This window comes from Urocitellus parryii, chromosome 4 (genome assembly GCF_045843805.1).
Source record: "Urocitellus parryii isolate mUroPar1 chromosome 4, mUroPar1.hap1, whole genome shotgun sequence".
Classification (NCBI taxonomy): Eukaryota; Metazoa; Chordata; class Mammalia; order Rodentia; family Sciuridae; genus Urocitellus; species Urocitellus parryii.
This window is the reverse complement of record NC_135534.1, coordinates 211,121,603-211,258,868: the sequence shown is the minus strand read 5'-3', so window position 1 is coordinate 211,258,868 and position 137,266 is coordinate 211,121,603. Positions and strand designations below refer to the sequence as shown.

The window sequence follows — 137,266 nt, the reverse complement described above, 5'->3', positions numbered from 1 at the left end:
AAGAAATGGAAGAAGTTTAGCAAAAAGGAATGCAGGGGGAACACATACACCAAAAAAAAAAAAGAAAGAAAATTTTTTTTCAAATAAATGCAGTTTTTAAATAACTGTATAATTTCCTAATAATTTTTAATGTAACTTTAAAATTTAGCTTTAATTTTAAAAAAGTAAAAATATTACATACATAAACAAGAACAGGAAATTCTAAAAAAAGGACCAAAAAACAGGAAAAAACATAAAATTAAAACAAGTTAAAAACCCATTAAAAGAAGTTGGAAAATAATAAAAACTGCTCCCAAAAAGTAGAACAAGAAGACCAAGACATGAAAAGGAAGGAAAAAAACTTCAAAAATTGGAAGACTAATATAAGGAAGTGCAACATTCAACTAAAGGAATGTTTTTTAAAATATTTATTTAGTCATATATGAACACACAGTATCTCTATTTATTTTTATATGGTACTGAGGATCGAACCCAGTGCCCCACACATATGAGGCAAGCACTTTACCATTGAGCTATAGCCCCAGCCCCTCAACTAAAGGAATTTAAAAAGGAGCACAAAGATCAAAGCAGAGAATAACTTGTCTCAAATACACTGCAAAAAAAATTCCTATAATAAAAAGGCTTTAAGCTCTAGATTTCACAGTTATTTACTATCCTACATGCAAGTGAAAAAAGGCTAGCACTAAGCACAAAGTGAATATTAAGAAAAATAAGGATGCAATGATCCTGAAAGTTTGGTGGGGAAATAATGCTTACAAGGATTAAGAATCAAAATGGACCTCTCAACAGCAACAAAGATATTGCGTCCACAGCTTCAAAATGACTTCCATGGGGCTGAAGATGTAGCTAAGTGGTAGAGTGTTTACCTAACATACATGAGGGCCTGGGTTCTATCCCTATCACCACACACACACACAAAAATATACACACACACACACACATATTTAATTCGATCAAAATGACTTCCAACCAGGAAATCCATGCCTAGCCAGATTTATTCTTCAAATGTAGTGGTAGAATAAATATATTTTCAGACACACAAGTACCTAAAGTTTATCTCCTGCTGCCCCCTTCTTGGGAAGCTACTGGAGACTACGTTCCACCATCACCACAAAGGAGTAAACGGAGCAGGAAAGGTGGGGTGGACAGCAACCTCAGGACAATCCTATGCACCAGATCAAGAGAACACTCATTCTGACTGAGGCAGGATAAACATAAGACAAAGTACTGTGGAAGTCCACAGATGACCCCTAAAGTTGATGAATAAAGACAGAGGACAAGAATTGTCAAACACAGGGCTGGGGATGTGGCTCAAGCGGTAGCACGCTCGCCTGGCATGCGTGCGGCCCGGGTTCGATCCTCAGCACCACATACCAACAAAGATGGTGTGTCCGCCGAGAACTAAAAAAAATAAATAAATATTAAAAATTCTCTCTATCTCTCTCCTCTCTCACTCTTAAAAAAAAAAAAAAGAATTGTCAAACACATTTAGAAACATGAAGTAAATGCTAGAGTTTCAAGTCACTGCTGCCTCAAATGTTTTTTAGTACTGACTGTGTAAGTTATGCTCCTATGTTATTTTACTAAAAAAATAAGATATGAAAAGATACATGGTAGTCACACTTTTAGACTACAGAATTTGCCTAAAAAGGCACTCCTGCTGAAAGATTTTTTTTTTTTTTGTATCAGCATTTAACCCAGAGTACTTAACCATTGAGCCACATCCCTGGCCCTTTTTATTTTTTATTTTGAAATGGGGCCAGGTGCAGTGGCTCATGTCTGTAATCCCAGCAGCTCAGGAGCCCGAGACAGGAGGATTTCGAATTCAAAGCTAGCATCAGCAATAGCGAGGCACTAAGCAACTCAGTGAGACTATCTCTAAATAAAATACAAAATAGGGCTGGGGATGTGGAGTGCCCCTGAGTTCAATCCCCAGTACCAAAAAAAAAAAAAAAAACAAAGAAAGAAAGAGAAAAGAAAAGAAACAAGATCTCACTAAATTACTTAGAGCCTTTCTAAATTGCTGAAGCTGGCTTTGAACTTGCATCGCTCCTGCCTCAGCCTCCCCAGCCACTGAAATTACAGGTGTAATCATGCATGACAGTAATTCTTTTTAGTGAGAAAATGTGTTGATTACTTTTGTAGGCCAAGTAAAAGGGAAAAAATATGCAGTTAGAAAGTGTGAAGTGTTGGGCTGGGGATATAGCTCAGTTGGTAGAGTATTTGCCTTGCATGCACAAGGCCCTAGGTTCAATCCCCAGCGCCAAAAAACAAACAAAAAGAAAGGGTGAAGTGAGCCAGACGCAATGACACACACCTGTGATCCCAGCAACTCAGGAGACTGAGACAGGAGAATGGCAAGCTCAAAGCCAGCTGGCAACTTAGCAAGGCCCTAGATAACTTAGCAAGATTCTGCCTTAAAATAAAAAAATAAAAAGGAGGGATGGGGTTGTGGCTTAGTGGTAGAGCACTTGCCTACCATGTGTGAGGCACTAGGTTCAATCCCCAGCACCACAGAAATAAATAAAATATATTGTGTCCATCTACAACTTAAAAAAATTTTAAATAAAAGGCTGGGGATGTGGCCAAACAGTCATGTACCGGACTCAATACCAAAAAAGAAAGAAAAGTTTGAAGCATCAGTTTTGTTGGTTTAATCATTCTGTAATCAGCAAACCCTCAGCCATGAACCATTTCCCAGATTCAGTAACAACAATGATCTTATGCCTATCCATTTCCAGGGGCAGTGGTACAGGGCCAGACAGGACATCCTATCATGCAACTCCATAAAAAAATGCTTATAATTCCAGCAGCATGGGAGGCTGAGGCAGGAGAATTGTGAATTGAAGGCCAGCCTCAGCAATTTAGCGAGGCCCTAAGCAACTTAGCAAGACCCTATCTCTAAATAAAAACTTTTTAAAAATATATTATTTTTTAAAAGGCTGGGGATGTGTCCCAGTGGTTTAATACTTATAATCATAAGTCTAAAAAGACAGCTCTCATTAACCTTAACTGATTGTCAAGATAAAACAAGTGTTTTAGGAGTATGGACTCTGTAGCCAAATTACCTGCATCTTCATCTTCTTGGCCACAAGCTCTGTAATACTGCGCCTACTGTACCTGTTTCCTCACCTACAAATGAAAATTTAACAGAACCTATCTCATAAGATTGCTGTCAGGCTTGTATGAGTGAACTCACTCAACACACTATGGCAGGGCTGGGCCCACACTGGCTCCATAAACACAGGCTGTCATTAGCACAGTCTGCAAGTCCTGTATTTGAGGCTGCCTGTGGAATCAGACATTCTGGCCATTCCCTCCTCCATCATTTACTAAGCACCTACTATGTGTACCCGGCAGTGAACAAGCTCTAGGCCTACAAGTGCTGGCAAAGTTATTTGGGTACTACCAAGTCTTATTTTTCTCATCTATTAGGCAAAAAGTAACAATATCTGCCGCACAGAAGAAACTATAAGAGGTAACTTCTCTTAAGAGCTACCACAGTGCCTGGGACACAGCAGGCACTCAACAAATTACATCACTAATCACTCCACATCTTCCCTACCAGCCCGCAAGTGCCTCGGGATGTTCTGCCCCTTTGGGTTCCGGTGCCTAACTCGGTCCTTGAGCAAACACTCCCTGCCTTCAATCAGAACTCCCCAGCACCTTCCGAGTTCACTTACAACAACAAACCCCCAAGAGCAAGGGAGCGAGCCGGCGATGCAGCGACCACGCGTCACCCAAGATAACCACCTACTGTTAAGCCGGTGTGCCAGGATGTCAAGCCGGCTCCTCGTCACTTTTCAGTCTAGAGGTCCCACGGCTGCGGCTCTCCCGCAGGGCAGCCACGGTCCACGGGGCCCAGAGCGCACCACTCCGCGTCCCACCGGCGCCCGTCCGGCCGCTGCCGGCGGGGGCAGCCGGGTCCGCCTCTCCCAGAGCGCCGTCCGCGCCGCCACGGCCGGCACAGGACCGACCCTCGGGAACGGGCCGGGGGAGCCACCACCCCAAACAAAAGAACGCCAACTCCCCGGCCGCGGGGCCGGGCCGCGGCTGCTGGGAAATAAACTTGAGGCGCGGGCGCCCCCCGCGCGAGCGCCCCGCCGGTGGCTGCGGGCGGCAGCGCTTTGTCCGCCGAGAGGCGCGCCGGGACCGCCAACTTTTCCGTAAAGATGGTGCCACGCTCTCGCACCGAGTGAAAGGTCACGGTGAGGGCCAGCGGGCGCAGGGCCGGCCTCGCCTCCACGGCGCCCAAGTTGGCCGGCCCCACTTTCCCTTTTGTCCCCGCCGCCCTGCCCGCCCGGCCAGGCCAGCGCGCGGCAGCTGCGCTCGCGAGCGGGAGGAGCGGGACCGCGGCCACCCGCCGCCGCCGCCGCCGCCGGGGCCCGCCGCGCACAAAGCGCGCCGGCGGAGCGCGGGCCGGACGCCGGGGCCTCGGCGCGGCCTGACCTGAGGCAGCGGCGGGGGCGCGCGTCCCCGCCCGGCCCGCCACCTAGCCGGCTCCCCGCCCCCGCGCCGCGGCCGCCGCCGCCACCGCTGCCGCCGCCGGCCAACCCCCTGCCGCCCCGCCGGCCCTGCGCCTCACCTCGGCATCGGCGGCCGCCATGGCCCGGGCCCGCAGCGTGGCCCCGCCCCTCCCGCGCGCCATCGCCCCGCCCGCGCCTCGCGGCCCAGGGCCGGGGCGGGGCTGGCTGCCCGCGTCTGCGCCTGCGCGCGCGCTCGCGCCGGCGCGCCGGTGTCGGAGGTGAGGGGCGCCTGCGCGCCTAAGCGGGACCTTGGAGGCGCCTGCGCGTTGGAGCGGGGCCGGGCGGCGCCTGCGCGCTAGCGCCCGGCTTCAACGTCCCGGGCTAGCTGGGCGCTTGGGAGTATCCTGGAGCGGAGAAGCTGCACAGCTGAGTATATAGTGGCTGCCGGGAATCCTTTCATCGCCAGTCTCGGATTTGGCTACCTTCTCTTTCAGTTACTCCAGTCAGCCGCCTTGGAAAATTCAGTATTGAATTTCCTAGGCTTTTTTTGTTTCGTTTTTAACCGAGGGTTGAGCCCAGGGGTGCTTAACCCTCAAGCCATATCCCCAGCCATTTTTTATTATTATTTTTATTTAATCCCAAAGAGCTGGGATTATGGGTGGGCACCATTGTGCCCAAATAAGGACGATTATAGAATGCGATCCTTGGATGGAACTGGGTATTAAAGTCACTCATATTTTCACCAAATTACTAGTTTCTGCCGCAACTTTTTGTTGTTGTTAAAAAGAAAGTCAAAATAAAAGGGTCTCCCTAATTTGCTGAGGCTGGCTTTGAATTTGAGATCCTCCTGCCTCAGCCGCCCGATCGCTGGGATGACAGGCGTGGCCACCGGGTTGACTGGTCCCTAGGCTTTCAATCGCGCTGCGTTTGGATAGCTGTCTCCCCTTTGCGCAGCGTATCCGCGCTGCAGGCGCTGCCCGCTGTGCCCCCGTGGCCGCTCAGGCGGCCGCCAGCTGTGGGCATCGAGAGCTTGCGCGCTGCCCAGCACCTTTAATTTTCTTGGTAATGGCCCCTGAGCGCCGGAGAGGGGATGCCGCGATTCGGAAATGCCAAAGAGAGGCTGCACAATGCTTCCTTTAAGTGAAAAAGAAAGTTAGTTCTCGACTTCATAAAAGAAACCGGATGCTGAGGTTGATAAGATCCTCCTAGGAAAGGAAGATCTCCCATCCGTGCAATTATGAAAGAAAAAGAAATCTGCTAGCTTCCCTGTCGCACCTCGCACTGGAGCAATAGGATTACAGTGCCTGTGAGCGCTGCTTTGAGGTGCACAAGGTATTAAATTTGTGGGTAGACAATGAACAGAAACGTGTTGCAATTAGTGGCAGCGTCCAAAAGGCATTGAGCCTAAAACAAGACTTCCCCAAGGGAGCCCTTGAAATAGAGGGCACCAAGCCATTTACTTCAAGGGATGATTACACAGACTGAAGAATAGGTTTGGATTGCAAAACAAAAACTTCTAGCGGTGAAGAAGCTGCTGCCCTATTTCCAGTAGAATTGAAGGCATTGACTAAGGAAAAAGTTCTTAAGGAAGAACTTGAGTCATCGGCAGAAGACACTGAAAGAGAAGTGGGGACAATGCCAAAATTTGCTGAAGTGTTTCAAATTGAACAGACTATTGTATTTATTTATTTGTTTGTTTTAGTTGTTGATGGACCTTCATTTTATTTGATTATTTAGATGTGGTGCTGGGAATTGAACTCAGTGCCCCACATGTACCAGGCAAGCACTCTACCCCTGAGCTACAACTCCAGCCCCAGAAATATTTTTTTTAAACTGGGGTTTGAGCCCAGGGCCCGAAATGCTAGATAAGTGTTCAACCATTGAGCTACATCCCCAGCCCTTTTTTGAGAGAGGTTCTCACTGATTGCCACAACTGGCCTTAAATTTGGATCCTCCTGCTTCAGCCTTCGGAATACAGTCCTTGGATGGAACTCAGTAATAAATTCACCTATATGATCACCAAATGACTAGTCTCTACAGCAAATTTTTGTTGTTGTTGTTGAAAAGACAAAATTACTTCCAATTTCTGTTATTACAAAAAGTTGGGGGGCAGGGGGAGAACTACACCAGACAAATGATGCAGGCTTGTCATCTCACCAATTTGGGAGGCTGAAGCAGGAGGATCACAAGTTCAAGGACAGAATGGGCAACTTAGCCAGACCCTACCTCAAACAAAATAAGGGCTAGAGCTGGAGCTCAGAGGTAGAGCACTTGCCTACCTGCATGAGGCCCTGGGCTCCATTTCCACCACCCCAACATCACAAAAAGAAAACATTATCTGCGACATCCAACCACCCATACCATGATGGCTCAAAGGTCTAGGATCACCCAAAGCAAGTGATCTCTCCTACAGCATGATCAGGTCAGTAGTAGCCCATTGCTACATCACCTACACCATTCACCTTACTTCCTCCCATCACATAGGCACTTACAGAAGGGTGAATACAGAACAATAAGATGGCTGAGAGATCAGTCATGCAATTTTTATTACAGTACATTATATAATTCTTCTATTTTGCGGGGTGGGGGGTGTACCAGGAATTGAATCCAGGGGCGCTTAACCACTGAGCCACATCCCCAGCCATATATATATATACATATATTATTTTTTTTGAAGACGGTCTTGCTGAGTTGCTTAGGGCCTCACTAAATTGCTGAGGCTGGCTTTAAACTCATGGTCCTCCTGCCTCAGCCTCCCAAGCTACTGAGATTACAGGCATGGGCCACTATACCCAACTAATTATTTTGTTACTAATGTCAGTCTATTCCTATACAGAATTCATTGGTTAAATTTTATTGTATGTGTAAGGAAAATCATTGTATGTACAGGTTTCAGTACCACATGTGATTTCAGTCATCCACAGAGTGTTGTAGAACACACCCCTGCAGATGAGAAGGACTGTAAATTGGTGTTCTGGTGGGCAGGCCTAGGGTGAAGAACTCAAGGCTCAACTCTTAACCTCTAAAGCCAGATACATTTTGATTTCCTGAGCTTTCACAAAGGCAGTCATCCTGAGTTGCTTTGTAGGGGGGTGCCCCAATTGGGGGTCTGCAGCAGAGGGGTGATGTGCTTATGGGGTGTGCCTGGCATGGAGGAAGGTGCTCTGGTTAGAGGAGGGACCCTACTTGGGCAAGGTCCCAGGTTCCTGGTAGGGAGGAATGCTCCAGCTGCTAGGAGGGATTCCAGCTAGGGGAATGTCCCAACTCCACATGTATTCTGATTGGGAGGATGTCCTAAGGATTGAGAAACTGCACAGAGGGGATTTCCCCTCTAGGGAGATGATCCAGCTGGCAGAGGTGTCATGAATGGGAAGGGGGTATTCCAGTATGGAGGAGTGCCCTGGTTGGGAGGTGTCCCAGTTAGGGGGTAGCTCTGGTTAAGAATGGGTGCTGTGGCTGGGAGTGATGTCACACTGGAAGGGTTGATGGACTGGGGTTTCTCAGATGAGATGCTGCCCCTGGCTATCCCCAGGCACATACTTGCTATGCACAGGGCAAGGACTTTCTTGCACACCAAGCACCCTTCGCTGGACAATGTACTTAGAGCCTCATAAAGCCTTTTAGACTACCTGCTTCCTGTGGCCAAATCTGTCTCTTTTGTCCCTGAGACTTGAGAAAAGCATACAGAAAAACTGATGTTCTCACCGCCAAGAACTAAGGACACTCTGAGTCTTGATAGTCATAGACTCAGTCTCATGAGGAAAAAATAGAAAAATGACTCTGCTACATCTGCATTGTCAGTGTACACAGATAAAGAGGAATGGACAGCCCTAAGTGCCATTCCAGTTTTCTTTAGGGCGATTCAACTGTTCTGTCAAAGCCCCTGAGCCCCCAACCCACCCTCCCTGTAACCCACTCCATCTCCACTCCTGCCTTAGGACCTCCTCTGACCCCTCCAGGAAACTTTTATCTCTAGTATACGAAGGGTTCACTTTGCAGTGTACCTCTAGTTAACAATGAGATCGCCCAGCCCTTTGCTTTATCTGGCTCTGTATCCTGCATGTCACATGACAACCCTGTACTCTTACTGGGCATGTTATCTGTCTTATCCTAGGATGGCACTGTTTTGTGTGCTCAGAATAATACAAGAGACAGTTAGTTGTTAGATGAACATATGCAGTTAAAATGTGGGGGAAACCCCTTACCATGCAAATGTGACCACAAATGCATGTGACAAGTAGGCTATAGGCAGGCCTCCCACTCCAATTTTGTAGACCTGCCTTCCTTTGATGGCCACTGACCACATATCCGCAGTTCTCATCAGGTGATGTGTGCTCATCAAGCCTAGACAGACTTGAGAGGCAGGCACTGTTGGCACCCTCACAAGTGATGGAAGCCAGGAAGCCAAGCACCTGCGGGGTGGCACTGGCTAGAGGCCAACATGGGACTCCAACCCAGGCATCTTTCCTGGGTTGGAAGTAGATGCACTACTTCTAGCATGTGCTTACAGACTAACCCACCTGTAGCCTCCTGTCCGCCTTCTTCCAGTTGTCATCCTTCCTCTTGTCCCAGGGAGTTAGTGTTAGCTAAGTACAAGGCTACCTGGCCAGAGCCCACACTGCCAACTGCAAGGGCTGGCCTACAGCATGTGCAAGTGACAGCCCATAGTCCATCTGTCCATCTGAAGCTACAGCCTAGGGATGACAGCCACTTACCAGGCCTGTCCTCTGGTGCAATCAGGTTAGTGAGTATGTGACCTGTTCCTTAAGAGTCATGAACTTGTTACTCAGCCAAGGTGGCTGACACACCTAGTATCTCTCCACTCTATCAGAGAAGTCATGCGGCCCAAATCTACCCTGACTACCCCCATTGAGTCATTCCCATGGAGCAACAAAGGCAGTACCTCCAGGCCCTCCCTGGGGACCAGAGCAGCAGGGTGCCTCTCTGGGAAACACTGCCCACAGTACCCCACCTATCTAGCTCTGGAAGCCTAGAACATAGCCTTCAAAGCATGGTCCTGGGTGAGAGCAGACAGGCATGACCTGCCGAGCCAGCTGAGCATTGGTGTTAACAGCCTCCAAAGGCCCAAGGGAGGGGGTTCCACTGTGGGCAGGGGCCTCGCAGGGGAAGGATGCATCTGGGAGGGGGCAAAGATGGGGCAGAACCAAAGAAAAGGTGGGAGCACCAGGTCCAACCAACACAGGCCGGAGGCTGCAGGGCATCCGTGGCTGGAAGCAGGCCACCCTCTGTCCTGTAGAGGCAGGCTCTACAAATATAACACTTTATTTACAGAGTTTCTCCAGTCTCTGGTCCCTGTCTCCCCCATCTCGACCTCAGGGAGAAGAGGGCTGACAATAGGGAAGCCGAGAGAGGTTGTTCCAGCCAAGAGGTGGCCTGGACAGGCATGAGTCCTGAGCGGCCAGGCCAGGCAGAGAGCTAAGGCACGAGGCCCTGGGCACCCCATCCCAGGGCAGAGGCCAGGCCCACCAGGAAAGGCAGCATGAGGTCAGCTCTCAAGGGTCAGCTCCTGGGAGTCAGGCCAAGGTCTGCACCACTGCAGCTCTGCTCATAAGAAGGTGGGGCCTCTGTGGGGAGAGAGTTGTGTCTGCAAGGGGCTGTGGCATCTCCTCCCCAACCTCCATCCCTGGCCTTCCCACTCACCATAGGGGTAGCCCCAAGAACTGTACTCCGGGGGAAGGATCAAGGCGCTGGTGGTGGGCACTGGGCCCCCAAAGCCCTCTGCAAAGTAGGGGACAGTGGCACCTGTAGAGATGCACAAGGGAGGGTGCAGAGAGTGGGGAGCAGGACTGCCATCATGAGCACAGGGCTCAGGGGCGACAGGCACAGAACACAAGACAGCAGGTGGTGGCTGCTGCTGTGAGTGGCTCTTGGTGGAGAGGGAGACCAGGTCCGAGAAGTGGGGGCCGCCAGCCACAACCTCAGCTTCCTCCTGGGGTGGTGCGGAAGGCACCACTTGGGGTGAGGGTCCAGCAGGTGGCTCCAAGCCTGGCCCAGGGCTCAGGGGAGCATGGTTCACAGCAATATTGCCAACAAAGATGGGGAGGGTCACGGTGGCTTCAGGCACCTTCATGGAGACCTGGGGAGGATGGGGGTGGTGAGGGGCCAGGGTCAAGGCCACCCAGCCTCAGGCCACCCCACCCTCAGCAGCACCAAACCTGCAGGTAATAGTCAATGTGGATAAGGCTGCAGCCCGGCAAGGCTGACTGTGGCAGGGCAGGCACCAAGATCTGCTCTTGCCACTGCGCACGCCTCCAGGCCTTGACACCAGCACCCTCCACCTCCGCAATGGTCCGCACGTCGTAGATCCAGCGCTTGGCCTTATAAGACACTTTCTGGGGAAAAAAACAGCTTATGAGCCTGGGAAGGCTGGCAACCAACCCGTCCCTCCACCTGTACCACGGGGATAGGCCTGAGTAGCCACAGCTCACTGACCTGCAGCAGACTGGCCACCACAGGGCTGGTGTCCTTGCCCGACTGGTTCTCTATCTCAGCCTGCAGCCGTAGCACCTGCCCCACCACATAGCCTCGGAGATCGGTGCTGGCCGTGAGGACCACACTGCCTGTCTTCACCAACTTGTAGGAGAACTTCTTGGTGGCAGAGGCCACGTTAGGTTGCTAGACAGAAAGGGAAGTGGGGCGCAGGTGAATGTGAACAGAATTCCCGCAGCACTGGGACAAGCCCTCTCAATCCTGCCCCAGGTACCAGTGATCAGCTCAATACAAAGGCTGCTACACCCAAACCCTCAGTTCTGCCCCGCACGATGGACAGATGGGGACCACCAAGGAGGTCACTGTTCCATCCTCACCTCAATGTCTGGGATGCTGTTCAGGTTCAGAGGGCTCAAGATATAGAATACAAGGCTGCACTTGTGATCCTTGGAGAAACGTGCAGTGTCGATGGTAGCCCTCACCTGGTGCACAATCCTGCCAAAAGGACCCTCAAAGGACGTGGGTGCTGTGGCTAGGGAGAGAGCAGGAACTGGCATCTGGCAACTCCACCTATGGGGCCTACCCTCCCAGGCCATTGTCCCTAGCAGCCATTCAAGCTGGGCTCTCACCAGGAAGCAGGAACTGGAAGGGGAAGCTGTGCTCTCCAGCGGGCAGGCTCCCTGCAGAGACAGGAGGGAGGTGGGGGCCAGCCTCGGGAGGCCCATGGGGCAGCCACAGTGCCAGGACAGCAGTGGCCCTGCAGCTGCCCAGCCCACACTGGTCTCCCCATCCATCTCAGCACAGCAGCATAGCCCTGGCCTGAGCAAAAGGCTGCAGGTGAGAACTTGGCTTGAATGGGGAGGTGGGGCACACAGGGGAATAAAATGGCTACAAGAAGGTCAGAGCCCACCCAGATCTAGCACCAAAGAAGGGTGCCCCCTTCAGCCACCCAGACACTCTGAGGCAATGCCACAGTGCCTGCAGGGGAAAGTAGCCCACCAGGGCACACAGCCATGGGGAAGTAGCACAGGGTTCCAAGAGACAGATGTGGACAGGCCAGACAGGCCAACTCCAGACAAGGGCTGCCCTCGGGGTCACCACTTGGATGCTATAAGGGACTGGCTCACAGACTCACCCTTGTCAGCCAATGACAGGGAGCTGTTGAAGTAGCTTTCTTCCACCACCCATCCTGCATCATTAGCCTTGTTGGAGACCCCACAGGAACCCAGGCAGGTCACACGGATTGCTGCAAGGGGAGGAAAGCATGAGTCCCAGCCAGCCTGGCAGCACCCTAGCCAGACAGGAAGCCCCTGCCTTTCCAAGAACACCCTAGCCATCCCTGATCTTAGAGTGCTTTCCAGGAAGCCAGGCTGGCAAAGGAACTGAGTTTCATCTGTCCTGGCATTCAGGGGATGGCTCATCCTAATTCCTGTAGTAACCCCCAAAATGGTAACCTTGGCCCCCCACCAGACCTGTGAAAACAGCCCCTATAAGGGATTCTTGGGACACCCCACTGCTGCAAGTCAGTTAGGCAGGAAGGCACCCCTTCATGCTCCAGGAAGCTAACTGCCAACCCTCCTGCTGCAGGAATGTGGTCAGACCTGCCTGAGCAGGTCCACAGTCTGCCACCCCAAAGGGTGGGGCCCCTGACTTCCTGGGCAGCACTGCCCAGGAGGCTGATTTAGCGGGAGTGCCCCATCCATCAGGACCCACTGAAGGCCAAACTCCGATTCCTCAATCCAACATGTCCAGAGCCTGTGGATAGGCAGCCATGGCTGGAAAATCAGACCAGCCAAGGCTGGGCACAGGGAGAATCAACCCAACAGAACCACAGCACAACAGAGGCCCAGGCAAGGATTCGGTGGGAGTCAGTGACAAGCACCCTGCAGTTCCACCCAACCCTTCTCCCTTCAGGGTCAGATCAAGGTTTCTGCTCCTTTCCTTGTGCTTCTCCCAGACTTGATGGGGCCGTGTGAGGGGAAGATTGCTCAGACCCTGATGCCTTTCTAATAAAACCACCAGGTAGGAGGAACACTTAGTGTCCAAGTGCCAGAGTTAGCCACACCTGGGGTCTGCCTAGGCAAGCCACACCCTGTGGCCCAGGCCTCCTGTTGATCACCCTCAGAACCCCTCCTGCAAACCCTGGCTCATCCTCAGCCCCAAGTGGCTCTCCACATATATACCCCTCTTCCCTTTGACTGATGTCAGGCCTCTGTCCCCGACCCCTGTACCACCCTTTTCTCCTCAGCCTCCATGCCAGGCTAGCCTATCACACTAATCTCAGCCCTGATTTGGAATCTATGCCAGCCTGAGAAACACCAGGGTGAAAGCAGGCCTAGAAAAGTTATCCAGGGGGCTAGAGATGCTGTGTGCTTGGACACACCCTCTTGAACAGAGCATGTTCCTCCTGGTTCCTGCAGGTGAATCCTGCAGATGCCCGAACCAACCAAGAATGCTAGAAGGGGAAGGAGGTGCTTCCAGTTCTTCCAGTCGGCAACAGAATTGAAGACAAAACTGAAGACATGCACTGCCCACCACTGCCCAAATTCCTAACCCTCAACTCAAACATCAAAATGATTGTTTGAGCTATTTAGCTTAGGGTGATTTATTATTTTTTTCACTGCTAGGGAAGGAACTCAGGTCTTGTGCCTGCTAGCCAAGTGTTCTACCACTAAGCTACAACCCCAGCCATTTGGCGTGACTTTTACATAACAGATGCCCCCTCCCCACTACAAATCAGGGAAAGTGTGATTACTTTCAATTTTAACCTGTCAAATTGGCAAATTTTAAGCACTTTGACATGCGTTAGGTAGGAGGTGGAAAACATGATCACATGCAGGCTGAACACACACTACTGGAGGCAGCAATCCAGGCCTCAATGAAACATCAAGGACCCAGCCTAAACCCCCTTGGAGTGTGGGACATGGAGCCACATGAGCCCAGAAAAACAAACAGCATCCAATCCAGGGAACCCGGGCTCTGTGATCTTCCCAACACGTTAAAGATTCTGTGGAGGACCCGGCCTGCCCACTCTCTCAGCAGGATGGTGGGACACAGCTGGCACACAGTACTTCTACTTCCTCACCAAAAGCCTGGAGCTGTTCCTCTGCTGGTCAGCAGAGTTTCAGGTCAGGCTGGGAGTTCCCCAGAGAGCCAGTTTTCACTGGTCAAGACCAGAGGCAGAGAGAGGTTGGGTTTTTGCCTTCTCAAATTTCTGGATCAGGCAGGATCTCAGGATGCAATTCTTTTTTTTTTTTTTTTTTTTTTTTTTGGTGGTGCTGGGAATTGAACTCAGGGTCTTGTGCATGTGAAGCAAGCACTCTACCAACTGAGCTATATCCCCAGCCCCTCAGTTGCAGTTCTGCCCAAAGAGAAGTGAGGGGAGACCACAGGGCACATTGGAAAGGGTCTCCTTGCTGCTGGAGAGGCACTGGACACAGCACACACTTCTTTCTGAGTGCAGACTCTCATGATGGCAGTACAGGGGCAGTCACCTAGTCACCCTGTTTCCTCCACTTTCAAACTTTAATGTTGGAGCTGCTTTTTGGTGGTGACCCTGAAGCCCCATTCCTCCTCCCCGATGTGGGGCTACCTGCTCCTGGCAGTAAGTGAGGTGCTCACACCAGCAAGTGCCTATCATAAGGTCATGGGATGGGGGCAGGGGTGTACTTGCAAGGCATCCACCCCAAAGTGAGGCCTGTGAGCCAAGCACTCAGGTGTAAATGCTTCCAAACTGTTGCACGAGGCATAGCAAAACACAAGGCACCAACCCAGCAGAGTCAGCCTTGGTTGGAACAGGTTGCTCACAGGAACTTCAGGACCTTTCTCCTCACACCAGTGTGTCCACCTGCCTAGCACCCCCCTCCCTTGCATCCAGCCCTCTGACTTTGAAGACCTCCACTCACTGCTGTCCTGGTCCCAAAGTTCTCAAAACCTGTCCCAACCCCAATGGCTCCCAAAAATGGAGGCAGCCCAGCCTCTGTCACACTCTCTCACTAAGTCTTACCTGTCCTGCTTCCTAACTGTATCATGAGAATAACCAGAATGGCCTCCTCCAGAGTGCATGAAGCTGACCAATGGAGAATGGGGAGACATGCCTCTGACCCACAATGAGAGGTCAAGGAGAGGAAGGAGAGTACAAGGCCACCCTACTTGGCCCCACCTCAGGCTTCAGAAAATTGCTCCTTCCTGGATTCCCTTCCCCATCAGCTTTTAGGCAGTTGTGTCCTCATGGCTGGGTGCTGACCATTACTGCTACTCATTGGGCAAGTGTTCAATGAGCAAATCCGGGAACCTTGGGGCAGGTCTGCCACCCACACGGGGAGTGAAGGGTCTCCCTGTAGCACCTACTGGACCTAGCAGAAACTTTAAAGAACGATGGTCCTTCCTGTTCCATTCCAGGCAGGGATCAAGGAAAACCTAGTGGCACCCTGGCAAATTCACCCCCATCAATATGAATAATCCAACCTCTTGCCCCAGCTCATATCTCCACTTTTGGCACATTTTATAGTCAGGACCAAGTGCTGGGGCTCCTTTGGCCTCTATAGGGTCAGCTCTCCATTTATCCACCCTCTACCTACCACAAGGAGGCCAGGGACTTAGGAAGCCAGGGGCTTGGCCCATTCTGTCACTGTGGTGAGCAATGACCTGCTCAACCTAAGCCCATCCAGGGAGGGAATGAAGATGGACAATCCAGGTGGTGAACTCTACACAAGACCTCTCTCCTGACTGTGGGTTCCTCCTAGCCCAGGAGCACATAGCCTTGAGTCTCACCTGTCTTTTGTGCCCAAGGAGAACTGCCCTGTAGCTGCTGTATCCCCTCTGATGGTCACACCTGCCCCCACCCAAATCACAAACTCCAAGTAGGGACACAGGAGAGGAGGCAACAAAGTCATCACCAGGAAACCCAATAAGCCCAGAGCCTGAGGGAAGCACCTACAACTCAGCTTCCTCTTAGACCTAGCAACTCAGAAGGTCAGGTGTCAGAAAGCCATCACCCAGCCCAAGACCACTGAGGGGAGGATGACAGCTCTCTGTCCTCACCAGAAGTTCAAGCTGCCAGCAGTGCAGAAGCCAGGGAGGTCAGGTGCAGAGGGAAGTGGCAGCTGTGGTTTTGATGAAGCAGCTGGGTGGTTCTCACAGGAGGCCAACGCAGAGAAACATCCCACAGGGACACCCACACCAACCTCTACTCAGAGCTGGGGGTCAGGCAATGACCACCATGCTGCCCAGCACACCCTGAGGGCTCAGCCATCAAGTCCCTCTCCGAGCCCTGTCCCCAGGAAGCAGCAATATGACTACTACTGAGCACAGGAGCCCCATACCTGCAGAGTGTCCTATCAATGCCACCGTGGAACCCGATCCCAGGCCCCAAAGTCCCAGATGCCTGCATCTGCAGAGGCTCGGGCTAGCTCCAAGAAGCTGGCTGGGCTAGGGTGAAGGGATACCAGGATGAGCCAATACATACTGCCCCTAAGGACAAACCTTGGGCAGACTGTAAGAAGGTGCCCAGTGGACTCTGCTGGGGATCCGCACTTGAGCAGCGCACTGACGCTCGCGGGGCTGCAGCTCTTAAGAGGAAGAGCCTGCCCACTATGCCTGGTGGCCTAAGAGAGGGGACCCAGAAGGCTAGGTTTCAGATGAGGGCCCAGCAGGTGCGGAGCGCAACTAGATGAGGAAGGTCGGAGTCATGGGTATGTCCACGGTCGCGGTAGCCTTGGCAAGGTGGACAGGTGCTAGGCCCTCACCTGGACTCTGGTTGCCCCTAAGCGGAGAGGACAGGAAGGGGCAGATGCGGAAGGACTGGGCCAACGGGCCTGCCTGCCTGCTCCACCCCAGCCGATGCCGGCCACCCACCAACAACAACGGGCCTGCGGCACCCGAAACCGCGACCCAGCCCTCCCGCAGCCCGCCGGGTCCGCCGAGGACTGCAGACCCAGGCCCCAAAAAGCGTGAACCACCCGCTTCCGGGAGCTCGGGCCGCGGCAGGTGCGGGCGCGGCCACCGCCCTCCCCCGAGGCACCCCGCGCCCACCTCGGAAGGGTAGCTGCGCCCCCAGACGCACGCGCACGGTCCCGGTCAGAGGCTCCCCTGGGCTGTAGACTACGCGGCCGTGGCTCAGTCGGATCTCGAAGAGCTGCACCCGCCCCATGCCGCGGCCTCCTGCGCCGCACACTGACGCCCGCCGGGGCCGCAGCTCCGAGATCCGCCCCGAGGACCCGCCTCGAGTCCGAGGACCGCCCCCAGCCCGCCCCAAGACCAGCCCTGAGCCCGAGGACCCGCCCCGATTAGCTAAGAGGACCAGCTCTCGGCGCGCCCTGAGCCCAGCGATCCTCCCCAGGCCCACGGATCCTCCAAAAGCCCACCCCGAGGATCCGCCCCCGACCCGCTACCACCTCTAGGATCTGCCCTCGAGGACTCACAGCAGAGTGCAGGTACGGTCCCCTCCACGCCTCCAGGAACCGCCTACCGACCCGCCCACAGACCGCACGCCCCTAACCTGTGGGCCAGCCCCCCGCGCCAAGAGGTAAACTGGTTAAGTTTCCTGGGGACGCTTGTGCTGAGCAAGCCACGAGTGCGCGGAGGTCCTGAAGGCAGATGCTAAGCGGTGAGGTCCAGGGGCAGCGAGTGCCCCTGGAGAGGGGACCAGGCTACCAGAATCAAGGCTGGGGCCGCCTGGCAGAGGTGCAGATTACTGTAAAATCAGGAGGAATATATTAGGATTCATCTTTTTTAAAAGGTCCCCCTCCTTGCAGATCTCGGTAGCGCACACCTGTAATCCCAGCAAGTCAGGAGGCTGAGGCAGGAGAATGACAAGTCCGAATCCAGCATCAGCAACTTAGAGAGATTTAGAGAGACCCCAACTCAAATTTTTAAAAAATAATAAAATAAAAAGGACTGGGGCAGGGCGCGGTGGCACACGCCTGTGATCCCAGTGGTTGGGGAGGCTGAGGCAGGGAGTTCCAAGCTAGCTCCAGCAAAAGCTGGCGCTAAGCAACTCAATGAGACCCTGTCTCTAAATGAAATACAAAATAGGGCTGGGGATATGGCTCAGTGGTCGAGTACCCTTGAGTTCATTCCCGGGGAAGGAAGGAAGGAAGGAAGGAAGGAAGGAAGGAAGGAAGGAAGGAAGGAAGGAAGGAAGGACTGGGGATGTATCTCAGTGGTATAGTGCCCTGGGGTTCAATCCCCAGTACAAAAAAAAAAAAAAAAAAAAAAAAAAAGTCCCTTTGCAGAGAGTGAACTGGGAGGTGGGGAGACATTCAAATGCATATATCCCCAACATTCCAATGTTTGCTTTTACCATGATGCAAAAGCCAACCTATGCAACCCTTGCTCTTCACTTTCTGAACAATACTGAATAAATTACATGATATTCAACACTTTATTACAAAAGGTTGTTATGTTGCACAACTATCCCACCTGTAGGCTGTGAGTGTTCTCAGCACTGTCAAGGTCAGCTGTGATGGTCAGTAGTTCAAGAGTATTAAATGCCCTTCTCAACTTAGGATATTTCCACTTTTTATTTTATGATGGCTTTATCAGGAGTTACCCTGTCATAAATGAAGGAGCACTTGTACCAGGGGCAAATCAAACTCACATGCACAGTCTAGGGGAAAGGGCTACAAAACCCAGAGAAGCCAGGGAGTATCTAACATTGAGAGGAGGGGAGTCACAGTTGCCAGACAGCTGGCAAAAAGGAGGCATTTTTTCCAATGGAGAAGATCCGTACATCTCTTAGGAACAGGAGTCATGACATTCTGAGTCTCAGGTGTTCTGGGCACCCAACTTCCAGGCATAAGTCTGGGGAGTCAAAGGGCTAAATATTTGGTAACTGGTGTACAGATGGCAATTGATGTCTAAGGTGTTTGGGTCAAGAGTTCAGGACACAACCCAGATGCTAGTCTTGCTGTATCCAGCAAAAGGAGGAGGGACTCAGGACCCCTGGGGTAGTCCTAGGCCTGGGTGATATTTCCCCACAAGACTCCTTAGTATCCCATGTTCCAGAGGATGGGTCACTCCACATCTTCCTGCCAGGATGGTGCAAATGGGGGAATTCCTGAACAAGGAGTCTAGGGTGCCAATAGGAAGGGGGATGATGACAGGCAGCACCCAAATGCCAAACCAACACAAGTCAAAAGGAATGTGTTTCAGGAGGGAGAGGACAGTTGTGCTGAATGTTGTTGGGTAGAACACAGGTCTGAGGACCTAATTTTTCTGACAGCAAGTTGAAAGGGCCAGTCAGCTTCCTTCAGTTATTTATGGTAAAGTGAAAATAAGAATAGAGAGAAGGACTGTAAGCAGGAACTGCTCTGCTTTCAAGCCAAACAGAAATATTTAGAGAATATATTTCAACACAAGTTTTGCTGAGTTGGAAAACAAAATGCTTTCTCACTTCCAGCCTCTCCAGGTAGCAAGTTTCCCAAAAGAAAGGGCATTAGGAAGGAGATGATACTCAAAGATATTACCTGCAAGACACACCCTCAGGGTCACCAGCTCTTCCAGATGCTTCATAAGACCTCTAGTTAAGGTCTCTGAGAGGTTTCAGGCAGGGGCACTGTCCAATAGATCTGACTTGAAGCCCACAGTAAGAGAATTTGTGGCACAGCTTGTGTCTAGTGAGGTGAGTTACAATTTTATGTGTGGAACATTCATACATTTTTTAAAAATTTATTCATTTTGTGGCCCTGGGGGTTGAGCCCTGGAGTATTCTACTACTGGCACACCCCAGCCCTTTGTGTTTTGAGGCAGTTTTGGTAAGTTACACAAGCTATTCCTCAAACTTTTGATCCTCCTGCCTCAGCCTCACAAGTCTCTGAGATCACAGGGCAGGCCACCATAGCCAGCACACAAACTTTTTAAAAATATAGTATCTGTTTGAACTAAAAGATGCAGTGTCCAAAATATAGGAAACAGTTGGGCCCCCAACTTTCTATAAGCAAGAACCAGGCTTGAGGAAGCAACTTAGCTGCAAACAGGAGCCATTTCCCACAGAAAAGGAAAGGTGACTCAGTGTGGAGCCAGGAGTGGGGGTGGGTGGGGCAAGAGCTGCTGAAGCAGTGGGAGCATGCACAAGGCGCTGGCTCCATCCCCAGCACTGGAAACAAAACAAACTGCTGAAGCAGGAGACCAGGGGATTCTTGCAAGGGGCAGGCCAAGCCTGCAGGAACAGTGCCTGCCCTGGAGCTGAGGGGCTGGTGGTATCTAGCTGGGTTTCAACACTGCTATGTACCAGTGATTCTGGGTACTCACCTCCTGTTTGAATGGGGGTGTCCACAGCAGTGCTCCTGTTTCAACACTGAATGTTGGGTGTGGAGGGCAGACAACCAGTCCGATACTTTACAGGTCTATAGAGCAAAAGAAGCCACAACCAACATGCCTTCTCCACACCTGGACCTGTTACAGACCACAGGATTCTGGGCTTCTAGCCTAACTCCTGGATGAGATGGCAATTTTGAAGGGACTCAAGTGTCACTGTCATATAGAATGGCATGAATTGTGGGGCCAGAGGTTGTGTAGTGGCAGGCAGTTACACTGGCAGCCCCTGCATGAGTGCCCACTAGGTAAGAAAACACCTGAGTAACCTGAAAAGAGGAAAGATTTATTCTGGCTCTCAGCTTGGGAGATTTCAGCCCAGGTCTCTGGTCTGTGGTGAGGCAGCACATCAAGGCAGCATGTGATAAAAGGAGCTGCTGGTCTTATGGCCAGGAAGCAAAGAAAAAAAAAAAGAAGAGGGGCCAAGGCCCCAACATCCCCTGCAAGGACATTCCTTCTTAGGAGCAGGAGACCTCCCACTAGGCCCCACCTCTTAGAGGTGACACACCTCCAGTGGAACCAGAGCCTGGCAGCCAAGCCTTCCACACAAGCCTCCAGCACCCTCATCCATACCACAGCATTGTCCTCAAGTCCTGTGTCATCTTTCCTGCACCGCCTGGCTCACCCATGTGACTTGCTTTGTCAGTGGGGTGCTAGAAGAGCAGGACTCTGCCCAGGCTCAGCAGCCCCTGTGCACACAGGAGTCCTGGCAATCTGGCCAGACCACAAGGGGAACCACCACCACCACCCCACCCCACCCCATGGGAATGAAAAAAACAGTGAGGTGCTGCAGTTGAATTCCCAGCCAATGCAACCCACTGAGGGGCCCAGCCAACACCATGTGAGGCAGAAGATCTCCAGTCCATTCACAAAACTGTGAGAAATGACAAATCTGTGTTTACTTAGGCAGTTACATTCTGGGGGAGTCTGTTGCACATCAGTAGGTAACTGAAGCATGTGGTGGTCAGCAGCAACAGCAGCAGTCCCTCCACAATCTCAAGTCCAGTCCTCCTGGGGTCTGAGTCCCCCACTTCCTCTCCTTCTAACCCTCCCTCCAGTGCCAACAATCTTTTGGACCACCACTGTGGCCTCCGAACTACTGATGACACCCTTCTGGTGTCTTTTAGCTCTGGTGCCAAGGACAAGCCTTACAGCCACTCCTACTCCTCCAGCCTCTTCCCCTCTTGCTTCCGGAGCTCACCTAGAGTGAGCACAGTCCTGTCCAATCCAACCTCTCCTTACCTTCTCAGAGGCAGCCTACAGACTGGACTGGTGACTGGTTTCCATTCCCACATTCCTGCTGACCCCCCTGCTGTGCTTTCTGCCCCTCAGGCGCCTGCCACAAGTGGGTGTGCCACTCCTGACCCTCTCTGCTAGAAGGGCCAGTCCTTCTTTCACACTCACTTCCTACCAGTGATTTCTACTGCACTAAGAAAGCAGCCGCTTCTCATCAGAGAACTCCCCCAAGTCCCACATACACTGCCTTTCCAGAGCCTGGCCATCAGATTCCCCTCACTGACAAGAACCAGACATGCACTCCTGTAGAAGTAACTCTCCATCCTCCCTTTCTCTGCCCATCTCCCATCCTTTCCTTTATAACTTGTTCTCCTTCTCTAAGGAGAACTTGCTTTCCTAGCACCCCACTGGCAAAGCAAGTCACTTGTTCGTTCCCACCAATAAACAGACATGCATGCTAACTCCCACTACACAAATCTCTCCTTTTATTTATTTCTCCTCTCTCTCTCTCTCTCTCTCTCTCTCTCTCTCTCTCTCTCTCTCTCTCTCCAAGGATTGAGCCCAGAGGCTCAACCACTTAGCCACATCCCAAGCCCTTTTTATTTTTTATTTTGAGACACAGTCTTGCTAAATTGCTTAGGACTCCATCAGTTGCTGAGGCTGGCTTTGAACTCGCGATCTCACGATCCTTCTCCTTCAGGCTCAGGAGCTACTGGGATTACAGGCGTGGCCACCCACCCTGAACAACTAACATTCTTCCTTGACTTCCTTTCTTTCCAACTTCAGCCCCACTTCTCTATTCTCCTCTTTGACAAAATGCTCTAGAAGAGTTTTGACAAAATGCTATAGAAGTTTTCTCATGGTCTCCAATTCCTGTCCTCCCATTCCTTTTTAAACCAACTAGATCTGTTTTTCCACTGAAACTGTACTTATCAAGGTAATCAACCAATGGTTAGGTTGCTAAAATCACTGATTTATTTCCAGGTGCCACCGAATAGGGCCTATCTGCAGAGTCTGGCACAGGGGACCCTTCCTGCTACCATAAAACCTGTCTTCCCCAGCTTCCAGGCCACACCCTTCTTGGTGTCCCTTCTATCTGACATGTTAGTTCTCCTTTCTGGATCCTTTTTCTTTCTAGTCTCTTTCCACTTTTGTACAATAGGTCCAGGAATCAGTCTTTCTGTCTTACTTGGTCCCACAGTGATGTCACCCAATTTTCTGATTTTTTAAAAATATTTTTTCTTGGTTGATAGATCTTTGTTTTTATGTGGTACTGAGAATTGAACCCAGTGCCTCACACATACCAGGCAGGGTGCTACCGCTGAGCCCCAGCCCCAGCCCCAACTTTCTGACTTTTGCCATGGTTTGAATGCCTGTGTCCTTCCAAAATCCATAGTGCAACTTAATCCCAGGGCATCAGTACTCAGAGGTGAGGCCTTTAGGAGATGATGAGGCCACAAGGGCTCTGCCTTCATGGGTGGGATCAAAAACCTCTGTAAAAGGGCTTGAAAGTGTTTTTTTTTTTTTTTTTTTTTTTTTTTAAAGAGAGAGTGAGAGAGGAGAGAGAAAGAGAGAGAGAGAGAGAGAGAGAGAGAGAGAGAGAGAGAGTTTTTAATATTTATTTTTTTTTTAGTTCTCGGCGGACACAACATCTTTGTTGGTATGTGGTGCTGAGGATCGAACCCGGGCCGCACGCATGCCAGGCGAGCGCGCTACCGCTTGAGCCACATCCCCAGCCCTTGAAAGTGTTTGTTACCTTTTTTAATATGTATTTTTTATTCTAATCAGTTATACATGACAGCAGAAGGCATTTTGACACATCATACATAAATGTTTGTTAATTTTTTATTTTCTTCCAGGTGAGCGTGCAGCAAGAGGTGCCATCTTAGGAGAAAGCATACCCTCACCCAATATTGAATCTGCAGTAAATTGATCTTGGACTTTATTTTTATTTTTTTACTTGTTTTTTGCAGTGTTGGACAATGGAGCCCAGGGTCTCACATATGATAGGGAAATGCTCTACCACTAAATTATATCCCCTGCTAAATATATTTCTATTATTTACAAACTACCAAGTCTAGGGTATTTTATTATACCAGCCCAAAAGGACTAAGAGCTTTACATACAATAAGTATACTAATGAATGCCAAATTTAGCTTTTATTTTTTCATTAGGTACATGGGATTAAACCCAGGGGTTTTTAATCACTAAGCCACATCCCCAGCTCTTTTTGATATTTTATTTAGAGACAGGGTCTCACTGAGTTGCTTAGGACCTCACTAAGTTGCTGAGGCTGGCTTTGAACTCACGATCCTCTTGCCTCAGCCTCCTGAGCTGCTGGGACTGCAGGCATGAGCCATGACACCTGGATTGAATGACAAATTTATACCTCCAGATGGATATCTCTCTTATTTAGTCTATATTCATACTGTTTTGTAAACTTAACATATATAATAACTGACAAATAGAGTTTTATTTTGCTAAGCCACTTGCTTATTAATGCAGCACAATCAGAACTACCCAACATACAGACTACTACTACCACTCATGTCCAAACACTATCACCTCCCACTCCCACTCTGTGCTTCTGATCACTGCCTAGAGAACCTTCCCGTTGGGGCTGGGGATGTGGCTTAAGCGGTAGTGCGCTTGCCTGGCATGCGTGTGGCCTGGGTTTGATCCTCAGCACCACATACAAAACAACGATGTTGTGTCCGCCAAAAACTGAAAAATAAATATTAAAAGTATCTCTCTCCTCTCTCTCTCTTAAAAAAAAAAAAAAGAACCTTCCTGCTTCCACTCTTGCCTCCTACAAGTTTGAGTTTCCAGCTGTGGAGCACCAGCCTGCTTTTCAAACATGCCAGACATGCTCTCAGCTCAGGATGTCCCCTCTGCCACATGTTCTTCCTAGGTGCCTGCATGGCTCACTCCCTTTGGGACTGTCTGCTCATATGTTAGTTTCTCAGTGAGGACGACTCTGCTCCCTCATCAGATCCCCAGCTGCTAGTGCTGGCCTGCTTGTCATCCCATTCTGACAACCCATCGTGTGCATTTTTTGGCTTCCTCGATAAGCAAGTTTTGTTTTGGTCAATGTTGTAGAGCAGTTTCAGTGGGTGGTAGGGGTGAAGGCCTAGCTGGGTGGGTTGCCAGAAGACTTGAGTGGTAGGCAGGATGTCTTGAAAATGTCATGTTCTCCTGCCTTCACCCTAGCATATTATGTAGCATGGCTAAAGGGACTTTGCAGGTGTAATTAGATTTGTAATTAGTGTTCTTTTTTAAAAAAATATTTTTCAGTTGTCAATGGATCTTTAAAAATATTTTTATTTATTTATATGTGATGCTGAGAATTGAACCCAGTGCCTCACACATGCTACGTAAGTGCTCTACCACTGAGCCACAACCCCAGCCCCATAATTACTGTTCTTAAAATAAGGAAATTGTCATGGATCCTTTGCGTGGACCCAATCTAATCACGAGATTTTTTTTTTTTTTAAAGAAAGAGAGAAAGAGAATTTTTTAAATATTTATTTTTAGTTTTTGGTGGACACAACATCTTTATTTTTTATTTTTATGTGGTGCTGAGGATTGAACCAGCGCCCTGTGCATGCCAGGCAAGCGCACTACCACTTGAGCCACATTGCCAGCCCTGTGAGTTCTTTTTTAAAAAAAAAAAATTTGTAGTTGTGTATGGACAGCTGTTGAGAGCCACAACCAAGTCAAGATGGCGCCTGGCATTTTGCCAGAAAGAATGGTTGAGAAGTAACGCCAGCGAGCCATTAAGATGATAATTAAGTTAAGCTGTGTATAATTATTAAGATAATGACTGATTGCTGTAACTGGATGATGCTAAATTGAAACAAGCTGTGTATTCAGTTGTGAATATAAACCTCTGCTGTCCAGCAATAAGGCGGCTCCTGCTACCTCGGGTGCCCCGCTACTTTTGAGTTCTCGTGTTCCCGTAGAGTTCTGGCAATAAAGTAGTTAGTTCCTGTTTGAATCTACAAGTGGCTCGTGACCTCCCGGTTATTTGTGCCCAGCCAGACTGCGGCAGACAGCATGCCTTTATTTTATTTATTTTTATGTGGTGCTGAGGATCAAACCCAGTGCTTCACACATGCTAGGCCAGGGCTCTGCCACTGAGCTATAGCCTAAGCCCTAATTCTTAAGTGGAGAGACTTTGGGGCTGGGGTTGTGCCTCAGTGGTAGAACACTTGCCTAGTACATTTGAGGCACTGAGTTTGATCCTCAGCACCACAGAAAAATAAACAACATACAGGTATTGCGTCAATCTACAACTAAAAGAAATATTTTAAAAAAGAGAATTTTCTTCAGCTGAAAGTGGGATAAATGAGGTAGAAAGGATGGTTAGAGAGATTCAAAATGTGAGGAGGACTTGCTGGGTTTTGACAGTGATTACAAGCTGGATAACGCAGGTAGCCTCCAGGAACTGAGGACCCCTGGCTGACAGTCAGCACCTCACAGAACTAAATGTTGAAAACAACTTAAATGAGCCTATGGAGGACTCTCCCTCACAGCCCCTGTAAGAGCTCAGGCCACCTGACGCCTTGACTTCAGCACTAAAACCTAGATCAGAGAAGCCACTGAACTTACCTGTATTTCTAACCCAGAGCCACATGATAACATATTTGCATTCTTTTTGTAATTGTAGGACAAAATGCCTTTACTTTTATAAAGTGCAAAGGATTGAACCCAGTGCCTCACACATGCTAGGTAAGCACTCTGAAAAGAAAACTTGTCCAGTGTTTTTTTTTTTTAACTTTTTAGTTGCTGATAGACCTTTATTTATTTATATATGATGCTGAGAACGAACCCAGTGCCTCACACATGCCAGGCAAATGTGCTACTGATGAGCCTCAGCCCCAGCCCCTAGTTCACTGGTTTTTTATTTTTTAAATTTTAGTTGTAGATGGACACAATACCTTTATTTTATTTATTTGTTTTTATGTGGTGCTGAGAATTGAATCCAGTGCCTCAAAAGTGCTAGGCATGCACTCCACCACTAAGCTACAGCCCTAGCCCCTGGTTTTCATGTTTTTTTTTTTTTTTAAATCTTTTTAAAGAAAGGGTCTTGGGCTGGGGATGTGGCTCAAGTGGTAGCGCGCTCGCCTGGTATGTATGCGACCCGGGTTCGATCCTCAGCACCACATACCAACAAAGATGTTGTGTCTGCCGAGAACTGAAAAATAAATATTAAAAAAAAAAAAAAGAAAGGGTCTTAGCTGGGCATGCCTGTAATCCCACTGGCTTGGGAGGCTGAGGCAGGAGGATAGTGAGTTCAAAGGCATCCTCAGCAAAAGCAAAGCACTAAGCAACTCAGTGAGACCCTGTCTCTAAATACAATACAAAATAGGCTGGGGATGTGGCTCAGTGGTTGAGTGCCCCTGATTTCAATCCCCAGGATCCCTCTTCCCCCCAAAAAGAAAGGGTCTTGCTAAGTTACCCAGTTTAGTCTTGAACTTGTGATCCTCCTGCCTCAGTCTCCCAAATTCTAAGTTTGCTGATTTTCTAGACAGGAAGACAACCATACACAACTCCCAAGAACTTGGAAAGGATGGCAGTAGCTGGGGGGTGAACATGAGGTCAAGGGTTTTGTGTGCATGTGGTGCGTGGTGCTGAGGATTGAATCAAAGCCTTATGCATGCTAAGCAAGTGATCTACCTCTGAGCAACACCTCCAGCCCTTTTCATTTTGAGACAGAGTCTCAGTTGCCATTCTTCTGCCTCACTGCTCCCAGCAAGTGTTTCTTTCTTTGTTTCTTTCTTTTTTCCCCCCCTCTGGTGCTGGGGATTGAACACAGGGCCTTGTGCAAGCACTTTACCAACTGAGCTACTTCCCCAGCCCAAGAGTGTTTCCTTTTTAAGTGTTGCTGACAGAAGACAGAGGTAACAAACACTGTGACTTGCCCCTCACAGGACTCATTACAACTAGCTCACCCCAAGTCAGCTGCATGGCACAAGTCATCTTTACTACCTGCAGGTGTTCATGGCTGCAAGCCATGCAGTGACCTTCCAGGCCTACAACCTGTGGGCAACAGGATAGGGGTTTAGCTCCCCTGAGGATAACCCCTATACAGCCTGACACAGAAACCGTACTGATACTACCCCCTTCCTCGCCTCATGTCCCCACCCTAACTAGTGTTTTCTGCTGTCCCCTCTCTGCTACATGGATTTGAATCCCTGTTTCAACTCAACTTCTGGGGGAAACCTGCACTAAGTGCGTCTACTGCCCATGGAGCACCCACAGAGCCCCACCTTGGACAGCGAACCTTTTCCTAGGAAGCTCTTTTTCTTAAACTTACACCTTCCCAAAGGAGAGGTTGGTAAAGCCCCTAGGCCCAGCCTGATCCCAGATGCCTCTCTGCCAGCTCTTACTGTCCTCCACGTGTTTAAGAGAACTGGCAAGTTTCAGGAGTCCACAGATAGGCCTTCTGGCTTCACTCACTAAAGCCCTTTGCAGACATTCTCTTGATAATTAACCCCCAAACAGAACCTGGCCTGCCAAAAACAGGCTGACCCTCAGGTGCCTGGGGTCATCTTGAAGCAGGGTGGAGCCCATCCATAGGCAAAAGGCCTTGCTCCTAAGGGTCAGGCTACGGGGGCTACAGACATAAGATGGGCCAGACATAAGATCACCATTGCCTCCAGTGTCCCCAATAGGTGTCAGCCTTTCCAGGGGACCTAACGGGCCTTACAGACCTAGGACGCACTAGGTCTGGCCCCGCCAAGTCATCCTGTTTCTGGAGGCGCAGCCCCGAGGTGAGGAAGTATAGCCTGGGATGCCAACGTAGCTGTGCTGGGAGCTCCGCCGCAGTCCTGCAGGCGGGCGGGCGAGTTGAGTTCGGGTGGGCGGGCCCGGCGCAGGCAGATGATCCAGGCAGTCCTGCGGGGCCTGGAGAAGGACCAGAGCAGGTTGTGGGGACCGCGAGCTAGCGGAAGGCAGCTGTGCCGCAGTCGGGGCCACAGCCCCACCGGCAGGCCCCCGCCACCACCGCGCGCACAAAGCTTCCCGCGAAACTGACGTCGTGCCGGCCCGCCGCGCAGGCGCCGCCCCCGGCCCGCCCCTCCCCCGCGCTCGCCCAGCTTCCAGCACGCCGGCGCACCCGCTCTTCTCCCACTGGCCGCGGCTCGTCGGCGCGCGCCAGCCGGCGCAGGGCGCGCCCTTCCATTGGTCGGGCGGCTGTGTCGGGGGTGTGTCCCGGCAGTGCCCCGCCCCTCTGCTCCGCTCTCTGGGGTGCGCGCGGCGGCGGCGGCGGCGGCGCGTGGCAGGTCCGGCGGGCGCGAGGCGGCGGCGGCGGCCCGAGCGCGGCCCAGCCTCGTCCGCCCTGGGCCCGCCCGGCCCGCCCCCGGCCCGCCCGGAGCGCCGCGGCCTCGCCTCGGCTCGGCGCCTCCCGAGGGAGCGGCGCTGCCGGCCGAGAGCGCAGGCCCGGCCATGACCGACTTCAAATTGGGCATCGTGCGGCTCGGCCGGGTGGCCGGGAAGGTGAGCGGCCGGAGCCGCGGCCGGGCCTGCGCGGGCCGGGCGACGGGCGGGCGGGGCAAGTGGGGCTCGAGGTCCCGGCTTGGGCCGGGTGCCGCTTTCCTCGAGCCATCCGACGCGCCCCTCTGGCTTCCCGACGCACCGGGCCGGGCCGGCGGGGTGCGGAGGCGGCCGGCCGCGCTCACCCGGAGCCCTCCCGGGCAACCGCGGCCGGGCCTAGTACCGGGGCTGCACCTGCGACCGCCGGGTTTGAACGGAGCGCCCTTTCCGTGGCCGCCTCGGGCGATCTCACCGGCGCGTCTGAGGCGTGCTGCGCCGTGCCTACCGGCTCGCCGAGCTTCGGGGATCTTTTTAGCGCTCCCAGGGGCTGGCCAAGTTCGCCTTGGGCTTCCTCACCGCAGGGACCTGGAGCCAGGGATTCTTTCTGCTGCTCTCCAGTGCCTGGCCCCGCCCTCCGCGTGTTTGAGGCCCCAGCTACCGTGGCACCTGTGGGCTTTGAGGCTTGGAGGTGTTTAGGAGCCAGGGACCTTATCCAGCCCCACAACCAGTGGCTGCAGCTCCTGGTGGGACAGGAGTGGAGGCAGGGTGAAGTCAAACGCCAGAAACTGGTTTAGATCCTAGAAGAGACCCTGAGAGGCTTCCTCGGAAACTCTCTTCTGTCCCTTCAGCAGAAGCTCAGCAGGGACTGTTGGGGATGTGAATTCCCGACTGGGAAAGGGTGGGACCATAAGAACATAAACAAAAACCTTAAGGCTTTTATTTGGAACATTTCAGGCAGGTAGCTAAGAAGCCTAGCCCATTAAGCACGCATACTTACTGCCCAGCTTAATGAATAAACATTAAGACCTTCTGAATATCATATCTCAGCCTTGGCCCCTCCCTCTGCTCCACTGGAACCAACTTTGAATAGGTTTATTGGTACATTAAAGCTCAGTGCCACTTGCTGGAGTTGTGTTGTGCAGATGGGTATGCTCCCTTGGTACAGACTGATGTGGCCATGATTTGGTTTTGTTGGTTTGCCTGCTCTTTGGTGTAGATCAGTGTACACCAATGAAGTGGAACAAGGCTGCCACTTTCTGATCTATCTTGTCCTGAAGAGGCACATAGTTACTTTCTATTTCACAAGAAAATTAAGTTGGCTCCTGCCTGTTACTAGTTACTGTTCCTTGTGAGTATTGCAAATGTAACTTGTGTGTGGTTAATTTCTAGACCAAATACACATTGATAGATGAACAAGACATCCCATTGGTGGAGAGCTACTCCTTTGAGGTAAGGATGACTGGTGCTTTCATATTGCTTTTGGTTGGTGCCTGGGAAGGGTCATGAGGAGTGAATTTCCTTCCCTGTGCTATGTAAGCAAGTGGTTAGCCACCGCTGGCCTGTGGACCCTCAGGTCCACACTGTTGATTCTCACTGGAGCCTGTTGCAGTCCCACTGCTCTTTCCCCAGCCTCACACCCTGCTTGCTGGCTCTTGAGAACACACCAGGTCTGGTTGTGTTTGTGACAGGATGTCTATTAACTCAGATCAGGGTGCAGCAGTCTTCACCTCTGCACAGTGTGAGGGGAAGTGGTCCTGCTCCTTGCCAGTGTTCTCAGTGGGAAATGTCCATTCCTGCTGTTGATTTGGCACAGAAGCCCTCCACCGCCAGTGTCCCCACTCCATGATTTCATATCAGCACCTCACACTTTGTAGACACTGCTTGTTCAGGGGTTTCTCTTCCTTGCTAGGTTGTGGGCCTTTTTGTAAAGAATGGGAGAATGTATTTCTCTGTGTCCATAGTAGGTTTCTTGCCCAAATTGAAGATAATTTGTTTGGAGTGTTTGTTTTTCAGTGATTGGCCTTTGGTATTTGTGTCTAAATGAGTCTCTCCAGACCCCCAGGGTCCTGAGAATAGGCTGGCATTTGTCCTTCTGGCTGTTTGTTTTGCTTGATTTCCCCCTTGCTCCAAGTACTGGAGATTGAATCCAAGGATCCTCTACCACCAAACTACATCAAATATTGCCCAGAGTTTGAAGCTTGTTTAACAAACCTTTTCCCCCTTTTTTTTTAAGGCCCGAATGGAAGTAGATGCAGATGGAAATGGTGCTAAGATATTTGCATATGCCTTTGACAAAAACCGAGGAAGGGGATCAGGCAGGCTCCTTCATGAACTGTTGTGGTGGGTATTTTCCAGATGCCTTCCATCTCCCATCTGGGTCCTGTGTAAGCTCTGATGTGCAAGTATGCCTGAGGCAGTAGAGCTGGGTGAAATTGGATTAGCCCCACTTTCCCTGGGTCTGGGTCTGAAGAGTTGTTTCTGTGTCTTTTGCCAGTAACCCAAAGGAATGGTGAATTTGCATGTTGTGGTACTTCAAAAACCAGGTGGGGACGTGGGTTGTGGCTCAGTGGTAGAGTGCTTGCCTAGCATGTGTGAGGCTCTGGGTTCGATCCTTGGCACCACATATAAATAAATAAAGGTCTTTTGACGCTAAAAAAATATTAAACAAAAAACCAAACCAAGCCAGTGTTCTGCTGGGGCAGAGACTCCTATGGAGGAGGGGGATTCTGCTCTCTTTGTTGGGCTCTCACTATGCCTGTTGTGGGGTTTAGTCTACCTCCCTGGAAAGCAGGCCACCAATGTTTGTTGTACACTGTGGGGCTCTGAAATGTTGGGACCACCCAGATGCAGAGCTGGTCTCAAGGATGGCTGTTCAGATAGTTTTTGGGTTTCATCCTTGGTTCTCATGAGTCCAGCCCTTAAATCCTGGAGCAGAATTGTCAACATGGATTCCTGTGGGCATCCTCCCCTGGGTGTACCTCCTGTCCATAGGATGAGGAGCCAGTTCAGACCAAGTAGCTGAGACTTTTTTCTGGCTGGATTTGCATATTAACCAGAGATATCTGTGAGGGTCAGAGATGGCACTCTAGAAGATGTTTTTCCCCAGGGAGAGGCACAGGGGCGGCGTCGCTCCCGGTTTCCAGGTAGTGCACCTCAATGCTGTGACTGTGGACAACCGCCTGGACAACCTGCAGCTGGTGCCTCGGGGCTGGCGGCTCAAAGCTGAAGAGACCTCCAGCAAACAGAGGTGGGTTTTTCCTATTGTGCTTCCTCCAGAATCTCAGAACCAAGAGGGTCATGTTCCCACTGTGTCATGATGCCTGTGTGTGCTTTGGGATCAGGATAATTTTTCCCCAAAGTGTGGTTTTCCCCATTTGTCATGGGAATGGGAAGAATTTCTAGGATTATCTTTCTGGAGTGATCTTATGATAATTGGATTTAGGAATCCATTAACTGATGTGATGAAGTAGGGCTAGCTAGCCTTGGGCCATACCTGAGGCCTCCTATGCATGTACATGGTCTCTCTGTCGTGTTCTTTTGCTAAGCAGTTTTCCTTGAGTAGAGGTTTGAAGAAAGCAGGATGGTGTGGTTTGGGGGCGTGACCTCTCAGTTTCCAGCTCTCTGAAGTCCTAAACACAGTATTTTGTACAAGCTTCCATGTAGGAGGGCAGTTCTTGCTGCCCCAGGACCAGCCCATCTCTGATACTTGTGGAGCCCTTGGGAAGATCTGAGGGACCAGCAAGATGGAGTTGGGAGCTGAAATGAGCCCAGGAGTCCTCAGCTCCACATGCATCCTTGACCTGTTCACAGACTTCTGGGCTTTCTGTGTACTTCCTCAAGCTGGGGGTGGTCTTTCCCAATGTTGGCAGTGCTAACTACCCCAACAGGACAGTTCAGTGTTTTGGGTGATGAGCTGAACATTCACTTATTGCCTTCGGATCGTGCCAGAGCCCTGTGCAGTGGGAGAGAAGTGGCAGGGCCACCCTGCAGGCTGCTGTTGGTGATGCTAGAGGACAGTCCCTAAGTCCTTGAGGGCTACTTCCAAACTGCTGCTCTGGCCCCGAGGTGTCCTGCAGACAGTACCTCATTCATTCTTACATGGACTTTGGCAGGTAAAGGCAGAGCCTGGGAGTCTCTGCTTTCCATGTGGCTCTTGGTTTTGTTCTGATACAGAGTTTTGATGCTTCAGTTCTCTCTTATTGCTCTTAAGTGAACCTGAACCTTTTATAAATGTTGAGTAAAGGGTTTTTATCCTTTTGGGAGTTATGTTGGGTGGGACTTTAGGTTGCAAGAAAAAGAAACTGAATTCAATTTGGCTGAAGCAAAAATAGGGCACTTATTTTTCCCTGACAGAAATGTGGAGAGCCAGGGTTGATGCTCATCTTGCAGTTCTGTCCCTCAGGGCTTTTCCCAGGTGGGGGAGTGGTCTTCATCAGCAGCAGGCCTATTCATTGTAGAGGGAAGTCCCAGGGCCCTTTCAGGTATCTTGCTTTTCTATCCTGGAGCTGGGGCTGAGATCAGGTCTCTCATAAAAGGAAACCAGGGTTGTATCATCAACAAAGGGTAGGAGGTGCTTGGGGGGCAAAACTAACATCTGGCGTTTCTGTTTGGTTGTCCTATTTCCCTAGTGTAGATGTGGAGTCACCTTTCCCAGCTTATGCAGCTCCCTTTGGGGCATATACTGGATGGACCCTCCCCGTATTCAAGCAAGTCCCCGTGCACCCACCATATCACCAGCAGTGGGTCCATTCTGCGGTGGCACCCATTACTTCAGATAGGTCCTCATGTGATGGTCTGGCTATCCTGTGGCTAAATGTTACTTGTAGGCCTCTGAATATCTTTTATGATTATCAGATACAATAATCACAATTACGAACCTCTGGGGGGGCTGTGGTTGTAGCTCAGCAGTAGAGCGCTCACCTAGCATGTGTGAAGTTCTGAGTTCGATCTTCAGCACCATATAAAAATAAAATAAAATAAAGATATTAAAAAAAAAGTCCTTTAGGAAAGGGGGCAGCCACAACCCTGAGTCAACTCGTCTAGCAATCCTTCCTCCTCTGTTCTGTGTCCATTTGGGGAGATTCCTTCTGCAGTTGTGCCCTATACCTGCAAGCACCTCCTGCTGGTAGAGGTGACTTGGGCAACTAGGACTTAGTAGGTGTCATTCTTGGCTTTCTGATATGGGTTTTGGAACTTAGCAGTGTAGAGGACTTGTACTGGGTCAGGCCCCAGGCCAGAAGCAATAGTCAGAGCCAGTCTGAGTGAGCCTCAAGTTCCAGCTGCTCCAGGTTGTATATCCTGTTTCTTGGCTTACAGCCTCCACATGGGCTGGTTCTTTATCCTACATATCCTACATAGGATTACTCTTCTCCCAGGCCTGGACTTTGTGCTTTGCTGTCCTGGTTAATATGGGACAAGTTTAGCTCATCTAAAGGGGCCTCTTTGCAAACCTGATCCCCTCCTCCCCTCCTTCTGCTTCCAAAGGGCTGCTCATAAACCTCACAGAAGGGCTTAGAAAGCTGCCAGCATCCTTCCATATGTTTTTTTTTTTTTTTTTTTTTTAAAGAGAGAGTGAGAGAGAGAGAATTTTTATTATTTATTTTTTAGTTCTCGGCGGACACAACATCTTTGTTGGTATGTGGTGCTGAGGATCGAACCCGGGCCGCACGCATGCCAGGCGAGCGCGCTACCGCTTGAGCCACATCCCCAGCCCATCCTTCCATATGTTGACCCTCCCTTTCTGAACAGGTGCCTCATGGTCTGGCTTCCATTAAGTGGGATGGTCAGAAGAGTAGGTTCAGTGGCTCCTTGGCTCCTGTGGTGTGGGCTGTACCCCTTGAAGCCCAGCACAGGGCTGGAGTCCTCCACACTCAACTCTTGTTTGGGGGCTTTATACTGTAATATGTGCCCTCTAGATCTCAGTTCTTAGTAGAATTCTTGGTAGCCTCTGACTCATTCAAATGGTGGGAGGTGGTTAGAAGGACATAGGACAGCCCAAAAAATTGAAGGGGAAATGGCTTGATCGGTCAGTAAGGGTGCCTCCAAGGGTCATAAGTAAGGTCTGAATTGTCCATATTCTGTGCCTGCTGTGTGCCCATTAGCCCAGGTGTTGGGGAGGGTGACAGACAGATAAGGCAGTGCTTATGTGTTGTTAGTGGGAGATTGTTATGCTAAATAGTTAATGTCATGTAGTGATAAGCACAGGGCAGAGATGGGCAAACAGAAATCAAATTGCTGGAACAAAAACTGGTGTCCTGAAGCTGCACCATCTTCCCTGTGTGCTTTCCTGAGCCAAATATACTGAGGCCTCTACTTGCTTTTAGGGAGCAGAGCTTGTACTGGCTTGCAATCCAGCAGCTTCCCACGGATCCTATAGAAGAACAGTTCCCTGTCCTGAATGTGACCCGGTACTACAATGCCAATGGGGATGTGGTAGAAGAAGAGGAGAACTCCTGTACCTACTATGAGTGTCATTACCCTCCCTGCACAGTGATTGAGAAGCAGGTACAGTGTGTAGCAATGAGGCCTTGGTTCCTGGCCACCTCACCCGCAGTTTGGTTATGGCATGGACCCAGTAGACCCTGGGTACTTCCCTAGCTTTCCACCAGGGTGGTTCTCCCTTTACTCTTGTATCTGCCTAAGCAGGCCCAGGCCTTACAACTCTGATGCTTGTTTTTTCTGTTGGGTGGTTGGTTTGTGGTGCTGGGGCTGGAACCCAGAGCATTGCACATGCTAGGCAATTGCTCTGTGGTGGAGCTATATACCAGCCTGGCGAATGGGGTTTTGCCCAGTCTTTTCAGGTTCTGCCCCACACTGCTTCCCAGAAATGATGGTGAAGCCACATGTTCTGTTTCAGCTCCGGGAGTTCAACATCTGTGGGCGCTGCCAGGTGGCCCGGTACTGTGGCTCCCAATGCCAGCAGAAGGACTGGCCTGCCCACAAGAAGCACTGTCGGGAGAGGAAGCGTCCCTTCCAGCACGAGCTTGAGCCGGAGCGATGACTGGCAGCAGAGCTGCCACTGACGCGGGCCTGTGGCTTCGGGCTCTTCCGTGGGCACAGCAGAGACAGACAGGCGCTTGAACCTGGAGGTGCCGAAGAATCCAGTGGCAAGCCCAGAACAGCCACCATGAGTCTCCCCATGACACATGCTGTCTGTGGGGACAGTGCTCCTCCAGTGTTAAATGTCCAGCAGAGACAACGGGGAGGCTCCCCGGGACCCTTCTCATTATTTATATGTTAATATGTTTGTAAACTCATGTACAGTTTTTTGGGGGGGGAGGCAAGGGGAGGGTTACAAACTACAAATAGGATCATTTGCTGTAAGCCTCAAATGGCAAATGGTCGGCCACAAGTCTAGAAACTCAATAGTGGAGCTTCTCTCCTGGGCAGTGGGGTCCCCACTGAGGGTGGCCTGCAAGAAGTTGTGTCCAAAAGGACAGAGTAAAGGGTGGAATCATCTTCTGTCTCGGCTGTTCTCTGCTCCTTATTCCATCTGTTGAGGGCCAGGCGTATTTTTGAGTGGAATCAGCCAAGTGTTGTGGAATGACAGGACCTGCTGTGCTCTTCGTTGGCCTTTGAGGAGCAGAGCATATCAAGCCTCTCTGGAGTCTGGCCGGGAGTGCAGTGAGACTTGGTCAGTAGGATCAGCGGGGGTGGTCTAAGAGGCCAGCCACCATTTCAGTAGCTGTGGGATACATTAGATAGGAATTGGCCCTAGATTCTACCTTGCTTGAAGTGGGAGTTTCTTCCCAGAATGATGCGCACAGCTTGCCTAGCATGAAGTGAATGACACTTCTCCACCCATTGGCCCCCGGGACAGCCATCCTTCTCCCTTTGGGGGCTGCAGATGTCAGTGCTGTCCAGTGTGTTATCCATTTAGAGCCCCTCTGTTACTGGGATTTTGCCTTTCTTTGGGTCTAGTCAGCTGTCTTGCCCCCAGGCTCTTCCCATCCAACTGGGCATCATGTCCCTGGGCCCTGTGTTGGTCTGTAGGCTCTGCTAAAATGTCTCTTGTAGCATTTCTGCCATGTTCTAAGATGCCCTGTGTTCTCATGCTTGTTCCTGGCAGATCATAGCCCTTTGGTGGCCTTTGGTTTGTGAGAAAGCTCCTGTGTCTGCCACTGACCCCCTTTATTTTAACTTTATGTGGTGCTGAGGATCAAACCCAGTGCCTCACGTGTGCTACGCAAGCGCTGTACGACTGAGCCACAATTCTGTGGCTTTTTTTTTTTAATTTTTTTTTATTGTACCTCCTGGAGGAGGAAGGACAAAGGAAAAGGTGATATTGAGCTGGGCATGGTGGTGTACACCTGTAATCCCAGTGACTTGGGAGGTTGAGGCAGGAGGAATGTAAGTTCAAGGCCAATCTCAGCAATTTAGTGAGGCCTTAAACTTAGTAAAATCCTGTCTGAAAATAAAAAAATAAAACAAAGGTCTGGGGATGTAGTTAAGTGCCTCTGGGTTCAGTCCCCATTACCAAAAAAAAATGGTATTGCAAATTCCTGAATGGATTTCTGGACCATGAGAACTCCCATACATCCACAGGGGTTCTGCACCACAGATTCCCAATCCCTGTCCCTGACCTTTGCTGGGTAGTAGAGATCCCTGCTCAGACTATAAGTGGAACAGTAATGGGGGCTCAGAAAGCTGTTGGGGAGGGGAGCTATGTGTGTGCTGAGAGTGAACAGCAGCTGGCTGGAATCCTTGAGTGTCCCAGCGCTGGAGTAACCTTGCTTCCAATGTGTTGCCAGGACTGTTTGGGTGGAGGGATCCTGTATGGCTTGGCATGTTGTGTCTTGGGTGTTCTTCAGGCATGGGGCTTTGTATTCCCCCAGGCAATCTGCTGTCAAAGGCTCAGAGAAGACAGTTGGCAAGCCTTGGTCAGCTTGTGTCCTTAGGGAAGTGGCCATGTTGGAACTTGAACCTGTCTGTGCCCTCTGACCAGCCAAGCTGCCTTGCTCTGCAGTTAGCTTTTTTATCCCCAAATTAAACTCGAAGTGCTCAGATTCTCAAAACCAATCTGTAAGGGCTGTACTGACAAAGGGATGTATGTAGTTTTGGGGCTTGCCTGGGAGTGCCTACCCTTCCCCTCATGCCCACTGGTACAGGTTTTGCTATGTAGGTGAGATGGGCCCATTTTCACTCCTTTGTGCTTCCCTGTGATCCTGACTTTTTGAAAATTTTTTAGTTTTCAGTGGACCTTTATATTTTATTTATATGTGGTGCTAAGAATCGAATCCAGTGCCTCACGTGCTAGGCAAATGCTCTACTACTGAGCCATAACCCCAGTCCCTGATCCTGACTTCTTGGTCCTTGTAACCATGTATCTGGGCTGTTCTAGGAGAAATTCAGGTGGTTCAGGTATGGGGCTTATTCCTACCTTCTCAGTGGTATGTTGGACTGCTATCTGGGAACTGTTCCTCAGAGTTGATGCCCAGATATTATGTGAATTTGTCTCCGTGTGTCTGCCTGGAGCTCCCATAACGGACTACTGTGAACCAAATGGACTAAAACAACAAGATATTGTTTCAGGGTTCTGGAATCCAGAAGTTGAATAAGTAGCTGCCAGCACCACACTCCTTCAAGGGTGCTAGGGAAAGATGTGTTTCACTTGCCTCTCCTAGCACCAGTAGTCTCCTGGTCTGGTAGATGCCTAGTTCCAATGACAGTCTTCAAATGACACCCCCCCCCCCCCCCCCCCCCCCGGGGAGGGTGTCCTGGCCTGGTCTTCCTCTGCAATGCGTGTCCACGTTTTCTTTTCCATAAACACCTGTTATACTGCATCAGGGCCCACCCTAAGGACCTCATTTTAACTTGATCTTTGTAAAGATCCTATTTCCAAAGGCCACATTCCGAGCCTCACGTGTCTCTGGGCAGGATGCTTACAACCCAATGTCCCCGACTTGCCTTCCTGAGTCTTTGGGTTCAGGGATTTTCTTGAGCAGCTTCAGCAGCTACTCAGCCTCCCGCTAAGGGTCACATTACTCCCCTTACCAAACTGCTGCCTCCCTGCGCTGTTCAGCGCCAGGCTACCCCTCCCGCCCGCCGAGGGGCGGCATCGCCCAGCCCAACGTGAGGCGCGCCCTGCACCGGGTTCTCACCGCGGTCCGCCTGCCTACAGGGGGCGCAGCACCCCGGTGGCTTCAGGCGGCCGGAAGTACTGCCCCGGAAGGAGTTGGCAGAGGCTGCGCCTGAGCGAGTGTGCTTGTGTCCTCGCCTCATGGGTCTCGCATCTTTCGGGGCTAGATGGCGGGCCGCTGTGCGCGGGTGCTTCAGGCCGTGGACACCGAGTTCACCGCGGACAGCGTGGAGTGGTGCCCGCTGGAGGGCTGCCGACACTTGCTAGCCTGTGGCACCTACCAGCTGCGCAGGCCGGATGCCGCGTCCGGGTCCAAGGTGTGCGGGGCGGGAGGCGGCCACTAGCCTCCAGAAAACCACTCAGATTCGTGAGTGGCACGGCCCAGGCACACTGTTGGAATCTGCAGTAAAGATAAGAGTACCTGTTAGGATGAAGCCTGCCCCCTGGAAGGGATCTCTGAGAACGGAATTGGGTGCTGAAAAGTGAGGGCGGACCAGGTCAGGACTCCCAGCGCAGTTAACCTAGCCATGCTGGGTCCTGTTGGCCCATATAGGAACTGTCTGTGCTGGGTGGGGAGAGTTCACCTACTTATTGATCACATGCCAGAAGAGACACTTGACCCACTCAGGAAATTAAGGACTCTGCTTCCAGGCAGAGGGCCGCTTTGCCAGTCTTGGTCTACCTTTCATAGTGGATCCGGTTTCCCAAATCTTGTGTTCTTGACATCTGTTGGGGGTAATCAGAGAATGTGCATATTTTGTAGGGTGGACTGGAGGTTGAGGAGCCTCACGTCCGTTTAGGTCGTCTCTACCTGTACAGTTTCAATGAGGACAACTCTACTTCCTCTCTGGCTGAGGTCCAAAGAAGAGATACTGCTGCAATCCTGGACATGAAATGGTATGACTTTGATAGCAACCCCACCTGGTCTGGAATTGGTCCTGAGCCTCTGCTCACCTAATCATGGAGTCCCATGCTTTGGCATCTTCATCAAGTAGCTGCTTCTGTGTTGTTCCACCTGCCAATGGGCATGTGGCAGGCACTTTTCTTGGGCTATCTCCCTGTCAGTTTCCCATTCCCAGAGTCAGAATCAGCCTAGTAAGCAATGAGAATTGTGATTTTATGAGCTGGGAAACTTTTTGTATGGGAGCATTTGAAATTTAAATAATAAATTACTGGAAAGCACAATGTCCCCCTCTTCTGGTGTGTGTCCTGTGTTCTCATGTGTGAGTTCTCTCCAGGTGCCACATCCCAGTGGCCGGCTCAGCGCTCTTGGGCTTGGCAGATGCCAGTGGATCTATACAGTTGCTCCGCCTGGGGGTATCTGAGGTCAGTGACAGGCCAGGCTTTGTGGGGGGAGGAGACTGGAGGGGGTGGGGAGGGGGCTGTGCCTGTGCAGATGCTTTCTTAGAATGGTTCCTTTAATGCTGGACTGTGTCATCAGTGTTGTAAGAAGCCATGGGGTCACTTTTAAATTGGACAGGGGTCTGGTGAGAGGAGGTTATTACCTTAGTGGCTCAGCAAAAGGGCTGAAGTGACAGGTTGTTCACACACAGTAGATCTGAGGGTTCTGTAAGGAAAGCTGGGCAAGCATGCCTTGGGTTGATACTGGGACTAAGAATAATGGTGACTTTCCCATGTAAAAACATTTGGGAGAGTGTGTGAGCCCCACATGAGGTTTTCTAAGTGGTTTACGGTGATCCAGTGCCATGGTTTGCAAAATGATTTAATGATTGTTGTAGGAAGAGGGAGACTGTAGATGTCATGTGGAATGACACCAACAGTCCACAGCCTACACTCTCTGCCTATGGGAGGAAGGAATATACCCCCTTGCAGGTGCTGCAGTGGGACCAGAGCAGAAGCCCAGCTGGCGTTGATTTGTGATAACTCAGGGCCTTGTTTCTGACCTGCTCAGCAGGAGCCTGGTCCTAGAAATGAGGGGAAGAATGTCTGAGGAAGACTGGGCCCAGGGACCATGTTCCAGGCGGGAGCACATACACCCAAGACAGGACTGTAGTGCAGTAGCCTGCTAAGGGCTTCCTGAAGGGGCTGTTTAGATACTCGCACTCACACAGCCACACATGATGGCACATTCCTACAGTCCCAGGTACATGGGAACCTGAGGTGGGAAGATTGCTTGCATTCAGGGATTTGAGAACAGTTTGTATAACCTAGCAAGGGCCTTTCTCAAAAAAAGAAACTTGCATAAATCTTAGACAAGAGAACTAACATTTTTAATTAAATTTGGTACTGGGAATTGAACCGAGGGGCACTTAAACACTGATTCACATCTCCAGACCTTTTTAATTTTCATTTAGAGACAGGGTCTCACTAAGTTGCTTAGGGCCTTGCTAAGATGCTGAGGCTGGCTTTGAACTTGTGATTTTCCTGCCTCAGCCTCCTGAGTTGCTGGGATGGCAGGTGTGTGCCACTATATCTAGTGAGAAGTAGCATTTTAATGGCTGTTATGTCTTCTGAAATGAAAAGCAGAGGAAAGCTCTTATTGTCCCTCTTGGGACAGAATTGCCAGGACCTTAGGAGGCCTGGGATGGTGCAGAGCATGTGTCAGGCATGGTTCTTGAGCATGGAGACAGCAGATGTGCCTGAGTGTCCAGGTGGCTAAGAGACCATGCCCCAGGTCAAGAGTGTGGAGACATCTCAAGGTGTGAGCTCCAGCATCCTCAGTCCCTTCCTGTGCCTGGCTCGTAGCAGGTGTTCCAGTCTGTGTGACTGTGTACCAGTAGCTGATGGCTGTGTTTCCATGGGAGGGGGCAAGGGAGCATGTTTGCCTGGACAGGGGAGTTCCTTTCTTTCCAGTAGAAGAGCAGCAGCCTGTTGCAGCCAGTGTCCAGTGTCATCCTGGAGGAGCAGTGCCTGGCGTTGTCCCTGGATTGGTCCACTGGGAAATCCGGAAGGTAAGTGCCAGGAGGGCCTCAAGTCATTCCTCTGATAATTGAATTTCCTATTTTCAGGCCAGAGAGAGTTTTGAGCCTTGATTCCCTGTATTTGGGAACATCACTAACAATCCTAATTAAAAAAAAAAAAAAAAAAAAATCATTGCATCTTAGATAAATGGCAATAAAGTTTTCCTCAGAGAATGCAACACTGGTTTCTGTGATTACCCAATGGCAGATACCCAAGCAAGCCTTGAGGTGTGTCCATATGCCAGAGCTTTGGAGAACCTTACCTGGGACTTGGTTGTGAACCAGAAGAGGGTGGTGAGTGTGCTCACTGGGCTTCTCCATCGGTTCTACATGTTTAGGGCCAGTGACCAGCCCTTGAAAATCATCAGCAGCAACTCCAAGGGGCAGCTGCACTTCCTGAAGGTGAATGAATCGGGGCCTGGGCTACAGCACGTCGCCTCCTGGCAGGCCCATCACTTTGAGGCCTGGATCGCTGCTTTCAATTACTGGCAGACAGAAGTGGTATATTCAGGTCAGTGTTTCTGCACAGGGTCTTTTTTTTTTTTTTTTAATATTTTTAATATTTATTTTTTAATTCTCGGCGGACACAACATCTTTGTTTGTATGTGGTGCTGAGGATCAAACCCGGGCCGCACGCATGCCAGGCGAGCGCGCTACCGCTTGAGCCACATCCCCAGCCCCTCTGCACAGGGTCTTGACCCACTTGCTTCTGACAGGAGACTTGGGAGGGAGGGGATGAGGCTTGGCCCAGGGCCAAAGTGCTAGGTGTGCTGGGCTCCTGAGGGCATTGTGTGGAGAGTGTCTTCTGGGACAGCAGCTGGCACTGGTGCCACTTCCTGTTCCTTAGCAGGCTTCGGGCATCACAAGTCTTGGGTGGAGCAGGTACCTGTAGAGCTGTCCTGCCTCCATGGCACTCAGTACCAAATCCTCTCTGAGTCCCATTTCTTGCTTGATATCTGTTGACTTTGTCGTGTTGGGTTTCAGGTCTCTCCTTTCTGGGTATAGCTCACCTTCCAAAAGAAAAGGAAATATGAGAGAAATAGGGTGACTTCTTTGTCTTTTTGAGTGATTTGTACTTTGGGATGCTGATGTGGGAATGACAAATTAACAGAACTCGGCATTTGGGTAGCTTCTCCTAAGGGGTAATTCGAGGGAGGGTGGAAGAGTTGGGCTCTGAAGAACAGAACAAAGTACACAAGAAAAGACCTGCTCTGGTTTCCGAGCTCCACCTGGCTGGTGGCAGTTGCTGCAGTCCTGGTGCAGTGCAGTGCAGGGCAGTTCTTTTAGGCTGTCAGAAACTGCACAGCCTCCTCCACTAACTCTCTGGCCCAGGTCTTTACTGGTCCGTAGCTCTCAGCCTAGTGCTCCCAGCCTCGCTGGGCAGTCTCCCTGCACATTTGCCATGCCTCACCCTCTGCTGTGCACCTCTCTGGTGTCTCTGGGATAGCCCTCCTTTCTGCTTTGCTCCTCTTCTTCGGCACAGAAGGGTTGGTTTCATCTGGCATCTGTCTGGATCCTTATCTCACTCTCTGTCTTTGCTTTCCTTGCCTCAATTACTGTTTTCTCAGAAGCAACCACATTTTTATTGCTTTTTATTCTGAGCTCAATCCATTTTTCTTGCTGGCAGGCAAGATGTTTCTGCTACCTAGAACTGAGCTCATTACATCCGACCTCTCCTCCCTAGCATCTGTTGAGGGGGATGGTCTTTGGGTTCTGATCTGAAACCAGTAAGCCATTACCAACTCCTGTGTTCCTCACAGGAACACAGAGTCCCAGTCCTAACTAGTTTTATCTTTCTTATTTTTGGTTGCAGATGGACACAATATCTTTATTTTATTTATTTTTATGTGGTGCTGAGGGTCCAACCCAGGGCCTCACACATGCCATGCAAGCAAGTATGCTACCACTGAGCCACAACTCCAGCTGTGATTTTATCTTTTGAGCATCCCTTGGAATTGGCCACCTTTTGCTCTTTTCCTGGCAGAACTGTGCAGGCTGTGGTCTCATCTAGCTGTCTGCAGCAGAGCACAAGTGATGGCCTAACATCCATTCTGTCCCTTCATAGGTCAAAATCATAAAAAACATAAAGAGCTTATCACATCTTACAAATCGTCCCCTTTGCAGTTCCCATTTCTTTTAGGATAAAATCCAAAATACTTAATCAAAATACTTAATCTAATCAGTTTTCCCAAGACCTTGTGTTATCTGGCTGGTACTTACCTCTCTTCTCTATTCTGAATGAGGTATCTGTGTTCTTCATCATCTCTCCTGAAATGTTCCATTTTCTCTCTGGGTCTTGACGTTTCTTCCAGAGATTGCTTCCACTTTTCTGGCATGCTTAGCTTAAAGTCTTTGAAGAAGCCCGTGTAGGACACCCAGCCTCACCAACCAGGTCAGGCCTGGTCCTGCACTGCTGTTGTCATGGTACCCTTTGCTCATCCCACTTAGGATTGATATGCTTCGTGTTCAGTTTTCCTGAGGGAGAGTCCTTATCTGTGTTATATGTATCACATCCTTGAACAGTTCTGAGACCAAAATTCTTTTTTTTTTTTTAGTTCTCTCCATCTTGGATTAGTTCCTCTGCCTTGGGGCTTAGCTAATTCAGAGTATGTGGTGTGGGAGGGGACAATGACCTAATATTTCAGGACTAATTCAATCATTCAACCAATATACTTTTTTATGTTTATTTTTTAGTTATAGATGACACAATATTTTTATTTTTATGTGGTGCTGAGGATTAAACTCGCATGCTAGGCGAGTGCTCTACCTCTGAGCCACAACCCCAACCCCATCATTCAACCAATATTTACTGAGCACTTAAGATGTGCGAGGCTCTGTACTGGATGATAGGGTCATCAGTGAACAAAACAGACCGAAGTCCCTGCTTTCACTGTGCTTCTGTTGAGTGGGAAAGATGGAAGATACAAAGTACGATGTATAATAAATGAGGAAATTGCACAGCACATCAGAGGCAGCAGTGCTTCTGCCTCAGTGGTAGCCTGAAACCATGCAGGACAGTCACCAAGGCTTCACAGATTCCTCCCTGAGAAGTGGCCATCCCCATCACCATGTCCTCTGCTGATGTATTGCTTTTGTCCACACAGGAGGGGATGATGGCCTTCTCAAAGGCTGGGACACCAGGATGCCTGCTGTGTCCATCCTCACCAGCAATAGGTAATTGGCCAGGAGGCAACTCACATGCATTCCCTCCCCAACCATTGCCCATGGGCCTTCCTTGCCCCCACCATCCCTTCCTCAGGGGCACTCTTTCCCTGCAGACACTCCATGGGTGTGTGTAGCATCCAGAGCAGTCCCCATCGGGAGCACATCCTGGCCACAGGAAGGTGAGTGCAAGTGAGGTCATGGGGGCCTTGCATTTCCCACCTTTCCACCTGGGTATTGTGGCCGCAGTCCACCGACCCTCAAGCCACAGTGCAAGGTTGGGTCAGGGGCCTTTGTCCTCCAGGGATGAGTGGGGTGGGTCTCCTGGGAGGTGTTTCCTGCTGCTGCCCTCTTCCCTTGGAGAAGTGAGGCCACTGGTTGCCTGGTTCTAGCTATGATGAGCACGTGTTGCTGTGGGACACACGGAGCATGAAGCAGCCGTGGGCAGACGTGCCTGTGCAGGGTGGCGTGTGGAGGCTCAAGTGGCACCCGTTCCACCACCACCTGCTCTTGGTGGCCTGCATGCACAGTGGCTTCAGGATCCTGAGTTGCCAGAAGACCACAGGTGAGTGGGGACCTGCCAGTCTCCTCCCCAACCTCTGCATGATCCCAGACTACACCAGCTCTTACTGCTGCCCCTCACTGCCAATGCAGGACTGCAGGTTCAGAAGAGCCTGTGCAGGTTCAGCACCTGGTTCCTCTGACCCCACCAGGACCGTGCCCAGGAGGTTTATTGTCTGACACCCTCACGTCTATATGGCCCACCTCCTCCGTTTTTCCTTCTGGTGAACAGCTTGACCCTGTTATCCCAGTCCCATATGTGCTGATAACTCTTTCCCTTTCTCACAACACCTCTGCCTGGCCTCTTTGTTCTCATGCCCTTCTCCTCAAGCCCCAGGGCCCCTTTCCCCTCCTCACTCAGCTGTGACCTCCCCTACCTCCCCTCCCTGCCCAAAAGCAGGGCTTCTGCCCCAGAAGGAGCAGGCAGACCATCCTGGCCTGTGCCACTTGGCCATCGTCCCTAGGATGCTACCCTGTACCCCTGCCTCCTCCATTTACTCCCAGGCAGGCTCGTAGCCTGCATAGCCATACTCAAGACCTGGCTCTGTAGCTTGCCCTTCTCCCCCGCAGCTCCTCTTCCTGTCTTTCCTCACTGTTTCTGTTGTGCCCTGAGGCTTAAGGTCATCTTAGTGATGGGGGCACCCACAGTGCCACTTGTCCTCCTGAGCCTGTTCTTGCCCATCTGTACATTTTGGTTTGTTGAACCTTTCCTTATACTGCTTTGCAGGTACTTCCTCATTTCCCTGATTCTTCTTTTTTTTTTTTTTTAATACCGGGGATTGAACTCAGGGGGCACTCAACCACTGAGCCACGTCCCCAGCCCTATTTTGTATTTTATTTAGAAACAGTGTTTCACTGAGTTGCTTAGGGCCTCGCTTTTGCCTCAGCTTCCCAAGCCCCTGGGATTATGGGAGTATGCCACCGTGCCTGTTCTCCCTGATTCCTTTTGACCATTAAGTCGTTTCAGTAGCCTGTTAAACATTTCTGTGAGGTGTCCCTATGTTCTTACTGAAGAAAGCGTTGTGGATTTTCTTTTAATTTATGGGTTGTCCTGGGGAGTGGTCAGTGTACTTCAGCAGAGTGTGTCTGCTATTTCTGTCGATTTTTGCTTCATGTGTTTTGGGGCTTTGTTTATATGTGTTATGATTGTGGGTGTCTCACTAGGGATTAAACTTGGCTTCACGCTAGCAAAGCACTGTACCACTGAGCCACATCCCCATCCCTAGCTCTTTTTTTTTTTTTTTTTTTTTTGAGACAGGGTCTCGCTGAATTGCTGGGGCTGACTTTGAACTCGCAATCCTCCTGCCTTAGCTTCCCAAGTTTCTAGGATTATAGGTGCGTGCCACCGCGTCTGGTCTGAGGCTTTGTTTTAGGTTATGTATGTTTATAATTCTCGTATCTTCCTCATGTGCTGACCCTTCTAGCATTACAGTGTCCTATATGTCTGGTAACTTTTTTGATACTAGGGCTTGAACCCAGAGGTGCTTTATCACTTGAGCCCAGATCTTTTTGAAACTTAATTTAATTTATTATTATTTGATATTATTTTATTTTTTGGTTCTGGGGATTGAACCAAGAGTTCCTTAACCACTGAGCCACATCTGTAGCTCTTTTTTATGTTTTTAATTTGAGACAGGGCTTTTCTAAGTTGCTGAGGCTGGTCTTGAATCTGTAATCCTCTTGCCTCTGTCTCTCACTGGGATGACAGGTGTGTGCTACCACACCCAGTTTTTATTTTGAGACAGGGCCTTGGTAAGTTGCTCAGGCTTGCCTTGAATTTGTGATCCTTTTGCCTCAGCATCCCAAGCTGCTGGGATTAGAGGTTAAAGGATGTTTTATTTATCTTCATTTTATTATTTTTCTTTCAAGTGCATAAACACATTAGCAATGTTCTAGAAGTTAAAACTAGACAAAAAAAGTATGCTCCAGAGAGTCTCTTTTCCTCTTCTTTCCCTTTTCCTTTTTCTATTCACTTCTTATAGGTAAGCAGTGTTATTAGTTTATGGTTATAATTGTGTCTTTTTGCAAAAATAAGCATTTTTTTTCTTATTTTTCCACTCTTATAATATGGAACATAGCATTTTATGTATGCTTTTGTGTGTGTTGGGGGTGGTCCTGGGATTGAACCAAGGGCCTCACACATGCTAGGGAGGTACTCTACCACTGAGCTGCACCCCCAGCACTTTTTGTTTTATTTGAAGATAGGATCTCACTGTTGTCCAGGCTGACCTGCTTGTGATCTTCCTGCCTGAGGCTCCTGAGTAGCTGGGATCATAGGCGTGGCCAATGCACCCTCCTACACCACCTTTGTTCTTTACTTACTTCTTTTTTTTTTTTTTTTTTTGAGAATTTTATTTATTTTTTAGTTCTCGGCGGACACAACATCTTTGTTGGTATGTGGTGCTGAGGATTGAACCCGGGTCGCACGCATGCCAGGCGAGCGCGCTACCGCTTGAGCCACATCCCCAGCCCTTTACTTACTTCTTTTAAAAATGTCATCAAGCAGGGGGCTGGGGCTTTGGCTCACTGCTTATTTCTCGTGACCTGCTGGCTCTGCTCTTCTCTGTTGTTGGCATGTGTGAGGCACCACATAAAAATAAAATAAAGGTATTTTGTCCATCTATAAGTAAAAATATATAGAAGAATAAAAGATAGGTGCATTGGCAGTGTCTATCTAGTCCCAGCACTCAGGAGACTGAGACCAGCCTGGGGGCCCGGGGGTGTGGCTCAGTGATAGAGGCCTGCCTTGTGTTTGAGGCCCAGGCTCCATCCCACTCAGCGGAACACACTTTAGGTCTTGGTGCCCTCCACATGGCCCCTGGTGCACTGCACATGGCCTTCCAACTCTGAGTGGGCTCAGGTTGCTCCAGCACCTCACAGGGCACTCATCTTCTAGTGCACCTCCTCTTGCTCAAGCTGTTTCATGGGAGAAGGGTTTTAGGATTGCCCCCAGAGGGAGATGGCAGAGTCAGAGGTTGGATACAAGCTGGGTTTTACCAGGCACTGCCATCTTGCAGACAGCCAACTTTGGGACCTTTATCATCTGACGGTGAGAAATGTCATCTCAGTAGTTCAAAATTTCATGTCTCCAATTGCAAGTGAAATTATGCATTTTTCTTATGTTGAAGGACTGGTTTTGTAATTTTGGTCCTTGAATTATCTTTGTATGTGTTTTGTTTCCTTTTCTCTCTGGTTTCTAATCTTTTTACCTCTCAGTTTTAGAGTTTTTCTTTTTTTCAACCTACTGGGGATTTTAGCTCTAACTGTGGAATGGGTTAGAAATTTGTCTCTGTTCTTGATTTTGCCATTGAGGTATTTTTTTCTTCATGTAAAAGATTTTTTTTTTAAACAAAATCTAATCATACTTAACAATTTTGGGAGTTTGCTTTTCTTTTTCTTTTTTTTTTTTTGGGGGGGGGAGGGTGCCAGGGATTGAACCTAGGGGTGCTTAACCACTGAGTACATCCCAGCCCTTTTTAATTTTGAGGCAAGGTGTCTCCTAAATTGCTTAGGGCCTCACTGAGTTGCTGAGGCTGGCCTTACACTTGAGGTCTTCCAGGTTCAGCATGTCCTGGATCGGGTCTCAGCCACCATCAGGGCTCAGCCCAGTCTTTGGCTCCCTGCCGAGGGCTCTGCCTCACTTCACTGGAGGTGTGTTTCTTCCAGGTGGCATGGAGCTGGCCTTGCTGTGAGTACAGTGTGGTGCTTGTCTGCATGGGTGGCTGGCTGTGCACACTAGCAGCTAGGCTGCTCTGATACCCACTCTTCACCTCTCAAGTCGCTGCCACTTTGGGTGTCATTGGCATACTCACTGCTTGTTTCTAGTGACCTGCTGGCTCTGCTCTTCTCTGTTGTTCTCAGTGTTTAGGGGAGTTGTGCTCTTGTGGTGCTGTCTTCATGCTGATGTTCTAATGAGCTCTGAATGCCTCTGGATCCTTTTCCAAACAGGCTGGCCACGTTACACGAGTTGGTCCTCCTTCCTGCCACCCACAAAACAGCACTGAGTTTATTCTGCCTCCCACTGCTCTTCCCATTCTTAGTGGCTTTTTTCCCCTATTCAACACACTTTTACATCATCATATAAAGATGCATATTTTTTGCAGTGCTGGGGATCCCAGGACCTGGCATGTGTGCTCTAGTGTTTTTCCTTCTTTGCCTCACCTACTTTTTCTCCATCTCAGTTCATGGTGGAGGACTCTTAGTGCTTGCCCTGATAAGGGCTGGCAGCTTGTGGTCTTTGTGGGCAGAGTTAGTTTGGGTAGCCTTTTCAGAAAGGCTTGGGGTGGTGCTCCTGGAATCCTGGAAGGCTCTTTGCTTCTTTGTGTAGCCTTGATTCTTGAAGGGAAGACTGCTGGTAAGATTTTGACTCACTTTCTTTGCTTGAATCTTTTGAAAATATATATTCCTGCATTGCTTGGCTTGCTGCTTTAGGAGTCTGATAGCTGCTGTAAGTAGTTTGCGTTTTCCTGACTGGAGGGAAAAAAAAGCAGTTTTTTAAAAAACTGCTTTTAATAAAAATTTTAAAAGGTATAACATAAAATATGCCACTTTAACTTTTTTTTTTTTTCTTCCTAACAGTCCTGGGGATGGGACCTAGAGCCTCCTGTGCATACTGGGCCAGCGCTTTCCTGCTGAGCCCCCACTGCAGCCCAGCCATTTTAAATGCACATTGCATAGCCATGGCCACTGCTCATCTTGTGACTCCCACCAGCTGCTCTCTGCTTGTCTGATTGCCTGCTGTAGGTACTTGACACAGTGGGGTCAGAAGGATCAGGCCTTTCATAAACTCTTTCACTTGGCTTCTGAACTTTTCTGGATTCATCCTTTGCATCAGGAGCCAGAACTTCCTAAAGGCTGTTCACACATTTGTCTGCTGACAGACATGTGGGTGGTTTCTACCTTGCCACTGTGTTGAGTTTTTTTCTTAATCCTTCAAGCTGAATGATTTCACTAGGGGTCTGTCTCAGACTTCAGTATTCCAGGTTGATTTTGTCATTACGTTGTTGGCTGTTCTGGGAGGTGTTTGTGGTTCACAGTTTTGAATGTTAACTGTTTCATTATTTCCTGCCTGTTGGAGCCCCCTTTTCTGGACATGAATGCTTAGTGAATTTAGATTGCAGAGCACTCTCACCACACTGGTCCCTCCCCTGCACTGTTCTTGGTGGCACTTGCCCCTAAAGGGTGTCTCTGTCCATTCCTTTACTAGCTCTCTGAGGGCACAGCTTATTCTGAATCTGTAGAAGGTGATTTTGCCAGGAACTGGTGCTATGTTTGCTGGATGAGGACTGTTGGGGTGGGGGTCCTTACTGCCCAGGGGAGGTCTCTGGGACAGCCTCCTGGGAGTGTCCTCCCCAGGGTCAGCCCATATCATTGCCCAAGGGCCCTGCCACTGTGTTTGCTCTCTGGAGCCACCTCTGCCCTGTGAAGTCCCTGGGCTGTAGTGTCGTCCTGGCCTTCCTTCAGTGTTCATTATGCTTCTGGAGCACATCACTGTGCACTATAACTCCCTGTACATCAAAGGTAGTGGCAATGGCACTTCTGAGTTGTGACTTAACATCTAAGCTGACTAGAAGCCTGAGTGATGGCTGGCAGTTTTCCCAGTGGGCACCTTAGCTCTATTCTTCAGGTTCTTGCAGCTGCTCTTATTAGTGTGGCCTTCTTCTGGGCTGTGGACCTGTTCCCATTTGGCCACACTTCCTTCCTTTCTCTAGAGGTAATCCTCTTCCATGCCACCATGGCTGTGCACTGTGGGAACACTGTTGGCCTCTTTCCAGCCCTGCCCCACCCTCCAAGCTGCCCTAGGAACAGCTTGGAAGGAAACCATAAATAAACTTCATATGGACCTTCCTAGGGAATGCACAGTCTGCTTGCTGTGGAGCCTTTGGCCATAAGTTACCACTAGCATAGTGCAGCCAGGGCCCTTCACTTGCAGTTCCTTGCACATGCCGTGGCCTTTCTGGCCTCTGTACCCAGCACACAGTCCCCTTTGCGTCGTCTCCTCCCATCTGGTTGGCTCATTTTTCCTTTAACCTTTGCTTTTCATTACCCCCCCCCACCCCGTGTTGGGGACCCAACCCAGGGGTGTTACCACTGAGCTACACCCCCAATTCTTTTTATTTTCAGACAGGGTGTTGGCTAAGTTGCCCAGGCTGTCTTCAATCTTGGAATCCTCCTGCCTTGCTAGGATTACAGGCATATGCCACTGCACCTGGCTCCCTCCTCTTTTTCAATTTTGAGGGTTTTGCTAGTTGCTTAGGCTAGCCTCACACTTGTGATCCTGCCTCAGCCCCCCGGGTGTGCACCACCACACCCACCTGCTTTAAGCCTTCAGTGGGGCAACCCCCAGAGCAGCTTTTGTTGGACTCTCCAGCTAGGAGAAGGCGCCTACGCATGTGGTTCTGTAGCCCTGGCTGTTCCTCTCTGAGGTTCATCCTGATGGTTTCTCTACAGACACGCTGACTGCTCTGAAACTTCCCTTTGAGGGTAGATGGGGCTGTCAGTAGGGATGATCAGCTCCAAGTAACACTGTGGTTCCTGTTCTGTCTTACTCCAGAGAAGCAGGAAGTGGTGGTCATGGCATCCCACACGCTGCCCAACTCACTGGTATATGGGGCCGACTGGTCCTGGCTCCTCGCCCGTTCCCTGCAGCCTATTCCCTCCTCCTCCTTTCCTCTCAGCGAAGTGGGAGCCAGACTGGCAGACTGGGCCTATGGCCTAAAGCTTGTAAATACATCACCAGCAACCTCCCTTCAAGCTATGGTAGATGACGACGGGGAGGGCCATGCCAGATCCCAGCCAAAGGCTTCTCTACTGGACAGGAAGAGTGGCAGCCAGAACTATGACTACAGCTCCTACCCAGATGGGATGAACTTGGATTCCAGCCTCCTGGCCACCTGCTCCTTTTATGACCATGTTCTTCACCTCTGGAAGTGGGAGGCCAGCTGAGCATGAGGTCACTAAGACCCTTCCCAGCTACACCAGGAGTGACTTCAGGAGTTACAGTCCTTCCTGCTGGGCCACTGCATGATGTCTGGCAGTAATTGGGGTTTTCCATCTCCAAAACTCAGTTTCTCTGGTAGTTTGAGCTCAGCCCTTCATATGTGTTTAAGCATTTGTATTGATTAAATGAAGCTGTTTTTGGGGAAAAGTTACTTTATCACATCAAAAGTAATTATATGGGCTGGGGTTGTGGCTCAGCAGCAGAGCACTTGCCTAGCATGTGCGAGGCTCTGATAATAAACAAATAAAAAATAAAGGTATTATGTTCAACTACAACTAAAAAATAGTATTTTTAAAAAAAGTAATTATATTCCAGGCATGGTGGTGCATGCTTGTAATCCCAGTAGTTTGGGAGGCTGAGGCAGGAGGATTGGGAGTTCAAAGCCAGCCTCAGCAATTTAGCAAGGCACTTAGCAACTCAGTAAGACCCTGTCTCTAAATAAAATGGCAAAAAGGGCTGAGAATATGGCTCAGTGGTTAAGCACCTCAGGTTCAATCCTCAGTTATCAAAAAAAAAAAAAGTAATTTTAAAACTCAGAAACTTGTTGGTGCTGAGGCACAAACCCAGGGCCTTGCCCCTAACAGGCCAGTACTCTAGCACTGAGTTATATTCCTGGCCTGGAAGTAATTTTAAAACACGAGAAGGCTACGCACATGCTTATAATCCCAATGACTCAGGATCACAAATTGAAAGCCAGCCTGAGTAATTTCGTGAGACCTCATAAAAGGGGGAAAAAAGAAAGTTGGGGGAATGGCTTAGTGGTAGAGTACCCTTGAGCTCAATCCCTGGCACCACAGAGGGGGGGCAATCCTCCAATCACATGGTAGAATGAAAGGTGAAGAGGGGAGAAGATGTGTGTACATTCTGAGCCACGTTGGTCATAAAGTGACAATGGGGGCCGAGGTTGTGGCTCAGTGGTAGAGTGCTCGCCACATGTGAAGCCCTGGGTTCAATCCTCAGCACCACATATAAGTAAATAAAGATATCGTGTCCAACTACAACTAAAGAAATTTTAAAAAAAAATAAAGCGACAATCGGCGTCACTAATCATTTCCTCTTAGTGGCAATAAACAGATCAGCTTCCATGTCCTAAATGGTCATCGCCTACTTTTTTTTTGGGGGGGGGGGCAGAACCAGGGATTGAACTCAAGGGCACTGAGCCACTCCCCAGCCCTATTTTTAATTTTATTTAGAGACAAGAGTCTCACTGAGTTGCATAGGACCTTGCAGTTGCTGAGGCTGGCTTTGAACTTGCTATCCTCCTGTCTCAGCCTCCCAAGCCACTGGGATTACAGGCATATGCCACCATGCCCACCTTTAATATTTAGTTGTAGGTAGACACAATCCCTTTATTTTTATGTGGTGCTGAAGATCAAACTCAGTGCCTCATCTGAGCTAGGCGAGCATTCTACCACTGAGTCACAACTGTAGCCCCAGAACCTCACTTTTGCTGAGATTAGTTTTGGACTCACTGTCCTCCAGCCTCAGCCTCCCAAGCTGCTAGGATTACAAGCATGTACCACTGTGCCCAGCTGGCCTTTTGTTTTGGTGGCACACCCCCATATGCCAGCAAAAACCAAAGTGGTCCTTGAATTTAGGATTCTCCTGCCTCAAAGCCTTCCAAGTCACTGGGATTACAGGTGAGCCACACCCAGTTGCCAATTTAGAGTTTGTGTAAAGAGATTTCATGTGCCTGGTGCAGTGACGAACGCCTGTAATCCCAACATCTTGAGAGATTGAGGCTAGAGGATTGCAAGTTCAAAGCTGACCTCAGCAAAAGCGAGGCACTAAAAAAACTGAGACCCTGTCTCTAAACAAAATACAACATAGGGCTGGGGATGTGGCTCAGTGGTTGAGTTCCCCTGAGTTCGATCCCTCCCCTCCCCGAGTTTTAGAACATGTATGGGTCAGCTAAATCTTAAATGAAACAGATCTGAAGGCCTAACTCAGCAGAGGAGAGAGACTAGTCAACAGAGCCCAGTTTGACACCAGTTTGCATGTGGCTTCATCTTTAGGTTTCCCCAAGGAGGCAGTTATTTTCACCTGACCAATTGCTTGGGATCCCAAAAGGAACATGATAGTTTTGATTTTGGGGGTGAATTCACCAGCTTTATCTGGTTCATGCAGCCTTATAAATTTTTACTGGTATGGGCTGAGTGATGTGCGCAAACCTGACTTCTAAAGTTGCATGGACTCTGTTATGCAGCACGCATTCCACCACCTGATGCCAACCACACACTGCACAGGGTAACACTTTTTTAAGTTGTAGATAGACACAATGCTTTTCTTTTTTCTTTTTTTTTTGACATGGTGCTAGGACCAAACCCAGTGCCTCACACATGCTAGGCAAGTGCTCTACCACTGAGCTTCAGTCCCAGCCCAAGTAGCACGCTTTTAATAGAAACGGGATGGAGAAACTGCCCCATACTCCTCCAGGAACTCAAGATTCCAAGCTGGGTCAGAGCAGCCTCTAGTTCCAAGGCAATCTACTTTCTAACGTGGGAAATTCTTGGGATATAGTTGGAAGAGCTTGCCCTCCTGTGTGGGCTCAAAGCCGTACTTTTCCAGGTTGTCAGGACTGAAAGTGCCTTCTTTAAAGTCCTTTTGGATAGCAGGTGCAACTGTTTCCAGGAAGAGGGCTTTGGCAGTCAGTGGTGTGTCTGTGCCTGCAGGAACTCGGTAGTTCACATAGGGCTTGAGCTTGAAGCCAGTCAAGTCTGGGACAACAAATTCTGGGACCTTTTCCTTTATCTGCACAAACTTCCAGCCTGAGGCACGGATGCCTGTGCCCTTGGCGCCCCGTCCCTTGTTAAAGGTGCGCGGCCCTCGTTTACTGGTCCACTTGCTCATCCTGTCTGCTCCCCGCACCAAGCCTTGAGTCACTGCGGTCAGGAAACCCATGACGTTCCCTGCAGGAAACAGCTTTGAAAGGTCAGCACCGAGGATGGCTGAGAAGACCCCGGACCCCGTGGTGGAAAACCTGGACTCAACCCCGAGGGGTAGAGGATCCAGGTCGGATCCTCCTTGAACAGCCACCCCATAATACCCCTGTCCCCGCGGGCGTAGAGGGCCCGGACCCCATACAAGGGGACTGGAGAGGAACCGGAAACAGACCCCGCGGGCGGAAAGGACGCAGCACCCCCTGGAAACGGACGGACCGACCTGAGGTGGCGGCTCTTGAGCTCGGCCTCGCGCTCCCACTCTGCCTGCGACAGTTCGGGCAACTAGCCCCCGGCCTGAGCCAAAACAAGTGCTGGGGTACCAGAGCTGCACAACACGACTGCGATCTCGCCGTACTTCCGATCGACGGCGGATCAAGCGCCCTGCAACAAGAGCAGCCCCGATTGGCCGCTGCCGTATCCGACGCGCAGCCGTAGTTTCCCGAGGGGGGGTGTAGCCTAAGGGACTTGGCCAATGGGTGGAGAGACCAGAGGCGGGGCTGCGGGAGCTTGGGACCCGGGGAGTCAACGGGCGCGCCCGGAAGTGGGGGTCCAGGCCCACCCCTGTGGTGGGTAGGGCGCGCGCAGGCAGGAGCGGGGCTCGGCGCCTACAACCACCGGCGCGGCTCCGAAGTGGCCCCTGTTGACCCTTCGTTTTCCTCGGGACCCCGAGGTAGTCCCTGAGGACTCTACGTTGTCCTGAACGGGCCCGAGGTGTCCTGGGCACATGTACACTACTGTTAAGGAGGGGCTGTTCCTCGGGAATCGTCGGAGGGTCGGGGAACGCGGGCCCTTCCGTCCCTCGGCGGCCGCGGCTCGGACCTGTAGCAGAGGGACGGTCCAGTGACGGGCCGCCTGCGCCTCTCCCCTCTGACCGAGGGAGTCAGGCCCTCTTGGTCCCCAGGTTCATCACTTCGGGGCCCGGAAAACCCACCTTGTTACTCCAGCTCCGCTTCCCCGTCGCCTCCCCCCTACTCTGACGGCCCCGAGGTGTCCTGGTCATTTGCTCCTCTTGATGCATCCCCCGTGCCGGATGACCCCTTCACGGACACTGCCCTTCCGGGTCACGTCCCCTCCAGGACTACTGCCTTTTCCGGCGGTTGCATCCCCAGGCCATGACCCTCCCCACCGCTGTCCTTTCCGACCACACCCCTTCCCAGCAGTTGCTTTACCCGTCTGGTGCCCTCCCGGCCGCGCCCCTCCCCCGCTGGATCATCCTAGTTCCTCCAGAGCCACACTTATACCAGCGATACCCTGTGCCCCACACACTCACCCCTCCTTGAACAGCCATCCCATAATACCCCTGTCCCCAGCCAGTGTTGAGCCTACCCCACACGGCCTCTCCAGACCCTGGCTGTGCTGTCCAGACTCTTCCGCTGAGTTCTGGGAGTAGAGCCAGTGGCTTGGCTGCTGTTGTGAGTTCCCCTTGGGCCACGTGAGGGCTGTTTACAGGAGAAGGAAGCCGCAGTGAGACAGCAGATGCTTCTGAAAAACAGCTTCTTTTCAGGAGAACAAAGGTGCAGAGGTGTTTCCTTCCAGTGAGAATGTGATTTGATTCTGAAAGTAGTGGAGAAGGCGCTAGTAGAGTGTTTCCTCAACCTGTCTCCTCACCCTTTGCTCTGCTTACAGTCATGCGGGAAGAGGACGATGTCTGCTCAGAGGTTGGTATACCAGGTATCTGGTGAGAGTCCTTTCCTTAGAACCCCCACTCAGGAACTTCTCCACCTAGAGAAGGGTTCTCTGCCTCCCTCCTCTGCCTGGACTTCCTGAAGCTGAGGACTCTGGCTGGGGTCAGTTGCCTTGCCAGAGCTCACACTGGTTGCTACATAGCCAGGCTTTCACAGTATGGACAGTTGCATGTGGCTGTTGGATGACATTTGAGACCATCTTTTCATCCCTTCAGGTCCTGTTTCGCTTGAGACTTTGCCTGCTTGCTTTGCTTAGGCTCTTTTTTCAGTCCAGCACTACAACCATATCCCAAAGGCTTTTTTGTTCATGAACCAGAAAAGTAAATTCATTAAACAGCAGAAAGCTAGAGACACTCCATCATTGCAGGCAATATAAGTAGGTTAGACCTTTGCTTGGATAATCTGACTGCCCCAGACTTCAGAGGGGCACACTCAGATCAGTGGAGGGAGTGGTGGGGTGCCCTTATGCTCCCCAACCAATAAGCTCCTGAGAGCTGAGTGGGGACAAAGAAGGAGAGACGCTGGATACCTCAATCCTAAAGCAAGAGGTGCACTGTGCGCACAGTCACATGCAGCACAAGGGTGTTTCAGCCAACAGAAGGCCATGCGTACGACAGTATGCAATAGAATTGTTTTGCCTGGTGAGTTCAGTGCTCTCTTAGTTTGTATGTGCACACCCTGTGACATTCACATAATGATGAGAACACCTGCCAGTGCATTTCTAGGAGGGTGTCCTCACTCAGACTGATGACTGAACCTGCCTCCTGCACCAAGTGCACAGGGATGAGCTTTCTGCATCTCTCACTCTGGTCTTGATGCAGAATTTTGCCTTAGAGATGCTTTGCCAGGTGCCTTCCTGCCCTCCTTGGCTTTTCTGGCATGGCTGTTGTATCTGAGACCTGTTTCTCTGAAGGTTGGGGCTTTGGTCCATGGCACTTGGAAAGGATTAGTAGGTGGCCTGCCCTTCCCCATCTAGCTCCTGGCTGCTTGGGAGCAGGGTGGGTGCAGGAGAATGGAGAGTGGCTGCATGTCTGGCTGGCTTCTTGGGCCCATCTTAGGCTTTGGGAGCCAGCCAGCCTTCTCTGAATTTCTGAAGTTCTGTCAGTGCCCTTCTCAGATACAGCAGGGAGATGTCTCTGCTCTTTCCTCTTTGGCATGTGAACTGATATTAGATGTCCCCCAAATCCAGAGGGCTCTTCAGAGTTTAGTTAATTAGTTTGTTTGTTTCTTTCTTCTCTCTCTCTCTCTCTCTCTCTCTCTCTCCCTCCCTCTCTCCTTCCTTCCCTCCCTCTTCCTTCCTTCCTTCCTTCCTTCCTTCCTTCCTTCCTTCCTTCCTTCCTTCCTTCCTTCCTTCATCTTTTTATGCTTTCCAGGGTGATCTTGAACTCCTGGGCTCAAGTGATCTTCCTTCTTTGGCCTTCTGAGCAGCTGGAACTAAACAGAATACAGGCCTCAGCAACCACCCACCTTCTCAGGGTTTCTGTGCACAGCAGTTATTTGGCTCCCATAGGGCACCAAGAGATGATCTTGGCCTGCTCTGTGGCTGGGGCTTGCTTTCCTGTGCTTACATCTCAAGGATGAGAGCCCAGGATTCAGGTGTGTTAGTGATGTATAGGGCATTTGCTGTCAGCAACCCTTCCTGTGTATCCCAGTGTCTGAGGAAGACAGGTTGCTCCCTATCTGTCATTGGAGGCAGGCCCAGAGGACCTCAGCAGCTCTGGCAAGGTCACTTCTCTCTGGAATCTCCAGAGGTGCTAACTTCCTCCCTACCTTCCAACTCTACTCTTGCTCCCTGGCCAGGCCCAGGCTGGGAATCCAGGCCATTTGTCTGTTCAACCTGAGTGCTGCTTTCCTCTCCAGGCTGGCTTCTGTATAGGCACTGCCCTGCGTTCCTGGGGGCTGCAGTTCATGGAGGAGCATTCACAGTCCACCATGGTAATCACAGGCTTTCCTGGGGATGGACCTGGTTGGGCCAACTGGTGGCTGTGGTCAGCCTTGCTGATGGGTGCACTTTGTCCTGCCTACCCAGCTGATCGGGATTGCAATTGGAGCCCTCCTGGCACTAGCCTTTGTCAGTATTGCTGTCTTTTTTGTATACAGAAGGGTTAACCGATTCCGTAAGTATCTTGGTTTGTACTGTGGCTCTAGGGGGAGGGACAGGGCTCGTATGTGTGTGGGTGTGTGTCCATGTCCTATGGGCATTTGGACTCTAGGGGTGTGATTTTGTTGGAATCCAGGTTCAGGCTGTGGTTTCCAGTCTTTGCAGAGCCTTTTCTGCCTCCCTTTCCCAAGCAAGGATCTAGTGAGAAGAAATGAGATTCCTCTGTGATCTGAGACAGGCACTGATGTCTGAGGGGTGGCTGGGGGACAGGACAGGCAAGAACACAGTTTATCTTCTAGCACCTGTATTTCCAGCCCCTGGCCAGTGCTATACTTTTATTTTAGCTCAGGCAATTTCACCATAAACCCTCTCAGGGCCATGCCCAGGATGGGGGCTTTCCCACTTCATAGTGTCCCTTCCTTCCCCTTGCAGGACAAGTGCACCCCACTCCTCAGTACAGGTTCCGAAAGCGGGACAAAGTGATGTTTTATGGTCGGAAGATCATGAGGAAGGTAATTTGCTCATAGCCCTGGGTGGTACCTTGGCTCTTTCCTGAAAAGCACCCTGGGGAGTGGGGACCACTACTCCCCAGGTTCCTTAAGCTTCTGGTTCCTGCACTCTGGGAGTATGCTGCTGAGGGCTCCATGGCCCTTGCTGCTGGGCACAGGATTTTGGGGGGTGTCATAAGTCATGCTAAATATTTTCTGCTTTCCCTGACTAAACCAAATACATTTTATTGGAAATATCCCTGGCCTTGTTGACCTCAAACCACCTGGTCTGGAGGGCTGGAGTAGGGTGGGTGTTTGATTTGAAGCAGTTATCTTTCTTTGACCAGTGCAAGGACAGGAGGCTCTCTGCCCTTGGCCATCTGAAGTGCAAGTTTCTGTCAGCGCGAAGTGAGGAGAGACAGCTGCTTTCCAGGAATATTTCTAGGGGCAAGTCAGGGGGCATAGAGGGACATACACCTACCCTCAGATGGGTGGTCTCTACAAGGACTCAGGAGGTTAAGCTGAGCAAAGATCCAATCCTCTGGGGCTGGGGAGCCAAGTTTCCTGATGGCCTATGGAAAAACACTGAAAAGTGTCTCTTGTGGTTCTGGAACCTTCTAAGTACTGAGGGGTGTCTGGGGGACAGGACAGGCAAGAACATAGTTTATCTTCTAGCACCTCTATTTCCAGCACCTGGCCAGTGCTGCACTTTTATTTTAGCTCAGGCAATTTCACCATAAACCCTCTCCGGGCCACGCCCAGGGTATTCCTCCTGTGTTGGGGTATAGGAGTTAGTAGTTAAGGAGCTCCAACCTGGAGATAAGCAGTCTAGGTTGAACCCTTGTTTGCCTGTGCTAATCCTGCCACATCTCACACCCTGTCGCAGTTCTACAGAAGCCAACAGGTGTGGAGCCACGGAGCTCTGACAGTTTGGCTGCTTGAGGACATCAAGGGCATCCTGTGGATATGTGGGGCTGTGTGTGTCCCCTGAGTCTGGCATTCCCTTCCCTCAAGGAGCCAAGAGGTGGGGGGCGGGGATTGTTGCAGATGGCCCTGGAAGCTGAGAGCAGTATGGTAGGCCACCCATGGGCAATTCCTGAGGTCTGGCCTCTGAGTGCTCAGGTCTGCCTGTTAACAGGGTGTGTAACACATCTGTTTGTCCTACAGGTGACCACACTCCCCCACACACTTGTGGGGAACACAGCAGCACCCCGGCAGCGGCCTAGGAAGAGAACTAAGGTGCTATCTTTGGCCAAGAGGTACTGGGAACTTCCTCCTAATGGGTACTGCAAGCCTGTTGGAATCCTCACTAGTGCTGTGCTCCTTCCACATCAGAGGAGCACTGAGGGCATTGGTTTTTAATTCTTCTGTTCTTGCTCAAGGTAAATGTGTCTCTGCTTCTTAGAATTCTACGTTTCAAGAAGGAATACCCCACCCTGCAGCCGAAGGAGCCCCCACCTTCGCTGTTGGAGGCTGATCTCACAGAGTTTGATGTGAAGAATTCTCATCTGCCATCAGAAGTTCTGTACATGCTGAAAAATGTTCGGTAAGAGAGTGATGAGCGCAGGAGGACTTGCCATAGCATGGGCATTCCCTCAATATGCTTCTCCCTACAGCCATCTCTGTCTTGGCTTTGTTGTGTCAGAAGATATTGGCAAGCCAGACTTCTTCCTGGGACTGCTGGTGTCTGTGCCCTGGAGTGGTCGGTTGCTGGGTCAGGCTGCTCCAGTAGCAGGGCCTCATGGTCCCCTCGCCTCCTCACCTGTTCTTAGTGTCTCCATTTTCAGTGGTAAACTCAGAGTAAGCACAAGAAGCGTGTGGAGGGATTAAAAGCTGCACATCTGAGCATCTGACCCTGAGTACCTTTCCTCTTTCTGGTACCAGCACCCCATCCCAAGAGGGCACCTTGGCCTTTGGTTGTTTTTGTGTCTGTCTCATATTCATAGTCATAGCCCCAGAAGTTCTTTGAGCTGATGGGAGTCTCAGAAGTTTAAAATTCTGTTTGACAGTGATGCCAGTCTGCCATTCAACATGGGCAGGTTGATCTGGGTCAGCAATAGATCTGCAACCCTAGCTCTCATGCAAGTGAGGACAATGGCCTGTGTCCTCTTGAGCCTCTTTCAAAGCACATCCCTCACCCCGCCTTCCCAGGGTGGGTATCCACAGTGCATTCTGCTCATTACAGGGTCCTAGGCCACTTTGAGAAGCCACTGTTCCTGGAGCTGTGCAAACACATGGTCTTTGTGCAGCTGCATGAGGGGGAGCACATCTTTCGGCCAGGAGAGCCAGACACCAGCATCTACGTGGTGCAGGATGGGCGGCTGGAAGTCTGCATCCAGGACGCTGTGAGTCCAGGGCCAGGGGCCTGTAGGACAGGGCTGGGACTACTGTGCCTCCACCCAGCTGTTTGTCAGCTCCACATCAGAAAGTTAGTATAAGATTTAAACTGTAGGGCTGGGGCTGTAGCTCAGTGGCAAAGCACTTGCCTAGCATGCATGAGGTGCTGGGTTTGATCCTCAGCACCACGTAAAAATTAACAAATAAAGACATTCTGTTCTTCTACAACTACAAAAAAATTTTTAAAAAAGATTTAAACTGTAACTCTTTGGGGAGAAGGCACACCTTTCTCCCTACAACCAAACAGCTGCTGTGGACCCTGTGTATTCTTTCCCATAATGCACTTGTCTCTCAGCTGGTCTTAGCAATGGTTTTGTTTCTGTTAAAATATTGGTATACTTTAAACATTAAAAGTTTTTCTTCCAGGTCCTCAGAACGTTTCTATTAATGATTTGATAGATAAATAATTATGTTGATATGTCATGATCACTTGATCCCTTTTCCCATTTAAGGTGTTTTTCACCTAGGAGCTAAATATTTGTGCCTTGCTGGTGCCCAGTCTGTCCTTCAGAGGGCAGTTGCTGGGGCAGGATTTCTGGTTGCACTCTCCCTGGCTCTTTTTGTTGTGTTGCTTTCTGAGAGTGTGGTGTCAGTATTTTTTCCTGGTGCTGTCTGACCTAGGCTTCCCCATCACATGCCGCTGTGTAAAGAATGCTTAGGGAGTCCTAGACCTTATGTAAGGTCTGGCTGCCCCTGACCTTGCAGAACCTGTAGTCCCATTGGTTCCCACCTGCCCTTGTTCTGAGAGTGGGCAGTGGTCCCAAGATAGTTCCCACACTGTCCTTTCTGGTCAGGATTGTTGATTCTTATGTTTATAGGTTAGTCAATGGCTGGGCTTGATAGGTTAGATAGAAAGGATGGGCTTGGGTTTTTCCAGTCTCCAGGGGTCAGAGCCAGCAAATCCTAGGGCACCTGGCCACCCAGCTGATAAACAGACTCCTGGTCTGATGTGCTAGGGGCCTCCCAGAAGGACTGGAGCCACCTCTCTATGGCCCTTGACCTGGATGTGAGGGACTCATGAGGGTGACCAGTGCCAGATGTGGACGACTTCAGAAGGGACTTTGCTGGGCCAAGCTGAGATGAGCTTTGTATATTTAATCACTAGATTGCATGTTTTTTTTTTTTTTTGTTGTTGTTGTTATTTTGCCTAGTAGAAATTATGTTAGAATTCCATAGTTTTTACTGATAGTAACTAAATTTATTATTCATAGCCCTTGTAATTAGTCCAGAAAACCAGCTTAGGTTTGTGAAATTTCACCCAAATATGCCCAGTGAGGATAGGTCATGACCTTGAGCTGTGGCTGGGTTCAGTAGAGTTTCTTCATCCATTTCATCCCTCCTCTTTTTTTCCTTGTTTCAACCTTATGAACCCTCTGCTTCCACTGACTCCAGCCAGTCTATGCCTTTCATCTAAGATGCCCACTTTGCTTTTTAAAATTTATTTATTTTTATCTGGTGCTGAGGATCAAACCCAGGGCTTCACCTATGCTAGGCAAGCACTCTACTGCTGAGCCACAACCCCAGCCCCTAAGGTGCCCACTTTTTGATGCAACTTGGAGATGGAGGCCAGGCAAGCCTCACTGGTCCTAGCTGGGCCTCTCAATGCCCTAGTGGGTACCCTGTGAACCAAGACTTTCTCTGCTCTTCCTGCACAGGATGGCACTGAGGTGGTAGTCAAAGAGGTGTTGGCAGGAGACAGCGTCCACAGCCTCCTCAGCATTCTGGATGTCATCACTGTGAGTGTCTACGTCACAGCAGGTGCCAGGGTCCTTGGGTCTATCATCGAGGCCTCACTCCTCCTGTCCTGCCTGGAAAGCAGGTCGCTTGTGGTTAGAGGCTGGTTCTCCACAATGACATGAGGTAGAGGACTGGTCTATAATGGGAGGGACCTTCATTCTGACCACATGAACTGGTGGGGTCTCCATGGGAACAGCTTCAGTAGTGTGTTTAAGATAGCCAGGCATTTGATAAAGGATTTTAATTGCCTCTTTTTTTTCCTAATACCAGGGTTTGAACTCAGGGGCACTCGACCACTGAGCCACATCTCCAGCACTTTTTTGTATTTTATTTATAGGAACAGGGTCATCCTGAGTTCTTAGGGCCTTGCTAAGTTGCTGAGGCTGGCTTTGAACTCGCGATCCTCCTGCCTCAGCCTCCTGAGCCTCTGGGATTATAGATGTGTGCCACTGGGCCTGGCTTCGGTTGTCTTTTTTTTTTAATCTTTATTTTATTTTTTTTAATGTGGTGCTGAGAATCGAACCCAGTGCCTCACACATGCTAGGTGAGCATGCTACCACTTGAGCCACATCCCCAGCCCTCAGTTGTCTTAATTTTAAGAGACTAGTGTTAGACTCTAACACATGCTTGTGCTACAATATTCAAAAGACATAAAAGTTGTAGAGCAAAATGTTTCCTTTTGTCCTCAGGCCCTAGATCCTTCCCAGGAGGGACCTGACACCAGTTTAATACAGATCCTATGTGGCACCTTTCCATTGTCCCATCTCATGCAGCCAACAGCAGTTCTGGTCTTCAGTGTATATCACATTGTATTTGAAGGCCAGGCTATAGGAAAAATTCTTAGGGTGAACTCGCTGGGTCTTGGGGAGCACATTTGTAGTACTGAAAGGTGATTGATGGTCCCCCACAGTTGCAGAGCTTGGTCCTCCCAGATGTGTGCAGCTGCTCATTTTCCCTGCCCTCGCAGCATAGTGAGTAGCCTGAGTTGACATTTCCTAGTCTGACAGTTAAGCAAATAGCCAGCGTCTCGCTTTTTACTTTCTGTGATGAGCAGTTCCTAATGTGGCATAGAGGCAGCTAGTCAGACCAGCCTCAGCCCACATCTCTGTCTCTCCCTATTGGCAAGAGTATGATACCCTTCCTGTCTTCTTGTTAAATCCCTTTGGCAGTGCTGGGATTGAACCCATGCTAGTCAAGTGCTTGACCACTGGTAGAGCCTCTGCTCCTTTCTTCTGCAGTGCAGCAGTTCTTGGGTGTGGCATTTGCAGCTTGGAGAACATTTGTTTCCATCTGACTCTGAAGCTGCACTGCAGCAGCATCGTGGGCATGTTGGGCAACTTTGACCTCAGCTCTCTTAACTGTGTTGCCACATCTCTGGAGCAGTGAAACAGAAGCTTGGCAGGGTGTGTTCATGCAGACTGCACAGGAGTTTACAGGCTTCCTAGGGAACCTTGTGGGATGCCTCTCTGATTCAACCCTCAGCTTTGTTCAGGAGGCAGCAGGCTCCAAACAGATGCTGGGGTGTCCCATGTATTCATGTTGCTCTCTGCCAGATTGGCTAAGGCATGCTTTGCACTGTTTAGGGGTCTGGAGGTGTGTCCCCCAGGACTGGTGTGTTTTCACAACACTCTTGGCCTAGGCTGGGGTGGAAAAGGATACCCTTTGTTATTGTAGATGGAAAGCATGTCTTTATTTATTTGTTTATTTTAAGTGGTACTAAGGATGGAACCCAGTGCCTTACATGTGCTAGATATGCACTCTGCCACTGAGCCAAGCCCTAGCCCTGGACCAGACTTTGAAAGGCCAGCACTCAGTTTTGAGGGAGCCACCCACCGTTGGTGGGGGTTGGGCCAGAGTGGTATCCAGGTGACCAAGCCCATCTCTGTAGTACCCTAGCTGACTTCATGGGGATTCCTGGATGTGTCAGGAGCACTGGAAGCACCAGGACAGGCTTAGAAGCCTTAGTCGTATGGAGGTACACCAGCTGGCACCCTTCCCTCTTTGCTGATTTCTTTCTCCCCCCATCCCTAGGGATTAAACCCAGGGTTGCTCTACCACTGAGCCACATCCCAAGCCCTTTTTATTTATTTTGAGACGAGATCTCCCTGAGTTGCTTAGGGCCTCTCTAAGTTGCCCAGTCTGGCTAGGAACTGTGATCCTCCAGCTTAGCTTCCTGAATCACTGGGATTACAGGTGTGGCCATCACACCTGGCTGATTTGTTTTTCTTTACATAAAAAAATAGTTCACTGTAAACTGGGGTGGGGCTTTCTCTGTTATTTTCTGTTCTTTCTTATCCAGATATTTTGGTTTTCTTCCAGTACTGGGATGCCCTTTGCCAGGAAGAGGGTGGCAGGCTATAGCTAGGGGCAGATCCCTCCTGTGTCCTCACCTGCTATGGTCCATCCCACCTCTGCTGGTGTCAACATAGCCTGCCTCCCTGGGACTGCAGCACTGGGACAGTGGGAATAGAAAACAGGGGCTGCACTGGGCATGGCGGTACACACCTGTAATCCCAGCAGCTTGAGAGGCTGAAGCAGGAGGAATGCAAGTTCAAAGCTAGCCTCAGCACTTTAGCAAGGCCCTAAGCAACTCAAAGAGACCCTGTCTGAAAATAAAAAATAAAAAGGGCTGGGGATGTGGCTCAGTAATTAAGCACACCCAAGTTCAATCCCTGGTACCAATAAAATAAAATAAAATAGGGGCTGTTATTTGAGATAAAATATACCTACATGGTGAGTAACTGATCATTTAGAGATCAATTAATCTTTACCTATATTGTTGTTGTCTCACCAAACATTTGTATTTGTCATTTTTCAAAAAATTTAAAATCTTACAAAATGACATGTATGAGTTCTTAAGCTGCACTTATGTCTTTTTTTTAATATTAATTTTTAGGTGTAGATGGACACAACACAATACCTTTATTTTTATGTGGTACTGAGGATCAAACCGGGTCCCACCTGAGCTAGGTGAGCGCTCTACCACTGAGCCACATTCCCAGCCCCATGCACTTATGTCTTTTCTACTTCTGATCTTTCCAACTCTTAGGTTCCTTCTAAGCAACTGCTTCTCTTGTTTAATAATTCTTCCGTCTTAGGTACATTGACTTCTTGTATGGAAAAGGAAGACAGCTTTCTCCTGAGTGCCTAGCATGCTTCACTGTGCCTCCCTCCACTGCCTACATTTCACTCCTGATGCATGACTAAGACTATACATCAGATTGACAGCTGAGCCTTGTGGTGTTCTAGGGGTTAAATTTCCTTTCTTGTCAACTTTTGATTTTCCTGAAAATAACAATTGTCTCATTTTTTTGGCCGTTTAGGATATTTTTGTGTGTGCTCTCATTACAGATGTATAGCCCAACCCGTGCTCCACAAGGAGTGCTTTTCTCTGGGCAAACCTTCCATCTGGGACCCCTGTGCCCTGCTGAGTAGGCTTTATCTCCTCCTTACTGGTCTGCTTTTTTGGTTTGTTGGAGTAGATCCTCTGCTAGTTTTCTGATGAAGGTGCAAGGGAGGTGTGTTTTTGAAAACTTACTTTATTTGCACCATCTTCAGTTTTTTTTTTGTTGTTGTTTTTGTTTTGGTGGTGCTAGGGATTGAACCCAGGGCCTTGTACATGCTAGGCAAGCACTCTACCAACTGAACTACATCCCCAGCCCCCTACACTGTGTTTGTATTTTTTTTTAATATTTATTTTTTAGTTGTACACAACACCTTTATTTTGTTTATTTATTTTTATGTGGTGCTGAGGATCCAACCCAGGGTCTTGCACATGCTAGGCGAGCGCTCTACCACTGAGCCACAACCCCAGCTCCCCCCTCCTACCCCATTTGTATTTTTATTGTACTTCCTAAGAAACTTTCTCAACTTTTTTGTTGGCGGGGTGGGGGGGCACTGTTGGAGATGGAACCCGGGGTCTTATACATGCTAGGCAAGCACTCTACCACTGAGCTACACACCCAGCCTTTTTTATTTATTTAAAGACAGGGTCTAAGTTTCTCAGGCTGCCCTTGAACTTGTGAGCCTTCTGCCTCAGCCTCCTGAGTTGCTAGGATCACAGCCACAGCCACCATGCCCAGCTTCAGCTTCTCTTTTGTGGCAGGGGACTTAGGCAACTTTATTTTTTAAATCTTCCATTGAATTTTTAATTTCTGTCATCATATTTTTTAAATTTTATTTTAAGAGCTCTTGCTTTTTTAAAAACCACATCTTGTTCTTGCTGCCGGGGTGAAGTAGGATGAGCTTTGCTGTTGCTCTCTCAGTTGTCCGGGCCTCGTAGTTTTTCTTTTCTGCATGTTTCAGGTTTCGTGTTTCAGATCAGGGCTTTCCTGTCTCCTGAAATCCATTTATGTGAAAGTGAAGCACAGAAACCCATGAAAGTGCATCTCCAGTGATGTGGAGCTGGCTCCACCGGATGGAGGGCACACACTGTGGCCCTGCCCCATGGAGGGTGGAGGGCAGAGCCAGCCAGCCCTGTCCCTCAAGGCCACGCTGCAGATGCTCCAGCTTCTTGGCCACATGGTTTCTGTGGCAGCCCCTTTTGCGGCTCCTCAGTTGAAGTGGTCATCAGAGTATGCAAGTGAATAAGCATGGCTGTGTGCCAGTAAGCCCACCATAAGATGTGGTGAGGGGTGTGGCCAGTCTGGGTGCTCTGATTGTATGGTCAAGGTCAGATCCTGGTTTTCTCTGGGGTTGGGTTGGGTGTTGGCTAGGGGAAGGGAGGCACAAGGTGATCCATGATTGGAAATGCTCTTTACCTCTAGGGGATGGTAGCTACTGAGTTAGTCATAAAAAGAAACCTAGCTCAAGCCCCTTGAGAGCTAGGTGCAAAACCTGCATGCATATGGTCAACAGGGACTCGTGCAGGAGATTGACTGGAAGTGGCGGCTCCTTCTTTCAGGACTTTGGAGTGCAGGGGCCAGTGTCCTTAGGGCTTTTCTTTAAAACACCTTCCCAGAGGGAAGTCGACCAGCAGCTTGTTGTGGGTCCTTGACCTGCTACAAGCAGGGATCTGAGCCAGTTCTTATCCTGAGTTGGCAGGGTTCTCCAGCACTTAGCCATGTTGGGCGATCTGGTGCTCAGACCTAGTGGTCTGCTGTCCTAGGGGCTTTTGGAGCTGGGGGAGACCCTGCTGGCCTGTGTGTCAGGCACATGGGGTACTTGCCTCTACCTCTCAGCCTCCTGCAGGCCCTGCCATGAGGATTTTCTTTCCTCATCTTGTTCTTTTCCATCGTTACTGGATGGCTCCTTGGGTCATGACTCTGTCATTCACTTTCAGCAGCTTGTCAAATTTTGTTCTTAATCTCTTGGCTTTTTTTTTCTTAATTTTTGGCAGTTTAGGTCTTTTTAAAAGAGCAGAGATGAGCACCTTTGATTTTTTTTTAAGAGAGAGAGAGAGAAATTTTTTTAATATTTATTTTTTAGTTTTCGGTGGACACAACATGTTTATTTGTATGTGGTGCTGAGGATCGAACCCAGGCCGCACGCACGCCAGGCGAGTATGCTACTGCTTGAGCCATGTCCTCAGCCCAGAGCACCTTTGATTTTGATGAGGGAACAAAGATCAACATTTATCTTTTCCCACCATTTTTAATTGGAGATGGGCCTTATTAAATGTTTATGAAGTCTGTAGGCACACTGTCTGTAACCTGATTTACCAAACAGGTGAAGTATCAAGGATGGATACTGTGTGTATCACCACACCCACTCTAGTTCCATGCTTCCTCTCTTGGAGGTAGCTATAGCTCTGAACCTTTTCTGGTGTCTGTGTAGCCTGTGGTTATTTTTGCTAATCTCTAGGCCTCTTAAGAGGCGTTGTGCTGGATGCAGTTGTGCAGAATTCTGTGTGCATTGGACGGTTAATGGGTGGGCACTCTTCTGGTTCAGACATCTGTAATACCACTCTTGTCCATTGCTGGTTAACACCCAGGCGGGTTACAGGTGGATGTTGCGCACAATACCGTGGAGGATGTCTGTGCATGTTTCTGGAGGATTCTTGCCTACAGAGGAGTTGTGTGCATACCTGGTCCACGCCCAGCACACAGCTTTCCCTGGGGTTTTCACTTTCCTGACTTTAGGTGAATTTGAGAGCATGCTTTTCTGACTAAGTGAATAAGTAGTTGAAAAAATAAAACACACAGGAACAGTTTAACAGTAGCTGTTAAGCTGGGATTCCCTTTTTCCTCCTTCCCCTAAACACATGTGCATGTTTGGCTATGGTTCTAGTGCAGGGACTGAGACTTGCCTGTCTCTGGGCCTGATGTGGACACATCTCCTTGTGTTCCCAGATCTGCTTTACATGTCCCAGCTCCCCAGCTGACTGGCAGTTGGGAGATGTGCTGGCTGCACAGGTGGTGTGACTGGGACCTGGGAGTTAGGGTGAGGTTGTGTCTTAGTTACCTGTAGATAGGGAGCTCACATGAAGTGTAAGTGAAATACTTCTGGAGGAGGCTGTGATCTGTAGCTGGAGGTGGCTCTGCTGTGCATAAGGTGCTTGTGTTTCTTTTGATGAGGTTTTGGGTCTCTGAGGGTTCACCTTTATCTATATAAAGGTTTGGAAATGGACAGAATTCTAAATGCAAGAAAAATTGCTGACTTTCAGAGCTCAACTAGAACTTGAGAACCAAATGTTGTACTCTCATTTGGGCTGGGCAGGCAACATGGATACTGCCCAGTCTCTTCAGAGTAGAGCAACACCAGGAGACCTGACATTCACTAGGCTTTGCTTTGTTTGTGGGGACTTCCTTGTATATTAAGACTGAATCTGTTCTCTTGAGCAATTATGGTAGCTGCACAGCCTCACCTATGCAAGTGATGGCTTTTGACTTATATCCATGAGGTTGGTTGGGCTTTGCCTTTCTAGTTCTGAAAAAAGAAGGAAATTAAAATTTTTGCATTAGTATAAATGAAGTAGGAGGACTCTAGTTCTGCTATGGCAGGGTAATGCCACCAGGGCCTAGCTCCTGCTCATCACAGCTAGGACCCAGACAGAATGCCAAAAGCACACACTGAGACCTCTGGAAACAAAGCAGGCCGACACTGAGGATCAGCCTAGGAATCACCCATGAGGCTGGGCTGGGCTTTTCTTCTGCCTCATGGCTGCACTCTGAACGAAGTGCAGTCACAGTGCTGGCTACAGATTGTTGGGAGTCTCAGAGAACCAGAGAAAGGGCCTGGGGAGGGTCAGGGGGGTGAGTACTGGGCACATGGATCCACTTATTTGGGAACACATGAGTCTCAGGTCGGGCCCCAAACAGCAGGGCAGTGGCTCTGAAAGTTGCATTTGATTCACATCTCACCCTGAATCTCAGCCGAATTCCCACATGGCATGTGCAGAGCAGAGCAAAGCATCAGAACCCAGACTTTACAAATATACAGGTTGGGAATATATTTACTTACTTACACGCAGGACTGTGGTCTGAACCTAACGAATCCAATAGTCTTCTACCTCACAACTGGAGCTCAGCCACATTGGTGATGGCACCCACACACCTGAACCCAGTCCCGTTGGTGATGGCACCCACACAAGCAGTCTGAATACAAATGAGAATCTGAATGGAAATTCCAAAATCCAACTATATACTGTCTATAAGAAGTGCACTTTATATAAAAAGACTTAGATATATTAAAAAGAAAGAGTTAAGCCAGGTATGGTGGTGCTCACTCATAATCTCATACTTAGGATGCTGATACAGAAGAATTGCAAGTGTGAGTCCAGCCTAGGAATATCATCCAGGAATACTACCAAGGAGAAGAGGGACATCTCCCATCTAGAAGAAAGAACAAGCCGGGAACAGTGGCATCCACCCATAATCCCTCCCACTCAGGAATCTGAGGGAGCAGGATTGCAAGTTTGAGGCCAGCCTCAGTAACTTAGCCAGACTATCTCAAAACATAAAAAGGGCTAGGGTTGTAGCTTAGGAGTAAGGTGTCCCTGAGTTCAATCTCCAGTACCACCAAAAAAAAAAAAAAAAAAAAAAAGAGAGAGAAAAAAGGAGAGAAATCGGGAAAACCAGACAATATTTTAACTGAATGAAAATGAAAATACAACATATCAAAGTTTATAACCGTAAATTCTTGTATTAGAAAATAAAATCGACCTCAGATTAATTATATGAGCTTCTCTCTAGAGAATCTAGGTAAGAACCCAATGCAGCAGCACACACCTGTAATCCCAGCAACTTGGGAAGCTGAGGCAGGAGGATCACAAGACCCTGTCTCAAAAAGTAAAAAGGACTGGGGATGTGACTCAGTGGTAGAGTGCCCTTGGGTTCAATCCCCAGTAAACCCCTGCCCTCCAATCCCCCAAAAAGGAAAAAAGAATCTAGGAAAGAAGAGAAAATGAAACTGAAATCAAACAGAAAGGAAATAATGAAGAGCAGAACTCAATGAGATTAAAAATGGAAAACAATATGGTCAATAGCATTGGTTCCTGGAAAACAGCTCTAAAATGCACATATCAATGAAGAAAGAGAAGACTGAAGCTGGGACGTCCAAAACGGAAGAGGAGACAATAGGTTGAAGGAAGGGAAAATGTGAATTTCATGCCCACAAAGTCAACAACTAAATGAAATCAAATTCCTTGAATGACAAACTCTCTCTAGCAGAGAATATCTGAATATCATATATATGAAAAAAAGTCAGATTTTTTTGCTAAATTCTTTGTCATCAGGAACATTCCAGACCTGAATGGCTTCACTGGAGAGTTCCACTGACATTTATAACATTTACGGAAATAATGCTGATTTCACACAGACTCACAGAAAAGTGAGGAGGTGGGACTGGTTCCAAACTCATCTTTTAAGGCCAGAATTGCCTTGATACAAAAACAGAAAAGGAAATTGCAGACCAGTATCTCCTGAACTGAGACACAAATATCCGCAACCAAAAATTGGAAACTTGAGTCCAGCAGCACCTGGGGAAGGGTGCTGCATCATAATGGAGTGGGTGTTACCAATGCCAAGATTTTGGAATACCCCAACAACAGACTCAAGGAAAAAAAAAAAATGATCATCTTAGGAAATGCAAAAGAAGCCTTTGACAAAAGCCAGAATCCCTTCATGATGTGAGATGTGGAAACATCTCAGGGAGGAGGGAGCATCCTGACCCTGAGGCCAGCCTCAGTGGGAGGCCAGGGACTGGCCAGGCAGCTGTCCTCTTCACTGCTCTGAGCATCCTGGTGGAAAGCTCCCCAGGGTGGCAAGGAGGAAAAGGAAAAGCAGAAGGGCTGGAGCGGAGGCCAAGCCACTGCCTTACAGGCAAGGAGACCATCTTGATGGAGAGTTCTGTGATATCCTCAGCACACAAGAGCAGCTACAGCCTGTGTCTCAGCAGTGAACAGTTGGCAGTAAACAGCATTTGTGATAGGTAGTACTAAAAAACATGAAATACTTAAAAGATGTGCAGGGTTATATTGCTGAAAATTGACTTTATGAAGGAAATAGAGAAATGTACTGTTTTCATGGTTTGAAAAACTTGATATTACTGAGAAGGCAAATCTTCCCAAATTACCCAACATAATTCTGTCCAAATTTTGGCAGCGTGTTTTGTAGAAAAAGCTGAGCATGGTGCGCACACCTATAACCCCAGCTGCTCAGGAGCTGGGGGCAAAAGGATCATAAGTTTGAGCCCACCCTGAACAACCTAGTGAGACTTCGTTGTGAGACCTTATCTAAAAAATTAAAAAATACATAAAAGGGCTGGGGGTTTAGCTCAGCGGTAGAATGTTTGTCTAGCATATAAGAGGTCCTGGATTCCATCTCCAACACAAATAAGAAAAAAAAAAACTGATTATAAAACTATATGGAAAGACAAAGAAACTAATAGCTAAAATAACTTGAAGAATAGGGGTTTGGGGGTACAGCTTATTGGTGGAACATCTGTCTAGCATACATGAGCTGGGTTCACTCCCCGGCCCTGCAAAAAAAGAAAGGGAAAGTGAAATCAGAAATTAAGGTTCACACTGCTTATGTTTTGAGACCCGTGATAAAACCATAGTAGACTAGGTGTGTGCTCATGTAACACAGATCTGTAGCATGGGCAGGCAAAGTAGAGACAGACACTCGGAGGCAGTTTCAGAGGCAATTCCTATGTCCCCCTGAGCTCATGTGTGCATTTCATCCTCAAAGCCTCACGTCAGTGATGTTATGAGGTGGGAAGATAGCCCCACTGTGGTATTGAGAGGTGGGCTTTGAGAAGTGACTAGACTAGATAGGGTCATCAGAATGATTTGATCTTTACTAAAATTAGTAAGTTTACTAAAATTAGTAAATTTTAGTAAAGATCAGAATTGATCTTTACTAAAATTAAAATCATCTACTCTACAAGTCATAGTGAAGAGGATAGAAAATCAGGCCTCAGACTGGAAGAAAATATTTGCAAACATATTTGATAAGGACTTGTATCCAGAATACACAAGAAACTCTCAAAATAAATAATAAGAAACAACAAAAATAGACAAAGGCTAAGCGTGGTGATGCACGCCTGTAATTGCAGCTACTTGGGAGGCAGGAGGATCACATGCTCAAGCCAGCCTGGGAAACTTAGCAAGGTCCTGTCTTGAAATAAAAATAAAAAGGGCTGAGGATGATGCTCAGTGGTAGAGCACTTGCCCAGCATGCTTGAGGCCCTGGGTTTGATCCTCAGTATTCCCCCTCCCCCAACTTCTTTTTTTTTTTTTTTAAAGTGAGAGAGGAGAGAGAGAGAGAGAGAATTTTTAATATTTATTTTTTAGTTCTCGGCAGACACAACATCTTTGTTGGTATGTGGTGCTGAGGATCGAACCCGGGCCGCACGCATGCCAGGCAAGCGCGCTACCGATTGAGCCAAATCCCCAGCCCCCTCCCCCAACTTCTGCCAACACACAGAGAAATGTTTGCGTTTAGTGTCCAAAACAGCACTGTCCGTGGCCCAGACTGGGAGGAGCTTGGAGTTCTGCAAAAAGGAGCCAGAGCAGGACCACAAGGGTCTTGGTACTGCCCCAGGAGCTGTGCTGTGTTCCTGGTGTGGGACTGACTGAGCTGTTGTTACAGGGTCACACTGCACCTTACAAAACAGTCTCTGCCCGAGCAGCGGCCCCATCCACCATCCTTCGGCTTCCAGCTGTGGCTTTTCAAGGAGTTTTTGAGAAATATCCTGAAACACTGGTGAGGGTGGTACAGGTGAGTCACTTTTTGGCTATCTCAGACATGGGGCCTGGGAACTACCATGAGGTTTGATTAGGGCTATTCCCAGTTTATGGAGTCAGTTCTGAGTTGTTGGTAGATCCAGAAAATGGTGGGATTCATAGGACCTAGTGATTTTTTGTTTTTTTTGCAGTACTGGGAATCAAACCAAGAGCCTCATACATTCTGGGCAACTGCTCTACCACTGAGCTACAATCCCAGCCCTTTTTATTTTATTTTTTTCAAGACAGGGCCTTGCTAAGTTGCTGAGGCAGGCCTGGAACTTGTGATCCTTCTGCCTTAGGCTCCCAAGTGGTTAGGATTACAAGTGTGCACCAGCATGCCCAGCTATAACTAAGGCTGTTTTTGTAATATGTGTGTGTGTGTGTGTGTGTGTGTGTGTGTATGTGTGTGTGTGTGTGTATGTGTATAAATATATATATATATATATATGTATATATATATTTAAAAAAATATTCTTTTAGTTGTAGGTGGACACAATACCTTTTCATTTAAGTGGTGCTGAGGATTGAACCCAGGGCCTCACACATGTGAGATGAGTGCTCTGCCACTGAGCCCCAGCCCCAGCCCCTGTAATGTGTATTGTACAATAAAAATTAATTAATTTTCATGATTTTGCAAGTTCCAGGCCAGCTTCAGCTGTGAGTCCCTGTCTCAGAGTAAAAAATAAAAAGGGCTGGGAGTATGGCTCAGTGGAAAAGTACCCCTGGTTTAATTCTCAGTACTGGGGGTAGGGGAAGAGGTCTTTAGATTTTCCAGATTTCCTATTCCCTCCAAAAGTTTTTTTTATTTTTTATTTTTTAGTTGTAGATGGAGACAATACCTTTATTTTATTTATTCTTATATGGTGCTGAGGATCGAACCCAGTGACCTACATGTGATAGGCGAGCACTCTACCACTGAGCCACCACCCCAGCTCCCAAAAGATATTTTTAATTAAAAATTAAATATCTCATTTTAGAGTAATTTTAGATTTATAGAAAACTTACAAAAACAATGCAAATCCTGTGTGCCCCTCCACCCCATTTCCCATAAGAGCCTCCTATGACCAGCAGGCTGGCTGGGGGAGGGGGTCGGGTCCTGGGAGGTCAGGTGTGTCAGCTTGGGCCAGCCTCCAGCCAGTGGCTGCTCACTCCCCCACCCTCTCACTGCAGATCATCATGGTGAGGCTGCAGAGGGTGACATTCCTGGCTCTGTACAACTACCTGGGCCTGACCACAGAGCTGTTCAATCCCGTGAGTACACAGTGCCTGCAGAAGACACATCAGCACAGCGGTGGCCATGCCAGTTCAGGTCCTCAGCTTTGGAGTTTGGGACTGATGATGTGTTGGGCTTGCCTTTCTGCTTCAGGCCTGTAGCAATGCACCGGGTTGATTCCTGGGAGTCAGGAACATTTATTAGGACCTGGGGTGCAGCTGGGCTCCTTCTCAGATCTGGAGCTCATCTCGCCTGGCACTGAGCCTGGGTAGAGGCTTTCCTCTCTCCCTTTCTACAGCTGCAAACCTGCCTAGGGCACAGAGGCTATCTGCTGAGCTGTCGTTCCTTCTGCACTTGTCCCTCAGGCCACTCTTGCTAGCCCCTGGCTCTGTGTCCTGCCCTTAACTGATACTTAGCTGGGATGGGTTTGGAGGGAACCAAGCATTGCTAGGAGCACAAGGCTCGCCCACATCCTCATGTGACCCTGGTCAGACACTTATTCTGTGAGAAGGGGCAAGACTAGTTTCCACCTGGTAGAGCTCTTGTGAGCTGCATTCCTTGCTCTTTCCCCAAATGTTAGAACAACACCAGAACCTAGAGGGCAAAAGACACTCAGAAGGTACTGTGAAGTCCCCAGAATTTCTGGTATTAAGGGCTCAGTATATGTGCATTGTTACTATTCTCATGTCATCTGGGTGTCCTCCCTAGTCCCAATGATTTTTTAGGGTTTGTCATCTTCAATTACTGGTGTTTTAGGGAATACCCTTTTGGGTTTTGTATTTTTTCCTCTTCGTGAAGAGCATTACAGTTTCTGGGCTATGATTTTGACTTATGTCAAAGGCAGAGCCTAAAAGGAGAGCAGGCTGAACTGCCACTGCCTTATAGAACCAGCCTTTGGGCGTGTCTAGACTCCAAGTAACAGTCCACCCAGTACTGGGATGTACCAACATGTCCTTCAGGGTCCTTTCAGTGGAATGCTTGTGGGGACTGAGTACTGCTAATATTCCTTCTTATGCCCCAGGAGAGCCAGGCCATCCCTCTTGTGTCTGTAGCCAGTGTGGCTTCTGGACGGACCAAAAGGCAGGTGTTTTGTGGCACAGAGGAGCATCTTGAGAAACCTCCACAGCCCCAAGATCCTTGCACCTCAGGTATGGTCCCCATCCAGGGAGAGGGGCTCTCACCTTGAAGGCCAAGGGTTTCTCTCTTCCACTGCCTAGATTCTCACGTGCCCAGTTACCTCATGAATACCCAGGTCTCCTCCTCCTCTGCACCCAGGTCTACTCCCCTATTCCCAGGTCTCCTTCCCTGCACCCAGGTCTCCTGCCCTACACCTGGGTCTCCTTGCCTATTCCCAGGTTTCTTGCCCTGTGCCCAGGTCTCTTCCCCTGCACCCAGGTCTCCTGCCCTGGGTCCAGGTCTCCTGCCCTGCACCCAGGTCTCTTGTCTCTCATTCCTTTATTGTTTCTCTAGGTTTTCCTGTAAAGGAGTTTCCCAGGGGAAGCTTTATATGCAGAGCAGGTTCACAGCCTTGTGCTCTGGCTCAAGAGTAGGTTGAGTCTGGGGACTAAATTGTCCAGTGAGGCCTGTACTGTGTGGGACATCTGTAGGTGACCTATGCTATGGTGTTACCATAGAGCCACCTTGACAGTGAGGGGGTATGCTCTTTGTATTTTTATAAATCATCATATTCTCAAAAGGGTTTCCAGTAGCTAACAAAAGTCTGTTGAATTAAAGCATATTTGGGGTGAATGTGGGCTGGAATGCAAAGGCTCCCTCTCATATGCTGCAGAGACCCTGAAAGTCCAAGGCCTGGCCCTGCTACCAGCTGATCTTCCTTGGGCAAGGCCAAGACCTAGCTCCAGCCAACTTACCTTTCCCCAGAAATGTGTTTTGGAATAGGTGTTCGTTAAGTGTTTGTTCCTGAGTAGCACTTATCTGTCCTGTACTGTTGGTCATTATGAAGCAAAAGCCTTGGGACTCATCCTCCTGAAGGTGCTTGGTGCAGAGTTGCAGTCCTGAGTGAGGCCTTTGCAGAGACCAAGGTGGTGAGGGTCATAGCCCTTTGCAAAACAGGCTGAGGCAGACTGCAAGGCTGGGAGCTTTGCTGTAGCACTGCAGCCAAGATTCACCCCAGGTGTGCTCAGGGGCCACAGCAAAGGGAAAGCAGCTCCATTGGAACTCAGGCAGCAGTAGGGACAGTCAGTTCAGGAGACCCTCACAGTGGTTGGCAAGGAAGGACATGGGATTGGGGGAGCCCAGCAGGACCAATCTGAGGCCAGCATTTTCTTGTCACTCCCCTGGCCAGTGCAGATGGTGAGGTGGCCTGGAAGTTTGTCTGCAGGTGCACAGAGTGCTGAGGAGGGCCATGCCTGGACCGTGCACTGCAGTAGGGACCCTGCACCCTGAGCCCTTCAAGAGCTGGACACTAGGGCATGTGGAGACTGCAGTTGGCTTATATCTATCTCCCCTGCAGATCAAGGGGGCAGCTGTCCAGCAGCCTCTGGGCATTTGCTGAAGAGGAGTTACTCTGTCCCTTTGCCTTCTGTCCATGAGGAGGTCTCAGAAAAGCTTGGGCAGTCCCAGGCAAGAGATTCTGCTCTTCCAGGCCCACCAGGTAAAGGACCCTGCCACTGTGCTGTCAGCATTGCTCTGTGTATCAGAGGGATCGTCCATGCTGCCCTGCGCCTTGTGTTTTCCTGTATAGCCTGAGGAGGTGGGCACCCTGAACTTGGTGCTGTTTATAGATGGACAAGAGCCTAATGGCCCCATGGGGCCTGTGCAGGATTAGGCATTGTCACTGCAGGATTAGGCATCTAGCTCCTGTACACATTGCCTGCACAGTGGGGTCCCCGCATCTGCCTGCTTCCCTCTTCTGCCACTCCTACTGGCCCCTTCCTTGGTAGTAGGCTCTGCTGATGTTCCCACCACAAACCTACATGCTCTCTGTGTTTCCTGGGTTCTTGTTTTTTTACAGCACAGAGCCTGTAGGCTCCTGCGCTTGCTGCTGCCTGTCCTCTCACCTCAGTCTCTCCTTCGCTGGGCTTATTAGATCTCAGGGCAGTCCTCACTGTCCCCATGGCAAGCATGGACACAAGGTCCTCCCTTCTCACTCTTCACTCCTGCTGCCACATATCCCCCATGGAAGCCTGTGCTGGAGCCTCTGCCTGTTGGCACATGCCCACACGGAGGTGCACAACTTCCCATTCTGCTCTACAAGTCCACCCAGCCCACACCTAGCATGCAGCCCCTCCCACTCCCACCACAGACTCAACTTGCATCACCTCCATATTTGCTGTTGGTCATTTGTGGTTAATTGGCAACCTTGGGGCCTCCTGGTTGATCTGAAGGCTGTCAGGATTCCCTCTTAAGAGCTCCAGAGCCCTTTGTCCCCTGGCCTCTGCAGCTGGTGTGTGAATGTTGTGGTTCTTTGTGTGCTGTGGTTCAGATCCCACCTCACTCTAGATGTTTGCAAAGACCTTCTCCCTCCCTCCCTCAGAAGACTGAGCCATGGGGCCTTCTACTCACCAGGAATCTCCTATACTGAAAACCAGCCATTTGACACCTTACGATTTGTGTTTAGGGTCTTATTCCTTGCTGCTTCCTGGTCATATATTTCTTCTTCTGTCAGCTCCACATCAAGGTGCTTCTTCATCTGTAGTTCACTCTTGGAATGTGAGCCACATGTGTATAGAGGAAGCTCCTTTCTTCACCCCACACAATGTACCCAACACCACCAGAGAATCAATCTTTCACGCTCTCTGGTATTTTGGTGACCTCGCTTTAGGAGTTAGGTTTCAGAATCTGCATGGATTTTTTTTAGGTCACAGTTTTATTGAGATGTAGTTCACATGCTACAAAGCCCTCCTTAAGAGTGGGCAGCCCAGTGGTTTCAGCATATTCACAATCTGTGCCTTGGTCACCATTCTTACCTTTGGCTACTTACCCAGACGTTCCCACCATCCAGCCAGGACCTCTCTGGCAGCTACTTCCTTTGACTGCCCAGCCCCAGGCAGCTGTTGGACCTGACTCTGAGTTCCCTGACCTGGATATGTTATTGTGTGGATCTATTTTTAACTTATCTACTATGTACTATTTATTAGTACACTTAAGAGTTTTATCACTAAGTCATTTTTTAATTCTCATTGATTGTTATGGTTGTGTGTAATATACTTACAGAATGTAAATATCCTAAGTGGATAATTTAATGAAATTTCACAAATTGAACTCTCCTGTGAAGCAAGATAAAGAAACATCAGCCACTGTAAACTGCCATTCAGCAATAACAGGGTGTGGGCTGAGGGCCTCTTCCCACCTCCCCTGTGCTCTAGACTTCAGCACTTGCAGAGTGTCAGCTGAGGGCCTCTTTCTACCTTGAATTTGTTCTTTGGAGAGCTGCAGGTATATCTTTTTCTGCATGGCTTTCTAGTTGATCCACCACATTTTAAAGAGCTTGACTGATAGAAAATTTGAATTACCATGTAATGAAATTTGAATACAAATTATCCAATCCATAAGTATATCTGTTGAAGTCAGTATTTTAGTTTTATGAATCTAATGTATTCACATATTTTATCACTTGGAGTATGTTTAACTTTATTTATTTTTGTGTGTATGCACATTTGCGTGTGTGCATGTATGTGTGTGTGTGTGTGTGTGTGTGTGCGCACGCGCTCGTATGTATTTGTTTGGTTTTGGTGCTAGGGTTTGTACCCAGGGCCACTTTCCCATTGAGTTACATCCCAAGTCCTTTTTTAGTTTTAATTTTGAGACTGGGTATTACTAAATTACTGAGGGTCTTGCTAAGTTTCTGAGGCTGGTCTGAAACTTCTGATCCTTCTGCCTCAGTCTCACATGTCAATGCGATTATGGGTGTGTGCCACCCACCCAACTAAAATTGATATTGGTATCATAATACCTTGGCTAGTTAATTATAATTAATAAATTATAAAAACAAAAGGATTGTAAAATGTAGCACATTATATTGTTTTGTGTGATAGAATGGTGTAATAAATTAATACTGTGAATGCACAATATCTCAGCATGGAAAAAATACTGTTGATTAACCACTGTGCTATTTAAACATTTCAAAACTTCATTGCTTTCATAAGGAAGTGGCTGCACAGGTGGGACTGTACCAGGAATAGCTTGCAGGCCCCTGTCTTCAGGTCTTGACAGTCTGATGGTGTGCATTTCCACTCCCACTGTACTGCGTTCCTTTGGTACAGGGAGGGCTATGTGAAGACATGGCTGCTCTCAGGTGTCATCCTCAACCACAGTGTGGACCCACTGCAAGGCCCGGGCCTTCACAGAGTGCCTGCACAGCTGGAGGGCTTCTCCTTTGGATCATCTCCCCTGGTTCCATCAGCACAGGGGCCTCTCACTTTCAGAGGGGCACCCTGGAAAGCACAGGGTTTAGGTTCTGAAGTGCCATCTTGGGGTGGCTGTAGAAACTTCTGATTCAGTTTTTCTGAATTTATGGCATTTGTCAGCTTTTGTTTTAAAACTCAGTATTCACACCATTCTATATTGTCTGAGGACTTTCTTATTTCTTTCTTTTTCCCTTTTTGTGGTGCTTATAAATTGAACCCAGGGCCTCGTGCACTCTAGGCAAGTGCTCTAACCACTAAGCAACACTTCCACCCCCTTTTTTTTTGGAGACAGGATCTCACTAAGGTGCCCAGGCTGGCCTCAAGCGTTTGACCCACCTCCCTCAGCTAGATCCCGGATGTGGCCACAGCACCTGGCTGGATGCCTGCTTCCTGGGATCAGTGACTGCAACTGTGGGCTCTTCGAGGTCACTTCTTAGCCACGTACTTTACAGAAAGACAAAGTGTGTCACTGCAGCCTGGCATGCACTTATATGGCTGCCATCAGTGAAGAAGCCAAGTGCTTCTCACCTTCCTAGAAAGTCAGTGCCCCTGTCCAGCACAGTGGGCTCTTGTCTGCACACCTGGGTTTGGGGTTGTGTTTTAAGTTAGCACTTTACTAGGCATGAGCAGCACGCACCAAGGCACACGGAATTTGGGTGCAGCTCTGTGATTCTGACTGACTTGCCCCCACACATGGTGTCATCATGGGGCCAAGAAAGGCCTACCCACCCACTTCCCACAGCCTGCTCTCCTCATGGAGTGTGCAAGTCCACACTCTGGTTTGGCTGCCAGAGCCACCTGTGAATGGAGTGCAGGGTGCCTTTAGGTGCCTGGTACCTTCCCTGGAGGTATGTTGTGGATGTCCCTGTGCTGCCTGTCCCTGACTCACTGCATTTGAACCTCGTTTATATCCTCCTGCTCACATGAGATGCTGGGCATATGAGGTACAAGTCTTGTTTGTTTGTGGCACTGAGGATTGAACCCAGGGGCACTCAACTCTGAGTTACCTCCCCAGCCCTTTTTGTTTTTTATTTTGAGACAAGGTCTCACTAAGTTGCTTTGGGCCTCCTTAAGATGCCAAGGCTGGCTTTGAACTTTCGATCCTCCTGCCTCAGCCTCCCAAGTCGCCGGGATTATAGGTGTGTGCCACTGCACCCAGCATTGTGCAAGTCTTAAAACAATCCCAAGGAGTGGGTATTGTGAATTCTAGCTGTTGGACAAGGGCACTGCAGCCTATATAAGTCACATACATGCACAGCTCACAGGTATGGGCGGATTGAAACCTAGAAGTGTGTGTGATCCAGAGCTCACATGCTTTGACAGAATCCAGAGATATGATCTGGAGGTCTGCTGACTGGATATGTAGTAGTGTCTAAATGGTGATTGTGGACCATTGCTGTGTTTCAAATGTGGTGTGGCCCCCAGAGGTCCTTGTGCTGGATTCTTGATCTCCAGTGTGGCTGCGTTGAGGTGGTAGAAGCTTTAAGAGGCAGAACCTTAGGGCTAGGGATGTAGCTTAGGTAGAGTGCTTACCTGGCCATGGATCCCCAGTACTGAAAAAAGAAAAGAAGAAGATGGGGCCTGCTGGGAGCTGCTTGGGCAGGGGCTGCATGCTCATGAATAGATCAAAGCTGTATGATGGGAGTCGCTCGGGTCTTGAGGAACAGGCTTGGGGGGGCTGCGGTTGTGGCGCAGTAGTAGAGCACTTGCCTAGCACATGTGAGGCACTGGGTTTGATCCTTAGCACCATATAAAAATTAATAAATAAAACAAAGAGGGCTGGGGACATAGCTCAGTTGGTAGAGTGCTTGCCTCTCATGCACAAGGCCCTGGGTTCAATCCCCAGCACTGCAAAAAAAAAAAAAAAAAAAAAAGGGTATTGCCATGTGCAATGGCACACACCTGTAATCCCAGCAGCTTGGGAAGCTGAGGCAGGAAGATCGCGTGAGTGCAAAGCCAGCCTCAGCAATGGCGAGTCTCACTAAGCAACTCAATGAGACTCTGTCTCTAAATAAAATAACAAAATAGGGACAGGGATGAGGTTCGGTGGTTGAGTGTCCCTGAGTTCTTCCCTGGTACATGTGTACACACACACACACACACACACACACACAAAGGTATGTGTCCATCTACAATAAAAAAAATATAGATAGTGTAGAGCAAGATCACCCACACACTTGGTCCCTTCCACCCACAGCTTTGGTGCTGTCTGCTGCTCTGCTGTGCTGTGACACAGCAAGGGAGCCCTCACTAGAGGCTGAGCACATGGGGTTGTCTGATCTTGGACTCCCAGCTTCCAAAACTGTGAGCTGCTCCTTTGTTTTATAAAGAATCAGCCTCAGATGCTCTATTTCAGCAACACAACATGGACCAGGGCAGTCATGAGAAGACCATGGGCAAAGTGACCCTGCCCTTGAGAGGTCTGAGACTTGCTGCCAGGTGTGTGCTGTAGATGTTCAGGGTGCCCTCTGCCTCCCAAAACATGTTTGTACATGGGGGAAGGGTAAGCTGTGAGCTGAATCTCCCCTCTTTGTAGGGGGCCACAATGGGGCGACCTCAGACCTGGGGATGGCATGTGACCGTGCCAGGGTCTGGCTGCACTCAGACCTTCCTGGGAACTCCATGGCCAGCAAGGTAGGTCCCTGCCTCTCCTTTCTCACCCTTCGCCTGGGGCTTGCTCACTGGCACATATCCTGGTTCTCCAAGGTGTCCTTTCTCTGGTGTCACCAGACTCTGTGGTGGGCCACCAAGCTAATCCCTCATGCACTGTTCCCCATCACATCTCTTCTGATGGCTGATCTCTTTGTTGTTCTTAAGTCCAAGAAAAACACGATGGGTGCAGAGGTTCCCTCTTCTGTCCTCCACTACTCGGAGTGTCGCTGGGACCCACATGGCTCCAGCGGGAAGACGGACGCTATCTTCCGAGCAGCCAAGGAGGACCTACTCACCCTGATGAAGCTGGACGTGAGTGCAGCTTAGGGTGGTGGCCAGTCCCTGCCCACACAGCGCCTGCTTCCTGCCTCCCTCCTGGGGTTATAGGCCCCTCAGGCTGCATTGGGGGCTGCAGATCCTCTTGCCTGTAGCACTCCCCTCCCCGGGCAGGGGTCATGCCTATGGGTGTCCTTCATAAGGACCCACAGAATCACCTTATGGACATGCTGGCTCTGAGCAGCCCGGGCCGGCCCCTGCTGCCGCCCTGCCCCTCCCCAGCTCCAGTTCCCCGTGGCTGCCTGCTCTAGTGTGCTGCTCAGAGGGGCAGTCCTCCATTGTGGCCTTTATGCTTTAGCTTTTTGTGCCTTTTTTATGAAACGCTTCCTCATCTGACATCATGAAGTCTTTTCTATATTGTTGCCTAAAAGGTTTACTTACTTATTTTGCCTTCCTAGGTTTTAATGTGGTAGAGTTGATTTTCATGTCAATGCAAGGAAGGGCTAGGATTAGAGCCTGCCAGTGAAAGCCTGCTCTTTTGCTTCCTCCTGCGCCTGTCACCTGCACTGTATGGTTTGCTCTACAGGGCTGGTCTTCAGGAGAAAGGGGAGGGAAGCCTCCTCCCTCTGTGCTTCTGGGCTCTTTCCTGGTCGTCTGCTCAGAGTAGGGGTTTTCCTTGAGTTTTGCCCTCTGCACCCATGGTTCAACACGGCATCCCTTCTGGCTCTGCATTTGGGCCAACCTTGGGAGCTGAGGGAGGAGAGAACAGGAGCTCTCCCTGTCTGCTGGTGCTTGCTGCTGCATCCTCTGGTGGTGGGCTCTGCTCAGAGGGAGAGGGCTCAGGGTTCCTCTGTTGCCTCCTGAATCTTTTGGTGCTAAGGATTGAACCTAGGCCTGAAGCATGCTTGACATGGCTGTGGTGAGATGCCTTTTGCATCAATCCTGAAGGCCTACTGGGGTTATGCTCAGAGGGGGAGAGCGTGGGACAAAGCATTCCATGATCTGCTCCTCCCCTCCATGATCTCTTTGTCCTTGTCTTCCCAGTTTCACTGTGATAGAGCTTGGTCTGATTTCTTTTTATGGAGCTTGTGTGAGTCCCTTTCAAAAGCTGTCAGCGGCCTGGGGGGGCAGCCCATGGGAGAGTACCTGCCTAGAACTCTTGAGGCCCTGGGTTCCATCTCCAGCACTGCAAAAAAGAAAGAAAGCAAGAAAAGCTGCCCACAGAGACTCCTCACGGCGGAGCCTGGAGAAGATATTCTCTTCTCTTTCATCTCCTTTGAGTTGGCCTCTCTTCTATATTTTCTATTTTTAAAAAAGTCTTTTTAATATGTAAATATATTCATTTAAGTTCACTAAGTCTCTTCTTGCAGTGTCTAAGTGATCTTAAAGCTATGCATTGAGTTTTAAAATTTCATTATTTTCTGTAGTTCTAGAGTTTCTACATTTAAGAAAAGTCTGCTTTCACTATCATAGTGTTTAGTCTAGCCCACGCTGCATTTCAGATTTGGCTTTGTGTCGGGTAATGTCGCTGTATGTCAGTCTCTTCTGTTTTCTCCAAGTCTCTTCTGTTTTCTCTAGTTCCCACTAGTCCTTGCTTGGGGCCCTCTTTCTTGTTGGGCTCACTTTTAGAGACTACTTGGTACATAGAGCTGTGGGACTGGCCTATTGTCCCTGCGTGGCCATCTGCTTTGTGCCCCTCCCATGTGCCCAGAAGGTTCTGAAGACTTCAAGGACTGTCCTGAAAAGACAAAGCTGTTTTGCACATAATCACAGCGTCATTATCCCTCCTGTACACACAGCAGTGATCCTTAACACCTTCAGTCACTTGGGCAGAGTATATGCTATGAGGACAGTAGAGTCCCCGGGCTGGCTGACCTGTCCCTTGGTCATGGTGGACTCCCTCCCTGTCTGGCCTTCAGTTTAGGGCTACTGCTCCTCCTGTATACTCCAAGGTTCAGGGAAGGCTCCAGGCACCAAGCCTGCATCTGAACCGGGCCTTGCAGCCTGGCCTTCTGGCTGGTCTTGGGCTGCTTAGGTTCCTTTCCTCCTGACTTCCTGGCCTTGGGGAAGTCATGTAGCAGATGTCCTGCTTTCCTTCAGGAGGCCTGTGATGTCGGATCTTTCTTTGTGGGGAAGTTAGCAGTCTTTGAGGCACAGGGAAGGACCCTTTACTGGCTTTGGAGGCTTGATTTTTAAATTTGTGGTTTTTGTGGTGCTGGGATCAAACCCTGAGACTTGCCTATGCTGAGCACATGCTCCAGTGCCAAGCTGCAGCCCCTACCCACTGGAGGGTGAGGTTAGTGATGTAGCCCCTGTTACCTAAAGGCAACCAATAAGCTTTCTTCTTATTTATGTTCACTGAGACTGTGGATATGGAGTCTTCAGACCTCCCCAACCTCTGCCTGTATTGCTGAAGGCCTGTCCTGTGGGCTCCTAGGCACTCTAGACCCTTCCCCGTCACCTGGAGGCTATAGAGATTCTAGGCACTGATCGACATGTCCTCTGTGGGAGTTAGCCTCTGCAGGTGGTATGGGGAAGTGGCCTCACTCAGTTAATTATGTTCTGTAGTTGTAGGTTTGTTTTTGCATTTTGCTTTTGAGTTTGGGTCTTACTTTGCTGGGGCTGGTCTGGATTTGTGGGTACAAATGATCCTCCTATCTCAGCCTCCTGAGTAGCTGGGGCTACAAGTGCATGCCACCATACCTGGCAGTTTACTGGTTTTTACTGCAGAGGTGGGCTTGAAGTAAGTATGGAAGGACACTCCTCCATTATCTTTTATGCCAGTGATCTTTATGAAATTGATTGCACTTTCTTACTGAGATAAAATTCTCTCTCTAGAAATCTACAAAAATGCTGGTCTCCATTCCTTCACTTTCTGCTGTCTTCCTCTGATCCTTTCTGCAAAATGCTCTTGTGTCTGTTGGGTTTGTGCTAGTGCAGTCTTGGAGGAGCGTTTTGTCTGGAGTAGCCAAGTGGATGGCTACCTCTGGCCTGCACTGCATGGCCCCATCCTTAGTGCCTTCACTTGAGAGCCTCTGCATGCCCCTTGAAACCTGTTGTGTTTTTTAGGACCCATCCCTATTAGATGGCCGGGTAGAGTTTCTCCATGTCCCTGCAGGCACCGTGGTGTCAAGACAGGGAGACCAGGTGAGCCCAGGGGGTTTGTTGTGAGGATTGCCCAGCACTAGATGGACCATGGAGGAGAGAGGCTGGACTGGGCAGCATCCAGCACTGGACCACTACCAGCTCTCCTTGAGTAGCCCAGAGCCCGGGGGCAACCTCCTACTCAGATGGGGGAAGGGAGATCAGATTTGGGAAGAGCCCCTTGCTGGATGCAGAGGAGCTAGGATTAGATCTCAGTGGTTTGTTGGACCAAAATGGGTGTGATAAGTGCCTGTGACAGAGGTGGGAGGGGCCAGGTGTTGGCCCACATGGGCTACTGAGGCAGGGCTGTACTTGCCCACCTCAGGTTTTACAGGGAGAGGTTGCATCTCCACTTCTGTAGGAAAATTGGGCTGACACATGTGGAGCAGTAAGTGGAAAGACAACAGGAGGTACATGCATCTGCAACCCCCAAAGCTAGGTTTCCTGTGACCCATCTAAATAATAAAATCAGCACTATTGGAAGTTCCTCGTGGGGCGTGGGCCCATGGCTAGCTTGGTCCACAGATGATGCAGAGGCAGCACCAGACAGAGAAGCACCCTTATGCAGCTTCCTGGGGCCTGGCCAACCCCAGAGGAGCCTCCCCTGGGCCCTGGGCCCTGGGTCCTTGGGCCTCCCAGACCCTGCCCTGCATCTCTCTGAAGCTCTGGTCCCCTCTGGTTTTACCAGGATGTCAACATCTTGTTTGTGGTCTCCGGGCTGCTGCATGTGTACCAGCAGAAGATTGACAGCCAGGAGGATACCTGCCTGTTCCTCACGCACCCTGGGGAGATGGTGGGCCAGCTGGCAGTGCTCACAGGAGAGCCCCTTATGTTCACCATCAGGGCCAACAGGGATTGCAGCTTCTTGTCCATCTCCAAGGCCCACTTCTATGAGTGAGTAATCCCCACACCCCACCGTTCCCCCTCCCTCCTGCTCACTCATCTGCCTCTGGGACCTCTGACCCTGAGGACTGTGCAGGGCAGGCTCGCTGGTCATCCTGCGTTAATTCTTGGAGCTGCTGCCATGCTGGGTGGTTGCATGTGCAGGTGCCAAGAGCACCTTACCAGCCTGCGGAAACTGCTGTGTGCTGTCTTCTCTGCCTGTGGTGCTGACCCCACTGCCTTTCTCCCATCCACACTAGGGCCCTGCTCAGGGCCAGGGTTGTGCTGCTGCTTTTGCCTGCTCATGCTTAGACCAGTTTTGGCTACAGAGAGAGGGCCAAGGGAAAGAGTGGGTTATGTTGTACAGGCACCAGGCTGGACACCTTGTCTACCTGATCAGCATTCTGTCCTCCAGACCTAGTGATGTCCTCAGACTGCCTGGGAGTCCTGCATCTTGTCCCTTACTAGCCAAGTCATCGGAAGGGCTGTCTGGCAGGGAGGACACTTTCTTCTGGGGGTCCCACCATATTTCTTGCTGGATATGGTGGTACACAACTGTAATCCCAGCTACTCAAGAGGCTGAGGCAGGAGGATATAGCAAGTTTGAGGCCAGCCTAGGCAACTTAATGAGACCATCTCAAGATCAAAAGTTTTAAAAGGCTGGAGCTTATTGGTAGGGTGCTTGCATAGCATGCTAAAGGCCCTGTGTTGTGTCCCCAGAACTGAAAACAAAAAATAAACCAAAAACACACAAAAAAAACAACTATTTTCATTTCTGCCTTGCTGGGGTTTTGGTCCCTCAGGGTCCATGACACCCATTGTCTCTAACCAGCAGTGACCTTTTTTTTTTTTTTTTTAAATATTTTTTGGTTGTAGATAGATACAATACCTTAATTTTATTTATTTATATGTGGTGCTGAGGATGGAACCCAGTGCCTCAAAGATGCTAGGTGAGTGCTATACCTCTGAGCCACAACCCCCAGCCCATCAGCAGCTACCTTCTTGTGTACACTTCTGGGAGACTTCTGTCTCCCCATCTGCAGATGCCTGCTATGATCCTAGATCTCTTTGGCCAGATGATCAGGCGGAAAAGGAGATGTCAGGGGTCCTAAGATCAATGGAAACCCAGCAGCTTAAAAACCAAGTCTCAGCCAAGTATGTTTCCAGAGCAGTGATCCCCACTGTGCCGGAGGTGGTGGCTTTGGCCAAGCAAGTCAGCACCTGCCTGAGCAGTTGGTGGGCAGTTGGTTCCCAGGTCTGGCCTACACGCCCTGGTCTGGGACCCTGGTGCTGTGTCTTCATTTTACAGATAGGGAAATTGAGGCTCAGAGAGGTAGAAACTTGCACAGCCAGCCAATTGGGTAGCTTGCTGCCCCCGATCTGCACAGGCAATTGAACTTAAGATTGCTCATGTGAATTTTCAGGGACACCAAATAAAACACAGATACAGTTACCTTTGCACAAGCTTCAGGACAACTCCTCTGCTCTCAGCCTCAGGCTCCCCAAAATGGAGAGCAAGAGAAAGTCATGAGAGGCTGGCGAGAGAGAGTGAACACGTTTCAGAAGTGGACTTTTATTGGGGGGACTCTTATTCTTTAGAAAGTTCCATCCAAAAAAGGCCAGAAGGGGCAGGGTTACAAGGGACAGGTGAATGTAACTCAAACCCAGGGACGACACCTACACCTGAAGACCCGCCTTTACTATCCAAGCTGGACAATGCCCAAGTCATCATGAAATGTAGTAATTGGTCAGAGACCCTTGCTTCAGGACTGGAAGATGTGGGTTATTCACAACACTCCCCACAGTGGCTTCCTCCTGAAGTGTATATATTTGTTCGTCTTAGACATGAAGACTCCCAGCCTGCTGCCCCTGTCCCCTGCCTGTCTACCTTGGGAAGAGGCTTGGGAAGGAAATCGAGGGCCTGGGCAGAGACGCAGCCTGACCCTGCTGTGCCTGTGTGTCTGTCTGTAGCCCTTTGTGTATTTCTTTGTGTGTGTGCCCGAGTGTTTGTATGTGCGTGACTGCATGGAACGAGAACCCCTGATGCAGTCAGCTCCCACCCTGCAGGGTGTAAGCCCCATCACTGGGCTTCATCCAACCCTGGGAGCAGATGCAAATGTCTTGCAATCTCCCTGGGATGTGGAAGGGGCTTCTGCCATCTAATGCACTAGGCAGGTTCGTGTTCTGAGTCTTGGCAAGCGACAGCTCTGCCCAGGCATGTCCCCTCTCAGTGCAGGCAACCTTAGCCCATGAGCTGAACACCACTCTCTGGAGCCACCAGGACACCCCTACTGCTGCCCTGACCTCCCTAATCTGCCCAACACAGCCACCCAGTAGATGATGCTTCCTATATTGGCGCCTCCTTCCACCCTGCACCCACGTAGGAGGGGCCGCTTGCCCTGCAGGTGGCTGAGCCCACACAGTGTGTTGCTCTGGCAGATACCTACTTAGTTGTGGCACAGGGCCAGCTCCTGCCCCATCCTCAGAGGCTTACCACCTCCAGTGGGCCTCAGGCTCCTAGGTGTTGGATGGGGCTGTGGCTGCCTTCTCTCAAGCACTGTGTGAATGATGGAGTTGGTAGGATGGGGTAGGACAGAGAGATGGGGCAACAGGAGTAAGGGAGTGACCATGACTACCTGGCAGGATCATGCGGAAGCAGCCGTCAGTTGTCCTGGCCGTGGCACACACTGTAGTGAAGAGGATGTCGTCCTTCGTGCGGCAGATTGATTTCGCGCTAGACTGGATGGAGGTAGAGGCTGGGCGTGCCATATACAGGTGAGGCCTGAAGGTGTGCTGTGTACAGGGAGGTTCTCAGGCATCTTTCTTTTCCTATGGGTGTCCCTCTTGTTTGTACTGGAAGTGATGCCTGATAGCCCCAGCTTGCTTCCTGAGGAGACTGCACACTGCAGGTACTCACCCTCCAGGTACCCACAGACGTGCCTTTCACAGGTGCGTCACGGGAGGGCATCCTGGGCTCCCCAGGCACAGCATATTCCTCCTGGATGACTTTCCAGGCTATACATGAGCCCATGTTCTTTAAAACTGCACACAGCCTGTGGCTCAGGGTGCCGTGGCTGACTGCTCTCGGGTCCTCTGCGAGCCTCTCTAGGCTGCCCTGGAATCCACCATAGACAACCTCCCACTCGCCCTGGTCTCAGACAAACCTGGGTTATTGCTCTCAACTTCTGTGGGGTTTAAAATGTAAAGTAAGGAAACAAAAAATATTTAGACCTAATAGTGAATTCGTGTGTTAACACAAATATTTTTTAATGAAAAAATAACTATATTTTCCAAAACAAAAATCTTTCCTGAGAAGACTGTGTTAATTAATTTTTTGCAACCCTGGGGTCCATTTGGCTTTTGGGAAGCTGGGCCTGGAAGCAGCTAAGAGTGGCAGGCTGCGGACCTCCAGGGCCTCTGTGTCTCTGCAGGCAGGGAGATAAGTCTGACTGCACATACATCGTCCTGAGTGGTCGACTGCGCTCTGTGATCTGCAAGGATGATGGGAAAAAGCGCCTGGCAGGGGAGTATGGCCGTGGAGACCTCATTGGTGTGGTAGGTGCTGGGCTCCCCTGCGTTTGAGACTCTGGATTGGCCTGGTTGATACCCTGTGCAGGAGGAGCCCCTGAAGCGGCTACAGGAGGGCAATGCTTCCCATAGCTGGTTGGCTCTGAGCCCTGGCTCTCTGGGATCACATTTGTGGTATGCTTCTGCCTTCTGGGTGTCTCAGAGTACTGCCCCCTGGTTTGGGGTTCTCACTTGCTTCACAGCTGGTACTGGAGCCCTGAGGGGTGAGTTGTGACCTCTGAGTCACCTCCCAAAGGTTTCTATCGAGAGTGACTAAGAACTCATTCAGGCCTTTCAGGGCCACCTGGCACAGGCAGGTCTCTTCATCCTGAACTGCTGCTGGCCAGCCCTGGGCTGCTGCAGCAGTGAGCTTCTGGGTCTCTAGAAGGAGAGTGGACCAGGCCAGGCTTCTTACAGCTTGGGGCTTCTGGGTTTTTTTAGCTTTTAAACCAGTGGTCAGGGAAGCCCAGAGGCATGTGCTGCAGGGTCTTAAGGCACAAGGTGCCTTGGAGGATGTGGGCCAATGCCTGATTCCTGCTGTGCAACCCTGTGCCCATGAAGCTCCTAGCCACCTCTCTGAACTCTGCCTGGGCAGTACATCTCCCACATCAGAGTCCAGGGCTTCCTCTCGCTCAGCTGACACTAGCCATGAGGGGGCTGTGCCTCATGCAGCCCAGCTGCCATTTCTCAGGTGAAAGTTGGTGTGCCTGGCAAGATGCCGCACAGGAACTGCCATGCCTGGCAGCAGGCTCTATATGCTCTAAGGGGCATACCTTATGGCCTCCTCCTGGGAATATGGTTCCTCTCCAAAGGTGTTCATTTCTTTCTTTTTCTTTCTTTCTTTCTTTTTTTGGTTATAGATGGACATAGTACCTTTTATTGATTGATTGATTGACATTGGGGATTGAACCCAGGGCCTTGTGCATGCAAGGCAAGGCAAGCACTCTACCAACTGAGCTTTATCCCTAGCCCCTTATTTATTTATTTTTAGGTGGTGTTGAGGATCAAACCCAGTGCCTCACATATGCTAGACAAGCACTAGCTCACCACTGAGCTACAGCCACAGCTGTTCATTTCTGAGGGAGTGTGCTGACTACCCTTTGCCAGACTATGACCCCAGCTAGTGCCTGAGACCTGTTCCAGTGCCCTTGGGCTGCTGGCTTCCGGCACATGCCTGTGGTTCTGGCAGCAGAACCTGTGAGAGCTCATTGGAGGCTTGGTTAGGCCATTTTGTCTCCTCCCTGGTTCCAGTACCCTGTAGCTACATGTGTCTCTCCCATGGGCTGCTGTCCACCTGAGCACCACTTACACTGGGCTAGGCTCCAGGTAGGCTGAGCAGTGTGGCTTCAGTACCTGGCTTTTCTTCCTCAGGTGGAGACGCTGACCCATCAGGCCAGGGCAACCACGGTGCATGCTGTTCGGGACTCAGAACTGGCCAAGCTGCCTGCAGGAGCCCTGACATCTATCAAGCGCAGATATCCACAGGTAAAGGTGGTACAGGGCCCCTGTTGCATTTTCCTTGAGGCCAGATGATTATTTAATCAAGTGCAGACAGATCTGACCTGGAGCAGCAGGTGGGATGGCATGAGGAAAGTGATAGGAAAGCATGTCTGTGGGGCTGGGGCTCTCACCAGGCAGCTTTGGGCAGGTGGGGTGGGGCTTGGAGAGGGTAGGTAGAGTTTGCAGCCCCACAGCCCTGCAGCATAGTGAGGGCACTTGCGCTGCACCTCAGGAAGGTGTCATAGCTGCTTGATATGGTTGTCTTCCCTATATGTGAGTCATGAGGATATCAGACATGGAGAGAACCTGACCTCAGATTCAGAGTTGACCAGAGGCAGTAGCAAGGGAGTACTAGGTGCCTGGCCACTGAGAAGCTACATTCAGATCTGTGATCTTCAACCAGCTGTGAAGTATGTGCCAAGTCAGTGTGTCCATTCTAGAGCAAATGGTAAGGCCGGGAGGGTGTGGCCCTCCACTTCCCAGGGCCTCGCCCCAGGCCACCCCACCTGCCCAAGCCAGGGCCTCTCCCTCACCTGGGGCTTACCAGAGGGTCCTGTCTGCCCTATTCCCAACTGGTACTCCTGCCAGATGGTAGGTTATAGAGTGACCTGGACTTGAATCCCCAGGGGCCTCAGGCAGCAACCATGACCAGGGATACTATAGTTGTCCATTTAAGGATGAGTAAGCATTGGCCAGTCAGGATGAACTGATGGCCCATCCACGGAAGAGGGTGGTCACTGCTATCCTGGATGGTGGCTCCTGTCAGCATGGCCGTGCAACCCTATTGTACCCCATGCGCAACTAGGGTCCCAAGCCAGAGACAGCAGGCTGCCTTGGCCACTGGCTGACTCCTCTGTGACTGCTCCCTGGTGGCCTGAGTATACTCACATCCACTCCCGTGGGTCCATGGCCTTCCCCATCTCCTTGTCTCTGGCCTTCTGGCCTTGCTGCTCCTCACAGTAGGCCATGGCTGTCTGCTTTTAGCTCTTGCCCACACCTAGGCTGCACACTGCTGGGTTGCCTTCGTCTTCTGTGGCCAAGCTGAGCCTCAGCAGCCCCTGAGAGTGTGTAAGCTGGCAGGGGTCCATGCAGTCCTGAGAACCCAAGTGCCTCTTCCCTGGTCTATAGCAGCATCCCATTCATAATGGTGGGTTCTCCCCTTGGGCTATGTCTTGTTCATGGGGAAGGGCCCTCAGCTTTCCACCACAGGAAGCCCCTTGGTGAGGTGCTTCCATCAGCCCCCTGCACTCGCCCTCAAAAATCGTCCCAGGATCTCCTGCATGTGACCTAGCACAGAGCACAGCCTTCTGTATGGATTCTCCACTGTGCACCCCACTGGTCCCTTCTTCAACTGAGAGGTGTTGGATGTTTCCAGTTTGAGCTAAGCCCAGCCCCACACAGTGGTGGTGAGAGTCAGTGGGGACAATGCTCCCTTTCTCTTGAGGAACTGCTGGGTCACAGTGGAGGTGTGTGTTGGGGAACTGCAGACAGCTCTCCACTGCTGCTGTGTGCTTTGCAGCCTGTGTGGTGGGGCCCGAGCCTTGCTGTCCATGCCACATCAGCACAATGTGGGCGGAAAGTGGGTGTTCACTGTGGTATGGATTCGCATCTCCCAGTAACTGAAGATGCTGATACCTGTTCACACACTTATTGGCCTGTTTTGAGCCTTTGTCACCTGATACAGAAATAATCTTTTTTAAGGTCTGGGGATATAGCTCAGTTGGCAGAGTGCTTGCCTCGCATGCACAAGTCCCTGGGATCAATCCCCAGCACCAAAAAAAAAAAAAAAAAAAAGAAAAGAAAAGAAAGAAAAATAATCTTTTTAAAAATCAGCTTTCACTTTGAATTATTGTTGTGACAATTTTTAATTGTGACACTTATGGTTGTTTTTAAAGGCTCTTATGCTTTAGAGAACCATATTCAGATATTAATATTTGTGTATCATGAAATGCTTTGCTTGGGACTGGCTTCCAAACCATCCAGGAGTGTATGTTTCATGTGGCTGCTCGAATTGGGGAGAGACCAGGATAGAGAGCAAGTTTTATTTAAGAAAGTGGTAGACACTAGAGATGGACTCTTCTGGAGAATGAGAGTCTGGAGGGGGTGCTACTTGTTTTCTTATAGGCCCTAGAATCCCCCACCTTTAATCACTGTCTTCTCTTCTTCCCCTACACATGACTGGGAGCAGGAGCACAGAGGTTAATTGTTAGCAGCCCAGAGTGGTGAGGAGCACAGTCAAGGAGGGTAACCCTGAGCAACCCATTGTTCTGATAACCCTCTTGACCCCCATCATTCATTACTTACATGGTCCTCACCCTCTTGATCCCTATCATTCACTACCTACACAGACTGCCTGACCTTTGCCCCTGTCTCCACAATAGGAATCCTGTAATCCCAGTGCTCTGGAGGTCTAGGCAGAAGGATCGAAAATTCAAGCCCAGCCTTGGCAATTTAGCAAAACTCTGTCTCAAGAGAAAAAGGACTGGGGTGTAACTCAGCAGTAGAGCATTTGTGGGTTCCATCCCCAGCACCAATAAATAAATAAATAAATGATATATTGTGATAATTTTCATTTGTCAATTTAAAATTAATTCTTACAGAAAAGTTGTAGATATTTTGACATCCAGTCCTTAAATACACTAGTCTACAACATTAAAAATTTTAATATTGGGCTGGGGATGTGGCTCAAGCGGTAGCGCACTCGCCTGGCATGCGTGCGGCCCGGGTTCGATCCTCAGCACCACATACCAACAAAGATGTTGTGTCCGCCGAGAACTAAAAAATAAATATTAAAAAATTCTCTCTCTCTCTCTCTCTCTCTCTCTCTCTCTCTCTCTCTCTCTCCTCTCTCACTCTCTCTTTTAAAAAAAAATTAAAAAAAATTTTAATATTAATATAACCCCCAAATAACTATTGTGTCTAAAATGTAGTAATTACTGGGCATCATCATATATATGTCCACATCCCCAGCTGTCCCCCTGGAGTGGGACGTGCATGCAGGAGGAGATTGCACCTGACCAAGATGAACCTGCAGTTCAGGAGGCCCTGGCAGTCGATCCTCATCCTGCCCTGAGATCAGGGCAGCTGCTTTGGGGTGTCTGCCTGTTCTAGAGCCGGCTTGGGATCACAGGAGATATGCCTCTTTCACCTGCTGCCCCTGGCTCCCAGGGCTGTCCTCAGAGTGAACTGCTTCTCTGGCAACTAGAAGGATAATGGTCTGCAGAAGGGAGCCACTGGTCATCCCTGGTTGACGGTGATTTCCAGTCTGTGGCAGTTTTCGAAAGGGCCTGAGGCCTGATTCGAGCATCACTGTGCAGTCTTTAGTTGCCAGCTTTCACTGTTAAAAATATATTGTTTGAGGTTACTCATCTTTCTGTGCCCCTAGGTGGTGACTCGGTTGATTCATCTCTTGGGAGAGAAGATCCTGGGAAGCCTCCAGCAGGGATCTGTGACAGGTGGGTGTGCCCCACACAGTGTTAGAGACCTGCCTCAGGGGCCCTTCCTGCCTCAGAGCCCAGCCCTGTGCAGCCTTAGGCCCCTGCAGAGCCCACTCACCAAACACAGTCCCACACTGGACCCCTGCCTGGAGGGTGGAAGGCCTCTGGACCACACAGACTGCAGGGCTGCCCAAACCTCCAGGAAGGCTGCAGAGCTCCCACCAGTGTGACTGAAGAGGGTGGGTAGAGTTAGTGTGCTTAGGCTTTGGCAGTGACAGAAAATTTTGCTGAAATATGTTTCAATGTGGGCAGCAGTAAGGGAAGCTCCACTGTGTGTGGAAAGAATTGGGATGTACCTTCCTCCTATTTTTGTTAGCCCCTTAAAAAAAGGAAACAGGGTGAAGCTCCAGGGAGTGGGCTAGTTGGAGGCTGCTATCGGTCCTATGCCAAGCATGGAAAGATGGTGAAAGGACTCCAGCTTATTTTCCTCTCCTATCTCTGAGCATGTGCTTTTTTGAGGAGCCACTGTTGGCTCTGGTTTCTGAGGCTGTTCCCTTTCCCTGGACTCTAGACATTGAGAACTGGGGTGTTGCCCTTTGGCTCTTCTTCGGTCAACAGACTTGCCTCAGGGCTTCTCCCTCTTCTGTGCACACCAGGCACATGGTCCTCAACTGCCTGCCCTCACCTCCCTGCCCCCTGCCTGGAGCACACCCCTCTGCATTCATGAGCCCAATGCTCAGCACAACCTCCTGACCTCCCCATCAATGCCTGCTGTTCTCAGTCCTCCTTCTCCACCAGTTTTCTTAGCTGTCTTGTCCATGGGCTCTGTCTGCACTGTCCCATGAGCTACATGATGGCAGAGATTATGTCTTGAACCACTGCTGTGGCTTGTGCACAGTTCTGAGTGTGTGAAAGGGATAAGCCAGTGGAAAGGTATATTGCACAGAGGCAGCAAGAGTGATGGTGTGGTCCACTTCAGGCTGACCTCACCCTAATCTGATCACATCTCTAAAGCTCTGTTTCCAATAAAGTCACACTCCGAGGTTCCATTGGACTGAATGTGGGAGGCATGAGGCATGTTCAGCTGGGGAGGGACCAATCTGTTTGAAGTCAGTTTCTCATAGGGAGCACATCATTGGATCCTGTTCTTGTCATCCCTTCTTATGGTCTTCACCTTTTGGTTTGTGTGTTTTGACCATTTATAGCTAATGTAATTATTTTATCAGTATTTATTTTTTCCATTTTGTAAATTTTCCTATTCCCCCCATCCCTCACTGTTGTGTTGCGTTCCATGACTAAAACACTCAGGGTCATTCCACATGAACTGGGCTGCACTAAATAATCACACAGAGACAGGGAAATAACTTTTTCTTTGGGTCCTGTGATGGCTCTCTGACCATGGGGGTCCTTAGAGAGAGAGAGAAAGAGAGCATGCGTACCCTTTTATTGGGAAGAAGCCATTCAAATGAGGCAAGAGGTCAGGTTTCAAGGGGGTTGAGTCTAGCTTCCTGATGTCTGCTGTCAGCAGGTTGACTGACACCTGGGGAGGCCACACCCATCTCATGAGCTGTGCGGAGATCATGGCAGGGTGAGTGAAGAGACCAGAGAGAGGCCTTCCCCCAAACAGGGGCCATGTCGGTTCCGTCCACCCTGTACACTCAGTGCCTACAGTTCACACCCACACAGCCCAGGGCTGGCTGGCCATATCTCCACACTCTCATCACTCAGGGCTAACGGGTGCTCATTTCCTATGTGGCAGCTCCTGGCACCTCACCTTTAGTTTAACTAAATTTGATTAATTAATTTTTTTTGAGACATGATCTCACTGATTTGCCAGGCTGGACTTCAGCTGGCATGATTCCTGCTTTAGCCTCCTGAGTCACTAGGATCACAGGCATGTGCCATCACACCCAGCGTGGCCCTTTTAAGCATCCAGTTTTTACTTGTCCCTGGCTCTTCAATGATAGTTTCAGTGGTCACTCTAGGCATCACAATACCTATGTTCACCTCACTGTTGACTTGTCTATTACTACCAGCATTGTTCCACCAAGTGTAATCAGAGCACCTCATCCCTGTCTGGATCACGTTAACTTTCCTGTTACACTATGTTGTCTTACTACCTCTACATCGTCGAGAGCCCTTCAACCAGTGCTCACTTTTGCTTTCACTCATTACACCTCATTTTGAATCTAAAGGGAACAGTGTGTGATACTTGGCTACTCTCCTGCACCCTGGTGAGGGTCTGTAGGGGCAGTTCCCCCTGTGGAAGGGCTTCTCTTAGCAGTTCTTTTGGAGCAAGTGAATGGTCAGGACTTTTCTTTGTTTCCATCCATGTGCAGCTGTCTTACCTCACCTTCATCTCAAGGGGTGTTTAGCTAGATGTAGCATTCTGATTTGATGGTCCCTGTGACTGACTCAGCACTTTAAAAACTTTGTCTCATGTTCTTTGAGTGATGACACTCAGAATTAAAGAAGCATTAAAAAGATCTCTAATTCTAGAATATTTTGGATTTTCAGATCAGGGGTACTCAACCAGTAGTCCATCAAATGTCCCCAAACCTGAGTAAGTCCCAAATCTAAAACACTTCTCACCCCAACATTGTAAATAAGCCACACTGTGAGAAACATGGTCACCTGTCCAAGCCCAAAGCATGGACTCCAGAACACAGGAACAGCAAAAGGCCAGGCTTTACTGATGGTCTCGTGAGATCGGGTATCTGGGGAGCAGGTACACACTTAAAACCAGCACTTTATCCCAGAGAGTGCAAGTTCCCCCCCCCCTGGTTCCTCATTGGCTAAGTACCGTGGGGTGCACGCTCTTCCTGGTGTTGTCACCTAGGTTTTACTATCTCCTATTGGGCTGTTTAAAGAAATGTCCCCACCTCCCTCTGTTCTCTTATGGCAGGGGAGTCCCCTTGGGTGGTGTGCATTTTGGCACGTATGCAGTTATCTCTGTTGGTCAGGGCCCCTCCCTCAGCTGTCTGTCAAGGGGCTGGGAATCTTTACCCTCCATGTTACCTGCCTGTAATGTCCATCCTGCCCTCCCATCTCCCCTGTCCTTCACCCCCCAGCCATTTTACATTTGAGCCAAATGCTGTCAGACTTTCTGGTTCTCACTCAACCTGGCTTTAAATTGTTCCCAAATAGGTAAGGTGTTAATTCTTTCTATCCATGTTCAAGATTTTTTTTTTTTGCCTTTAATTTTTATAAATTGGATTTTGAACTGTCTAGGCGTGAATATCTTTGGGTGTATCCTATTGGGGTTATCACATCTTAAGTTAGTAGGTTTTTACTTATGCTAAATTTAGGAAGGTTTTAGCCTTTATTTCTTAAAATCTTCTTTCAACCTTGAATCTTTCTCTTCTTCTGAAAGCATAAGGACTTCCAGGCCAGAGCTTTTGTCATTACCCCCTGGGTCTCTCTCTTTGATGTCTGGCAGAATGTTCCTTTGGTCTGCCCTGGGTCCCTTCTTCTTTCCTCTGTCTCCTTGCCCTGCTGGAGGCTGTGTGGAGGGCTCTGGTTTCCATCTGTTTGTGGAGTGCTGGTGATCACTGGTCTAGCTGCCTTCTTGTCCCTGTCACATGATTCCAGCATCTGAGACACGTGGCTATTTTGTCTGCTGGTGCACTTTTCTTGTTCTAGTCCAGGTTTTCCCTGCTCTTGGTACACCTGGTGATCTGGACCATGCCCTGCTGCGTTTTGAGTGCTTTGTTCCCATTTAAACCTTGCATTTCAGCAGATGACACTGTGCACCTGCAGCTCATGTCCTGGCCCACTTTTCTGGACTGTGGTCTGATGTTAGCCAACCCCAAGGCCTTGCAGTGCTGCTCTGTCTGCCCTGTCCTGTGCTCACAGAACCAGCATAAAAGCTGCTAGCCATGTGCACCATCCAAGCTCTCAGAGTCTCTGGAGGACTGCAGCTGGTGCCTGCATGGCCAGAACTATACACGCCAGTCTGAAGAGTTCCTCTCTGCCTTTCCCACCTCTGGTTCAGGGCAGGGGTGGCTGTGGTGAGCTGCTGGGACCAGATGTTTGCTGGTGCTGAGTGTTGACCAGTCTCTCAGGAGGTAGCCAGGTCACTTGTGACAGCCAGGTAGTGTGTGCCTGTTTTACCTCCCTTTGGGCCAGAGCCAGAACTTGACAAGTACCTTGCTTAAAGACTAAGAAACTGCTACACAAAGCTAATGTTGGAGCCCCCTTCAGTTCTATACAAAAATGGGGGCGGGTTCTGATATCTGAGGTTCCTGGGAAGGAGGAAAGGAAGGGCTTCCCTGAGAAATGCTGATGTTGAATGAGTCTGTGAGAACGACCGAGAGCAAGGTCCAGCCTGGGGTGGAGGCTCTTCTCCATTTCTGCTCAGTGGATGTTTAAAGTCACTTATCCGGTATCTCTTTTATCCTGAGGATGGCCGACTTTCCACTTGGCATTTGGAAGCATCAGTGTAGACTCTAGGATAGTCTCAGTACCCAGTGCCTCCTTGTGGGGGCTGTGTGTCGTGGCCAGCTGTCTGGGGGACCTGTCTACCGAGCTGAGGGGTGGAGGTGGGTAGGATACAACCTCACAGGGTGGGACATCACAGTGGGAAGTGTGGCCTCAGAGGGAGACCATCAGGTACCCGAGACATGCTGCACAGAGGGGCCTCCCGGGCTTGGGTTTTTGTGGTAGGAGCTGGACCTATAGGTACATGGAGAAGTCAGGCTGAGCTCTGTGGTCAGATGGCAGGTGTGGATGAGGCTGGGTCCACAGGGAGGAGCAGATCCAAGAGGAAAACGTGTGAAAAGCCTTGCTTTGCTTCACTTTCTTGTCCAATGTTGCACAGTTTATCACTAAAGTTGTATAGGCTTATAACACATCCGTCTGAGGACAGAGCCCTGTAGGCGAGGAGCAGATGCAGCCCACACTGCTGGGGTCTCCCATCCTTTCTTACAGGGCCCTCTAGTATGTGCTCTGGGAGGATGCCCTGCTGGAACAGCTGATTAACACGCCTGCTCCAGGGCTTGGGTCTCTTCCCAGGGGCCAGCAAACTCTGTGGCTGACACTGCCCAGCACTGGGCTGCCTCCCCGGAATGCTCTTCTCTCCCTGTGGCCTGAGAGTGGACGACCCTCCATACCTTGAGCATTGCTGAGCATGGCTCCTTGGCAGAAGCTGGGTGCCGCCTGTGAGCTGCTGGGAACATGGCTCTGGGCTTTGCAGCCTCACAGCAGAAACAGGCAGAGGATTGAGCCTTCACAGTCTGCACAGCACCCCTTCCTTCATGCAGTGGGAAAGCACTGTGGCCAACTGGGTGGTACTGCTGAGGGGCCAGTCAGAGAAGAGCACATTCTGGAGGTGTTGGTGGAGTCAGGAGAGAGATGAGCCATGGAAGAGGGCATGACAGGGTGCAGAGCAGGTAGGTAGGGGTTCTGGAAATTATGTGCAGATGGAAGGTAACATGCCTGCTAACCTTCCAGGCTCATGCTGCTTCTAGAGTGAGGGGTGGAACGTTCCAGCAGGAGCCCGTCTAAAGGCTGAATCCCCTGTTCTGGCAGAACAGGACACCTGCCTGAATTTATTCTTTTCCAAAGCCTACTGTTCCCGGAATCTCCAAGCCTTGAGGTCAGGGTGGGCTCCTTCCTCAGCCAGTGCCAGGAGTACATCAGTCCTTGTGTTGAACCAGGGGCTGATCGTCCTTGGGAAGACCCAGAGCAGACCCTGGTCCTGGCTGGTGCCTGTGTCATTTGGAGACACTAAGGCTGTCCCAGCTGCGGCCTCCTAGGCTGACACTGCACTCTGCTCCACAGGCCACCAGCTTGGGCTCCACACAACAGGCAGCAAGTGGGACATATGTAGCCCAGCTGGCAACCTGTCCACCGTGGCTGCGATGCCCGTGTCTGAGGACGTGCCACTTACCACCTTCGCACTGGAGCTCCAGCATGCCCTCAGTGCCATTGGTAAGCTTATACAGAGAGAGGGGTCCACCTCAAGCTGGGGAGGGCTCTACCTCAAGGGGACCTTCATTGAAAACTCAGCTCCCCAGGTCGGGGCAGGCACAGTGGTACAGGAGCATGTGACAGTAGGATGCTATGGAAGTCCTCAGCACAGACCCCAGGATGCCTTCCTTGTCCCCCACAACCCCCCATCTCTGGGAGGAGACACTGTGGTGGGTGGCAGGGAGCTGACTGACTGTGGAAAACGCCCTTGATTGGGCTCAGGTAGCTTGGCTGCTCAGGACAAATCTACCACTCTTCAGCCAGCACTGGGGGTCTGTCATACCTGGGATGGAATCCAGGAACCATTGTCCTTCAGAAACAGGCAAATTCCTAACAGCTGGTGAATTTGGGGACTCAAGAAAGGGAAAATGCAAATTTCCAAGAACTCCTGGCAATTTCCAGATTTATAAGGTACTCCATGTTGTTGTGTTCTCCTTGGCACTGTTTTTTGTTTGTTTGTTTTTTGGTACTGGGGATGGAACCCAGGGCCTTGCCATGCTAGCCAAGTTTCTACCATGGAGCCATGCCCAAGCCTTTTTATTTTTTGAGACAGGGACTCAATTAAGTTGCTGACACTGGCCTCAGGCTTGCAGTCCTGGAGCCTGTGTCTCCCAGGTCACTGGGGTTACAGGAGTGGCCATGATGCTTGGCTTCTTCTAAGTTTTTATGTGATCGTGGTGACCACAATGATACGAAGTCAATTATCTGTGGTGGGATTAAACTGAAAGTTACAGGGTTGTCTCTGCAAGAAGATATAATAATAAACCCCATCAGGATTGTTTGATTACCATAAAATAATATACTGTGATTACATTGTATCTATTTCAATACTGTGCAGAAATGCTGTCTGCCTGGTACAGACTTTAATTATAGAACACATTAAGTAAATGCCAGCAGAAACATCTATGAGATGCCACTTTAAATATCTAATATATAAAAGTTATTCTCAAAGTGAACTTTTAAAAATTATTTTTATTTTTTTCAAAATGAAGAATTTAAACACATAAACAAGAACTGCCTTGTCTTATAGTGTTGATTTCTGCCTCACAAGGGTTGTGGATGTGTGTAGGAAGTCCTGTCATTTCCAGTAGATTGGTCAGGTTGCTCAGAATGCAGCTAGACTGTCTTCAGGTTGCACATGGGATGTGTTGCTTCGGGAAAGCACATTCCTTTTTTTAAAAAGCTTTTATTTTACAATCATTATAGATTCACAAGAAATGGCAAAATGGTACGGTAAGATCCCACATACTTGTTGCCAACGTCCCCCAGTGGTAACACCATACATAATGGCATAGTTAGGTTTCTGTCGCTCTGAGAAAAATATCTGATAAAATCAACTTAAAAGAGTAAAGATTTATTTTGGTTCATGATATAGAGGTCTCAGCGCATGATCACTGGGCTCTTTTGTTTCTGGGCCTGTGGTGAGGCAGAAAGAAGGTCGTGTCAGGAAGCACATGAGAGCAGAGCGCTCACCCCGCGGTGGCCAGAAAGCAGAGGAGAGCTCACGCTATAGCAAAGCTCTTCCCCAAGCTCATGGAGTGTGAGCCCATCACGGTGCTCATCTCCTGTGGGCTTGGAGCCCTTGAGATCCCTTCGCCTCCCAGAGGCCCCACCTCTGCTCATGGCCTCAACTCAGCACCTGAGCCTCTCCAGGGCCGGGAGGCTGGCGTTCGTGAGCTCCATGGTCGGATTCGTGTCTCTGCAGAGTGCTGCAGCAGTGCCAGTCTGCTGGTCACTGAGGAGACCCTTCAGGCTGCCCCCATTCTCTGGTCACCTTGCTCACTGGCCTCCCCTGCCCTCCCTTTCTGAAGTTTTGTTATAAAAATGGAACTCTTCAGCATGTGTCCTTTGAGATCAGCTTTCTTTCTCTTGTGAGAACTGTCCATTGTGTGGATGCTCCAGTTTCTTTAGCCATCCCATAGAAGGCTGTGCGGTGATGTGTCCAGTTCAGGGGTATTTTGAATAAAGCTACTGGGACCACTTGCTAACAGCTTGCGTGTGCAGGTGAGCTTTCCTTTCTCCGGGATAAATGCCCAGGAGTGTGAGGGGTACCCTGAGTATTTTCCATTGTGTGCCCAGATGGCTGCGCCATCCTGCATCCCATCAGCAGGGATAGGAATCTGCATCTTTGCCAGCCTTGAGGTTGCCCCTGCTGTTCATCTTAGCCCTTCTCCCAGGCGCGTGGCTTCTCCCTGGCAGGTAGTGATGCTAAGTACTTCCTATGTGCTTATTTGCTGTCTCTGTGTCCTCTCTGGTGAGGTGTCTGTTCATCTTTTCTTCTTACTTGCTCTTTCCTCCCTCTCTCTACTTTCTTTCCCAGATCCAGGGGTGGAGCCCAGGGCTCTGCTGTGTTAGGCAAACACTACCACTGAGCAGCACCCCAGTCCCTTTTGCTTATTTTGTAATTGAGGCTGTGGAATGGGGGATGGAACTCCTATCCCTTTTAAATAGAGTTTGGTTTTTGTATGAGTTTTAGGTTCACAGCACAATCAAGAGGAAGGCACAGCCTGCCCCACTTTCAGCACCCCCATAGACTTGGATCTTGTCATGTGACCACTGTCCGGAGCACATGGCCCACATAGGGCTTGCACTTGGTAGATCCTGTGTGCCCCCATTGTTGTGTCTATGTCCTCGGGATGGGCTCACTGCCCCATGCACCCTCTGTGCTTTGCCTACTCATTCGTCCTACCCCAAAGCCTGGCAGCCACTCGTCTTTCCACTGTCCACCCAGTGTCGCCTCTTAGGTGGGTCACATGTGACCCTCTTGGCACCTTTTGGCTAGTGGTATGCATTTACGTTGCCTTATGTCTTGATGGCCTGATAGTTCACGTCTCTTCGGTGTGATCGGTGTCCCACTGCCTGTTTATGCATTCACCTTCTCAAGGGCAGCTCGGCTGCCTCTAGGTTTTGCAACTATGAATAAAGCTGCCGTAGACACCCATGCACAGGGTTGGTGTGGGCATGTTCTCAGCTCCTTGGTGTAAATACTGAGAAGTGTGACTGCTGGATCATTGTTTTGTAAGCAGAACCAACTGTCTTTCCTGAGTAGCTGTGCTACTTTGCATCCCCCCTGCAGAGAGTGCAGGTCTGCGCCAGCATGTGGAGTGCCAGGGTTAGTTCTGGGCCACTCTGGTTGTGTCCCTGCATTTCTCTCTGACACACCACATTGGTGTTTTTCATGTGCTTACTTTTCATCTGTAGTTCTACCTGGTGTATTAGTCAGGTTTTGCTTCATTGTGACCAAAAGAGCCAACAAGAATGACTTAGAAGAGGAAAAGTTTATTTTGACTCATGTTTCAGAGGTCTCAGTCCATAGATGGCTGACTCCACTGCTCTGGGCCCAGGGTGAGATAGCATCTATTGGTGGAAGGATGTGGTGGTGAAGGAAAGCTGTTCAGCTGGTGGCAACCAGGCTACAGGGGGTGGGTGAGGGAAAGGGCCAGGGGCTGGGGGCTGCAGGGAGGCTACATCCTTCTAGGACACACCCCATCGGCCCAGACCCCACCCAGTCAATCCACTCACACTAGGAGGGGTGAAGAGGTTACAGCTGTCACAGCCTCAGTTGTTTCACCTGTGAACATTCCTGCATAAGCACAGCAGCTTTTAGGGGACACCCAAACTTTGACATTCGCTAGGTTAGGTATCTTTCACATCTCTGGCCCATTTTCTAATTTGGTTGTTTTCTTTTGGTACTGGGAATTGAACTCCAGGGCACTCAACCACTGAGCCACATCCCCAGCCCTATTTTGTATTTTATTTAGAGACAGGGTCTCATTGAGTTGCTTCGAACCTCACTTTTGCTGAGGCTGGCTTTGTACTTGCGATCCTCCTGTCTCAGCCTCCCAAGACAATGGGATTACAGGTGTGTGCCACTGCGCCTAGCTAATTTGGTTGTTTTCTTTCTTAGTAGAGGCATGTAATTTTACTTGGGAAAGCAAGGAATACACATTCAAGGGTAATGTGGGAATGTGGGCCATCTTGAGTGAGAGAGCTATTTTCATATTATTGAGATGTAAGACATCCTCGTGTATTTAGATAACAGTCCTTTATTAGATATGTCTTTGCAGATGTTTTCTTCCATCTGTGTCTTTCCTTTTCATTCTCTTTTCTGACCCTTGCAGAGCAGAAGTTTTACATTATAGAATTGCAGCTGTTGTTACTGACTTCATGGGTTATACCTTAGTGCTGTGTTGGATGTTGGCTCTGTGGTCTGCCTCCGTTCCTTTCTGAAAGGGCGGGAGGTCTGTGCCTGCACATGCTGCTACTGCAGCACCACATCTGTTCTCACTGTGCAGGCTTTGATATTTTGTCAGAGATCTGTTGACTGTATTTACATGGGTCTATTTCTACGTGTGGCTTGCTTTTTAGTCTTTCAATTGTGTCTTTTGATAAATAGAAATTTTTTATTTTTATTTTTCTTAGTTGTCAATGGACCTTTATTTTATTTGTTTATATGTGATGCTGAGAATTGAACCCAGTGCCTCACACATGCCAGGCAAGCGCTGTACCACTAAGCTACAACCCCAATCCCTACAAACAGAAATTGTTTTTTTTAAATATTCATTTATTTATTTTTTAGTTTTTGGCGGACACAACATCTTTGTTTGTATGTGGTGCTGAGGATCGAACCCGGGCCGCACGCATGCCAGGCGAGCGCGCTACCACTTGAGCCACATCCCAGCCCCAAACAGAAATTCTTAATTCTAATTCAGACCAATTTTTTCCTATATAGTTACTGCTTTTTGTGTTTTATTGAAGAAATGTCATTCTGCCCTCAAATCATGAGATACTCCAAAAACTCCATTGTTTAGCCTTTATTTTTAAGTTTACAATATGCCTGGGGTTCATTTTGGTTATGCATTAGGCAGAAGTAAGACTCCTGTTTCCATTAGGGACAATGGCGAAGAGGCTGCCTGCACCCTGGTTGCGAGCTGGTCTGAGTTGGCTGAGGTGGGACCCTCACACATGCTGGTTTATACTTGCAGGTAGAAGCAGGGATAACAGAAGTCTAGCATTCATTGTGAGCTGGTGCCAAGGCTGAGAACTGCTTGGGACCCTGGAAAGCCACCTTCCTTGGGTCTCATACCCCAGGAGACAGGACTACTCACTGGGCTAGATCGTTGGAGGACATCGTGTTTATAGGGACAGAAACAGAGCCCAGCTGTTTTAACATGTCCCTAGCTGTCTTAGGATGCTGCCCCCCTACGATGCCCTCTGAATTCTTGAGAACCCAAGTGAGGAAGAGGAGAACTGGTGAGGTCCAGGCCACTTGGAGAATTGTCCTGCAGTGTTGGGCTGAATTGGAACCCTCATGCAGCCCTGCTGGCTGTGTCACCTTTCACTGAAGTGGTGTGGCCACCTTTGGGGCACGTGCTTCCTGGCTGTTCCTGCTTTAAAACTTCAGTCCAAGAGGTATTTTCTTCTTGTGCTGAGATGTCATTTCCTTTCCTATGGCTTCCAGAATTTGGGAAAGAGGCTGATTGGCAAGTAAGCCAGCTGGCAGTACTCTCTAGGCCAGAGCAGACTTGAGCAGAGGCCTGCCGGCTCCAGCTTCAGGCACTGCACTGCTCTGGAGACCGTGGTGGTGGCAAGCCTCTGCTTTTCAGAAGACTGAACTCCAAGAGGCCAGGGCCTGCCTCCCCCTGCAGGGACACGGCCACACTTGGCTCTCCAGGAGAGAGAACTCTGCCTCCATCTGAACACAACAGGACGTCACCGGCCCCTCTCAGGAATGGGTTAGTCAGCACAGTCTAGGTCAGCAGGTGCCACAGTGCTTTAGGCCTCTGCTGTGAGAGCCTAAAGCACTGCCTGTGGGGGCTCCACCCACAGTGGAAATACACAAGGGCAAGTGGGGCCTGGCCTGAGTCCTTGTGGACTACACCTCTGTCCCTGCAGCCAGACACAACCTGTCTGTCTTGTGCTGAGAGGCCTCCTGGCACCAAGATGTATGGTCCTACCTGGCACTACCATCCAGGTTGAGAAAATACCACCCCATGGCACCCTGGCACCCTGGTAGGGATGGAAAGGAGATGTTCCACTGTGGCTCCTGACTGGGGCTCCTGGCTCCAACCTGCAAGCCAGGGCATGCGGCCCCTCAAGGACCCATAGCCCCTTGCCTAAGCCACCTGAGGGGCTACTGCTACAGGTTAACTCAGAGCAGTGATAGCCATATCTCAGAGGCCCTCCCAGCTGTAAGGACCTTACTCTGTGTTCCTCTAAAAAAACACATACAGGTTAAAATATGAAAGAGCTGCCAGGTGCTGCACACATGTCTCTTATCCTAGCTACAGAGAGGCTGAGGTGGGAGGATCACTTGCAGGGCCGTCTGGGCAACTTAGCCTGTCTCAGAACGTGTGGACGCATATTTATGTATGCATAGCACTCTCACTACTTAGATCTTGATTGCTCACTTGGAGGAAAGGCTGGTTTGGAATGATGATAGCTCAGTGTGCCCTATCAGAGGGACATGCTATGAGGTCCTTCCAGCTTTCCCTGCTCAGCATCAGGCTCCTGGGTCCTTTTCCACCTAGCCTAGGTGCTCCTCGTCACAGCCACAATGCAGTGAGTTAGCTTCCAGAGTGAGTGTGTGCTCTGTGGGCTCTTCTCCTGAACCAGAGTGTGCTACCTTGAGAGACACAGATGTGAGAAGATGGTGTCTGTGTGTGGGTGAGCGAGCAGCACTGCTGATCTGGAACTATGCTGTGGCATGCTCTGTCTGCCCAGCATATGTGTGTGTGTGCAAGGACAGTTGTAAGGATGCAGAGATTCGACTCATGCGTGTCAGCAGGGGATGGAGGAACTGCCCATCTTGGGAGCCTGCCCCTGGTCTCCTCTGGGTGAGAGGAAGTGGCAGCTTCTACCTGCACTTCTTCACAGTGAGGTGGGAGAGGCTGCAGTGCCTTTCAGGAGCTCTGACCTCAGGGAGCAAACACTCCAGTCCCCTCAGAGGTGGCTGCCAGGACAGATTTCTGTGATTGGTGATTGTATTCTTAGGTCCAGTATTGCTGCTGACCAGTGACAACATCAAACAGCGCCTTGGCTCAGCTGCTCTAGACAGGTGCGCTAGCCCCCAGCATCTGTTTGCCCACATAGAGACAGCTGCTGACCTTTGCTTCCACCTCTTAGCAATCCAGGCAATCCGGACATGCACCCTATTACTCCTGTGTCCTGCATCCCCATGCCCCAGTGTCTTCCCTGCACAACCACACTACTGGGCACCATTGGGCCTACCAGGGGACCAGGCCTTTCCTTATCCTATGGCCAGTTCTGCACCCCACCCATTCACTGCCCTGCTACAGCCTCTGCTCAGCTCATTCTCATCAAGAAGGGACAGGCTGGGAATGCTGGGCAGGGAGGGGGCGTGAGGGCTAGCTCTGCATTTGGGAGGGGTCATGCTAACAGAGGGGCCAAGGATCTCTGGAGCTGTCCCCAGAGGCTAAGTGCCTGCCTCTGGCTCAGCCTCCACGAGTACCGGCTGTCCAGCTGGCTGGGGCAGCAGGAGGACATCCACCGGATCGTACTCTACCAGGCAGACTGCACGCTCACACCCTGGACCCAGCGCTGCATCCGGCAGGCAGACTGCATCCTCATTGTGGGCCTGGGCGAGCAGGAGCCCACCGTGGGTGAGGTGAGCGCTTAGGGGGTTCCTTCTCAGAACTCTCCTTCTATTTTCCTTTGATTGAGACATTTCAAGAACTTAGGAAAGGACCCAGTTATCTGCAACCCATGCTTTAGAGACATTTTACTGTGTTCACATCCTCTGGGGGTTTTAACACAAAGCCCTGACCAAGTGGCCCTGGCAGAGTTGGATCCTCTGTCAGCCTGACTTTCTTAATACTATGTGTATAAAACCCTCCTCCACAGGCTTAAGATCTGGTAGGAGGAGTACCCTGTTTCAGATAATTCTGAGATATCTTTTCCTCAATATTTGGGATCCATGAGCTTTTTCCTTGTTGTTTTTTTTTTTAATTTTTTTTTGTAGTTGTAGATGAACAAAATGACTTTATTTTATTTGTTAATTTTTATGTGATGCTGAGGATTGAACCCAGTGCTTCACGCATGCTAGGCAAGTGTTCTGCCTCTGAGCCCCAGCCCCAGCCCGCTTTTTCCCTGTTGTTCCACTCATTTTTATGGCTCTTATTTTTTGTTGGTGAGCACCATACCATCTGTACATGTATTCTCAGCCTGTGGGCAGTGGAGTCATTTCACAGCCACCAGCCATGTGCAGGGTGCTTCAGGGTGCCTATAAGCTGCTAACCACAAAGAACATCTTCAGGTTTCCCAGATGTCACTGGTCTGTTGCCCTGGTTGCTTTCATAGGTCTCCCTTGTGCATGTCTGCAGGGCTCCAGGTCCTTCCCAATGCTAGGCACTGTCAGCCTGTTCATCTGCTCCAGCTGTGTTGTGAAGCAGAGCCTCTCCACCCCTGGAGTTAGGTCCCCACCTCCTCCCTCTGCTCCACTGCTCTGTGCTCATCTCAAGTTTCTTCCTGGCCCGTATAATCCTGGGACAGCTAAAAATTCCTCCTCTCTGATGTTTGTTCCCTTTCTGCAGGGAGCGATGCTCTCTGGGAAGGGTGAGTGCTGCCAAACACATCACTGCAGAGGGCGCCGTGCGCACTCGCACTCGTGGGGCAGTGTAGAGAAGAGGCACCTGCTTTTGTACCCCCAGCTCCTCACAGCCACACTGACCACTCAGTATGCATGGTTAGGCAGGCCCTGTGGTCAGAGCTTCAGCAGCCCCAGGACAGGCCATGTCACAGCCCAGGTGTTACAGAGTCAGGGAGCCACTCTTGGACCCTTCCTAAAGCCCTCCTGCCCTATGTGGGACAGCGGCCATGTGGTTCCAGTGCAGGTGTTGGTGGCATCCCTGTGCTCGCCCTCAGCTCCATCCTGCCCGCAGTCCTCAGGCATGCCTGGGTTGGCTGACTGGGCCCTGCTCTCCCCAGCTGGAGCGGATGCTGGAAAGCACAGCCGTGCGTGCCCAGAAGCAGCTGGTCCTACTGCACAGGGAGGATGGTCCAGGGCCAGCCCGCACCGTGGAGTGGCTCAACATGCGGAGCTGGTGCTCCGGCCACCTGCACCTCTGCTGCCCACGCCGAGTCTTCTCTAGGAGGAGCTTGCCCAAGCTGGTGAGGCCTGGTGGGCTGCCATTAAGTTCCTGAGCCCCTGCACACCGTCTCCCCTGACCTCCTGTTTGCACAGTGCTTGAATGTCTAGACCCTCTTTCTCTCCATGCTGTCTGGAGGCTGAGCTGTGAGCTCTGTTAGGAGGTTTGTCTCCTTTGCTCCTGGACTCTGGCTCTGAGTTGGTGTTTGCTTGACCTTGGATCCTTGGGCCATTTTATGGTGCTGTGCAGATATGGGGAAGTCCAGCATGGTGGAGGCACAGCACAGAGAGGCCATCAGGGGCCTGGGGGTACCAGTTAACCCAAAAGCTAGGCCTGAGGGAGTCAAGGGCTGAACCTGAGGGTCTCACATTCAGCCAAGGCTCCTAAAAGTCTTGAAGGTCTGGTCAGCCCTGCCCAGCCCTGGGCAGAAGCAGACAACAAACCCTGAGACACCTCTTCCTCAGGCCATCCTCAGCTTGATGGGCTCAGGGGCCAGGTTGGAAGGAGTATGGAGGCTGTCCATATACCACAGCCTACTCGGCCCCTGTAGCTCAATGGACAGCATTCTGATGACTGCACCCCTGCCCAGGACCCGAGAGCACTGTCTACCAAAAGGGCCTGTGGGAGATCCCCCTGAAGGAGCTCCAGCTCTGCCCATTCTGGGCCCACATGATCACCCATGTGCCTTCTGCCAACATTCACCCCTGGGTGAGCCTGGGCTGGCTCTGAGGCCCCTGGGCATCAAGGTACTGATGGGGCCATGTCCTGGAAAGGAGATGACTTTGGGTGAGGAATGAAGGAAGTCTGCCCAGACCAGTCAGGTGTGGGGGTCATGACTGGGCGTCCAGCGCAAACCCCTATCTTGTGCTGACCCTCTCAGATGGAGATGTACGAGCGTGTCTTCCAGCGACCCCCAGACCGGCACTCGGACTTCTCCCGCCTGGCACGGGTGCTGACTGGCAACGCTATTGCCTTGGTGCTTGGAGGAGGGGGAGCGAGGTGAGTCCCTGGCCCAGGTACTGCTGCCCCTGTGCATGCAGGTGCCCATCATTCCTGCAGGTGCTATGCTGGACTCCCAGGAGGACAGTGGTGACACACCACTGACAACAGATGCAGACCATGGTGGCCTGTGCCATCCTCAGGAGAATACCCAAGTGGTCGGCAGGGGTGTGGCCTGCCCAATGAAGCACCTCCTGCAAGCAGGCCCAGCAAAGCTGCCCATTTCCTTGTTACTGGTAGAGTAGGAGAAGTGTTGTATCTCGTTCTGATTGTCTTTACCTGGAAGCCTTTGCTTGCTTTTAGCCACCTGGGTCTCCTGTCCTCCAAAAACTATTGTCTTCTTCCCCCAGCGTCCCCTCAGGCTCCTGGTGAGCTGATTTTATCTTGACACACAGTGTGGAGAAAGGATCTGATCCATGTGTGAACTAGTGAAGTGTTCCTTAGTTCTTGGGCTGAAGGTTCCTTAAAGGACTTTTAGCCCAAATCATTCCTACTCTGGGTCATTGGACCCTTATCACCTTCTCCTGAAGTGAGAGAAGTAGAGCTAGGGCATCATGGGGTGAGGCCAGGCTGGTGCCTTCTTCTGGTGAACCAGAAGGAGCATGGAGGAGCACAGTGAGCCACACTGTGCCACACTGTGCCAAACCCTCAGCCCCAAGGAAGGCAGCACTGCACAGGCATTGGCTGCCCCTACCCCCCCCCCTCGGGGGGGGGGCAGTGGAGGCTTGGATTATTCTGCTGGGAGACCCGCCTGCCTCCTGAATTCCAGTTCTGAGCCAGGAACTCAGCAGAGGCACCTACTCAAGCTCTGTGTACTGAGTCCTGGCAGTACTTGACCTTGTGGCAAAGTGATAGTGCTTTGTTCATTGTATCTCAGGGATCCTGGGGTGACTTTGCCCCTTGTCCCACTCTCACTCCAGTGACAAGGAGACTGGGCTAGAAGAGAGGGGTGATTACCCATGACTGTCAGGCCCAGGAGAGGCCAATGTCCTTTCTGTAGGGCTGGACAACAGGCATGTGGAGCAGATGGGCCCAGACTCAGGCCTGGCTTGCAGGTCAAGCCAGCAGCATCTCAATGAAAATGCATTTTAATTCGAATGCACTTATGGGGCTGGGGCTGGGGCTCAGAGGTAGAGCACTCACGTACCACGTGTGAGGCCCTGGGTTTGATCCTCAACACCACATATAAATAAATAAATAAAATTAAGGTATTGTGTCCAAGTGCAACTAAAAAATAAAAATTTAAAAAAAAAAAGAATGCACTTAGAAGCCATAAGGTTCTGTAAGGCACAGGACAAAAAAAAAAAAAAAAAAATGATCTTCTTACAGCCTCTCCAGCACCAAATCCAGAGTTCCCAGAAACATCCACTTACCCCACTCTGTGACCATCTGCTTGTCTCCATTCCTTTTGGACTGATGGTCTGCTTTCTGCTGTTGTAGATGATTGGCTTCCTGGCCCTCCTGCGCACTCTTATTCTGCGTCCTCCTCATCTGTCTGCTCCCTTCGTCCCATTAGGGTCCCCGTGTAGCCGGCAGTGGTTCAGCCGGCACTTTCTGTTCCATTGTGAAATGGCTCTCATGGGGCACTCTGGGATCACTCCTCTTTCCTTGTTGCACCTACATCTGCTCAGCTTCTGGTGTGAGCTGTGCACCTGCAGGCACTGCTGGAAGCATTGGCACCCACTAGTAGGCTCAGACAGAACAGGCCACCTCTGCTCGCACGGTTTAGGGTCGCCACCCTCATCTCTGCTGGCTGCTCTCTAGCTGTTGGGATGTCGCCCTGGGAACTGCCTTTGGCTCATTTCCTGTGTTGTGCTTTCTTCCTCTGTCTTGATATGCTCCTGTTTTTGGTGATCTCTTAGAGAATGCATAGGAGGCAAAAATGTTAAGACTCTACCTCTCAGAAGACACCTTATCCTACACTCATACCTGCACATGATAGTTTGATAGGGTTTGGCTGTAAGTACTTCCCAGGGCTTCATTGTCTTTGTAGCATATTGCTGTTGAGAAGTTTCATGCTATTGTTCACAGGCCTGGGTTTTAATCTGGAACACTGAAGGGCATTCTTGGTCCTTGGTATTCTGAAGCTACATGGGATGTGCCTTGATGTGGTTGTTTTTTGTCCATTATACTGGATGCCCATTGGGTCCTTTCAAACTTGGAAATTCAGCCAGGTGTCATGCCCAGCTAGTCAGGAGACTAAGGCAACAGAATTGCAAGTATAAGGCCAGCTTCAGAGACTGAGTGAGACCCTGTCTCAAAAAGATTAGGGGACAGTCTGGGATTATAGCTCAGTGGTAGAGCACCTCTGGGTTTAATCCCATTATCCTGCCCCCCCTCCAAAAAAAAAAAAAAACTCTGGAAAGTGTTTTATGTTTTATTTTTTAAAATAGTGTTTACCTCTTTCTTTTTCATTTTCTTGGAGCTCCTACTGGTCGAGTATTGGCATCCTAGATGGATTCTCTAATTCTCTTACCTTTTCTTTCCCATATTGTCCATCTTTATATTCCAGTTAATTTTTCCACTAAAATAACTCCAACACCGAGTGATCTCTCTTCCTAGTCTTCCTGACTCCCTAGTGCAGCTGTCTCTGGGACAAGCAATGGCAGGCTCCTCGCTGGCTCTGCTTGCCTGTTTACATCTCCCACCATGAGCTGGTATATCTGGCTCTGTGCTCGTGACATGCTGTGTGAAGGTTGTGTCCTCGGCTGCAGGTGTGGTGAGCCAAGGACTATTCCATCGAGCACTCCTTTTTCATCCCTCCTTCTTCTGGTAGGCATTTAGGTTGTTTCTTGCTTTTGATTTTTAGGAGCAAAAGGATAATAACACTCTTTACATGGGCACATGTTTTCTTGTCTCTTAGGCAAAGGCCTGGGAATGGAGTTACCTGGCCACAGGGTAGTTGTGCCATTTTACACTTACCAGTTATGTGTTAGAGTTCAGTTTTCCACATTCTTGCCACCCATTGATATTGTCAGTATTTCAGTTGTAGCCACTCTAGTGGGTGTGCGGTGATCTTTGTGTGGTTCTCATTTGCATCTTTGCATCTCCCGATGGCAGGTTGTGGAGCTTCCGTTTTGTAAGCTGGTGTGCTGGTTGGCCATATGCGTGTGCGTCCTTTTTTATTTATTTTTTGGTTCTGGGGATTGAACCTAGGGGTGCTTGCTTTGCCACTGAACTACGCCCTCAGCCCTTTTATTTTCTTTTTGAGACAGGGTTTGCCTAAGCCTGGCCTTGAACTTGCAACCCTCTTGCCAAAGCTTCCAGAGTCCTGGGGCTACAGGTGTGGCCCCCGTGCCCAGCACATGCATCCTATTTTGTGAGGTATTTGCCCAGGCCCTGTGGCTGTTCTACCAGGCTTCCTTTATCATAGAGTTGGAGGAGTTCTGTACATATTCTGACTGCAAGTCTGTCACCAGATATATTTATTGCTAATATTTCTCTTGGCTTTTTACTTTCTTTTCATTTCCTTTATGACATCTTCGAATGAACTATTTCTAATTTTTTTCTATTTCATTTAAAAATTTTGTTCTAACTAGTTATACATAACAACAGAATGCATTTTGACACATTGTACACAAATGGATCATAACTTCTCCTTCCGCTGGCTGTACATGGTACAGAGCTACACAGTAGTGTAATCATACAGGTATATTGGGTAATAATGTCCATCTCATTTCACCTGTTCTTCCCATCCCCACCCCTGATCTTGCACAATCCAAAGTTCCTTCATTCTTTCCTACCCACCCCCCCTTATAATTTTTTATAAATTGTGATTTTTTTTTCCAGTTTTTGTATAGTTATTACTTCTGGCTATTCTGAGAGGTTTTGCTTATCCTAGGGTCATAAAGGAATTCTGTTTTTCCTTTTAAAAGATTTGCAATTCCAGATTGTCCGTGTAGGACTTTGATCTACCTCAAATTCATTTCTGTGTGTGGTGTGAGGCAGGAGTTGGTCTCTACTACATGCTGTCTGCCAGTACCTCCCTTCCCTGTGGCGCTGAGAGGCACCTGCTGGGCCCTGTGTGGGGGCTGCGCTGTTGCAGAGCCTGTTTCGTCCTCAGTGGCAGCATTGCAGTCTTAGTGAGATGGCTTCGTGGTCAATTTTGACTGGTTTGGATAGGGATGCACCCAGTCTGTGGGTCACTCTGGGGAGAAAGGCAGCTGTGCAGGGTGGACTCCCGCTGGCAGGCACATCTCCCCCACCCAGGCCTCAGTGTGGAGACCAGGCTATCACTGGGTAAGTGCACTTCTAACTTTTCTTTAGAACTACTCTAAGTGTGTTTTTTGGATTCTGCTTTCAGACTGGTCATTTCAGCACACAGGATGCAGCTCGGCTGGACTTGCACCTCATAGCTGCTCGACTCCCTTGTTCAGGGAGCTTTTTTGTGCAAGTTTTTGGATTCTGTGCCTGCAATTGTTATCTGGGAATGAGCACTGGTCCTCCTCCTCTCCAGCCATGTACACGTGCTCAGATTCCTCCCCTTTCCTTCTGCCCTGGCCAGAGCCTCCAGTGCAGGACTGATGGACGTGGGAGCGTCTGTGCTAGCCTCGGGGTGTGCTTGGTTGTCACTTGGCATGATCCTGGTTGTAGACCGTGGCGGTCTTGCTGAATCCAAGGAAACCCCTCTGCTCTCAGTTTTTGTCACAAATGGTGGCACCCAGGGTCTGGTGAGGTGATTGTGTCTTCCTCTCTATCCTATTAAAGTATGAATCACACTTATTTTTCAAATAAAAGCCAACCCCAAGTCCCTGCAGTGGGTGGGTCTGGCTGTGCCAGGCTCAGTCTGCAGGGCAAGTCCCTCTGCATCTGCACAGCTGGGAGGAGCAGACTTCCCTCAGTACCACATGCTTTGCTGCCGTCCCAGGTCACAGAAGGAAGGGCTCTTTTCCTGTTCTCTGAAAAGTTTTTTTTTTTTTTTTTTTTTTTAAAGAGAGAGTAAGAGAGAAGAGAGAGAGAGAAAGAGAGAGAGAGAATTTTTAATATTTATTTTTTAGTTCTCGGCGGACACAACATCTTTGTTGGTATGTGGTGCTGAGGATCGAACCCGGGCCACACGCACACCAGGCGAGCGCGCTACCGCTTGAGCCACATCCCCAGCCCCCTCTCTGAAAAGTTTGATGTAAAATTTGCATTCTTTCTTCCTTATATGTATAGTAAAATTTACTAGTATAACCATTTAGATATGAAATATGAAATTTATTTATTTGATTGGTTGTAGTCCTAGGGATTGAACCCAGGGGCACTCTATCACTGAGCTGTTCCCCAGCCCTTTTGATTTTAATTTGAGAAAGGATCCCACTAATTTCCAAGACTAGCCTCAAACTTGCAATGCTCTGCCTCAGCCTCCTGAGTTGCTGGGGTTACAGGCATGTGTCCTGCTGAACATGAAATTTTCTCTGTGGGTATTTACAAGTTAAATATCCCATTTCTTTAGTATTTACACTACTTTTCAGATTCTCTGTTTTACTTTTGGGTTTTGTAGGTGATACTTTTCTTGGGTTGGGCCCCCTTTATCTGAGTTTTCCCACTGTGAAGCTGCCTAGTCGCTTCTCCTCAACCACAGCACCTGTGGAATGCACCTTTGCTCTTCCTGATGGCATTGCTGCCCTCCCTCATCTCCTTTTCCCCCTCATCTCCCACTGATTGTCCTTTCTAAGCACTCACTTCTGGTTTTGTTGACATCTTTATTGTGTGTTTGGATTTTGGTTAATTTCTGCTCTTATCTGTATTATTTCTTTGATTTCACTCTTTTATTTAAATTATTCTCTTTTCCTACCTTATGGGCCAGCAGACATTGTCATAAAGGAACAGATGGTAAGTGTATGGTCTTTGTCATAATCACAAAAGTATGAAGGAGCGAGCTCTTTTTACTGCACCTCTGATGGCAAGGTGTCTTTCCTTTTCTTTTGCCATGCTGGGGATTACAGCCAGGGCTTTGTGCATGCTAGGCAAGTGCTCCATCGTGGAGCCACATCCCGAACCCTTGTCTTATTTTTCCCCCTCAGTCTGGTTTGAAGATGGTTTTTGTTGCTTTGGGTTTTCAACAGTGCAGGCACAGTTATCTTTGGATTTGAGCCTAGGGTTTATGATGCTCTTTGAATGTGAGTCTTTTTTTAAAATATCTTTTCAGTTGTTGATAGACCTTTATTTTATTTACTTATATGTGGTGCTGAGAATTGAACCCAGTGCCTCACACATGCCAGGCAAGTGCACTATCACTGAGCCCCAGCCCCAGCCCCTGAATGTGAGTCTTGATGCAGCCATCAGTTCTAAAACTGCCCAACCATCATCTCTTCAGATATTGCTCTGTCCCCACTTTCTTTGCTCTCTGGGCTTGAATTGCACATAAATTAGAACTTTGTGCCAGATCCTTTGCTTCTGAAGCTCCTGTGCCTGTTTTTTGAAGGAATAGTTTACACATCCCATCCTCTTGATGCTTTGTGAGCCAGTGGGCATTTTCTTCTGCTCCTCTTAACTGTCACATCACGCTCTTCAGCTGTGTCTAGTCTGCTATTGTTCAGTCACTGAGTTCTTCATTTCAGTTATTATAGTTTCTACTTCTAGAACCACCATTTGATTTAGTTTCTGATTCTATGTCCAAATTGTCAGTCATGCCCATCCTACACTCTTTTTGTAGTTGTACTTGAGTATTTAATTTTCACATGTGTTCATTTTTGCCCTTTCTGAGTGCACACTTAAGGACACTCATGTGGCTGTGCAGCTGTCAGCACCATCCAGAACACTTTTATCCTACCAACAGACTCAGCCCAGAAGTGCCAGCTTCCGTTGCCCTCTCCCCTCATCTCCTTGTTCGTCTCCATGCAGCTGCCTGTTCCAGGTCCCTCATGTGCGTGGCAGCATGCACCCCTTGTCCCTGTGGTCTCCTTCTCACCAGCGGCACCAGCTCACATGCTACAAATGCACTTCCTGCCTTTTGTTCTCCACTGTAGCAGTTCCCATCTTTGGCTCCTGGGGGGGCTTCAAGCACCATCATTCTAAAACCCAGTGCCTGATACTTCGGTTGTCTGGGCTCCCTCTGGGCCACTTCTGTTGTTTGTGTTTCCTCATGGTTTGTGGCCAGGTAGTTTATCTCTTCATGTGGCTAGTAGACTTCCTGCATGGAAATGGCAATGACAAGTGCAGGCTCTGGGTGACAAATCCAGCCAGGGCTGGAAGTGATCAGAAGCTGGCTTCCTGGCCTCTGGGAGGGCTGGTCCATTTCCAGCTTGCTCTGATTCCTGGGTTGGCCCTCGGGGTGCTTTTCAGGACCTCTCATTTCCAGGGGGCCCTCAACTCCACCTTTCCTTACCCCTGAGACTGGCAAGAGTCCTGTTCCACTTTACCATCTCTGTAGTGCCCTCCTTGCTGGCGTGGCAAGTGTCTTCAGGTGAAGAGGCCACATATCGGCTCTCCTGTAACCTGTCCTCCCTCATCCCATCCCCACCGTCTCCTTGGGGGTCTTAAATTACCTCCAGCCTCCCTCTCTGCATTAGCATCATTGCCCATCTATATGACCTGTGCAAGAGTAGGGACGAGGAGGAGTGGGTGGGTTGCAAGCAGCCACCTCTTGTCCTCTCTGGGACATAGCGGGGCTGAATTGGTGATGGCACTTACTTCCTCTCTATGCTCCTGGCTGTGAAGAGGCTGCGCCCAGGTGGGCATCCTCAGGGCCCTGGCAGAGTACAGCATCCCCGTGGACATGGTTGGAGGGACATCCATTGGGGCCTTCATGGGTGCCCTGTACTCTGAAGAGAGGAACTACAGCCAGATGAGGATTCGGGCCAAGCAGTGGGCTGAGGTAAGTGGGTACCTTTCCCGAACCAGGTCTCTAGGAAACAACCCCACAGGTTTGAGGGACAAAGGAAGAGTGTAGGAAAGGACACTGCTGCTGTGGGAAGGGACAGCAAGGAAAGGCCTCTGCCACTGGAGGAAGAGCGGGTATTGCCCACAGTCCCTGAAGAAAAGAGGCACAGCCCACCACACAGGGCAGAGTGGGGCAGGAGGGCACTGGGGCCACTCAGGAGCAGAAAGGAACAAAGTGGCCCAGGCCTGGTTTCTATAGCACAGGCAGGTGAGCTGCTTAGGACAATTAGGGGGTCATTCCAGCAGCCCTGGGGGCTTAGTACCTGGATCTGGGTGATTTAGGGCAGGGGAGTTGGTGTGAGTCGGATGAAGGAGAGGCCAGGCATGAGCTCTGCCCAGCAGAGGGACATAAGCAGCTCCAGCCTTGAGTCTGGCCTTGTTTTAAATGGGCACCAGAATCAAAATACCCAATGTAGAGTCAGAGGAAGCAGAATAGGCTCCCAGCTCAAGCTCTCCAGTGGGTCGGCTCTGCGGTTCTCTGCTGTTATGCCTCTTCTTTCAAGACAGTTAAGCCCTGTTGAAGCCAAAACTGTTTGTGCTCTTCTTTCTAAAAGGGAAGAAAACTGTTCTCTGCTGTTATGCCTCTTCTTTCAAGACAGTTAAGCCCTGTTGAGCACAAAACTGTTTGTGCTCTTCTTTCTAAAAGGGAAGAAAACTGTCCATCTTCCAGGCATAAGCTCTTGGACTAGGTCATCTGCTGTGTTCACGAGTGCTGGGGATGCCACTGTCTCCACCACCAGGCCCCCAAGGACCCTGCTGTGGGGCTCCCCATTCAAGAAATGGTTCTTCCCTGAAATAAGTTCCCCAGTCACTCCTCAAACGCCACTCAAAAGAGATAGCAACGATTACTAGGGATGGCTCCAAGAGCACTGACCACAGGACATTGTGTGCAGTGGGCAGAAGATAACTTAGCAAGGGTCTAGTCCCTTGGCTGGGAGACAGGCTCAAGTCTGCAGGAAATCCTTTCCATTACCTCCCTCTGCAAGTCTGGTACTGGAGACCAGGTATGGGAATGGTTCTTCCACCATCCTGAGGGTATGCTGGTCTGTGGAACCCTGCCAGGGCTGCCACCCTACAGGGAGCCATCTCTGGGCAGGGTGGGATAGAGCCATGTGCCCACCTGCACTATAATGAGGAGATGGGGTGGCAGTGGGACTTCCTCAGGAGTGGACCCAGGTCTTGGGCACAGTCCCAAGCAGTCCTGGACCAGGTCCTTGTCCAGGAGCTCCAGCTCTCTTGCTTGCCTTAAAGGACAGACTTCATGTGATGATGTGAGCACAGGGGCTTCTGCATGCTAGTCAGGCCCTGGGCTCATCCTGTCACGTCTGAAGCAGGCACCCTGCACACAGCAGCAGGGAGGGCCTTTTACTCCCTCCCTGGCCCTAGGTCAAAGGCTGGCCTTGAGACCAGGTGCTCTCCAGTGGGGCCAGTCACAGTAGTGCTCAGTGCTTTGGCCCCACCCAGAGAGCCACCAGCAGAGCAAGGGCGAGGGTGGGATCAGCTCCCATATCTCACTGGTCATATGCCATTTCTGGGGACCTCAGTGAGATAAGCAGTTGGGCCTGAGCTCTTCCTGCCATTGCCCATTTCACCTGGTGCTCCCACACTGCAGGCAGACCTGGAGCCCAGGGAACAAGTGTGCTGTGAAGCCCCCAAGGGCCAGGTTGGCAAAGCCTGCCTGTGGCCAGGAAGGGCCAGATTCTCTACTACTCCATGTCCACAGTATTGCTCCCCCAAGAATCCAGACAGCCTGGGTCTGAGGACATGCCTGGAGACCCATGTTCTGTTGCTGGAAGCACACCTGTGTGCCCATATCCTGCTCCAGAGAGGGTCCTGCAGACCTAGGCGTGAGCCCCTCTGCAGAGACCTTCATGTTCCCAGGGCATGACATCAGTGGTGAAAACCTTTCTGGACCTGACCTACCCGATCACATCCATGTTCTCTGGAGCAGGCTTCAACAGCAGCATCTGCAGCATCTTCAGGGACCGGCAGATTGAGGTGCTTCCCCAGGGATGACCTGGGAGCCATGCCACTCTTGGCTGGTACTGGTCGTTCACCCTCAGTGCCCTCCTCTTCCTCCTAACATGGGTAGGGCATCCCTGAGGTCCCCTGAGCCCTGTACTCCCCACAGGACCTGTGGCTCCCCTACTTCGCTGTCACCACCGACATCACAGCCTCTGCCATGCGGGTCCACACAGATGGTGAGTGCCATCTCTAGATCAGGGAGTTGCAGGGCCAGCCCAAGTGGGTCAGTGGCCCAGGGGAGCAGGCAGCCATGGGAGCATGGGCAAGAGGAGAGCCAGCAGCTCTGTGTGGTCACCAAGGAGACGAGGCGCAGGCAGGTCTGCACAGGGAGGGCACCTTGGACAGGAGGGGCAGAGCAGGTGGCAATCAGGGTGTCCAGGTGACAGAAGGGCTCTATAGGGAAGAGTGAGGGATGGTCACACTTGGGCACAGGGAGCTTAGGGCCCAGTAGCTATTGGGAGAGCCAGATAGAGTGATATATCCACAGAGACCCAGAGGAAGACCTCAGTTCTGTATCCTCCTGGACCCTCACTGCCTACCCTTTTTGTTGCAAGTCCCTTCAGGGATGAGGGGGTCCATCTGCTGACCCTTGACCCCTGGAGATGGGGACTTGTGGGCTTGTGGCCCATCCAAGGGGAAGTCCAGGACAGGAATCCATAGTGGGTGGCAAAAGGCTCCTCCCTGGCCCCTCCCCCACTAGACTCTCTTGGCTCCCTAGGCTCTCTGTGGCGGTATGTGCGTGCCAGCATGTCCCTGTCAGGTTACATGCCACCCCTCTGCGACCCCAAGGACGGACACCTGCTGATGGATGGAGGCTATATCAACAACCTCCCAGGTACTGCAGAGGGCTGGGGCTCCTACCCGCTGGCACTCAGCAACTCGGTCACTCATTCTGCTCATGGCTGTCTGCCAAGGCCGCCTCCACGCCAGGAAGGCTGGGGTGGCACACGTTTTCCTTGGAGTATGCCAAAGGAGAATGTCAGGCTGGCGTCAGAGTCCTGAGAACACACAAGCTTGTGCACAGGCACACGCATGCACGGTGTGTTCCCAGCATATGGACCTGCCTGTAGCTCAGCAGTGCACGGGACAATGGCCAGGCAGACACACCAAGAGCAATTAAGACCCATCTGCACCCACAGCCAGGCGCTAATGGCCCTCAGGTATTGACTGTGCTGGGCGGGCTCCACCTGCCACCTGTTAGACATGTGCTCAGAAGGGCCCCCGACACAGTTTGGCTGCCACAAAGTTGAGGCACACAGGCTTCCTGTCTCCACAGGCCTAGTTGTGAGCAACACTTCCTTAGGGCTTAGTGAAGCGGGGTCTGGCCCTGTCCCACTGGTTTCTGGGGTGTCCCCTTGTGCACTGGCCCAGGTGGTGACCATAGTTGCCTCCTCTTCCCCAGCGGATGTGGCCCGATCCATGGGGGCAAAGGTGGTGATCGCCATCGACGTGGGCAGCCGGGATGAGACAGACCTCACCAACTATGGCGATGCACTCTCTGGGTGGTGGCTGCTGTGGAAACGGTGGAACCCCCTGGCCACCAAAGTCAAGGTGGGGTGGTGCCAGGTAGCTTCTAAGCCTATGCCCTCCACCTATGAGCAGGCTGTGGAATACCTCCCAGGCTGAGTCCTGTAGGCCTGTGTCACTCCCACTCCTGCCCAGGCCCTGGGGCCAATCCTGGGGAAGCCCGCCAGAACACACTTCCAGGCCAGCTCAGGACCTGGCCTGGGCCTGGGCCAGAAAGGACTGGGAGGAAGGCACCGGGGCAGGAGTCTTGGGCATGACTCTGCAGGTGCTGAACATGGCTGAGATTCAGACACGCCTGGCCTATGTTTGCTGCGTCCGGCAGCTGGAGATGGTGAAGAACAGTGACTATTGCGAGTGCCTGCGGCCCCCCATCGACAGGTATCGCACCCTGGACTTCGGCAAGTTTGATGAGATCTGTGTAAGTGTCAGCCACTGGCCACAGAAACAGTGTCAGTGGGGGCAAGCTCTGGTGGTTGTTCCCTCCCCAGCCTCCTGAGAGCACTGGAAGTGGGGGCTCCTGTACCTCTTAACAGGGTCCACTGTGTGTGCAGGAAGTAGGTTACCAACATGGGCGGACAGTGTTTGACCTCTGGGCTCGAAGTAGAGTGCTAGAGAAGATGCTGCAGGACAGGCAGGGGCCAAGCAAGAGGAAGGCCTGTGCGGTGAGAGGGCAGGGGTCTCCCTATGGGAAGAGGGCAAGGGGGGGTCTGGCAGGGAAGAGCTGGCAGAGTGCCTGGGGCGGGCCCACACTGTCCCTCCAGGGCAGCTGTGTGGTAGGCATGTATGCCAGGCAGGTGGCTATCCGGTGCCTTATACTCCAGATCCCCACTTGCCCCAATGCCTCCTTCACGGACCTTGCTGAGATCGTGTCCCGCATTGAGCCTGCCAAGATGGCCACAGTGGATGGTGAGTTGGTCACCCAGGCGGTGGGCCTGCTGACACTGTGTGGGATAGAGTAAGGCTGGCTGGGCCTCAGCACCCCCACAGGTCTCCACCCCTGCCCTCATGTAGTCACACACCATTGTCTTAAGACTCCAAGAGCTTCTGGCTGGCAGAGGGTCCCCACAGTAATGAGACAGGTCCCCCGCCAGGCTTCCCAGGCCTCTCCCACACCTGCCCCATACCTCAGCAGGGAGGGCTGGCCTGGGTGGAGCCACTAAGCCAGAGGGTGGGCCCAGCATTCACCATGCTCTAGTCTAGGCCCTGCACTTGGGGCTGGAGGCTGAGGGCTAGAGGCTGGGGGCCAGCTGCTTTACTTGTAGCAGAACGGCATGCTTTATCTTGAAGGGGGAACGGAGAGGCCCTTGTGGCTACGAGGATCAGAAAGCCCCAGGCTCTAAGCTGCCTGTATTCTGGCTGAAGCCTTTGCTCATGAGGCTAAGCGAGGGCCCAGGCTTCTCATGAGTAGCTTGCCGGGTTGACAGTGGGTGAAGAGCTCTTTGTGGAAGACCCTTCAAGTGTTGGGTTGGAGCTGAAAATAAAGCCAGGTGTATACACAGGGCCTGATCTGCAGCAGCTCCCTCTGGAAGACGTTCGGTGGGTGTCTGCATGCGCACCTTTGCCTCTGAGTAAAGGCTAGGTTGTATGACCAGATTCTGCCTGAGTTTCAGCTGTGGCAGACAAAGCCCCTGTCCTTAGGAAGGGGACCAATGAGGCCCTCCTCTCTGCTCCAGACGAATCTGACTACCAGACTGAGTATGAGGAGGAGCTGCTAGAAATCCCCAAGGACACATACGCGGACTTCCAGAGCACCCAGGCAGAGCTGGGCTCTGACTCGGTGAGAGGCTGGCTGGGTCCTTCTAGTGCCCCTTTGGCTGGGCCTGTTCTCAAGGCCCCAGGCAGGAGCCGGTCTTAAGTCCTGGCTCTGGATTTGCTGCCCACACAGGTGATGTGGCCCAGGATCAACCCTCCTGGGTGGCAGCCCGCTGGTTTGCACCCTGACTGAGTAGTTTGCTTCCAGGAGGGAGAGCCCATGCTGCAGCATCCGCACCCTGGCTTGGCTTCCCCAGAACAACCCCAGGACAATTCATCTTCCTGGCTCCCTGGCCAGACTGGAGAGAAGCCGCTGTTCTGATGCTCCCCAGAATCCAGCATCTCCTGGGAGCCTGACCTCAAGACTGAGGCTCCACCCACTCCTGGGAGGCCACTTTACCCACCTGACAAGAGAAGCCTCAGCCAGCTGGCCAGCGTGTCAAATCTTTACCCCCAGCCTGGGCTCTTTTCTGCACCCTCTGTGCCTCTTTTCTGTACTGGCACCCCTGCACCCCTGGAGAGATGAGCCAGCCTCCCGCCATCCCCCATGAAGTCTCTGTGAGGTGTGGGAACCCCAGATTGGCATGTTAATAAAGGTAGATCTGATTGTGTGGATTTGTCTCTAGGTGCCAAAGTCCCTGTGGCAGAGAAACACCAAGATGGGCCTGATTCCATCAGGAGGGGGCGGTAGGGGAGGATGAGCCGTGGTCAAAGGACAGCAGTTTCCAGGCTGGCCAGGCAGGCAGGTCGCTCAGGGTTTGAATGGAACTGGGGTCCCCCAAAACGGAAGTGAAGTCCCTCAGGCCCTTTAGGCCTTGTTTGCTCCTAGAACACACGGTGGCCAAGTCGGGGCGTGGAGAGGACCACCAGACCCTACAGAGGACCAGAGTAGGACTCCAGGTGCCAGGCTTCCAGGCTCCGAAGACCCCGCCCAGGTCTCGTGACGCATCGGGGCGGAGCCGGGCCTGGTCCCGCCCCGCCTGACGTCACTGGGCGGAGCCTCCGCCCCGGTTCCGCAGCTCTCTCTCCGGGTCGGCGGGACGCGCGGAGTGTCCGGCGCGGCCATGCGGGGCCCGGGCCCAAGCGCCTGCGCGACCCTGAGCCCGACCCCAGGCGCAAGCGCGACCCCCGGCGCGGCGCGGCTCCCCCGGAGGAGGCGGCGGGCGCGGGGCGCGCTCTGAGGCCCGGGGGATGCGCCGCCGCCGCGACCATGGGCGCCGCCGCCTCCAGGAGAAGGGCGCTGAGGAGCGAGGCCATGTCCTCGGTGGCGGCCAAAGTGCGGTGAGTGCGCCGGCCAGGCCGGTTCCCGGAGGTTCAGCCCCTCCCACGCGGTCTCTTGGGCTGCGCGGGCCGGTGCGCCCAGGTTCCTGGTGGGCCTCGGGTTCACGACTGACAGCATGCAGATGCGTGGCAGTGACCCTCGGTGGCGGAGCCGAGCGCCCGCCCCCTTGGCGATGGAGGGCCTAAGTGGGGGGTGGGAGCATCGTGTTTGCTTGAGAGGGTCTTGCGAACTGCCAGAGTTGAGAATGGGCCTATGGGCACTGACCTTGCCCACTCTGCCCACCCTGCAGAGCAGCCCGAGCATTTGGAGAGTACCTGTCCCAGAGTCACCCTGAGAACCGCAACGGTGCAGGTAGGGGGTTTGTGAGGCAGTGCCAGCAGAGAGCCCGAGGTCCCCTGCCTAGGCCAATCCCTGCTCCACTCGATGAAGTGTGAGGGGGCCCAGTTGTCTTGCTGGGCTGGCTTCCTCACATCCCCTGCCCTCCCTGGCCCAGAGCCCCAGGAGGAGCTCTGATCACTCATCACCATGACACCCACCCAGCCTGGGCCGTTGGCATGGCAACAGGCCTCCTGGCACCCCCAGGGTTGGCACCACTGTCTCCTGGGGCCAGCTGGTGGGGGGGAGGGGAGAAGTTGGCACCCTGCAAACTACTGCAGGCAGGAGGGGGGGATGCTTGTTCCTATCCCCCAGGATCAGGCACAGGTAGCAAGTTCTGTCACCGCCCCCCCCACACACACACACACAAAAGCTTCAGACCTAGATAGGAGGAGAGGGAGGCTTGTAAACACCTATTCTGAAGGCAGCAGGGACCGGGTTCCAGCAGCCAGAGCCCCCTACATCAGGTCAGGTGCCTGCTGGGTGTTCCTTGCCTTTGGCATGCCGGGAGACTAGAGCAGGCTGCGTGCTCACTCGTTGCCTCTCCCCTAGATCACCTGCTGGCTGATGCCTACTCTGGCCACGACGGATCCCCCGAGATGCAGCCAGCCCCCCAGAACAAGCGCCGCCTCTCCCTGGTCTCCAATGGCCGCTTTGAGGGTAGCCTCTCAGATGATGCTGGTGGTGGGAAGCCAGCTGTTGAGGGCCCCCAGCCCCGAGTGTACACCATCTCTGGGGAGCCAGCCCTGCTGCCTGGCCCTGAGGCCGAGGCCATCGAGCTGGCAGTGGTGAAGGGGCGGCGGCAGCGGCACCCTCACCACCATAGCCAGCCCCTGCGTGCCAGCCCTGGCAGCAGCCGTGAGGACCTCAGCAGGCCCTGCCAGAGCTGGGCAGGCAGCCGACAGGGCTCCAAAGAGTGTCCTGGATGTGCCCAACCTGCCCCTGGGCCCTCCCCTCAAGCCTTTGGGCTAGACCAGCCGCCTCTGCCTGAGGCTTCTGGCCGTCGCAAGAAACTGGAGAGGATGTACAGCGTGGATCGAGTATCTGGTGAGGGGCTCCTCAGCACCTGCAGATGTAGATGGCATGCTCTGTGAGGCTGGTAACATCTGGAGGCTGCCTGGGTCACATCCTGCAGGCAGACTCAGAATGAAGCCCTTGGGCTCATGCCACCACCTGCATGCCCTGTGGGCTGTGGCCTGCCTCACTTCCTCTGCAAAGGGCTTTGCCCTCCCAGGACTGGGTCAGTCAAGAAGTGCTTCCTAGAGGAGGGCACCTGGGAGGATATTGAGGATGAGGAGATATTGAGGAATGAGCAGGCAGAAAGCATGACTTAATTGCAAGGTCAGGCTGTCTTCAGGAAGTCCTGGGAAAGTGTCTGGTGCCCAGGACTGTCAACCTTTGTGGGGGCTGGGGAACCCCAGAGGCTTACTACATGTAGAAGCTCTCTACACCACAGAGTAGCCTCTGTGGGACATGCCTGGGCTTCAAGGAAGGGCTGTAAGGGCCTCCTGCTCACTCTCTAAGGGGCAAGTCTGACCAGATTGATATCCGAGAAGGCCCTGGGAGATTCTTTCTCTGAGCACCCTTGGAGTCAGACTACTTTCAGAGGAATGCCTCTCAAACCTGGGGCAGCCAGAAAGAGAGTACGCAGAGAAAGCCTCAAGCCACTGAATTTCTGAGTGTGAACAGCTGGGCAGAACCTAGTGTGGGGATTATTCCCATCTGGGGGAGAGCTGGGTGCCCGTTGGCCAGTGTGGGGCCAGGCTGCAGGCCTGCTTGTGCCAGCACAGCTCCTTCTCCCTCTTCCAGATGATGTCCCCATCCGTACCTGGTTCCCCAAGGAAAACCTTTTCAGCTTCCAGACAGCAACCACAACTATGCAAGCGTGAGTTGTATGTGTGATGCAAGAGTCAAGGGCCAGGTCACCTCTCCTTGGTGCTCAGGAAATACTGATCCCCTTTGCTAGCCTCTGGGCCCAGCTGGAGGGCTGCTACTGAACAGCTGCACCATGCTGTGCAAGGTCTGCCAGCAAGCCGGGCTGAGGCTTCGAGTCCTAGGGTCCAGGGTGACTGCTCCCCCAACTCCATAGCACATGTCCAACTCCCACCCGCCCTGCCCATTCCTTGCCCCCACTCCCTCAGGACCCCCACCAACCCTGTAGTCTGTCCTCTTGGGACCTGGCCCAGGGCTGCACTGCTGCTGCAGTCTCAGGTGTGGGTGGGGTGGTTCTCTTGGCCCCCACGCACCCAGATGGCAGCCTCCTCTGTCTCCAGTGAGACACAGGTGATTGTCACCCAGGGGTCTGCTCTTCTTTACCTGACATACATCTGGGTTTCCCTTCCTATGGGTCCCTTTGCTACAGGGGCCCCCACCCCATCTCCACCCTCCAGCTATTGTCCAAGGCAGGGCACTGTCAGTCCTCTGCAAGACCCACCCCCAACCTAGCCTGACTGGGGCTCAGTGCCTGGTGGTGTAGGCCCAGTGGCCTCAGCTTCCACTGCCTTTTCAGGCTGGCCCACAGCCCAGCTGGTATCCTGCTGGTGCTTGTGAGGGACCTTCCCAATTGGTGACAGGAAGGGAACAAACTTCAGGGGCCCTGGGGCTGAGGGAAGCCAGGTCCAGGCTCACCGTGTCTTCTCTCTCATGCTGCCCCTTCCTGCTGTGGCTTCAGCATCTCGTAAGTACCCCCATACAACTTGTACCTAAGGGCACAGTGGTTGTCCTGGGGGGACCCTCCCACCCTCAAGTAGGTTTGTACAGGCCAGGGACCTGAGCCTTGACAGTGAGAGTGCTGAGCCCCGTGGGCCCAGCTTCCAGTGGTCTCCAGGGCCACCGCAGGGCCTACTGGGAACTGGGCCTTGGATGCCCCTGCTGGGCCCTCTGCTTGCGCCTCTGTCCCCACGTCTGTGTCCCTCCTACCTCTGGCCAAGGGCAGTGCTGACTCGCGGTGGTTTCCCAGGGTGTTCAGGGGCTACGCGGAGAGGAAGCGCCGGAAACGGGAGAATGATTCCGCGTCTGTAATCCAGAGGTAGGGCCTGCCAGCCACTCGCCACCAGGGTCTGTCTCTGGTCACACTGGCCTGGCCTGGGCCCTCCCCGCCCTGGCAGACCTGATGGGGGAAGGGTGGTGGCGACCACTGGCCTGGCCCTGCTCTGGGGACGTGGCAGGCAGGAGGGGCCTCAGGGCCTGGGTTGTATTTCAGCCGCTGGATCTCCATTTTGAGGGTACATTGACCGTTGGCCTGTGTCCATCTGTCTGGTTCCAAAGCCAGAACCGAGGGTCCGGTGGCAAGGCCTACCCCCTGTTCTACCAGCATCAGAGATGTTAGCTTGTCTGTCCGTCTGAACACTGTGTCTGGGGGAAGAGAGGACCACCCTCCTCCAGGCAGGGAGGGCACCTGCAGACCCCAGACTGACTTGGAGATGGTACAGACAGGATCATCTGGTTGCTGTGCAGGAGGCTAGGCCTCTCCACCCCCTGGGAAAGGCAGCCTAGTAGGGTTCAGGTGGGCATGGGTCCAGGGAGAGGATGTCAGGAATAATCAATAGTAGAGGGGGAGCCTGGGAGCCAGCAGAACTGGCACAAAAAAAAGGTGGGGGCTTGCTCCGGATGCAGGCACCCTTCTTCTGGGGCAAAGGGGTACCCTAGGAAGGTCTCAGGAGGAGGCCATATGGGATTTATCTTTGCATGAGCAGTCTGTGTGAGAGGCTGGAACCAGGGAGAGCTCAAGGCTGCAAGGAGGGCATTTGGTCAGGGCAAAAGTGGAAGCCCAGTGAACTCAGCTGGGTGGGCTGACCTCAGGGCTGGGTGGGTCAGGGCCATTGCCCACCCGACTTATGGCCCTAAGCGCCTCCTGCTTCCTTATCCCCCCCCTCAGGAATTTCCGCAAACACCTGCGCATGGTCGGCAGTCGGCGGGTGAAGGCCCAGAGTAAGATCCCGGGCTAGGGCAGTGGGCAGCATTGCGCTTGGCTGGCTGGGGCTTTGCGTGCAGCTGAATCCCTTCTGGGCTCTGTCCCTCCCAGGCTCCACTCCCACCTCTGCCCTCAGACTCCATTTGCTTGCTTCCCAGGCCCCACTCCTGTATTCCGCTTCCAGACTCCGCCTCTTGAGGCCCCAGAAGTCCTCTCTGCCCCCTGAGGCCCCTCCCAGTAGTCCTCTCCGCCCCTTGAGGCCCCGCCCCATAGTCCTCTATTCCCACTGTGTTCCCACTCTGTCTGGTAGCAGGGCCTGGTCAACTCCTACCCTAGTGTTTCCCAGGTTCTGCCCCAGCCTGAGTCATGGTGGATGCTCCTACCCCAGGCCTGTCTGCCTTGTACGATGTCAGACCCTACCCATGTGTCACTTTCTGCCTCTCCCCAGTCCCCCTGGCCCTCCTATCCTAGGACCTGTGTATTCTCTGTCCCCACCCCCGCTGGCTAATGGGGGTTTTGCTCTCACTGCAGCGTTCGCTGAGCGGCGCGAGCGGAGCTTCAGCCGGTCCTGGAGCGACCCCACCCCCATGAAAGCCGACACTTCCCACGACTCCCGAGACAGTAGGTGTCCTGGCACAGGCCAGCCCACCTTCCCCAGAGGCTCCCCTAGACCCCAGACCCCGCCAGGGGTCCTGTGCCCGCACTGCTAGGCTTCTGCGCTTTTGCTCTGAGCCTCAGGTTGCCCATTTGTGAGGTAGGGGTGCCTAGCATCTCCAGTCTCTTAGGTAGGATTAACTTGTGCCAACATTGCAGGGCCAGGCTGTGTAGGGCTGAGCTTACTGCCACTCCAGGGGGCCCTGGCTGTAACTCACTGGCCTCAGCTCACACAGGCACACCATTCCTGGGCCTCAGATCCGAGTTTCCCCTTATCCCATGAGACTGCCTAGACCACTATTGCCGCTAGCTCAGTCCTGCTGGACTGGCAGTGACTCACAAGGCCCTCCCACCCACCCTGAAGACCCTCCAGGATACAGCTTGCGGTCACTCTGGGTGGCAGGGCCACTGTCCCGGTGACCCCTCCTGCCTCCCAGGCAGTGACCTGCAGAGCTCCCACTGCACACTGGACGAGGCCTGTGAAGACCTGGACTGGGAGACAGAGAAGGGCCTGGAGGCTGTGGCCTGTGATACAGAGGGCTTCTTGCCACCTAAGGTCATGGTGAGGCACACTCCCAGCACCTCTGTGCCCCCTGGGTGGAACCCAGCCCTTGCTGAGCCTTCAGCATGCCCAGCCTCCATGGGCTGCTTGGGGAACTGATGGGGGGTCCACCTGGGCTGAGGACCTCAGGGGCTCCCACTGTCCCTTAGCACTGGGATGGGCGCTGAGCAGTTCCCCTGTTCCTTCAGCTCATCTCCTCCAAGGTGCCCAAAGCTGAGTACATCCCCACCATCATCCGCAGGGATGACCCCTCCATCATCCCCATCCTCTACGTAAGTGCCCCAGCCTTCTGTCCCCCAGACACTCCATCTCCCCACCCCCTGCTGGTCCTCCTGCCCTCTCCATTCTGGGCCATGTCCAACCAATGTGCCTGAAGTGGGGTTCCCCAGCACTCTGACATATGGCCTGTCTGTCCCCAGGACCATGAGCATGCAACCTTCGAGGACATCCTAGGTACGCATTTTGATGACGTGATCTCTGGTGACTGGTGGGGGAGGGTGGCCTGGCCAGCCTGGGCAGTGCTCACACCTCCCTCTCCCCAGAGGAGATAGAGAAGAAGCTGAACATCTACCACAAGGGGGCCAAGATCTGGAAGATGCTGATTTTTTGCCAGGTAGGCCCAGCCCTGCTTCCTGCCAAGAGAGAAGGCCCGTGTGGTGGGGCAGGGGCCCTCGGGGGTGCTGCCAGCCTGCACATGCATGGGTGCATGGGTGGAGCAGGCACAGAGCACTGCCACGCCAGTCTCCCTCTGGCCCCAAGGCCTGACCGCAGCCTCTTGCAGGGAGGCCCTGGACACCTCTATTTGCTCAAGAACAAGGTGGCCACCTTTGCCAAAGTGGAGAAGGAAGAGGACATGATCCAGTGAGAGAGCTGGATTGGGGGCACCTGGGTTGAGGGCTCGAGGCAGTCCTGGGCCCTGGGAACCTGGTCCAGCACCCATAACCATCATCCCTGCTGTCCTCTGTAGCTTCTGGAAGCGACTGAGTCGCCTGATGAGCAAAGTAAACCCGGAGCCAAACGTCGTGCACATTATGGGCTGCTACATTCTGGGGAACCCCAATGGGGAGAAGGTACGAGGCCAAACCCAGGAAAATATGGGGCAACACCCTTCACCTGTCTCTTACTGCCCTCTCTTCCCCCTTGACCTTCCTGGAGAACCCCATGCCTAAGTCAATCCTGGGGGTCCTGTCTCTGGCCCCCTACTCATGGCCCTGCCCCTTCTTGCAGCTGTTCCAGAACCTCAGGACCCTCATGACTCCCTACAGGGTCACCTTTGAGTCGCCCCTGGAGCTGTCTGCCCAAGGTAAGTTGGCCTGGCAGGGTCAATGAGGGCACAGGGCCCACCCCCAGGGTGCAGGAGCCTGCCAGGCCTGAGCCTCCTGCCCTCTCCTCCTCAACCACACCAGGGAAGCAGATGATTGAGACCTACTTTGACTTCCGGCTGTACCGCCTGTGGAAGAGCCGCCAGCACTCCAAGCTGCTGGACTTCGAAGATGTCCTGTGAGGACACAGGCCTGCCCAGCACCACCAGGCCACTTCCTCTGGCCCAGGAGACCCCGGGCTGGGCTACCTCGTGCACCCAGGATCGAGTGGCCCTGCTCTTGCCCAGAGTCACTTCAGGGACCTTCAGACTTTGCTCAGGTTCTTGTGGGGTCTGGTCCTCACTGCACCGTGGGGCCACAGAGGCCACGGTCCTAAGGGCCTGGGAGAAGCCTTGTCCCGCAGCAAGTGGACGCCTGGTGGCTAGACGCTGCCCTGCCATGCCTCGACTGGAGGCTGCAGCGTTGGGAAGTCCTTCCGCAGGGTTCATAGAAATAAGTGCAATTTTCTACACCCCTGAAACAACCTGAAGGGAAGCATCATAACTAGTTAACTAGTTAAGCACTATGCTACTAGTTACAGCGTAGACAACCTGGCCCAGTGTGTGTTTGGGACCCACTGTCTCCCAGCCCTCAGCCCTGCCGTATTTGATCACCAGCACCAGGGTGGCCCCTCTGTTGGTGGCCGGTGCTGCCAGGCTGTCCAGCCTGCCCTGTCTGCACTGGCCCAGTCTGTCAGCTTTCACCCCCTCACTACCCCTGCTCACTCTGACCTCAGCCAGCATTGAGCCCTGCAAGGGCAGCCTGGGCAGCCCGAGGGAAGGGCCCAGCCTTCCCTCCTCTGGGAGGAGGCGCTGGGCTGGCTCCTGCCCCGCCCCCTCCAGCCTACCCAGCTCTCGCTGCTGTTGAGTTCAGCTTTTGCTGGCCTCTGTCTGGAGGCCCTGTCGCAGCAGAGGCCTGGCTGGGTCTGGGCCCTGAATGGCGAGATCCTTGCTGGGCTCTGCAGTTGGTATTGGACCCAGCACCCTGGGCCTAGGAGCAGGGTAGCTGGTGGACTGTGGGGTTCCCTGACTCCCCTCACGGCCTTGCCAGCACCCAGCAGCGTGAGCCCTCTTGTATATAGTCAGAGCTTGGGGGCAGGCCCCCCTTTTGCAGAGCCTGGGGTCTGAGGGCACCTGGCTGTGTCCCTGGCCAAGGGAGGGGGGAGTTGGGTTCCAAATAATGTCTGATATCCCTTGGAGTGACAATTAAAACTGACCCTTTGCTGCGGCCGCCATCAGTCTCCTCTCCGTACATGTGCTGGTGAGGTCACAGCTACTGTGGCTTGCACATGTTGACTGGGCGGGTGGAGTGAGGCCATTCGACCTCCTTGAGGGCACATACATGGGGCAAGGCATCAGGCACAGGGAGGGAATGGAGACCTTTGGGGTTCTGGGAAAACATGGTCCTGGTAAAGACCATGCAGGGTCAGGAGTGACCTCTAGCCACCTCTGTTCCCACCTCTGGACACCAAGTTGCTTATACCCTCAGGCCACCCTGTGCATATGGCCACAGTAGGAAGCCAGGGAATGACTGCAGGACCTGCTGACCATGCCCTCAACCTCAGTTGTTGCCATATGTCCCCAGTGTCCACATTGCAGCCAGACAGGTCCTTTTCAGTGGCGGGGGGCCAGAGCAGCTGGTGCCAGCTGGTCCTGTGCAGGGCCAACGGGAGCGGGGATGAGTAGGCAGCATGGGCAAAGTCTGGCAGGCTTGAAGTTAAAGTATTACAGCATAGCCCCTTCCTGGGGGCATTGCCTCCAGAGCAGTCCAGTCAGGGCCTAGGCCAACTTGAGTGTGTAGGCTTCCAAAGGCGTAGGTAAAGTGCCCGATGTCTGTATACCTTCACCTGTTAAGTTGCCCATGCCACATGGTGAAGTGCAGGTGAGCAGGTTGCAGCTGTGCAGCTCACAGAGTCCCTGCCTCCTGGAACCAGCTCCATGCTGCCTTTGCAGCCCTGGGGGTGACCCTCTCCAAAGCAGGCAGTGTCATGTCATGGCCTTGTGCAGTCCTGAGCTCAGCCACATCCAGTACCTCCTGTGCCTTCGACAGACCCTCTGCTGGACCTGGGCTGTCTTAGCAGGGCTACCACCCATCATCCTCGGGGCTCTCAAGGTTCTTGTTCCCACACCTCCCTCTCCTGCCCACCAAGAAGTGCAACAGGAAGAGACACCAAAGCCCAGAAGCACTCAGGAACAAATCAGCGTGAACCTAAGTGCAGGAGGAGAGACGGCCGAGACATGGACAAGTGCCCAGGGTGTTCCCAGCCACTCCAGTATCCCTCACCCCACAGCCTGAGTCCAAACAGCCTCCAAAAACAGTTGGGTAAGAAACATTTGCAACATACATGAGATTAAGGATAATTTCCTAATTATTTTAATATGTAAAGAGCTTTTATAGATTGAGAAGAAACAAGCTGGGAAGAGAATGCAGAGGAGGAAACCAGAGGCCAGTAAAGACAGGAAGAAAGTCAGCCTCATTAGGAATCCAGAAGGAGCCACCAGCAGGGAGCAGTCCTCATCTGTTGGTTTGGCAAATGTTTAGAAGGCGTTAGCTGTGCTGGGTGTGCCTCTGGAGAATGACCTGGCAACAGTGCTGCCCATGTTCGTAGTGATGGTTCAGGTCCCCTCCAGCAACAACCTCCCCATGTCCCCTTCTGTGAGAAGCCACAGCCCTGCTGTTCGCTCTGTGGCCAGGTCCTCCAGACAGCATCCAAAAGGTTTATCACAGTACAGTTGAGCCTGCCAGCAGCCTGGATGCCACAGTCTGAAGCCATTCCGTCAGGCTACAGCCAATGAACTGTTCCCAAC

At 51.0% G+C, this 137,266-nt stretch overlaps 7 protein-coding genes across 38 annotated transcripts in view; 4 read left to right on the top strand and 3 right to left on the bottom strand.

The window, feature by feature from the left end:
• Positions 1–4,627, bottom strand: part of Ehmt1 (euchromatic histone lysine methyltransferase 1) — a 155,433-nt gene extending 150,806 nt beyond the window's left edge. For 3 of the 8 annotated variants that reach the window (XM_026415206.2, XM_026415208.2, XM_026415209.2), the window contains exon 1: positions 4,586–4,617. In XM_026415206.2, coding sequence (XP_026270991.2) covers positions 4,586–4,606 — 21 coding nt within the window. In that variant the 5' untranslated portion in view covers positions 4,607–4,617. Of the gene's footprint in view, positions 1–3,753; positions 3,859–4,585 lie in introns of those variants that run through there. The other 5 variants (XM_026415212.2, XM_026415210.2, XM_026415207.2 and 2 more) reach the window with 5 other exon arrangements.
• Positions 4,628–8,383: 3,756 nt separating this feature from the next.
• On the bottom strand, positions 8,384–17,090 carry Arrdc1 (arrestin domain containing 1). Its single transcript, XM_026415174.2, has 8 exons — positions 16,950–17,090; positions 12,052–12,162; positions 11,546–11,596; positions 11,294–11,448; positions 10,920–11,102; positions 10,643–10,819; positions 10,128–10,563; positions 8,384–10,051 (listed from the first exon to the last, which is right to left on the bottom strand). Exons 1-8 carry the CDS (start codon positions 17,065–17,067, stop codon positions 9,987–9,989), a joined length of 1,296 nt encoding a protein of 431 aa, XP_026270959.2. The 5' UTR covers positions 17,068–17,090; the 3' UTR covers positions 8,384–9,986.
• Positions 17,091–28,833: 11,743 nt separating this feature from the next.
• Positions 28,834–36,245, top strand: Zmynd19 (zinc finger MYND-type containing 19). The gene is made up of 6 exons (XM_026415172.2): positions 28,834–28,967; positions 30,174–30,233; positions 31,018–31,124; positions 31,891–32,031; positions 35,108–35,288; positions 35,641–36,245. Exons 1-6 carry the CDS (start codon positions 28,917–28,919, stop codon positions 35,782–35,784), a joined length of 684 nt encoding a protein of 227 aa, XP_026270957.1. The 5' UTR covers positions 28,834–28,916; the 3' UTR covers positions 35,785–36,245.
• Positions 36,246–38,963: 2,718 nt separating this feature from the next.
• Positions 38,964–52,766, top strand: Dph7 (diphthamide biosynthesis 7). 7 transcript variants are annotated; one of them, XM_077797192.1, is made up of 10 exons: positions 38,964–39,179; positions 39,626–39,759; positions 40,101–40,188; positions 41,680–41,774; positions 42,122–42,294; positions 44,888–44,957; positions 45,062–45,127; positions 45,338–45,510; positions 49,173–49,194; positions 52,184–52,766. In XM_077797192.1, exons 1-10 carry the CDS (start codon positions 39,030–39,032, stop codon positions 52,449–52,451), a joined length of 1,239 nt encoding a protein of 412 aa, XP_077653318.1. In that variant the 5' UTR covers positions 38,964–39,029; the 3' UTR covers positions 52,452–52,766. The 7 variants fall into 7 exon arrangements, with proteins under 7 accessions (XP_077653318.1, XP_026270983.2, XP_026270986.1 ...); XM_026415198.2 differs by having other exon boundaries at positions 52,060–52,372; XM_026415201.2 differs by lacking the exon at positions 52,184–52,766 and adding an exon at positions 50,085–50,182.
• A 2,102-nt stretch (positions 52,767–54,868) lies between these two features.
• Positions 54,869–56,857, bottom strand: Mrpl41 (mitochondrial ribosomal protein L41). 2 transcript variants are annotated; one of them, XM_026415204.2, is made up of 3 exons: positions 56,775–56,857; positions 55,669–55,829; positions 54,869–55,415 (listed from the first exon to the last, which is right to left on the bottom strand). In XM_026415204.2, exon 3 carries the CDS (start codon positions 55,405–55,407, stop codon positions 55,000–55,002), a length of 408 nt encoding a protein of 135 aa, XP_026270989.1. In that variant the 5' UTR covers positions 55,408–55,415; positions 55,669–55,829; positions 56,775–56,857; the 3' UTR covers positions 54,869–54,999. The 2 variants fall into 2 exon arrangements, with proteins under 2 accessions (XP_026270989.1, XP_026270988.1); XM_026415203.2 differs by lacking the exon at positions 56,775–56,857 and adding an exon at positions 56,380–56,504.
• Positions 56,858–56,874: 17 nt separating this feature from the next.
• Positions 56,875–127,419, top strand: Pnpla7 (patatin like domain 7, lysophospholipase). Of its 12 annotated transcripts, none has more exons than XM_026415191.2 (37): positions 56,907–56,962; positions 57,075–57,106; positions 58,507–58,884; positions 58,994–59,068; positions 59,163–59,250; positions 59,667–59,746; positions 60,890–60,981; positions 61,128–61,268; positions 61,908–62,067; positions 63,775–63,855; positions 74,890–75,018; positions 76,197–76,277; positions 77,261–77,387; positions 78,713–78,853; positions 84,145–84,242; positions 84,426–84,572; positions 87,606–87,683; positions 88,369–88,574; positions 91,206–91,337; positions 91,994–92,117; positions 93,501–93,614; positions 97,015–97,084; positions 102,848–102,997; positions 110,030–110,093; positions 110,495–110,663; positions 111,983–112,165; positions 113,024–113,142; positions 120,787–120,943; positions 122,890–123,006; positions 123,140–123,209; positions 123,752–123,868; positions 124,436–124,584; positions 124,826–124,978; positions 125,094–125,222; positions 125,382–125,466; positions 126,234–126,337; positions 126,521–127,419. In XM_026415191.2, the coding sequence occupies exons 3-37, from the start codon at positions 58,711–58,713 to the stop codon at positions 126,632–126,634; spliced, it is 4,218 nt and encodes a 1,405-aa protein (XP_026270976.2). In that variant the 5' UTR covers positions 56,907–56,962; positions 57,075–57,106; positions 58,507–58,710; the 3' UTR covers positions 126,635–127,419. The 12 variants fall into 12 exon arrangements, 9 of the variants coding, with proteins under 9 accessions (XP_026270972.2, XP_026270976.2, XP_026270977.2 ...); XR_013343464.1 differs by lacking the exon at positions 56,907–56,962 and having other exon boundaries at positions 57,021–57,106; positions 126,521–126,908; positions 127,142–127,419; XM_026415187.2 differs by lacking the exon at positions 58,507–58,884 and having other exon boundaries at positions 56,875–56,962.
• Positions 127,420–127,464: 45 nt separating this feature from the next.
• On the top strand, positions 127,465–135,681 carry Nsmf (NMDA receptor synaptonuclear signaling and neuronal migration factor). 7 transcript variants are annotated; one of them, XM_026415178.2, is made up of 15 exons: positions 127,465–127,593; positions 127,884–127,945; positions 128,522–129,016; positions 129,779–129,854; positions 130,929–130,997; positions 131,847–131,899; positions 132,414–132,503; positions 132,974–133,098; positions 133,287–133,370; positions 133,518–133,551; positions 133,641–133,711; positions 133,880–133,959; positions 134,066–134,168; positions 134,326–134,401; positions 134,505–135,681. In XM_026415178.2, exons 1-15 carry the CDS (start codon positions 127,523–127,525, stop codon positions 134,600–134,602), a joined length of 1,587 nt encoding a protein of 528 aa, XP_026270963.1. In that variant the 5' UTR covers positions 127,465–127,522; the 3' UTR covers positions 134,603–135,681. The 7 variants fall into 7 exon arrangements, 6 of the variants coding, with proteins under 6 accessions (XP_026270963.1, XP_026270965.1, XP_026270968.1 ...); XM_026415180.2 differs by lacking the exon at positions 130,929–130,997; XM_026415183.2 differs by lacking the exon at positions 132,414–132,503.
• The last annotated feature ends 1,585 nt before the right edge of the window (positions 135,682–137,266 follow it).

What these genes read in the sequence shown, in the direction of transcription:
- Arrdc1 (XM_026415174.2), bottom strand. Translation starts at nt 17,067, where the DNA reads ATGGGGCGGGTGCAGCTCTTCGAGATCCGACTGAGCCACGGCCGCGTA. An exon ending in TGGTGGCCAGTCTGCTGCAG is followed by an intron (nt 10,820 to 10,919) that starts GTCAGTGAGCTG and finishes TTTTTTCCCCAG; the next exon opens with AAAGTGTCTTATAAGGCCAA. An exon ending in ACATTGACTATTACCTGCAG is followed by an intron (nt 10,564 to 10,642) that starts GTTTGGTGCTGC and finishes CATCCTCCCCAG; the next exon opens with GTCTCCATGAAGGTGCCTGA.
- Zmynd19 (XM_026415172.2), top strand. Translation starts at nt 28,917, where the DNA reads ATGACCGACTTCAAATTGGGCATCGTGCGGCTCGGCCGGGTGGCCGGG. An exon ending in TCGGCCGGGTGGCCGGGAAG is followed by an intron (nt 28,968 to 30,173) that starts GTGAGCGGCCGG and finishes GTTAATTTCTAG; the next exon opens with ACCAAATACACATTGATAGA. An exon ending in CTCCTTCATGAACTGTTGTG is followed by an intron (nt 31,125 to 31,890) that starts GTGGGTATTTTC and finishes GTTTTTCCCCAG; the next exon opens with GGAGAGGCACAGGGGCGGCG.
- Dph7 (XM_026415197.2), top strand. Translation starts at nt 39,030, where the DNA reads ATGGCGGGCCGCTGTGCGCGGGTGCTTCAGGCCGTGGACACCGAGTTC. An exon ending in TCCACTGGGAAATCCGGAAG is followed by an intron (nt 41,775 to 42,121) that starts GTAAGTGCCAGG and finishes CTACATGTTTAG; the next exon opens with GGCCAGTGACCAGCCCTTGA. An exon ending in GAGTTGCCAGAAGACCACAG is followed by an intron (nt 45,511 to 52,059) that starts GTGAGTGGGGAC and finishes GTCTTACTCCAG; the next exon opens with AGAAGCAGGAAGTGGTGGTC.
- Mrpl41 (XM_026415204.2), bottom strand. Translation starts at nt 55,407, where the DNA reads ATGGGTTTCCTGACCGCAGTGACTCAAGGCTTGGTGCGGGGAGCAGAC.
- Pnpla7 (XM_026415191.2), top strand. Translation starts at nt 58,711, where the DNA reads ATGAGAGCCCAGGATTCAGGTGTGTTAGTGATGTATAGGGCATTTGCT. An exon ending in AGCATTCACAGTCCACCATG is followed by an intron (nt 59,069 to 59,162) that starts GTAATCACAGGC and finishes CTGCCTACCCAG; the next exon opens with CTGATCGGGATTGCAATTGG. An exon ending in GGAGGAGCTTGCCCAAGCTG is followed by an intron (nt 112,166 to 113,023) that starts GTGAGGCCTGGT and finishes TGACCCTCTCAG; the next exon opens with ATGGAGATGTACGAGCGTGT.
- Nsmf (XM_026415178.2), top strand. Translation starts at nt 127,523, where the DNA reads ATGGGCGCCGCCGCCTCCAGGAGAAGGGCGCTGAGGAGCGAGGCCATG. An exon ending in TCGGTGGCGGCCAAAGTGCG is followed by an intron (nt 127,594 to 127,883) that starts GTGAGTGCGCCG and finishes CCCACCCTGCAG; the next exon opens with AGCAGCCCGAGCATTTGGAG. An exon ending in TCGGCGGGTGAAGGCCCAGA is followed by an intron (nt 131,900 to 132,413) that starts GTAAGATCCCGG and finishes CTCTCACTGCAG; the next exon opens with CGTTCGCTGAGCGGCGCGAG.